The 144,179-nt window shown below is 46.3% G+C and overlaps 1 protein-coding gene and 1 non-coding gene across 12 annotated transcripts; both read left to right on the forward strand.

Moving 5' to 3' along the window:
• Positions 1-6,717: 6,717 nt before the first annotated feature.
• Positions 6,718-6,809, forward strand: trnar-ucg (transfer RNA arginine (anticodon UCG)). Its single transcript is given in 2 exon segments — positions 6,718-6,754; positions 6,774-6,809. It is a non-coding gene; the product is annotated as a tRNA-Arg (tRNA).
• Positions 6,810-23,640: 16,831 nt separating this feature from the next.
• Positions 23,641-82,933, forward strand: LOC140720838 (NACHT, LRR and PYD domains-containing protein 3-like). Of its 11 annotated transcripts, none has more exons than XR_012097266.1 (18): positions 23,641-23,724; positions 24,984-25,110; positions 31,888-32,053; positions 36,055-36,148; positions 40,058-40,350; positions 56,984-57,071; positions 59,136-59,302; positions 60,483-60,533; positions 70,339-70,431; positions 71,296-71,462; positions 72,384-72,555; positions 72,655-72,720; positions 76,819-78,556; positions 79,428-79,514; positions 79,670-79,840; positions 79,926-80,130; positions 80,295-80,727; positions 81,924-82,933. XR_012097266.1 is itself a non-coding variant. In XM_073035683.1 (18 exons), exons 10-18 carry the CDS (start codon positions 70,371-70,373, stop codon positions 80,373-80,375), a joined length of 2,748 nt encoding a protein of 915 aa, XP_072891784.1. In that variant the 5' UTR covers positions 23,641-23,724; positions 24,984-25,110; positions 31,888-32,053; positions 36,055-36,148; positions 40,058-40,350; positions 50,701-50,792; positions 56,984-57,071; positions 59,136-59,302; positions 60,483-60,533; positions 70,339-70,370; the 3' UTR covers positions 80,376-80,909. The 11 variants fall into 11 exon arrangements, 10 of the variants coding, with proteins under 10 accessions (XP_072891784.1, XP_072891786.1, XP_072891779.1 ...); XM_073035683.1 differs by lacking the exon at positions 81,924-82,933 and adding an exon at positions 50,701-50,792 and having other exon boundaries at positions 80,295-80,909; XM_073035685.1 differs by lacking the exon at positions 81,924-82,933 and adding an exon at positions 56,460-56,629 and having other exon boundaries at positions 80,295-80,909.
• The last annotated feature ends 61,246 nt before the right edge of the window (positions 82,934-144,179 follow it).

Raw genomic sequence — 144,179 nt, forward strand, 5'->3', positions numbered from 1 at the left:
ATTGTTTGTGCAGTTGGTCGTCACTATTGTCCCTGACGTGATAGTCACGCTAATTGCCTCAGTGGAATTGCTCTCTCCTCAATAAAAGTCTGCTAAACCGATCACCAGTCAATCTGAGCAGCTGAAACGCTCCGTACAACTGAACGCTGCTTCTGGCGGAATATGGAATATCCGGCGATTTACTACATCGCGGCCATTTTCTATCCCACACTTGTAGCGGTTGGGGTCCCCGGTAAGATGCCGGAGCTGGTTACTTTACGTATGGTGCCGTCGTTACTCTGCTGCGGTATCCGCACTGTTACTGAGCACAGATGCTACCATCGGCTGAAACGTGTTTCCGGAATGGAGGATTCAGGCATCTAATGGTTTTATTTCCATTTTCTATATTTCGATCGCATTGTTTTCCTCTTTTCTCAATTAAGTTGGTGTCGATATTGACATTGTTTTATAATTTCACCTCGCTAGGCGTTCTGAAGTGACGCTGGTCTCTGCTTTTCTAGCTCCGAGTCTCTATCAGTGTAGACACTCCGAGCTTGTAACAACGTGGCAGCTTATTTAAATGACGGTCCCGTCTATTTTCGACACGTAGGTCTGTTCTTCTGTAGGTCAGTAAATGAGAACTCGTGCTTTATATCTCTCTGACTCCACTTTGTCACCGCTGCAAACAATCCCTTCAACTATTTCGCCCCTAATAATGGAAATAGTGTTGTTTACTGTGACGATCTTCCGTTCACCGGTCCGTGAGTGGTGGAACTCGGATGCCTCGCTCTAAACTGTGGGAATGTCGCCAATCCACTGACACTCACATCCGTCATTGTCCTCCAGCCGGAGTGCAGCGACCGAGACCGCACACACTGGATTCCCGCTTTCCACTTCCAAACAGGCCATACCTGGGGGCATTCAGAGAGTTGCTGCTGACCATATTTTCATTTTGTTTTCAAATTTCTTGTAGTTACCTGTTTGGAATGGAAACAACGGATCTAATGGTTGTTATCATTGTTGCTTTATGGAGCAGACTAACAATATCTACATTTATTCTGCTTATATTTCTAATTTTTTCCAATTTATTGCAGTTAATTTAACGACGATTCTGATCCTATCTCGGGGAAAATGCGGACTCTCCAAATGCATCACCCGTTACCTGTTTGGAATGGCAACAGCGGATCTGATGGTGGTTATCGTTGTAGCTTTAGTGGAACAGACCAACAATATCTATATTTATTCCAGATCCCTGCTCATCACTCCTGTATGCGCTCTGACAGTTGTATTTAGGGTTGTAGCGATGGACTGTTCTGTTTGGTTCACGGTCAGTTTTACCTTCGATCGTTTCATTGCAATATGTTGCCGAAAGCTGCGGGAGCGATACTGCACCGAGAGAACAGCAACGGTGGTTATCGTGACCGTGGTTATAGTGAGCTGTGGGAGATGTGCCCCGTTTTACTTTGCCATTGAACCTTACGTCATCATTGACAACATGCCATGGCGGTGCACCGCCACACATGAATACCGTACTTCACCCGTGTGGAGAGGATACGCATTACTTGCCAACATTTTAACACCGTTGCTACCAATCGGCTTAATCCTGGTGTTTAACGGGTTAACCGTAAGCCATATCGTTGTGGCAAATGGAGTCCGTAGGAGGCTTCGGCACAGCAGCGACAATCAGAAAGATGCCGAGGTGGAAAAACGCAGAAAATCAATGATTTTGTTGTTTTCTATATCAGCTAATTTCATATTATTTTGGATGCCCTATGTAGTCCATTCCTTAAAATGGCAAAAGGAAAACTATTACTACCAGGACAGATATTTGAGTTACCCGGTATACATCCTACAGCAATTTGGGTTCATGTTGCAAATGCTCAGTGTCTGCACCAATACTTGTATCTATTCACTGACACAGAGGAAATTCAGAGAAGAGCTGAGGAATGGAATGAATTATGTGTTTACATTAAATGGCCATCTGTGTAGATAACGCCCGCGTCTAATGACAATTCAGTGGAGTTTTCCAATAAATGTAAAATTTCAAATTTTCCGTTTTACAATGAACAGTTTTGGCAAATTTCATAAATTCAGGCAACCATATGCCTGGTCATCCGGAAATTGTCGAATTCGCAGAAGATTGCTGCATTGTTTGAAGTATGTTCCAGTCCATCACAGACACTCGACTGTCACAAGGGCAGGGATGGCTTCAGGACTTTCCGGGTTTTAGATGTTTCAAAATGGACAGGGTCGGGTAACAGAGTGTAAAGTGAGTGCGATGGGAAACCAGGAATAGTATCGCAGCTGCAGAAAGGGAGGACAACGTGGAGCGTTCGTCTGTTAATAGACTGTGAGACGAACAGAGAAACATGAACGGCGCGAACACCCTATATGGAATACTCTGTACAGCCGTCAACTGGTTTAACAAAAAAATGCATCGGGAACAATGGGGAAACGATCGGTAGCTGAACTTGGACATGTGCAATGTTATTGGAAAGGAAAACTTCCCTAATAAAACTTCCCTAATATTCTTTGGCACCTCCACAGCGTAAAAGGTTTAGGTACGGCATAATTTATCAGTTGTGTCCAGGAAGGATTCACGTTACTATATGAAGACAGGCGGACTAGCGAACAGTTCATTCCGGATATGACAGTAGAAAAGGAAGCGGATCAGGTGACAGGTCTCTCCGCGGGTCCGTATTTCAGATCGATAGGGATAACTCCCCTCCATTTACCTTGCACAGAGACAGGACCAGGGAGCATGGCATTTTTTTAATTGGGGTATGTGATGTATGGTGCTACCTGGCAGGAACTTGGGAAGGTAAATTGGGAAATGTTGTCCTCACGGAAATGCGCAACACATATCTGGAGATTGCTGAGGGAACACTGACATGGGGTTCAGTATAGGCCTCTCTCAGTGAGGCAGGGCAAGGCTGAGAGTGTAAAATAACCCTGGCTGACAAGAAAGTTGGAACGATTCCAGAGGAAGAAAGAAAGATACTTGAGAGCTGGGAAGAAAGGATCAGATAGGGTTATGGCGAGTCACAATGCAGATAAGGAAGAATTTAACAATGGACTGAGAAGAGTTACAAGGGAACTTCAAAAGTCCTTGGGGAGTTGCACTGTGAAGAACAGGAGCAGACTGGGGGGAGTGTGGGCAGATCAGAGCAAAACTTATATCTGGAGTCCAAGGAGGCCGGGAAGATCCTTACTGAATAATTGCATGAATGTGAACACACCGAAAAATGGCAGATATGCCAGAACCTGCCGACACTGAGAAAGAGGATGCGCTCGAAACTTGGAAAATATTATGATAGATTCTTCCCCGGAACAGGAAGGGATATAGTCCAGTTAATTTGGGACAGAGAAAAAACGATTTTGCGGAGCGTTTGGAGAGGATATCTGCGACTTCACTGGCCACGGAAGTAGAACTAGATGACTGGGCGGTGGGAGGGTGGCAAATGTTATTCCTCTGTTAACGAAATATAATAGGGAGAATTGTTTGCATTATAGACCAGTGAATCTTACGTCAGTAGTGGGTTAGCTATTGGAGAGGATAATTGAACTTGACATTAACGGGCATTTGTACTGCAAGGACAAGGCTGAGGATGAACCCAAGTGCAGGACACAGGCTCGCAGGCAGAGTCGTGAGGCGTTAGCACCGCCGCGAACGGGAACCGGTATCCAGGATAGTCTTTACCCAGAGGCAAGGTTTACGTCGAGTATCCAGGAGATGATGCGGAGCTTAGAACTGACAGTCCTAAAGAATCAGGAAACGAGGTTTAATCACACTGGAGTCGGCCAACGAACTGGCAAAACTTGGCTGTGCCAACCGATTTCTATTCTATGTTCGCTAATGGGAACTTGCTCTAGTGGAAATAGGAATGATTGGAAAACAGACGAGGGGATTAAGGCCCAATTAAGGAACTAAAAGCAAGATGGGGATTTGCCAGACCGGACTATGACAAGAACAGGAAACCATGGACAGTTATACCAGAGCGTGAATGGGGGATAGGAATTTAAATGATTGGCCACTGAGAAATTCGGTTCTTTATTGACAGATCTGAACTGCTGGACGAGGCGTTAATTAATTTGAAAGGTCTATGACAGAAATTGTTTCCATAGAAACTGCTTGACCTGTTGAGTTCTGCCGGCATTTTGGACCATATGACCATAGCAATATAAGATACAGGAGCCAAATTACGTCATTTGCATGTCGAGTTTGCTCCGCATTTCAGCATGTCTGAGGCAATTTTCCAATCTGTCCCAATCTCCTGTCTTTTCCCCGTATCCCTTCATGCCGTGGCCAATCAAGAACCTATCAACGTCTGTCGTAAATATGCATACACATTTTCCTCCAAAGCAGCCTGTTGCAAAGAATTTCATAGATTCTCCTCTCTCTGTCTAAATAAATTCCTCGTCATCTCAGTTCTAAAAAGATGTCCCATTACACTGAAGCTGTATCGTCTCGTCTCAGACTCTCCCACAGCAGGAAACATCCTCTCCTCACCACTCTAACAAGGCCTTTCACCATTCGATAGATATCAGTGAGGTCACCCCTGATTCTTCTAAGGTCCTGTGGATAGAGGCCCACTGACATCAGACGCACTTCATATGATAATCTGTTCAGTTTCAGCACTAAGATAAGGGGCCCAAACCTACTCACAAAACTCCAAGTTCTGTCGGGCATCACAGTGCTCATATCTTTTCAACATTACATCCTTACATCCTTGCTTTCATATCCTTCATATCAATGCTAACATAAGACCATAAGATATAGGAGCAGAAGTAGGCCATTCAAACCATCCAGTCTACTCTGCCATTAAATCATGGGCCAATCCAATTCCTCCAGTCCTCCCCACTCCGCTGCCTTCTCCCCATACCCTTTGTGCACTGGCTAATCACGAACCTCTGCCTATCTATCTATTCTTTAAATGCACCCAATGCCTTAGCCTCCACAGCCGCTCGTGGCAACAGATTCCATATATCCACCACCCTCTGACTAAAGTAATTTCTCTGCAACTCTGTTCTAAATGGACGTCCTTCAGACCTGAAGTTGTAGCCTCTTGTCCTAGACTCCCTAACCACGGAAAATAACTTTGCCATACCCAAACTGTTCAGGCCTTTTAACATTCGGGATATTTCTGTGAGATCCCACCTCATTCTCGTGAACTCCAGGTAATACAGCCCTGGGACTTCCTGCAAGGTGCATTACCATACACTTTCCAATGTTGTATTTCATTAGCCACTTTTTTGTCCATTCCCCTGAATCTCATTGACATCTATCGAATATTGAAAGGCCGATTAAAATGTAGTGGCAGAGTCTAGGGGCAGAGGGCACAAACTCAGATAAGAAGGTCCCTTTAGAACAGGCATGAGGAGGACATTAGGCAGCTGAAGTAAAGGATCTGTGGAATCCATTGCCATGGCTAACTGTGGAACCCATCTTATTGTGTTTATTTGAAGCGGAGTTTGACAGCTTCTTGATTAGTAAGGTTGTCAAAGGTGGCGAGGAGAAGCCAGGAAAAATGGGCTGAGAGAGTTAATATATCTGTCATGATGGAATGGCGGATAGATGAGATGGGCCGAATAGCCTAATTCAACTAAATCTTGTGGCGTTGTGGCCAAATTTGATGAGGGACTAATGGTGAATACTGCTTTTCATGACCCAACATACCAACCTGTCTGGCGCCCCTGAGACAAAAGTTGGAGGCTCGGAAATGTTAAAGTGATCGTTTCAAAGATGAACTCCCAGATAAACACCGAGAATGGGATTCGAACCCACGCGTACAAAGCACAATGGATCAGCAGTCCATCGCCTTACCCTCTCGACCACCTTGTCTGTTCTTCTTGCTCTTGTGATTATAGTTCTGAATTTCTTCAGAGCACTTACAAACTCTGCTTATGATCCACAGATTTGTGTTCAGATTCTATGCCGACTTCCTTTGCTCGCCGTGTTTACCAGAATTCATGGATGTGGATAAGGACAGTTTAGAGAGATTTGTACCAACCACATAAAACAGGGAAATAGCTCATGCAGACGCAGACGCCGTGGACGTGCTAATGCAAAAGGATCGATTCCGTGCTCGGTAACTTGGAATACCTGTGAGTGTTTTGAGTTGTAAAATAAGATCAATTTATGTTGAATTAAATAAAATTTCCGTAGCTTTGTCATTATATCGCTCGATTTCATGTAAACAGATATTATAGGAATTTGGCATCAGGTTAGAGAATGACGTCTTTCTGTGTACTGGGCAAATGCAATAACCTGATAGCTACCACATTACAGACGCGCTGAAGGGCACGTCCGGCTGTGCTGAGCAGCAGATCCAAACATCCTAACGCTTTCCCGACACAAATGCATGGCTACACGGTTCTGGAATAACAAACCAACGGCTGAAATACCTAAAAAGAAATCGAGTTCACTCGATCAACAATGTATTGAACGTGGTGTACCATTGTCACTGATTCCAATCCCAGAATATAACGCCGCTGCAAAAGACAGTGACTTGTGCCTTTGACAATTCCTTTCTGTGTGACAGAAACAGAATATTCAACAGCCCAAAGCAGGAATGCATGGAGTGATATTGACACAACAATGGTCGAATGTTCACCTAGGGATGAAATCACTGCAGGCGAGTACAGTTAGCCCTGTCAGGAAATGATTTTACAGGTGGAAACGCCTTGCAGCAGACAGCGTGTTCCCCATTTTCCCCCTTGGCCTTTCTCACAGAATACGGCCGTGTGGCCTAATGGATAAGGCGTCTGACTTCGGTGCTTGAATGGTGGAAGTTATCAGAAGATCGCAGGTTCGAGTCCTGCCACGGTCGTTTTGACAAACTGGTGGATTCTGTTCACTCCCTGCAGCATAATTGTCCGCGTGGGGATTAATCGGAGTACTCCACCCCCAGGGAAAACGTAATGCTTCGTCTTCGTTGTTCGCAACATATAATATTATGTGCCTAGTCTGTGTAGTATTTCTGCAGACACTTTCATAAGTAATTTGCTGGAGCTTCTCAGACCTTCAGGAGGAGCTGCTGCTGGGATGGTGAAGTTTATTTCACATTCAGCTCCGTCTCCGGGTAGATCTTATCGGCAAGAATTCACCACACAGCACTGAGTGTGATTTCTTCCGGTTCCAACCCTCCTCCTCTCGGACACAGCACGCTGGTTATCTGCCTGCTGTGGGATGTCTTCATCACTAATTCCCGAGCAGACATCAAACGCGTCAACATCAGGAATCTTCACCGCTTCTCGAACCTTACCCCCACTGAATTTACTGCCCTCCAATCTCTCAGCACCGGTCCCAAAGTTACCATCCAACCTGCTGACAAAGTGCTGCTGTTGTAGAGTGACGGACCGATCTCCACCTGGCTGAGACTAGGCGGTAACTTTCACACACATCATGATGCCTACACCTCGAAGAATCCCGACTCCGGATCATCAGAGAACTGCATCCGGCATTATCACTGACATCATCAACTCCAGAGAAACTCCATTCACAGTGGATAACTAGTGTTTCCATTGCCCTGAACTGTCCGCTTCGACCTCCTACTCATTCATAAAGCTAAATGTCTGGTTAGGCCCGTTGTCTCTGCCAATTCCTGCCCCACTATCCTGTGTTCTTACAGTTCCAGTCCGAACTATGCTCCATAATTCAACCCCTTCCCACCTACATTCACGAAGCTTCCTGTGCTCTCGATCAACTCACAAACTTTCGATTCCCTGGCCCCGACCGTCGCATTTTCTCCATGGATTTCCAGTCCCTCATCAAGAGGGCCTTAAAACTCTCCACATTTCTAAAGGAAACAACCAACCAGCTTCCCTCTATCATCACCACCCTGCGTCTGGCAGAACCGGTCCTCACCTCAACAGTTTCTCCTCCGGCTCCTCCCACTTACTCCAAATTTAATGGGTCGCCATGGACACCCGCATGTGTCCCATATATGTCTCACTTTTCGTTGCCTAAGTAAATCAATCTACCAAACCAATGTACCACACCTTCCCCGGTAAATCACCCTAGCGCTCCCTGCGCTACGTCGACCAATGTATTGCTGCCGCTTCCTGCATTCATACTGAGCTCGACAATGTCAACCACTTCGCCTCCAGCTTCCACCTCGCCCGTGAACGTCCCACTCAATGCGAGCAAAACAAAGGGAGAAGAAACCAGAGGAAACCAATGTATTGTTGCCGTTTCCTGCATTCACACTGAGCTCGACAATGTCACCCACTTCGCCTCCAGCTTCCATCCCGCCCTTGAACGTCCCACTCAATGCGAGCAAAACAAAGGGAGAAGAAACCAGAGGAAACCAATGTATTGCTGCCGTTTCCTGCATTCACACTGAGCTCGACAATGTCACCCACTTCGCCTCCAGCTTCCATCCCGCCCTTGAACGTCCCACTCAATGCGAGCAAAGCAAAGGGAGAAGAAACCAGAGGAAACCAATGTATTGCTGCCGCTTCCTGCATTCACACTGAGCTCGACAATGTCACCCACTTCGCCTCCAGCTTCCACCCCGCCCGTGAACGTCCCACTCAATGCCAGCAAAGCAAAGGGAGAGGAAACCAGAGTTCCACGAGCCAGTCCTCATCGGAGGATCAGTGAGGGTGAGCAACTTTAAATCCCCGGGTGTTCCTATTTCACAGGATCCGCCCTGGACCCACCACAAGTGCAAATGCGAAGCAAGCTCGGCAGCGCCTCTGGTTTCGTCAGAGTTTGCGGAGATCGGCAGGACATCTGGAACCTTGATACATTTCTGTAAATGTGATACCGAGTGTATCGACTGGCTGCCTCATGGCTCGGTATGGGAACAACAATCTCAATGAACGTAAGTTCCTACAGAATGTTGTGGGTTCGGCCCAGTACATGTCTGGTAAAGCTGTCCCACTATTGAACACATCTATCTTTAGGGACTTTGCCATTGCTTACATGGTGGGTGGTGGGCGCTGACGATTTTTGCTGAAACTTTGGGGGGAGGGGCTATTGATACATTTGTTGTTGCTTGTGCAGCTTTATTATTCCCCTCAACCCCCATTTTCCCGCCTTCTGCCTGTGACCTTTGACGCCCTGACTGATCAGAAACTTTTGCTATATAAAAAACCCACTTGTTCCGCCTTTACAGCCGTCGATAGCAATGAGTTCCCGAGATGGCAGAATTTTATCCTCGTCTTTCGTCTAAAGGGGCGCCCTTGTATTCTGAGGCAGTGTCGTCTGGACCTAGATTCCCTCCACTATGTGAATTATTCCCACCACATCCATACTCTCGCAGTCTTTCAATATTCTATAGTTGTCAATAATATGCACCCACATTTAATCAAACGCTTCTCACACGTAATCCCTTTAATTTCGGGATCACACCGTCCCCATTGCATCATCAATGGGGACAGGAGAGGTTCCGGAGGATTGGAGGGTTGCCAGATGTTCTTCCCTTATTCAAGAAAGGGAGTAGAAATAGCCCAGGAAATTGTAGACCAGTGAGGCTTACTTCAGTCGTTGGTAAGCTGATGGAAAAGATCCTGAGAGGCAGTATTTATTGACATTTGGAAAGACATAATATGATTAGGAATAGTCAGCATGGCTTTGTGAAAGGCAGGTCGTGCCTTACAGGCCTGAATGATTTTTTTGAGGATGTGACTGAACACATCGATGAAGGTAGAGCAGTAGATGTAGTGTATATGGATTTCAGCAAGGCATTTGATAAGGTACACCGTGCACGGCTTATTGAGAAAGTAAGGAGACATGGGATCCAAAGGGGCATTGCTTTGTGGATCCAGAACAGGCTTGCACGCTGAAGGCAAAGAGTGGTTGTAGACGGGTCATATTCTGCATGGAGGCCGGTGACCAGTGGAGTGTCTCAGGGATCTGTTCTGGGACCCCAAGTCTTTGTGATTTTTATAAATGACCTGGATGAGGAAGTGGAGGGATGGGTTAGTAAATTTGATGATGACACAAAGGTTGGGTGTGCTGTGGATAGTGTGGGGTGCTGTCAGAGTTTACAATGCGACATTGATAGGATGCAAAACTGGGCTGAGAAGTGGCAAATGGAGTTCAACCCAGAGAAGCGCGAGGGGATATTGCCGGAAGGGGGCTCTGTGACGTTCAGCCGGTAAGGAGCTCCATTCCGGATCTGCTGACCGTGCTACTCCCATAGCGTTCGTCTCTCCCGAGGCTGCCCATAGGGATCTGTACACGAGCACCAGGACGCGTCCACGCACCGGTGGTCCTGCCAGCTACGTGTGCAAGAGCCAGACGTCCTCCCTGCCCTTTGTAGTTCAGCCTGCGTCCAAAGGTAATTCAGTTTGCCTGTGTCGCCAGCGAGTAGACACTACATGAGGCTTTCTGTCGGGGAGGCTGTGCGCTGGCAGGGAGAGAATTACACGTTCAGCTCTCCTTTTCTCCTCGCCGAAAGTGAGAGCCACAAACACTACCCACTATACTATCACACTAGACGCATCACAACATATTGACGCCTATCTGTGACCGTCGTGAATATCACCCCTCGGCGTCCTATGCAGCAAGGAGAAATCTCTCAGCTTACACAAACTATCCTTATATAATAATCGAGTGTTCAAAGAAATATTCTCACGAAACGTTCCCGGTATGTTTCCAGTCTCATGGCATCCTTCCTGTGCCTTTTCTACGTGTATAACCGGTTTCAGCGAATATGCATCCTTCGGCTTGGTTTACCCAATTCTGCAAAATTCCCAGTGTCCTGCCATTTACTATGCAAGAACTGCACTGCCTTAACTTTACAAAGTGCTACATTTTGTCAAATTAAATTCCACCTGCCAATCCTTGACCACTTTCTAAGTTGGTCTATCCGGTTCATTGTCCAAGACACCACCGATACTGATGTCATTTACAAATTTAGGAACCACCTGATTACCTCAAATTAGCCTCTGCCTGTTTAAATGCTGACAGATCCCAACACCCGCTTCCCCTCCTGTCACTCTTCCACCAACGCTGTTAGACTCAATGGCCTGCATTTTATACATCGTTGTTCCATTTGCTGTACAGATCAAAGACAGATCGTATTTAACCATGATGTGCGAGGTGATGCATTTTGTAGGCAAAAGTAAAAGAGGGATGTCTACATTATTGATACGGCTTTAGGAATTTTGAGATTTGTTTATAAATCCAAAGATCCACGATGGCACTGGCGATACACGTGACGTATTGCCGACAGCTCGCAAAATGTCTAGATGTATTTCTTTTGAATCACAGTCGCTGCAATCTGAATCCCCTAATTTCCCTTTAAGAAACGTACTGTTGATCTGTCTAAATTAACCGGCAGAGTAACGAGCTGCTGAAGGACCAGGTGGACTTGACTCTCGGGAATGCAGGTGCGGCACCTTTCAGCGATCTGCGAAGGTCAGCCATTACCATTGCCAGAAAAAAGGTCGGTTCGGAAGACTTCAAGCCAGACTAAATCGCCGGGCTATGAAGCATCCTTTACCCGGTATCTTCTTAGCCAAAGGCCAATGACTTGAAAACAAGATACATTATGTAAGCGCAACATTGCAGTTTCGGAGGGAAATGAGGGGCTGCTGTCTTCTCTGTTTCATGGAAACATGGCTCAGTTCGGTGGAACAGCCGGAAGGCTTCTCGATCCACCGTTCGGAGAAGATAAGAAGGTATTGTGGTGCTGGTGGGTGGGCAGGGGGTGGAACGGCGGTGTTGTTTCATGATAAATTCTTCATGCTGTCCGTATATAGCGGTCTTGCCGCACCCTTGTTCCCCCAATCACAACATCCAATGATTGAGTTCTGTCGGTGCTGCTTACCGAGAGGTTCCCCTCATTGATCCGGACGGCACTTCACATACCGCCAGAGCAGATGTTAAGCAAGCATACCATGTACTGAGTGCCGCGACCAGCAAGCAAGGAACTGCCTAACCTGATGACTTTCAAATCATTGCGGGGGTTTCTGTCAGGCTTATTTAAGAAATTCTCGGCTTATTTGTCATCAGCACGTCATCCACAGTACCAGGGGCTCCCGCACTCTCGACCACTGTTGCAGCACGATCAGGAAAGCCTACCATTTCACCCCCAGACCATATTTCGGGCATTCTGAACGTCTGGTTTTCTTTCTCCTACCTCCACCCAGGCGGAGGGTGAGGAACAAGACACCAGATGTATCGGCAACAATGTTGCGGGAATCGGAGGGCCGACTTCTGAATTGCTTCGAGGCGACAGACAGAAACAAAAATGACCCAGGACTCAGAAGAGAATGTGAATGTCTCAATCTTTATAAAGACACTGGAGAACGAGTGTTACCCACTGATTCATTCAGAGTCCAGAGTGTTCCTTAAGCTGAAACACTGGGTGAACAAGAGATCTGCAAAGTGCTGTGCAGTAGATTCGTGGCAATATTTATCACATTTATTCATTATGTAGTGTTCTCGCACAGGTGTAAAAGAACTCTGAACTAAACACCAGGTATAAACCAGTCAATGAGGCGGTCCCAGTAAGATTAACCGTTTACTGTTCACTCTTCCACATTAACGTATGGTGAAAACTGTTGATAAAACAATACAAAATATAGACAGTATTTGTTTCCTTCTTGACATCACATTTACATCATAAATACTTGCAAAAGTAAAACTATAACAACTATATTACATTAAAGTGCAACATACATTCAGAATCTACCTACGCCATCGACTGGCTTTAAATACATCAACACAAGCTATCCGCAACTCTTTAAATAACAAAAAACATAAACTTTATCGACCGTTATTACTTTTAACAGAATCAGCATTAACATTTTTAATTCAACATATCGATTATCTTATTAACTTACGGCTTTGCTTCTCTGATGTTTCTGGTGCGTAGAAAGAAAACTTTTCTCGCGCTGATCCTGCACACATAAGCCCCCTCCTTCCCGTTTCTCCAAACCGGTATTTTCCCACAAGACGCGGCGAAACCGGGTGTGACGTCATCGCATGCCGCGATATATCACAGACAACGAATTTACTTTAAACAACCTTAACTTTAACTAGAAAACGATTACAAACGAATTACTAAAGCGAAAATATAATAAACTAAACAAATGCCTTAAATGCGTTCACCAAGTGGATGGAGTTCTTCTCAACTCGATAATGAAGACGGCTGACGCTACGGACGGGATTTTGTCCGAGAGAGTTTTCTACCTGTTAGGGATTGCCAAGGACGTTGGAATCAGATGAAAGTCCCGACTTCACCACACAGGTGATACAAAATCTAATGTAACAGTTTGGGGTATAAGAGAGGTTCCATATCCCCTATCGACCACAATGCAGTGTGATTATTGAAGAGATGAGCAGGACTTTAAAAGACATGTTAGCTAAAATGGTTAAACGACACATGGGACACTGTCTTAGCCTATGTTCGTATGATAGCTGTTGTCTGCCCCGTTCGGATATGATCGAAGTGCCGAGAGAGAGAGACACTGTGATGTGGGTCAAGAGTTCTGAACCAAACAGGGTATTGAATATTACGTTCATAGTGGAAAACGAAGCCAACACTGAGCTGAAAGGAATAATTAAATGTAAAATGAACACAGCTCATCTTCAGAGCCAGTGGACTCGCCAGCCCAATTTCTCAGGCAATGCGGGATGCAAGCAGGCAGCAAGCCATTGCTGTGCTTTGCTCAAGTATCGACGAAAAGTAATAATTAGCTGATACATGCATATTCACTAGCCCAATTGCCGTAACTGCTGCGCTACCGTTACTGTGTTTCGGACAGGGAATGCCCTCCCTTGGTGAAGCCGCTGAGGCGTCACAGACCTGTGTCCGCTGGAAGTCCTGGATGAGCGACTTGTCAAAGATGTCCTTCGTCAGGAGGCGCCGCACCATATAGTCCAGGAAACCAACCATCAAGCGAGGAGAGGGGTGGGGCGCGGTGATTCGGGCCAGGCTGATAACATCATATACTGGGTATATCTTCAGTGATGCTGGTAGACATAATCTATACGACACCTCGTTAAAAGCCGTTTCCACGACAAACGGGTCCCATATAGCGCGGTGCCAATTTGCGGTTCCGAACTTTCATGCGAAGATCCCTTGATGCCATCCAAAATCCCGCTCCTGGCTTGAATGGCCTTGCCTGTCGACGGATCCGATCAGCCTGCCGGATTTGTTCTTTCTGGGGGCGCAGCAGAGAAGCCCTGGCTCATCTCCAGGAACGTTTGTGGCGCTGGGTCAACTGCTGAGCAGCAGGAACTCAGGGTAGAGCGGGGGCTGGAACCTCTTCTGAGATTCAGAGGACGACTGGAGGTTATTGTGGGCGATCTCTGCAGAAACCAATTGTGACCTCCCGGACGGGGGTTTGGAGGAGACTAAACAATGCCTGGTTGTCTCCAACTCCTGGTTCATGCTCTCAGTCTAGCCATTGGATTTGGAGTGGCCGCCTTCTGAATAGTCTGAGACAGGGTAGTACAGTTTTGGCTCAGCAGGGCTGCGGTGAGAACAGCCGGAGGCAAGGTAAGTAGGTAAGTTCATCCCTTATTTTGTATTCAGATCTTGAGCGAGTAGGTCTGCAGAGCCAGTGTTTTGTTCTGACGTCAGATGTGGGATATTCCGTAGACTCCCAGTGTCCCGGATGCCATATCTGCGCCCGATGCACCGAGATGCAGCTCCTCAGAGAGCGTGCCAGGGACTGGAATCCAGCTCGATGCCCATCTGTCATGGCCCCGTCTGGCAACACCTCCCCCCCCCCCCCCCCATCTTGCTGTTATCTCCTGGACTGAGCCTTAATCCCCTCGTCTGATCCCCAATTGTTCCCAATTCCATTAATTACAGCGCACCTGGTTTGCATTAGCAAACCTAGGATAAAACTTGGGCGTCACAGCCATGCTTTTCCAGTTCGTTGGTCGACTCTAGTGTGAGTAAACCTCGTTTCTGGATTCCTTAGGACTGTCAGTTCTAAGCTCCGCACCATTTCCTAGATAGTCTACGTAAACCTTGTCTCCGTGTAAAGACTCTCCTGGATACCGGTTCCCTGTTCGCTACTGTGCTAACGGGTCACGACTCTGCCTCCGCGCCCGTGTCCTGCACTTGGGTTCGTCCCCAGCCACGTCCTTGCAGCACCATCGGCTTGTGAGGGAAAGTGAGGCAGTGATAGACAGGAGCTACAAGGAGGCCGTCACAACAATGGTTCAGGAGACAGATAAATGGTTGACTGTCAAGTGAGGGGTGGGAGACAAGTCAGAGTGTGGAGGTCACTGTGGCCGTCCCTCTCAACGGTAAGTACCGCATTTTGAGTACTGCTGGGGGGATGAGCTACCGGATGGAAGCAAACGTTTGGCCGTGACTCTGTGACTGAGTCTGGCCCTCTGGCAAACAGGAAACACGGATTGTAGTCTAAAGCATCTTTATTCTGAAACTGTGCTGTAAGATCACAGACTCTGCGTCTAATGGAAACATCCTCACCATGTCCACTGTATCCAGGCTTTTCAGCATTCAGTAGGTTTAATTAACCATACATCTCCCACCACCCCCACCGTCCCTCTGAACTCCATTGAGCACAGGTCCAGAACCATCAGAGACTTGCAGAGACTCCAACGGAGGCCTACAAACTATCACAGCCATTTTCATTTCCAGGTTAAAACAGGTCCATTTCATGAAATATAAACCAAGAAATAAAAAGAAACTGGAATTACCAGAAACACTCAGCAGGTAAGGAACAGCTTACAATACAATTCAATTAATAACATTTCATCAGAATGACTTCAAATATTTTCAGTTTTTAGTGTAGATCTCCAGCACAGCTACCTGATTTCCACTGTGTGACAGTGAGGGTGGGGGGGGGGGGGCGGGGTGGATTTCCAAACACAGTTTGAACACCAAACTCAGGGTCTACTTCTACTGTTTAAACACGGAACAGCCCATTTACTCACAGCCGAGACAAAACACATTTCCAAACCTCCCAAATGGTTGCTCTCCTCCCGTTAACATTTATCACTTCCAAAATACAATATTTTCTATTCGTATAGATGTGATAATAATTTATGTAAAGATTCAAGCTTCTTTAAATTTTTATATATTTAAAGACTAAACAGGATCTGTAAAGGTCTAACCATGTAACAACCGACGTGTGAGGATATTGTGAGTATCGACACTCACAGGTACACTTCCTGTCCAACCATTTCTCCGAGAGAAACGGTACAAGGCAGAGTTGCCAACCTACAGCTTTTGAGACTAATATTCACCAATATTCATGGCTTTAGCAATAGTTCATCAGACGTTCTTTTTTCATACTCGATTACTTGGTTCCAATTTAGGGGCTAAAAGTGTAAAAAAATGAATTGCTCTATTTCTGTTATTTTTATACCTCTGAGTAACACTGCTAAGCGCTGCGGGCCCTGCCGTCTGCTCCGACTCAGTCGTATTAGTAAGGCTACATCTGTGGTGGTCCGTGGATTACTCGCTAAGCCTAAAGTACATTTTTCTCACTAAAAACCCTTTGACTTCTAAGCAAACAAAGTTATTTTACTTGCTTGATAATTATATTCTATGATAATCAGTTAAGTGCAACTGTGTAATACTTTGTCATATTATTAAATTAAGTATTATATGTTTAATTGTACCAGATATACACTGAAATGTAGTGAGAGGCTATAACCTTGTTAATGTCTTAGCTATCACTATATTTCTGTGGAGCTCTGGAATTCATATATTTCTTTCATCTTGGTTTACTGCTTGACGTTACAAGAAGCCCTATATATGTCACACCCAATTTGTGTACCTGCTCATTACACGAATGGGGCAAGGAAGTTGTTCAGTACATGAAAGGCGCAGGTACACAAATTGGGTGTCACAAACTAAGGGTGATTGATACGTTCGTGGCCTAAGGTGGCAGGATTCAATTTTACAAAACCTAGCAATTTTCAATTATCTGAAACAGAAATACCACAAAAGTTATTAATTTCAAACTTTCTGCATAATCACTCAAAGAGTTGAACTACACGTGCAGGTACCGAGCGCTGTATAACTTCAGGTCGCGAACTTATCAATCAACCAACCTCCTCCCCCCCGGACAGATCCGGCAGCTAAAAAATTGCCACTGCACCCCTGCTCCAGCCGTCCGGTAGAGCTCGGACCCGGCTCTTTCCCAATGCAACCGGCCCACATTTACACAACACCGGGATCATTCCCTACTCACCCCTGCTCGAATCAGAGAACCGCCAAACAGCTGCAGTCGGCACCGCGCATGCGTTCACAGGCGTTTCTCCGCAGCGCCATCGGTGGCCGGAGGTCTGCTCCTCGGTGCCGAGGCCGGAGGTCCGCAGAACGCCACCAGTGGCGGGAGATCCACACAGCACCACCAGTGGCCGGAGATCCGCACAGCGCCACCAGTGCCCGGAGGCCGGAGGGACAACGGAGAGGAAAATCACAAACACGACAAAGTCTGCAGATCCTGGAAATCCAAAGCAACACAAACAAAATGCTGGCCAAACACAGCAGGCCGGGTAGCAACGGGAATGGAAACCGGAATGAAAATGTTTGGACACCGGGAAGTCCCGCTCGGAGCGGATAGTTCAAAGGTTAGTTTATTATTAAAGCAGATATCCGTAAACAACTGAGTTTTTTTTCTTCTCCAGAGAACCACGAAACAAAGAAAGAGCATGAAAGTCGTTCACAGGGAAAAATCAAACCTACCCCACCCCCCGGATCAAGAAGTACGGGATCCCAATCTTCAAACCCCAAAAACCACACCTCCCACACAAAAGGGAACAATAATATCGACCCCCGATAAGAACACTCCTACCCCGCACAACTGCGGAGGAGCTGGTGTCACCAGTGTCGAGGCGGCCGCATCGGGAGCAGCGGACACAACAGGTGACCCCGGAAGATTGACAGGTGAAGTGTCGCCTCACCTGGAAGGATGTTTGAACAATGGAGAGAGATCGACCGTCCGGCCCTTTCACTCTGATACCCCGAACTCCACATCAAATCCGTCCAAACGAATCTGGGCGAACTTTAATGACCAATAAATATAATTCCTCTCAGCGATCAGCTGTCTGAATGATTCCCTGACTCTGAGAGGAAGGGGTATCTATGGTCCACACTGTCAGGGTGTTGAGTTTACCAGGAGACAAAGACTGCAGGGACGAGAAGTTTTCTGTTGACTAATACACTGTGTGTGGACCCCGCCGGCAATTCTGGTGTTGTGACCCGAATCGAGACAAACACCACGCTGCCCACTCCACCAACAACACGGCACAGCCGGACACATAACAGGGGACTTTACATCCCACAACACTGGATTCAGTGATGAAACCCGTGATTAATGTTGTTGTCCCACTGAAAAGCCCATTAAGGTGCTTTTAAATGCCAGCGCTCGCCCACAGATGACGTCACACAGCTCCGCCCCCCCTACGCGCCTGACGTCACACACGGGCTCCCGACACCGGGATCTGCCCTCACGTGCGCGGTGTCTTACGTCACTCACGCGCTGCTGTGCTCGAGCTTTATCGGTTTAACGGCTGGGCTAATAATCACGTGACCAGCCCCTCCCCCACCGCTGTCAACAGAGGAGTCACGAGCTGCGCTATTCCCATTGGTGCGGAGCGATGTCAATCACTGGTTACAACCAGTCGCGAAGGCGGACAAGCCGAGTGGGCGTTACCCCGCTGAGTCCGTCTCCCGCTCGAGCGCCGACCGCCTCCTCAGAGCGGAGAAAACCTCAAAGTAAATGTCCGCTTTCTGATTTATTTCCATTTCCCTCCGAGGGAAGTTGGGGCGTTTGTGAAGCGTCTCCTACGGCCGAAGTCTGATGTATCGCCGAAAGGTAGGAGGAGACCGCTCGGCCCGTCGGTTTGATGCCGGTTCCCCGGGGAGGGAGGGAGAGGGAGGATTTTTATTGAAAGGGTAAAGATGGTGAGAGAGGGGGCGGACAGGATGTTTGTCCCAGTGGGGACAGGAGGGGCTCCTCTGTGGAAATGTCTGAGCCCACGGTGGTGCCGAGCAGAGGGATTCACCACATTGGGGGCAAACACCGGCAGACTGTTGCCCTGCAAGCGGGGCCGATGGTCCGGGCAAAGTGACAATTATTTGGGCTTTGTTGAGATTGTACCTGGAATATGGTGTAAAATCCCGCTCCCCATACTAACACGGGTTATAGAGACCAAAGAACAAACTGCCGGAGGAACTCAGTGGGTCGGGCAGCATCTGTGGAGGGAACTGCACCGTCAACATTTCGGGCCGAGACCCTCCCTCTGGACTGAGAGTGGACAGGAAATAGTCAGAGAAAAGAGGTGGGGGTGGGGATGAGGCAAGAGCTGGGGAGTGAGAGGTGGATCCAGGTGAGAGGAGAGGTGGGAAGGTGGTGTTATGATACCAGCCCCCTCCTTCCTGAGAATCGCCAGATCGCTATTAATTCGGGCCTTGGACTCAGGAAATGAGAGACAATGCAACGGATTTTGACCATTGTTCTTAGAGACACCTGTGTGGATAGCGACTCTATACTACGTGCCTGCTATCATGGCTACATGGGCACCCTCGGGCAATATGGGGTGGGGATTGTATCACCCCACCTTGATTGACATCTACAACTCCGTAAGTCAAGATAAAAAGGGGACTGCAGGAGGCAGTACCTTAGCGACGCACCAGAAGGAGACACCATCGCTCATCGCTCCCGTGATGACGGGAAACTATTCAGAAGCCACGTGTGATTCGTCTCCCCTAGCCTAGGGAGCGAGTGGCTGATAACACCGAAAAGGACTTCGAACTGACAACGGGGAACCCACGTTCCCGATTCAACGATTTGAGTCCAAAAGGCTGGCAAGTTTATTTTCTCACCAAAAATTCTTTCTCTCTCCAACACGTGAAACCCAGCGGTCCCGAAAAGGCTAAAAGCCTGCATGAACTCCAGAGACTTAGATATTTCCATCGGACAATATTTTTACCCCTAGACAAACGATAGAGCCACTTCTTATTGTTGCTTAATACTATACCCGCGCTTTAGATTGAGTAGTGACGACGTATATTATCTGAATGTTTGTATTAACCTTACTCTTGTGCCCCTTTTTAAATAAAAACGTTTAAAAATAGTACCATCAGACTTCAGCGGACCTCTCTATCTTTGCTGGTAAGTGACCCAGTTATGGGGTTCATAATAGTGGAAATAGTGACAGGGGTGGGAGGTGAGTGGTTGGGGCAACACGGGGCTGCAGAAGATGGAAATTAATTCCATAGAGGATTAACAAAGAGGTTTGAGCGTATTTGTTATAGAGTGCGCAATGAAGATTCACCAGACTGATCCCTGGGGTGGTGGGGTCATCATATGAAGAAAGATCAAATGTGCTAACCCTTTCATTTAGAGAATCGAGGACTGAGAGGTGAACACATTGAAATGCACAACATCATTACCGGTTGAACCAGGCATCCCAGTCTCTGAAAAAGGGGGTGGACTGTCCGGGACTGAGATGAGGGGAAAGGTCTCCACTCCGATGGTGGTGAATTTCTGTAAATCCCCACCACAGAGGGCGGTGAAGACTCAGTGATCGTCCTCACATAAAACAGAGGCCGGCAGATGTGTGGAGACCGAAGGGATCGAGGAAATGCGGATCGGGCAAAAACATGTGGCTGAGATGGGAGAGCAGCCGCCATCTTGTTGATCGTTAGAGGAGTTGAATGGCCTCCTGCTGCTGTTTCTCACTTGATGTTTCATTGTTCCGGTCCAGTGAGGCCGGAGGAATGTGAATAGAAATTAGTGTTTATAAACATAGACTGATTTCCATCAAACCTGCACAATTCTGGTTTGGATCTAAAATGTTTGTCGGACCGGAATGGGATTCAAACCCGTAACCCCAACCCAGGGAGGTGGAGGGATGGGACGGGGATATACGGAGGGAAAAAGTAAACATGTACCTGGAGTAAATATGGAATAATATGGGAAATGTGGTGGGGAGGTCGGGCAGCGTGTGAGGGGCAAGGAGTGGAGTCACCGGGTCACGTGGGAGACCCTCCACCCGTCACGTGATCCCGTTTTACCGTGGATCCGCAGCATCTGCAGCACACACAAAATGCCGGTGGACCACAACAGGCCAGGCAGCATCAAAAGGAGAAGTACTGTCGACATTTCGGGCCCAGACCCTTCGTCAGGACTAACTGAAAGGAAAGATAGTAAGAGATTTGAAAGCAGTGGGGGGAGGGGGAAATGCGAAATGATAGGAGAAGACCGGAGGGGGTGGGATGAAGCTAAGGGCTGTAAAGGTGATTGGCAACAGGGATACAGAGCTGGAGAAGGGAAAGGATCATGGGACGGGAGGCCTCGGGAGAAAGAAAGGGGGGGATCACCAAAGGGAGATGGGGAACAGGCAGAGTGATGGGCAGAGAGACAATACAAACAACTAAATATGTCAGGGATGGGGTAAGAAGGGGAGGAGGGGCATTAACGGAAGTTAGAGAAGTCAATGTTCATGCCATCAGGTTGGAGGCTACCCAGTCGGTATTTAAGGTGTTGTTCCTCCAACCCGAGTTTGGATTCATCTTGACAGTAGAGGAGGCCATGGACAGACATATCAGAATGGGAATGGGACGTGGAATTAAAATGTGTGGCCACTGGGAGATCCTGCTTTTTCTGGCGGGTCGAGTGTAGGTGTTCAGCGAAATGGTCTCCCAGTCTGCGTCGGGTCTCACCGATATATATAAGGCCACACCGGGAGCACCGGACGCAGTATACCACACCAGCCGACTCACAGGTGAAGTGTCGCCTCACCTGGAAGGACTCTCTGGGGCCCTGAATGGTGATGAGGGAGGAAGTTTAAGGACAGGTATAGCACTTCAGATTCAGTTTATTGTCATTTAGAAACCACAAATGCAATGCAGTTAAAAAATGAGACAACTTTCCCCCAGAATATCACAAAAGCACATGACAAAACAGACTACACCAGAAAATCCACGTAACGTTTGGCAATCCCGAGTCCAGAGTCCGGAGAGGCTGCTGCGTATTAATATCGCACTACCGTCTTAGCGCGTTCCCCAAAAAGGAGCTCCAAATCCACCAGACAAAAACAAGAGAAAATCTAAAGCTACAAGACCTGCACAAAACCACATAGTTATAACATATAGTTACAACAGTGCAAACAATAGCATAATTGATAAAAAAAAAACAGACTATGGGCACAGTAAAAATAGTCCAAGATGTTAAAGGACTGTAAGTTCAAAAGAAATTACCACAGTTTCCACGAGTCCCCAAGGTCCCGACAGACTCGCCATCCCACGCCTTCGGCAGAAGGGAACACCCCCGCTATGGACTTCCAAGGCGCCGCCCAACTCAGCCTCACAGACGCAGCACACAATGGAAGCTCCGTCGAAACCAGCCTCGCAGACGCAGCACACACCGAATGCGACCTGAGTACGTCGAGCCTCTGACCATTCCCTCCGGCACAGCTTCTCCGAGCACCATCCTCTGCCGAGCGTATTAAGACGTCCCCGCCAACTGCCATCGGCAACGCGACCCCGAGGACTGGGGGCCTGTTCTTCCCAGCAGAGTCCCGGACCTCACAGCAGCAGCAGCAACGAAGAAGGTCTTCCTGGAGATTTCCAGATGTTCCTCCGTGCTTCCACGTCCATTTTCAATCGATTATCATTGCGCACGGCACCCCACTTTACAAATAACAGATAATCAGCTCCGGAGTGGCCGCTGCAAGCTGCGTCGCGCCGCCATCTTGGATCTTTCCAAGTTGTTCCGCTTGCAAGGCTAAGTGCCAGGACGGAGATCGGTGGGAAGGGATGGGGGGGGGGTGGGAAGGGATGGGGGGGGGGGGGAATGAATGGACAAGGGAGTCGCGTAGGGAGCGATCCCTGTGGAAAGCCAAAGGGGGGGGGGGTGAGGAAAAGATGTGCTTGGTAGTGGGATCCCGTTGGAGGTGGCGGAAGTTATGGAGGATTATACGTTGGACCTGGAGGCTAGTGGGGTGGTAGGTGAGGACAAGGGGAACCCTATCCCGAGTGGGGTGGCGGGCGGATGGGGTGAGGGCATGGGAGTTGGAAATGGGAGAGATGCGTTTGAGAGCAGAGGTGATGGTGGACGAAGGGAAGCCCGTTTGTTTAAAAAAGGAAGACATCTCCTTCGTCCTGGAATGAAAAGCCTCATCCTGAGAGCAGATGCGACGGAGACGGTGGAATTGTGAGAAGGGGATAGCATTTATGCAAGAGACAGGGTGGGAAGAGGAATAGTCCAGGTAGTTGTGAGAGTCTGTAGGCTTATGGTAGATATCAGTAGATAGGCCGTCTCCAAAGATGGAGACAGAAAGTTTAAGACAGGGGAGGGAGGAGTCGGAAATGGACCAGACCTTCCTGGTGGGGGATGGAGGTATATAGGGACGTCCCGTCCATGGAGAAAATAAGGCGGCGGGGACGAGGGAACTTAAAATCTTTGAAAAAATTAAAAGCGTGAGAAGTGTCACGAACATAGGTGGGAAGGGTGAACAAGGAGGGATAAGACAGCGTCATGGTATGCAGAAATGAGTTCGGTGGGGCAAAAGCGAGCTGAGACAATGGGTCTACCTGCACAGGCAGGTTTGTGGAACTACAGCTTCGTTCCGAGGCCCCGCCCACTTACCTTGTGACGGGCTGGCGACATCGCGCATGCTCAGTACGGGAAGGGCGGTGTTGTTTTTCGTTCTTTGTTGCAGGGGGTCGGCGGTGGCATCGGGTTCGGGAGGGGGTCCTCGCCCTCGCCCTCGCCCTCGCCCGCAGGGGCGGGGAGCCGGGGACGGATTATTCTCTGCGGGGCGACACCAACAATTTCCTTTCGGTGAGTATTGAAACAGGTCCGGAGCGGGGAGGTCCCGAATTCAAACAAGAGAACTGGAGAATAAAAGGTGGGGGTGGGGAGGGAGAGAGAAATACAAGGTGATCGGTGAATCCTGAAAGGGGAGGGGATGAACTTTCCCGAACTGGCGGCCTCTCCTCGCTTCCTTCATAGAATCTGCCGGGGTCGGTCCGGGTTGTGAGACCTTCACACCGAACCGTCTGAGATGAGCCGCCGCTCAGCCCCTGTTGTTCTGGTCCTGTTAGCAGGATGACGTAAACATATTTCCATATTGTTATTGACAGAGATTTTATATAATTTGTGTTCGGTGTGTTATCTGAATGTACTTGCCTGTGATGCTGCCACAAGTCAGTGTTTCTCCGTACCTGTACCTTCCCGTACTTGTGCACTTGGCAATAAATTCAACAGGACCTGAGAGAACTCAGTGAGACTTAATTCCTGATGACTATGTTGCCTGATTTACTGAGGCTGCGGGAAGTATAGAGCGAGTCCATGATGTGTTCAGCTGTGTTCAGTTCTCTGCTGTTTCTGGAAGCCAACAGAATAGAGCAGCTGTACGAAGGTGTGAAGTAACCGGATGGGATACGTTTTATGGTGTGTTGATGAAATTTGGTGAGGGGCAAGGGTAGATGCCAAAGTTCTTATTTGATCTAGTGTTGTCATTTTAGAATCATTTCTACAGTAGTGTGTACTATTAATTCAGTACCTGTGTTTTGCTGGAGGACCATCAGGGATTGTTCTTGATCCCTTCTGCCACCTGATTCTATCTGCTCATTCCCTGCCCATCCTGTTCAGTCTTCTCCAGACTGTATCCCATCAGCTCAATGATATCTATCAGCAATCTTTCCTCTAATCTTTGTCTTCATTGCGAAGTAGAAGATAGCGGGGTTAACGGATATGGGGAGAGGGCACGAACGGGGTACTGATTGTGTATGATCAGCCATGATCACAGTCAATGGTGGTGCTGGCTAGAACGGCCGAATGGCCTACTCCTGCACCTACTGCCTATTGTCATTCACGTTTTACCTCACTGTTTTCCAGGAATTGTGTATTTTTTTGGTTAATTGCGGTTACATTGGTACAGCACGTGGCAGGGTAAACACCGCCATGTCAATTTTAGTTCCACTGTTACAAAATATTGCAGTGTTAATCTTTGTCATAATAATCTCAGTATATTATGCTATGAGCTCCAGTGTTTCCTTTTCCATTTATTTTTGGTGAGTCACTTCCTCCATTTCCAGGGTAACAGCCAGCCAAAGCTGTAAGAAGAGTTGCACATTTTATCGCTCTGTGTTCTCCGTCTCCCAGGGTAGAGACAGTGGCCTCGGGAGCAAATGGAACAGAATGATAGTGGGAGGAAAGAATGCTGTGAGTACTTACTGTATGGGATGTGTTACACCAGGGTCAGAAGGAACTGAAAACTGACAAATTGGTGGAGTGGGGTGGCATTAACACAAATCTGTTGAACAGCTTGGGGTGCCCCAAACGTTTTGCAACCAGTTAATATCTGTGCATTCAAGTAGAAGAAAAAAAAACTAATTTTGCAGGAAATGTAAAGTAAGGAGAAAATACTGGAATTGCTCAGCTGATCGGGCAGGATCTTGGACAGTCCCATTTCTGAAATTGGGTCTTCCACCATTTCTCCTTTCACAGATGTAGCCTGATGTGCTGAGTTCCCAGTGTTTTCTATTTTGTGATTTTTCTTTAAAAGCACTTTGTTCCTGTTACACTGTGGGAAACATGGCAGCCAATTGTGCAGGGTGAGATCCCTCACAGCAATGATATAGTGATCAAACGTGCTCGGTTTAGCTGCTGGAGACAAGCTGAAGTGTATCCGCATCCTCTCACAATCTGCAGATCGGTGAACCAGCCTGAGCACCGGCCCCGGCAGAGGGTCATTAGTTTCTGGTTCCTCCTTAGTTTGTGAATAGGAAATGGCAGGAACACCACGGCAAATCGCTGATTCCAAAGTGTCCTAGAAGAGTCTGTGTGTGGGTTATAATATTGGGATGGAGTCTCTGAGAATATAGAACTGACAGTGTACACGCTTCAGTCCAGATAGATAACTCTACAAACTCCAAAACGTCCAAGAGGAGTCTGTATGTGGGTTATAATACTGGTCTGGTGATTCTGAGGATATGGAACTTGCAGTATACTGGTTGGTAATTCTGCAGCTGGGATCAGAACTTCCTGAGTCTGCAGTGAAGCTGAAGTCTCGGGTGGTTAGACGTTGGTTATGGGGAAATCACCAACTACACCACCCAGAGGGACATCATACCTCTCAAGTATTCTGGAAAAGTTTGAAGAGGTAACTATGGGGATAGGTGAAGTTGGGCAGTGATGTTGTTCATCTGAACTTTAGTAAAGTCTGTAACAAGATTCCATATGGCAGCTGATCTGTAAGATTAGGTGACATGGGATTCATGGGGAACTGAAGAGGTAGATTCAGACCGGGCTCGATGACAGGAAGCAGAGGGTGATGGTTGAAGTTGGATCTAGCGAGTGGAGCCCTGTGATGATCGAAATGTGTGTGTCACGTTGAGACCTTTGTAATTCATTATTCATGCCATTAGTTTGGATATGAATGTACGTAGCATGGTTAGCAAGTTTGACACGATATTCGGGAGTCTGTTTTATATTGCGACAGGTTACTTTGAATTTCAAAGGGACCATGGGTCTGTTATGGAGATGGGCTGAGGAATGATAAATGGTCTTCCATGTGGGCAAGTAGAAGATGGTGCATTTTGGACAGTCAGACCAGGGTGGGACTGGTATAGTGAATGGGAGGGCATGGAGTGCTGTGGAACGGAGTGACCTGGGAGTACAAGTGTACCGTGGACTGAAAGTGGACATGCAGGTATAGAGGCTGGAAATGAAGTCTTTAATCATTCTGGCCTTCACATTTTGGATTGTGGGCAATATATTGTAGTCATGTAAATAGTTGGTATGGCTGCACAGAGTATTATGTATAGTTGTGTTCACGCTATTGTAGGAAAGATATTATCAATCGAGAGACGGTGCAGAAGAGATTGCTGAAGATGCTGCCTGGACTAGAGGGCCCAGTTATAGAGAGAGGTTGGCCAAGCTGGATCTTCATTCCAGAGGAGAATGGAGGTGACATTGTAGGAGTTTATAAAGTCAAGAGGGAGGTTAGATAATGTGGTTGGTCATGGTATTTTCCCCAGGGTTCAAGATTCAAGATTGTTTAATATCATTCCAGTACACAGGTGTATAGGAGAACAAAATAATTGTTACTCTGGGTCTGAAGCAGGACAGGAAAAAAAAAACCAAAATGATAGAGAGCATAATAATAAAAAAACACAATACATACAGTACGATTGCTTTAAAAAATCATTGATTGTATATCCATAAAGTTGATGTTAGGCACAGCAGTGTCTGGGCATATGGAGACTGATATTGATTGTCTGCCCATAAAGTGATGTTAGGCACAGGAGTGTCTGGACATATGTTGATTGATAGGGAATGTTAAATTAGTGGTGAGGGTATGGAGGGGTGGTTTGGTGAGAGTGAAGGTGTTGATCAGGTTTATTGTTTAGGGAAATAACTGTTTTGAGGCTGATTATCCTGGGGTGGATGTTATGTAGCCTCTTCCCTGATGGGCTGATGTGAGTGGGACGAACAGTCCCTGACCAGGGTGTGTGGGACCCTTGATGGTACTCTTTATGGTACTCTTCTAGCAGCTTTATGTGGATACGTGCTTGATGACAGGTAGGCCTTGTTCGGGTGTTTGGATTTGCAACTGTGTGTGAGCAGAGTGTCGAGCAGTGGTCTCAGGACAAGTCTGAGGGTATCACAGGTTGACGATGATGGGAAGGGAGGACCAGTTGTGCACCCTGACAGTCTGTCGTCAGTTGGTTAGAAAGTCCACCACCCAGTTGCATAGTGGTGTGTTTAGACAGAGGCGTGGATGTCATAAGGAGACATGAGACTGGACCCAAATGCAGGATGCAGACACTGAAGTACTCGGGACAGGACGGGAACAACTAAACGATAGACAAGATGTGGAGACTGTGGCGTGCATGAGGGATGTGGTGTTCAAAGTGATTCTGGGGTTCAGGCAGGATCTTGGAGTTCTCTGGGTGGGCCGCATAGCTCCTGGGCAGGTCAAGGGGCACAACCCATCAAAGGCGAGGGATAGGAAGGGGCAGTAATCTGGGCAGGCCACATAACTCCTGGGCAGGGCCCAGACCTCCCAGGCAGAAACACGGGGGCCTGAGGAAGTCACGGGGCACCTGGGTAGGTCGCGGGGCACAACCCATCAGAGGTGAGGGATAGGAAGGGGCAGAGCCCTCCACCGAACAATGGCAGTCCGGCCTGGCTTACCCGACGGAGGCAAGGGATAGGAAGGGAGCTTGGTCCAGGGTGACTTCCAAACTCGCAGAACTCGTCTATAATGGTGCATACTCCAAGCCAGGATGAACAGGACAACCCCCCAACTCTACTCAGTCCCAGAGCCCCTTAAATATACCGCCAGCCGATGGGCATCAGGTGCACCTCCTTGAGCCCAAACAAGCCAAGATGATCCAAAGGTGTGACTAATTGGGCTCAAGGGTGAAACGAGGGATGGTTACAAGATCCGGAGTCTGCGAACCGGATCAAGAACTGGAATGCGGGCTCTGGACGGACCATAACAGTGGGAATGTGTTCAAGGTTTGTGGGACAACAGTGTTGAATGCTGAAACGAAATCCAGAAACAACATTTTGACCTAATTGTCTCTTTGTTAGGCATGTCAGGCCAAGGGGAGTGACAGATGCAACGTCATCTGCCACTTAGCAATTCAGTCGGTAAGCATACTGGTGAGTGCCCAGTGAACCAGGATTGGAATTTTTGATCTGTGCCATTATCAGCCGTTCAAAGCACTTAATGCTAATTGGCAACAGCTCCACTGGGCAGTAGGTGCTTTGTTCTGAATGTGTAGAGTTCTGTGGTACAGGGATGATGGTGGATGATTCAAAGCACGTGGGAACAGCAGCCTGGATGAGTGAAGTGTTGACAATGGCTGTGAAGACAACAACGTGCATATGTACACTCTTTCTGCGAGCTCAGCCTGGATGCCTTCTGGCCAGAGTCCTCATTAACTTTGCTGTTACAGACAATGGATGCTCAGCTCTGAGGAAAGTAGCTTTCCTGGCTGGCTTGTGTTGCATGCTTCGAAGCATTGTTTGGAGTGCCAGGGAGGGGAGTGTCATTGGTACAGTCAAGCCTTACGTAGTCTGTAAATCCTTGATGCCTGGCCACATCCACCAGTGTGCGTTTCCCAGGGTTGGGGAGTGCAAACCGAAAAGCACAGATACAATAGAGCGGCGAGATCGGAGAGACCTGAGAGGTAATCTCAATACACAGAGGCAGGGAGTTTCTGGAATGAGCTGTTCAGTGTTTGCATCGTTGGTTATCTACCTTGGGGTCAGTACCCTCACTGTGTTTGGAAATTCCCACTCACTGTCGCCTGTCTGTGAGCAGCTGGAAATTAAAGAAAGACTCAAGATGCTGCAGACCTGAAATCAACTCAGAAAATGTTGAAAGCCATTTTGACACAGGGTGTTGGAGCTGAAAAATCATCTTTCCACAGGTGATCTTCATCTGTTGAGTGTTCATTTCTTCTGCAGCTTTTTAGTACATCGCCTTGGAAGGAGTTCAGTCTCTTGGGAAGCAAAGTTGTGTGGAACTGGGAAATCTGGTTGAAAACTATCAGATGGAATCTCTGTTACACCAGCCTGTGTGAAATGTGGGAAAGATGTGCAAGACTCTCGGTGTGGGCTGTGACCTTGTGAGGTTGGATCCTGGGACACCACTCATTTTTTCTAACCAGATAAAAATGAATGCAGTGATAAAGTTACCTGGGTTTATGAGGTTATCAGTTACTATTGCTGTTCTGTGCTCAGGTGTTTGGTTCTGAAGTTTTTTTGGAAGCAAAGCAGAGAATGACTTCCCATTCCATCCCTCACAGGGTGAGGCTGTGATTAAATATTCTATTTTGTGTTTGCGCCAGTAGAAATAGACCGGGGTTTCAGAATTCAATTCACATTTGGAAATTCCCCCTCACTGTCACCTGTCTATCTGCCAGTGGGAGTGAAACAGAAACTCTAGATGCTGAAGATAGAACTGAACATGGAACAGTACATCACAGGAACAGGCCCTTCGGCCACAATGGTGTGCCAAACCAGCTGAAAAGTAAATCAAACACCCCCCCCCAACAAAAAACTAATCCGTCCTTCTTACACAGTGTCCATATCCTCTCAATATTCCTCACACCCTTGTGCCTATCTAAACGAGTCTTCAAAGACTCCAATGTATTGTCTTCCACCACCATAACAGACAGCTCACTGCAGGCATTCACCACTCCCTCCCTGAGTAAAACAATTTACCCTCACATTTCCTTTGCAACTATTCCCTCACTCCTTCATTGCATGTCCTCTGGTATTGGACATTTCTAACCAGTGAAAAGATACACCCTGTCTACTCTATCTATGTCTTTCATAACCTTATAAACCTCTATTAAATCTTCCCTCAGTCCCCACCGCTCCAAGGAAAACAACTTAAGATCTCCAGTAAAATCTGGATAATATTTGAATCCATTCTGATGTAAGGTTAGGAAACCGTATCATTAACTTTTTTCCTCTCCCCACGGCAGTTCCTTATCTGCTGAGCATTTGCAGTGATTCCAGTTTCTCTTGATTACATTCACCCTGGAACATGTTAAATCTCCTGTGAATAGAGCAGTGCACTAGCGCTTGTTTTGTGATAGAAGAGCAGTAAAGAAATTAGAGCTTTTCCCTGTAAATTATCCTGGTACCAGTTGTCCTTTTAAACCTTGACATGTGTTTGCTACAATTGTTGATGACAAGGTTCACAAAATAAGCTGAGGAATGATGAGCTTTATGCATGTGGAGCATTTGATGGCCCTGGGCCTGTGTTCAGTGGAGTTCAGAGGGATGGTGGTTGGGGGTGGGAGTGATTATTTACACCAACCGAATAACAAGAAGCCTGGATACTTTGGGAATGGAGAGGGTGTCTGGATTAGACGGAGAGTCTGGGATCTGAGAGTGCTGCCTCAGAATAAAGAAGCATCACTTTAAAACTGAGATGAGAGTAATTACTTTATGTAATGTTCATTGATCTATAGAATTTGAAGCCACAGAGGGTGGTGGAGGCTATCGTTGGGTATATTCATGTTCTGGATTGCTAAATAGGTTGAGTGTTATAGCACGGAAGCAGGAATACCATGTTAGAAAAAGATCTTCCATGATTGATTATGGAGCAGACTAAAATGACCGATTCACCGAATTCTACTCCTATATATTATGATTTGTATCTTATACCATGACTGAGCCCCGGTATGTGTATCCCATCACAAACAAGATAAAATCGTCAGATGCTGGAAATCCAAGAAACACACACAAAATGCTGGAGTAACTGAGAAACCCAGGCAGCATCTATGGAAGAGAGTCGAGTTGACATACAGATGCTGCCTGACCTGATGAGTTCCTCCAGCATTTTGTGTGTGTTCTTTTGTATCCCATGTCAGGTTTTGTAAAGTGTAAGGGGCAGTTACAGATTACTTCTCTTGGATCATTATAGATTTAAATGTCAATGAGTTTAAATCTTTGTTCTCATGTCTTAATAAGTTGGTAAGGAAGGCGGGCTCTGTCGTGGGCAATGTACTGGAGAGTATAACATCGGTAGCAGAGCGAAGGGCGCTGAGTAGGCTACGGTCAATTATGGAAAACCCTGAACATCCTCTACATAGCACCATCCAGAGACAGAGAAACAGTTTCAGCGACAGGTTGCTATCGATGCAGTGCTCCTCAGACAGGATGAAGAGATCAATACTCCCCAATGCCATTCGGCTTTACAATTCAACCGCCAGGAGTAAGATATGTTAAAGTGCCGGGGTTAGGACTCAATATATTTAAGTAAACTACTTAAGAACTTTTTAAAAGCTATTATTAATGCTTTTTGAGAGAGTGATTTAGATGCATATCATATTTTTACTGAGTTAAGTATTGTATGTAATTAGTTTTGCTACAACAAGTGTATGGGACATTGGAAAAAAATGTTGAATTTCTCCATGGGGATGAATAAAGTATCTATCTATCTATCCTTCATTATCTCTCTGGTTAAAGTTAGAACTGTGTTTAGAGATTTATTGGAAGAAAAGCCCACAACTGGAAGTGAATCACAACTGAAGTCAAGGGAACAACAAGTGAACCAGCCCGAGGACTGAGAGCATCAACTGAAGAGAACCCTTCTGACTCAGAGTTTCCATTGATTCAGTCAGGAGGAAGTTTGGTGAGTCTCATTTACTCAAACACTAGTCCTTTAGACATTACATACCTGTACCCAGGAAAATAGGAAAAAGCTGGAGTGAAACTGAATAAACCTAGAAGTGCCAGTTATGCCAGTTGCAATCATTCCAGATCTGTCAGCATCAGCTCTGTCAAGCTACGCACTTTCCTCGTATTAACATGTACAAACAATTCAATTCAAACGTGCCACTCCTGATGTTTCCTTGCTTGTCTGTGTTAGGTCATAATAATCTCAAAACGCGATGAGAATTTCTTCCCTTTATAAGTCGCCACAACTGTTTCCTGCTGCAGTGATTGCAGAAATGTGGAATTACCATGAACTACAGCAACATGTCATTGATTCCTTTGGCCATTGCAAGCTGCAATGAAGGTATCGTGTATCGTGGTGCAAGCCTCTGCCAAGAGCAAACCCTCTTGAAGCCAAATGTTCCGGCACCACATTTCATTCAGTCTGAACTAGCAAATGCCAAACAATAATTTACATTTACGTAGCCTGTCGTCATCAAGTACTTTTCTACGATAAAGTTGTCAGAACCTACGAATCTGTGAATAAGCAGAAATAGGTTTTGCAATGAAGTTATGTTCCCATTTGACCCTGTACCAAAGGCATGGGTTATATCTGTACTTGAGATGAACAGATGTTCTTGCAGCCAGGACTGCTGGAGCTGCCAGAGTCTGTTTACTCTCAGTCATTGCGGGGTGGGAACCAGAGTGTTTGGTCAGATGATAGAAGAGTTGATATAAAGGTAGATGTGATGTTCAGAGAGACTGTGGAAGGATTGGTTGTGGACAGGGCGTCATGTAGTCAGTTGGAAATGTGTTTAATTTAATACAATATGTTTTAAGAATAAGAGTAACATAGAACATGGTTCAGTACATGGATGGTACATGTTATCACCATTACACAGACTTGACTTACAAGGGCAGGTTTGTTGTTTGATGCTCCAGGTTTTAGTTGTTTCAGAATACATATGGAGGGAGGTGAAAGGGGGACAATTAAAATTGCTAATCAGGGATAATATCACAGTGACAGAGGACATCATGGAGGGACCATCGACAGTCTCCGAGTGGGTGAAAGTCGGAAACAGGAAGGGGGCTATCATTCCGGGAGTATTATATCCGACTCCCCCAAAGCCACTAGGTTAATAAGGAGCAGGCAACTTGGTAGTGTTTGGAAAGGTGCCAATGCAACAAGGTTGTTATCATAAACAAAAAGTACACTGCAGATGCTGTGGTCAAACAGCACGTACAACAAGCTGGAGGAACTCAGCGGGTAGGGCAACATCCGTGGAAATGAGCAGTCTACGTTTCTGGCTGAGACCCTTCATAAGGACTGAAGAGGGAGGGGGCAGGGGCCCTATAAAGATGATAGGGGGAGAGGGTGGGAAGGAGAAGGCTGGTAGGTGCCAGGTGAAATAACCAATAAGAGGAAAGTTCAAGGGGTGGGGTAGGGGAAGCAGCAGGGGGATAGGCAGGAAAGGTGAAGAAGGAATCTAAGGGGAAAGCACTGTGTGATAGAAGAAAGCAAAATAATAAGAGAGGTGATAGGAAGCTGGAAGAGGAGGCAGAATGAAACTGGAATGGAGAAGGGAGAGGGAGGGAATTACTGGAAGCTGGAGAATTCAATGTTCATGCCAAGGGGCTGGAGACTACCCAGACAATATATGAGGTGTTGCTCCTCCAACCTGAGTTTGGCCTCATCATAGCAGTAGAGGGGGACATTTCTGAATGATAGTGTGAAGCAGAGTTGAAGTGGGTAGCAACCGGGAGATTCTGTCTGTTGTGGCGGACAGAGCAAAGGTGCTTGATGAAGCGGTCCCCCAATCTGCGTTGGGTCTCGCCGATGTACAGGAGCCGCACTGCAAGCACCGGATGCAATAGATGACCCCAACAGAGTCAAAACTGAAGTGTTGCCTCACCTGGAAGGACTGTTTGGGGCCCTGAATGGTGGTAAGAGAGGAAGTGTCAGGACAGGTGTAGCACTTACGCTTGCAGGGAAAAGTGCCCGTTGGGAGATCTGTGGGGAGGGATGTGTGGACCAGGCAGTCGCAGAGGGAACGATCCCTGCGAAAAGCAGAGGGGGGTAGAGAGGGAAAGATATCCTTAGTGGTTGGGTCCTGCTGAAGGTGGCGGAAGTTGTGGAGGATAATATGCTGGATCCAGAGGCTGGTGGGTTGGTAGGTGAGGACAAGGGGAACACGGTCCCTGTTGCGGTGACAGGAGAATGGGGTGAGTGCTGAAGTGCGGGAAATGGAGGAGATGTGGGTGAGGGCATCATTGATGATGGCATGATACTTAAAGAAAGAGGACGTTTGAGATGTCCTGGAATGGAAAGCCTCATCCTCGGAGCAGATGCGGCGGTGACAGAGGAACTGGGAACAGGGAATAGCATTTTTACATTTGGCAGGGTAGGAAGAGGTATAATCAAGGTAGTTATGAGAGTCAGTGGGTTTACAGAAGATGTCAGTAGGCACTCTATCTCCAGAGATGGAGACCGAGAGATTGAGAAAGGGGAGAGAAGTGTCCAAAATGGACCAAATGAATTTGAGGACTGGGTGAACGTTAGAGGCAATGTCAATGAAATTGATGAGCTCAGCATTGGTGCAGGAAGCAGCACCAATGTAGTCGTCAATGTAGTGAAGGAAAAGTTGGGGAGCAGTACCGGTATAGATTTGGAGCATTTATATACCTTACGTTTATATAGCCTACTAAGGCACCCTTTTCGCCACGAGAACTATTATTATCTGGTTCTGTTCTCCCTGCCCTCTCCCCATTCACACAATGTTTTCTGCACTTCCCAGTTAACGCCCTCTGTGTTTCTCAAAATCAAAACCCTACTTTGTTTTGCTCTTTTTAGTGTCAGCTATATGTTATGCAAAACTTTATCTATGTTCTTCAATATAGAGGCCTCGATAGATCTCTTTTAACTATTCCGAAAGCATTATATTTGAGACTGGCCTGATAGTGATTATGGAGATACGGCTGTAAGATCCCCGGGGCTGGGTGCTCATTATTACAGGTCACTCGAATGCTGTGAAAGACCAGCAGCTCAAATCAAAGATGCGACGTCGACGTTAAGTGAGCGTTCCGAGTGTTTTCAATTTTGATATACAGCAGAAATAATGCAAAGTGGGCGCGATTGTAAATCAATGTTAGCAGGGAAATCATGCTACGAAAAGAATGAACACCAGAGAGTCTGTAAGAGATGGTTGAGATTAGGAACAGTTCTCTAACCGGGTGTTACAAATGCAAAGCAAGCGTGTGAAGAGCTGTTCAGGAAAAATGAGTTCCCTTTTACCAGAACTTGCCGTATCAAATTAATGAATGTTGTTTTCCCTTTGAGATTGTGCTCATTGTGGGTGTTTCTGAGCTGATCTCCTCAAAGTCCTGTAGAAGCAAAGACTTTGCTTCTGTTCAAAGACTCGATACATATCAAACGGTAGGAGGTGCCCGGTTACAGAAAGCAGCGTGTGGCATTGCGGAATGAAGGCCATGATTTCACTGCAAGCTCGGTGGGCTAGTGGCCAATTTACTCCTGCTATGTTTACAAGAAAAGCTCTGACCACAGAGTGATTGTAAATCAATTTAAGGAGGTCAGACCGAGGCTCGCGGGTATCCATCTGGAGCCTCAATAGTTTTCTTTACTATTGAGAAAGCGTCATGTTTGAATCCGGCTTGCAGATGACCGGGACTGGGTGCTCATTATTACAAATTGCATGATGCTGTGAAGGAACGGAAGCTCCAAGGGCAGGAGGCAGCGCAGATGTTTAGTAAGGAATCCGAATATTCTTCAATCTTGATACAGATGTAGCAGTACTGCAGAATGGGTGTGATTTGAAAATCAGACTATTGATTGTAAACACAAGAGAGCCTGGAAATCCAGAGTAACACATGCTATTTGCTGGAATAATCCAGAAGTTCAGACACCATCTATGGAAAGGAATTTCTCGACCCAAAACATCGACTGTTTGTATTTCTCCGCAGATGTTGCCTGACCTGCTAATTTCCTCCGGGATTTTGTTGTTGTTACGGGAACAGTGTCAGAGAACCCAAGCTAAGATCTCTCAATTGGACAAACGTAAGTTGCATTTGAAGGTGTGCATTTCATATTGGCAGATGAGCAATTGCCAAAGCTTTCACAACCTATTGAGTCTGGCACATTGCTTCTTAATGTGTATGTTATTAACCTACAGGGGAAATGTTTGCTTGCGTTTGCTTCTCCCTGTGAAATACTGTGAATGCTCTATGCTGCTGGATCAGGCTCCTCCGAGTGTGGCTGAGTCAGCGGGCTTCCAGCGATCTGCAGACCCGTCACGGCATGAGCTAGATCTGAGACGACAGTACAATTGTGAAACAGGACTGGCTGGGATGCTGTGCGCAGGTTTCGGAGTGTCCTGACATGGGCTTTAATACTAGAGTAATGCGGGATTAGACACCGTGTTACTTGGCACCTGTAGAATGGGTAATGTGTGTCTTGGCTCAATGAGCTGTTTCACCATCTGTAAGTCTATCTGTATCTACCTCTTCCTCAATAATGCCTTATCCCCGCTCCTCCTGTTACATTATCATTCCCAACCACTGCCCCTGCCGGGAGGCAGGACTGCAATCATTCAGTCCCTCTCTATATGCGAGGGAGCAGAATGACTCAGTCCGTGCCTGGGTGCAAACTCCCCTGTATGCCAGGCGCATGCTTCGTTCACAGGAGGAGGCCACCAAGCTGGGTTTATCTCTCATTCTCATTGACGCCGGGCTTCCTCGGGCATTAGGAAAGGCGGTAGGATCGTCCGCTTAGTTAGATACTTCCAGTCCGTGGACACAAAAGGGAAAGAGGCCATTATCAAACCCCACACCTGATATCCGCCGCCATTCCTCTCAGTATGGGAATTGTCGCACTGGAGCACTGGCCAGCGGCCGGTGGTCGAGGAATTTCCAGGAGGGAAGGTGTGATATGGGATGTGGTTCGATGAGTTCATCCTTGTTCACGTCTCAGTTACTCTCAGAAGTTGCAGTGCTGGTCCCTTCCTTCTATCACAACATTAAGCTCTGGGTAGTTTGTTAACATCTTAAGTTAAATGCAAATACATTTGAGAAAAAAAAGACCACCAAACAGCAATTTTACTTTCACTGCTCTGGGGGGAAATAATCATGACAGGTATGAAAGGTGGGAACTTCTATTGTCTGAGTCCAAGACCTGATATCCCCCAGGCTGCGGCAGCACCGTCCGCACTACAAGTGTAATCTCAGGTTACTGGGAGCGCGGGATTTAGGGGAACAAATTAGTAGACGTCACAGAATATTGCAAGAAACATAATTTGTTGTAGTTTGATTTTAAGCTTCCACATATAGTCTGGCTCGCTCATACTGTAAATTGAGTAGAGGCACTGATGTATTTGACAAATGTCTTCAGGAAAGTTTCCTTAATGGGTAAGTTGAAGATCCAAAGAGAGAGCATGTGATACTTACTGTCCGAGTAGGGAATGAGACAGGTCACATGTAACAGAAGTCTGTGTAGGGAAACTATTTGTAGCTGGTGATCACAATGTCATCAGATTCAAAGGAAGTATGGACAACGCTAGCTCTGGTCCATGGGTTGAGATTCTAAATTGGAGAAAGATCAATTTTGATGGTATCATAAAGTATCTGAATTGTGTGGATAGGGACAGGTTGTATTCTGGCAAATGTGTACTTGTATGTGGAGACATTGAAATATAAAATTTAAAGACTTCACGGCATTTATATGCCTATCAGAATAAAGGGTTAAATATACCTGTTTTTGAGAACCTTGGTTTTCAGGAGATATTGAGGCAAAAAAAAAAAACGGGGTGCATAATAGAAGTACGCAGAACGGAATTATATGAGGTACTTATGGAGTCACGGAAATGCAAGATGAAACTGGAGAAAGAAACCAGGAAGGCAATAGGATTGCAGTGGACAAAACTGATTGTCTGGATGGTAATGTATGTGTGGAGGATAGAGGAATTCTCAATTGGAATTTTCCAGTCAGGAAAAGGACACAATATTTGTAGACGTGAGGCAAGGGAGAAGTGAGGGCATGGATGTTATACAGATTATAGATAAGTAAGTGTTTGGCATATTGGGCAAATCAGAGTGTATAAATCTCCAGCAACTGACAAGTTGATCCCTCAGAACCCGATGGAGGTGAGCATGAAAATTACAGGGACGTAGCCAATATGCTTAAATTACGTTCAGCCACAGGAGATTGGAGGTTAGCTAATGCTGATCCGCTGTTTAAAAAGGGCCCCAGAATTAAACCAGGAAATCATTGATCAGTGCACCCAAAATTAGTTGTGGGAAGACATTGGAAGGACTGGTTATAGGAGTATTTAAATAAACAGGACTGATAAAACAAAATGACTTTGTGTGTTCTGGGCAATCTTATTGAGTTTTTTGCAGAAGATATGAGGAACGTTACCAGGAAAGTTGATGAAGGCAGGGCACTGGATACTTTCTACGTGGACTTTAGCAAGGCATTTGACAAGATCATTTGACATAGGATGTTGACCAATAAATTTCATTCCCTTGGCATTCAAGGTAAAGTAGTAAATGGGAGTAGACATTAGCATACAGGAGGAAGGCGGATAGTGGTAGCAGATGGTTGCCTCTCTGACTGGAGTCCTGTGACTGGTGGAATTCCGCAGGGATCGGTGCTGATATCCGTTGTTGTTTCTCATCTATATCAATGATCTCGATGATGATTAGATTAACCCGATCAGCAAATGTGCGGATGACACCGAGGTTTATGGTGTATTGGACAGCAAAGAAGACTATGAGAGCTTGCAGTGGGATCTGTGCCAGTTGTAAAAATGGGCTGATAATGGCAGATGGAGTTTAATGCCGGCCTGCCAGCTGTTACACTTTGGTAGGATCAACCAGAGTCGGTGTTGCACAGTGAACAGTCGGGCACTGAGGTGTGCGGTAGAACAAAGGCATCTGGGAATACAGGTTCACAATTCATTGAAAGTGGCGGCACACCTAGATAAGGTAGTAAACAAATCATTGGCACATTGGCCTTCATAAATTAAAGTATTCAGTACAGGAGACTGCATGATATAAGACGGTTATAAGGCCTAATTTGGAGCATGTTTGTAGTTTACGTCACCTACCCACAGGAAAGATGTAAATAAGGTTGACAGAGTATAATGAAAATTTGCAAGGATGTTGCTGCGATTGGAGAGCCTGAGTTATAAGGGAAGATTGAATAGGTTACGACTTTGTTCCTTGGAATGCAGAAGATTTCGGGGAGATTTGATGGAGGTCTACAAAATCATGAGGGGTATAGATAGGGTGGAGAGATGGTGATAGTGAAGGTTAGGTCAGGGGATAAAGTGGAGTGAGGGTCCCATTTTTAATCAGGAAACAACACCCCCCTCCCCCCGTGCTCATTTCAGTCAGTGCATCATTCCCTCCCTGTCGACCATTTTAACGACAGGGAGGGAATGTGACAATTTTCAGTGAGTGCGTCACTCCCACCTTCGGTAAAAATTCTGGCCATTTGGAATAAATGGCTTTTAAGAGAAACAAATTCCAGAAGTATTTCTTGTAGGGTGTGGATCAACATCTGCGGCCTGTGAAATGAATTCCGCTGTTAGCCATTGGCGAGGGGGTTTCTTGTGACAATAGATGTTTGGATGGAAATGCAATCATCTTTCCCAGTTCTGGTTTTCCAGTTGAGTGTGAATATATAGCCGAACGTGCTTGATTTAATTTTAGCAGAAAGGTGTCTCCCTGTACCTGGACAGATGAGGGACGTTTGAATTGAAACTGTACCTACGCCGGGCAGTCCTGTTTACACACGGAGCGGAGCTCAGACATTCCCAGAACCCGGACTGGATCAAATTCGCAGACTGGGACTTGCTGAGTTAAACAGAGAAACTCCGCTCCATTGGTTGCGGTGAAAGAAAAAGGAGAGATCTACACGGAAATCCGGACAGAAAGGTTAACGCAGCCTGTTTGTTTTCCTCTTTAGGGTTGCTACATTGATCCCACTCCCGCCTCCTCCTGCTGTCAGACCGGTCCTGAGCCGGTGAGTGTTAGTGTGACCCAGACTGCGGCAGTCCCGCTCTACCCCGGCTCACCCGGCCCTGTCCATCTGTAATCAGCGACGGACACATCACAGCCGAGTGGCCTCGGGAGCAGCAGCTCAGTCTCAACTCTCCATACAGGGTGAGCACACCGCTGCAGGACCAGTGTCGATCACCCGGGAAGTCAGACTGTGATTCCCCGGGACCACACTGAACGCCGTCCGGTTAAACATCAGAGGTAAGTGTTGTCTATGATTCTGCGCAACGATTCAGCGTTCACAGCGAGGCTCACCTTTGGTCGAGATCGGGAGTGAATTTATTGGGAGAAGGGAGTCCTGACATGTTCATGTTAACGAGTCAATTACTGTCCAAATGGATTAAGAGAAACGACGCCGTTTCTGTCAGCTACAAATACTCTCCAGGGTGGTTTCTACTGAGTGCCAGCAGAAGAAATCTTCTCAAACAGATGTTGTTAGGACAGCAGAGAAAGTCAGGAATCGCAGGCTAACCATGATGCAACTAATGTTCTGAGCTGCGTATGTTTCAATGTACCAAGTATTAAAGGAAAGTCAGATGTGCTCAGGCATGAATCAACACGTGGAATTATGACATTTTAGCCATTTGTGAGACTTGGTTGCAGGAGGGGCAGGGCTGGCTGCTCTGTATTTCCATTGTTTTAAATGCGTATGTGCATGTGGAATTAAATGGGGGAGTACTCCAGGAAAATGTCCTGGCAGTGCTCAGTCAGGAAAGCCTGGAGATCTCCTCTGCTGAGGCTTTATGGGCAGAACTGAGGAATAAGAATGATACGACCACATTAATGGGGCTGTATTACAGATCACCAACAGTCTGTGGGATTTAGTGGAGCAGATTTGCTGAGAGATTGCAGACTGTTGTAGAAACATAATTTGTGATGGTAGGTGATTTTAACTTTTCTCATATGGACGGGGACGGCCATACTGCAAAATGACTCGATGTAATAGATGGACCCTATACAGATTAGAGAGGAGGAGTTATTTGCTGTCTGAAAGCACATTAGGGACAGTGACTTGACAAGGTCTTCCCTTCGATGGTGTGGAGGCAAGTGCAGAAATTGCAGGGCCAGAGCAGAGATATTTAAATCATCCGTAGCGAAACGTGAGGTAGCGGAAGATTGGAAGATAGCTAATATTGTTCCACTGCTTCAAAAAACCTCCAAAAATAAACCAGCAAATGAGAAGCCGGGAATTCTGATGTAAGTAGTGGGAAAGTTATTGAAAGCTATTCTAAGGGACCAGATATATGACTATTTGGATAGACTTTGACTGATCCAGGATGGTCAACATGGCGTTGTGCCTGGTAGGTCGTGTCTCAGCATTCTTATAAAAGACAAGACAGTGGATGTTGCCTATGTGGATTTTAGCAAGGCATTTGCCAAGGTTCCACTTGGGAGCTTAGTCAAAAAGTTTCAGTTGCTCAACATTCAAATAACAAACTGCCGGAGGAACTCAGTGGGTCGGGCAGCATCTGTGGAGGGAAATGGACCGTCAACATTTCGGGCCGAGACCCTCCCTCTGGACTGAGAGTGGACGGGAAATAGAGAAAAGAGATGAGGTGTGGGGATGGGGCAAGAGCTGGGGAGTAAGAGGTGGATCCAGGTGAGGGGGGGAGGTAAGAAGGTGAAAATAGTGACAGGGGTGGGAGGTGAGTGGTTGGGGCAACACAGGGCTGCAGAAGATGGAAATTAATTCCATAGAGGATGAACAAAGAGGTTAGAGAGTATTTGTTATAGAGAGTGCAATGAAGATTCACCTGACTGATCCTTGGAGTGGTGGGGTCATCATATGAACAGACACACAATGCTGGAGGAACTCTACAGGCCAGGCAGCATCTATGGAAAATAGTACAGTGGACATTCGAGAGCCCAGTAATGTTCTTTACATTGTGCCTTTGGTTGTACTGCTCTTTCCTGTAGAAAAAGGGGTTAAATGCAATATTAAGCTTTCTTCACGCTTGAATGACGGTGTTTTGTCGAACCGGTTTGGATTTGATTTCAGCGGAACGGCCGCTCCCTGTTCTGAGGAATGTGACCGGACAGGCAGCTGCTTGCACGCAGACCCTGAGCACCGAGTCTCATAGAGCAACAAACCGCACCTTCCAAATCAGTCAATCATCTGCCCTCCTCCCCTTTCCAGTCCAATCCTGATGATGGGACTCGGTTCACAACATCGACTGCTTACACCCATCAGTAGATGCTGGCTAACCTGCTGAGTTCTCCCAGCACTCTGTGTGTTGCCGTGGTTACGTGTGATATGTGTGGGGTTGTGGGCGGGATTATTTGTAAGAAACGGTACACAGTATTCACACTGTCAGAAAACTCTCACACTCTTGGGGAATTGACTTAAGAATAATTCAGTTTCAGATATTTATTTCGGATCTTTATTTCCAAACAACAAGTTGTCTCTGAATTGTATCAGCATTCAAGGAGATATTTGTTTATTTTGAGCCACTTCTGGCAGCTTTGCTTTTTCTGTTCCTAGTGTTAGAATTTTTTGATGTTGTGACTAAACACATTTCCGAAGGTAGAGCAGTAGATGTGGTGTATGTGGATTTTAGCGAGGCATTTGATAAGGTACCACATGAAAGGCTTATTGAGAAAGTAAGCAGGCATGGGATCCAAGGGGACATTGCTTTGTGGATCCAGAGCTGGCTTGCCCAGTGAAGGCAAAGAGTGGTTGTAGCCGGGTCATAGTCTGCATGGTGACCAGGGGTGTGCCTCAGGGATCTGATCTGGGACCCTTACTCTTCGTAGTTTTTATAATTGACCTGGATGAGGAAGTGGAGGAATGGGTTAGTAAGTTTGCTGATGACACAAATGCTGGCGGTGTTGTGAGTAGTGTGGAGGTCTGTCAGAGGTTACAGCGGGACATTGATTGGATGCAGAACTGGGCTGTGAAGTGGCTGATGGAGTTCAATCTAGATAAGCGTGAAATAGTTAATTTTGGTAGGTCTAATATGATGGCAGAATATAGTATTAATGGTATGATTTTTGGCCCTGTGGAGGATCAGAGGGATCTTGGGGTCCGAGTCCATAGGACGCTCAAAGCTGCTGCGCAGTTTGACTCCATGGTTAAGAAGGCATTCGGTGTGTATTGGCCTTCATCAATTGTGGAAATGAATTTAGGAGCCAAGAAGTAATGTTGCAGCTATATATGACCCCGTGCTCAGTTCTGGTCGCCTCACTACAGGAAGGATGTGGAAACCATAGAAAGGGTGCAGAGGAGATTTACAAGGATGTTGCCTGGATTGAAGAACATGCCTTATCAAAACAGGTTGAGTGAACTTGGCCTTTTCTCCTTGGAGCGACGGAGGATGAGTGTTGACCATATAGAGATGTATACGATGGTGAGAGGCATTGATCGTGCGGATAGTCAGAAGCTTTTTCTCAGGGCTGAAATGGCTGCCACAAGAGGGCACATGTTTAAGGTGCTTGGGAGTCAGTAAGAAGAGATGTCAGGGGTAACTTTTTTTACACAGAGACTGGTGAGTGGTGTAATGGGCTGCCGGCAACGATGGTGGAAGCGGATACGATAGGCTCTTTTAAGAGACTGTTGGATAGGTACATGGAGCTTAGAAAAATCGAGGGCTATGGGTAACCCTAGTAATTTCTAAGATAGGTTTACGTTTGGCACAACGTTGTTTACCGAAGTGTCTGTATTGTGCTGCAGGTTTTCTATGTTCCTTGTTTTTCTATGTTAACTGTTTGCACGATTGACATTTTCCACAGGCTTAGTAAAGATTAAGAACAGTTCTAGAACAATGGCCACCTGCTTCAAAGCGAAGGTGCAGGATTTGTACAGCAAACACCTGTTCCATTTTCAGAATTTCTAATTTCAGACAGATACATCTATTGGTTCATGTGTTGATTGAGGATGTTTTGAACTCTTCTCCTCAATGGCCAGTGGAAGCAAAGCCTTTGATTCTGTTGAAGGCCGAGATTCTTGATAAACAGTAGTTTACAGGGATGGACATGGGGGAATATGGAATGAAATTTCAGATCAGATCAGATCAGCCGTGATTTCATTACCTGCAGCATCAGTTTTGAGGGATGTGTGGCCCATTTATGTGTATAGTATTGTTATATTGACTGGAAAAGCTCTGACAATTTAAATAATGTAACCTGGTATAATGACTGCATTTGAAGAGAGATATAATTTCTTTTATATGGTGAGCTGAAAACAAGCATTAAATAGATGAACGATTTACATCCAACTTTGTGCTTTAAGTATATGCCCCAGAGTCAGGGGATGGAATTTATGAGTAACTCGGTGAGCTGGGCATCACGGTGTTAAACGGAAAGGCGAGCTCCCGATTCCATGTTAATCCTGCTGCAGACTCCGTGTGTCTTTCCACGACCCCAACACAGACCCCTCGGCAACTTTAGAGGTTAGGGGACCTCGGGTGGCCACAAGTGGCCGAAGATCCCCGTGGACCCACCATTTGTCGGCGGTCGGATGGACAATGGAGAGGGTTCAGCTGTCCGGCCCTTTCTGTGCGACCCTCCCGATCTCCACATCAACTCCATCCATCTGAATCTGGGCAAATTTTAACAATTAACAAATATAATTCCTCTCAGTGACCAGCTCTCTGAGTGATCCCCTGGCTATTGGAGGAAAGGTTACCTGTGGTCCACACTGTCAGGGTGTTGAGTTTACCAGGAGACAAAGACTGCAGGGACGAGAGGTTTTCTTTTGACTAATACACTGTTTGGACCCCGCTGGCAATTCTGGTTTACATTTGTAAAACAGATGTGTTTTTTTTCAAAATACTGAACAGCGAATCTCTGCGTTGATTAATCTACTCGAAAGCAGATCAGCCTCGATAGTTCTCCCAAATCAGTCGAGATTTTGTGACCAAACTCGAGACAAATAGGGTGCTACACACTCCAACAATGGCACAGCCGAGCAAATCCCAGGATTGATTTCGTTGTCGCTCTGAAACCAGAATAAACGGCCATTCGGGTGTTTTAAAATACAAGTGCCTCCCACACCAGGACCTACCGACACGTGTGCGGTACTTTACGTCACACTAATAGACACATAGAAAGCCCAGAGCACAATACAGGCCCTTCGGCCCACAAAGCTGTGCTGAACGTGTCCTTACCTTAGAGCTACCTAGGTTTGCACATAGCCCGCTATTTTTCTGAGCTCCATGTACCTATCCAAGAGTCTCTTAAACAAGCCTATCATATCCGCCTTCACCAACGTCACCGGTAGCCCATTCCACGCAATCACCATTCTATGCGTAAAAAACTTACCCGTGACATCTTCTCTGTACAGACTTCCAAGCACCTTAAAACTATGCCCTCTCGTTGTAGCCATTTGAGTGCTGGGGAAAAGCCTCTGACTATCCACAAGATCAATGCCTCTCATTATCTTATACAGCTCTATCAGTTCACCTCTCATCCTCTGTCGCTCCAAGGAGAACAGGCCGAGTTCACTCAACAACGCCGCCCGGCTGGCATTGAGATGTGTTAACGGCTGAGGTACCAATCACGTCAGCCCACACCCACCGGCGCTGTCAACAGAGCATATACAAGCTACGTTATTCTCATTGATGTGAAGAGATGTCAATTACTGGTTACACCCAATAGTGGAGGCGGACCAGTCGAGAGGGTGGTACCACCATAGAACAGTCTCCCACTCCCATTCCAAACTCTCCGTCAAAGTGGAACAAACCTCAAAGTAAATGTTCCCCTTTTTTGTTTATCTCCATTTCCTTCCGAGGGAAGTTGGGGGTGTTTGTGAACCACCTTCTGCAGCAGGTGTCTGATGTATGGCTGAGAGGCAGGAGGAGACTGCTTGTCCATCGGTTTGATGCCGGCTCCCCGGGGTGCGAGAGATCCCGCCTGAAGAAGTGGGGGGGGATTTTATTGAAAGGATAAAGATGGTGTTAGAGGTGTCGGAGAGGATGGTTTCCACAGTGGGGATAGGAGGGAATCATCTGTGGAAATGTCCGAGCCCATGGTGGTGGTGAGCAGAGGGATTAACCATATTGGTGCACAAACACCGGCGGACTGCTGACCTGTAAATTGGCCACGTCACAAAAATCTGTATATTGTTGACGACATAAAAAAGATATTTTATATGTTACTGACAGAGGTTTTGTATAATTTATGTTCGTGTATCATCTGGATGTACTTGCCTGCGATGCTGCTAGAAGTCAGTGTTCCTCTATACCTGCACTTTCCTGTATTCCTGAATACGGGGCTTCAAAAATGGTGCAAGGGGGAGGGATTCAAATTTCTGGGGCATTAGAACCAGTTCTGAGAGAGGTGGGACCGGTGTAAACAGGACGGTCTGCACCTGGACTGGACTAGGACCTATGTCCTTTGGGGAGCGTTTGCTACTGTTGTTCAGGAGGATTTAAACTAATGTGACAGGGGGATGGGAACAAGTGCAGAGAGACAGAGGGGTGTAAAATGAGGGTAGAAGTAAAAAGTAGTAACTTGAAAAATAAAAGTGGCAGGCAGGAAAATCCAGGGCAAAAATCAAAAAGGACAACTTCTCAACATAATTGTATAAGGGCTAAGTGTTGTAAAAACAAGCCTGAAGGCTTTGTGTGTCAATGCAAGGAGCATTCATAACAAGGTGGATGAATTGAATGTGCAGATAGTTATTAATGAATATGATATAGTTGGGATGACAGAGACATGGCTCCAGGGTGACCAATGATGGGAACTCAACATCCAGGGATATTCAATATTCAGGAGGGATAGACAGGAAAGAAAAGGAGGTGGGGAAGTGTTGCTGGTTAGAGAGGAGATTAATGCAATAGAAAGGAAGGACATTAGCCTGGAGGATGTGGAATCGATATGGGTCGAACTGCATAACACTAAGGGGCAGAAAATGCTGTTGGCAGTTGTGTACAGGCCACCTAACAGTAGTAGTGAGTTTGAGGATGGCATTAAATGGGAAATTAGAAGTGCGTGCAATAAAGGAACACCAGTTATAATGGGTGACTTCAATCCACATATAGATTGGGTGAACCAAATTGGTAAGGGTACTGCGGAAGAGGATTTCTTGGAATGTATGCGGGATGGTTTTCTGAACCAACATGTCGAGGAACCAACTAGAGAGCAGGCCATTCTAGACTGGGTATTGAGTAACGAAGAAGGATTAGTTAGCAATCTTGTCGTGCGAGGCCCCTTCAGTAAGAGTGACCATAATATGGTGGAATTCTTCATTAAGATGGAGAGTAACATAGTTAATTCAGAAACAAAGGTTCTGTACTTAAAGAAGGGTTACTTTGAAGGTATGAGACGTGAATTAGCAAAGATAGACTGGCAAATGATACTTTACGGTGGATATGCAATGGCAAGCATTTAAAGATCGCATTTTGTAGATGAACTACAACAATTTTTCATCTCAGTTTTGCAAAAGAATTAACCAGGGAAGGTAGTGCACATGTGGCAGACAAGGGAAATTAGGGATAGTATCAATTCCAAAGAAGAAACATACAAATTAGCCAGAAAAAGCGGCATACCTGAGGACTGGGAATAATTCAGAGTCCAGCAGAGGAGGACAAAGGGCTTAATTAGGAAAGTGAAAAAGATTATGAGAGAAACCTAGCAGGAAACATAAAAATTTACTGTAAAAGCTCTAATAGATATATGAAAAGAAAAAAATTGGTTAAGACAAATGTAGGTCCCTTAAAGTCAGATACAGGTGAATTGATCATGGGGAACAAGGACATGGCAGACCAATTGAATAACTACTTTGGTTCTGTCTTCACTAAGGAGGACATAAATAATCTTCCAGAAATAGTAGGGGACCGAGGGTCTAGTGAGATGGAGGAACTGAGGGAAAAACTTGTTAGTAGGGAACTGGTGTTAGGTAAATTGAAGGGATTAAAGGCAGATAAATCCCCAGGGCCAGATGGTTTGCTTCCCAGAGTGCGTAAGGAAGTAGCCCAAGAAATAGTGGATGTATTAGTGATAATTTTTCAAAACTCTTTAGATTCTGGATTAGTTCCTGAGGACTGGAGGGTGGCTAATGTAACCCCACTTTTTAAAGAAGGAGGGAGAGAGAAACTGGGGAATTATCGACCGGTTAGCCTGACAACGGTGGTGGGGAAAATGCTAGAGTCAGTTATCAAAGATGTGATAACAGCACATTTGGAAAGCAGTGAAATCATCGGACAAAGTCAGCATGGATTTGTAAAAGGAAAATCATGTCTGACGAATCTTATAGAATTTTTTGAGGATGTAACTGCTAGAGTGGATGGGGAGAACCAGTGGATGTGGTATATTTGGATTTTCAAAAGGCTTATGACAAGGTCCCACACAGGAGATTAGTATGCAAACTTAAAGCACACGGTATTGGGGGTATGGTATTGATGTGGATAGAGAATTGGTTTGCAGACAGGAAGCAAAGAGTGGGAATAAATGGGACCTTTTCAGAATGGCAGGCAGTGATTAGTGGGGTACCGCAAGGCTCAGTGCTGGAACCTCAGTTGTTTACAATACATATTAATGATCTAGACGAGGGAATTAAAAGCAGCATCTCCAAGTTTGCGGATGACACGAAGCTGGGTGGCAGTGTTAGCTGTGAGGAGGATGCTAAGAGGATGCAGGGTGACTTGGATAGGTTAGGTGAGTGGGCAAATTCATGGTCGATGCAATTTAATGTGGATAAATGTGAGGTTATCCACTTTGGTGGCAAAAACAGGGAAACAGATTATTATCTGAATGGTGGCCGATTAGGAAAAGGGGAGGTACAACGAGACCTGAGTGTCATTGTACACCAGTCACTGAAAGTGGGCATGCAGGTACAGCAGGCGGTGAAAAAGGCCAATGGTTTGTTGGCATTCATAGCAAGAGGATTTGAGTACAGGAGCGGGGAGGTTCTACTGCAGTTGTACAAGGCCTTGGTGAGAGTACACCTGGAGTATTGTGTGCAGTTTTGGTCCCCTAATCTGAGGAGATATTCTTGCCATAGAGGGAGTACAAAGATGGTTCACCAGATTGATTCCTGGGATGGCAGGACTTTCATATGAAGAAAGACTGGATCGACTTGGCTTATTCTAGCTGAAATTTAGAAGATTGAGGGGAGATCTTATTGAAACGTATAAAATTCTAAAGGGATTGGACAGGCTAGATGCAGGAAGATTGTTCCCGATGTTGGGAACGTCTAGAACGAGGTGTCACAGTTTACGGTTAAAGGGGAAGGAAGCCTTTTAGGACCAAGATGAGGAAAAACTTCTTCACACAGAGAGAGGTGAATCTATTGAATTCTCTGCCACAGAGAACAGTTTGAGGCCAGTTCATTGGCTACATTTAAGAGGGAGTTAGATATGGCCCTTGTGGCTAAAGGGATCAGGGGGTATGGAGAGAAAGCAGGTACAGGGTTCTGAGTTTGATGATCAGCCATGATCATACTGAATAGTGGTGCAGGCTCGAAGGGCCGAAGGGCCTACTCCTGCACCTATTTCTATGTTTCTATGTTTCTATTGTACACTTGACAATAAATTCAGCAGGACCTGAGAAATCTGAGGGAGATTTGATTAGTGATGATCATATTGGAACCTCGGTAGGTGGAATGTAAAGAGACAGTACACTGTTAAATGTAAGACCCTTAAAATGTCGATGAGCACAGGGATCTTGGAGTCCAAGTTCATCGCTCCCTGAAAGTAGCTACACAGATTGACAGGGTGGTTAAGAAGGCAAATGGCATCTTTGCCTTTATCAGTCAAGATATTGCATTCACAATTCATAAAACTCGATTAGACCACATCTGGAGTGTTTCAGACAGATCTGATCGCTCCCATTCTCGGAAGGATGTCGGGACTTTGGACAGGGCGCAGAAGAGGTTTACCAGGACACTGCCCGGATTAGAGGGCAGGAGCTATAACGAGAGGCTGGGCAAATTTGGGTTGTTTTCTCCGGAGCGGCTCAGGCTAGGGAGGGACTGGATGGACGTTTATAAGATTATGCGAAGCATATATGGAGTAGACAGACAAGATCTTTTACAATGGTAGCAATGTCTAACACCAGAGGCCATACATTCAAGGAGTAAAGGGGTAGTTTGAAAGGAGATGTCAAGGGCAAGTGTTTCTTACAGAGAGAGTGGTGGGTCACTAGAATGTGCTGCCTGGGGTGGTGCTAAAGGCAGATACATTGGGGACTTCTCAGGGACGTTTCGATAGGCACACGGATGTGAGGAAAATAGAAGTATTGTGGAAATTTTGTAGGCAGAAGGGATTTGATTGGTTAACATTTTGGTAAAAAAATTTAATTGGTTGAGTACAATATTGTGGGCCTAAGGGCCTGTTCCTGTGCTGTACGGTTCTATTTTCTGTGTCTGTTCTCGAGAGATTTCAGCGTAACTGAGGCAAAAGGAGTGAGTGGGAACAACAGGTCAGCTGGTCCAATGTGGGAAATGTGACATCACCCACTTCTGTAGGAGAAACAGAAACACTAAATGGTTTAAATGGTGAGGGACTAAGGTGCAGTGGGTGGGGAAGGAAGTCAAAACTACATTGAATTTATCGTAAAAGTTATTGGATATCAGAGTGAAATGACTTTAACAATTATTTGGGCTCTGTTGAGATTGTACCTGGAATATGGTGTAAAATCCCGCTCCCCATAACCAAAGAACAAACTGCCGGAGGAACTCAGTGGGTCGGGCAGCATCTGTGGAGGTAAATTTTTCGGGCTGAGACCATCCCTCTGGACTGAGAGTGGACGGGAAATAGTCAGAGAAAAGAGGTGAGGGGTGGGTATGGGGCAAGAGCTGGGGAGTGAGAGGTGGATCCAGGTGAGGGGGAGGTGGGAAGGTGGAAATAGTGACAAGGGTGGGAGGTGAGTGGTTGGGGCAATACGGGGCTGCAGAAGATGGAAATTAATTCCATAGAGGATTAACAAAGAGGTTAGAGAGTATTTGTTATAGAGAGTGCAAAGAGGATTCACCTGACTGATCCCTGGAATGGTGGGATCATCATATGAAGAAAGATCAAAAGTGATAACCCTTTCATTTAGACTTAGAGAGTCGAAGACGGAGAGGTGGACACATTGAAATGCACAACATCCTTACTGGTTGAACCAGGGATCCCAGTCTCTGAAAAAAGGGGCGGACTGTCCGGGACTGAGTTGAGGGGGAATGTCTCCACTCCGAGGGTGGTGAATGTCTGTAATTCACCACCATAGAGGGTGGTGAAGACTCAGTGATCATCCTCACGTAAAACAGAGATCGGCAGATGTGTGGAGACCGACGGGATCGAGGAAATGAGGATCGTGGAGAAACATGTGGCTGAGATGGAAGAGCAGCCGCCATCTTGTTGATAGTTAGAGGGGCTGAATGGCCTCCTCCTCCTGTTTCACACTTGACGTTTCAGTGTTCCTGTTCAGTGAGGCCGGAGGAATGTGAATAGAAATTAGTGTTTGTACACATAGAAGTGATTTAAATGAAATCTGCATATTTCCTGTTTGGGTCTGAATTGTGTGTCGGACCGGGATGTGAATCGAACCGGTAACTCTGTGAGCCGGTGATGGAGTGAAGGGATCGGGGAAGATACAGAGGGAATTTTTTAAAATTAAAATGTAACTGGTGTAAATATGAAATAATTTGGAAAATGCAGCGGTGGGTAGGTAGTGTTTGTGGGGTGAGAAGGAAAATTACCAGTTCAGGTGGGTGACCCGTGGTGATCCCATCTCCCGCTCCTGTTTTATCGCATATCTGGATCCTGATACCACAGTTTTTGACCTAGGTAAAACGGAGCCGAGGATCGGGCCACTAAGTTTTCTTAAGGTGTTGAACGGGTGTTTTTCTTCTGGGCTCAGATATTTGTTTCTGAAGTTCCTTTGGAAGCAAAGACTGCTTTTCTGAGGAGAGGATAAGCTCCTGTTCCAAATGCTGAGATTAAATGGGCTGTTCTGTGTTTAGAACAGTAGAAATAGACACAGTCCAGTGTTCAAACCGTATGTGGAAATTTCCCCCCACTGTCACCTGTCTGTCAGGCAGCGGAAATCAAACAGAAACTCAAGTTAACACACACAAAATGCTGGAGGAACTCAACAGGCTAGACAGAATCTATGAAGAACAGTAAACAGTCAACATTTTAGAGGCTGGGACGGCCTGCTAAGATCTTGCACTAGTTTGTGTGCGTTACATTTAGGTTTGAGAAAGTCAGGACGCTGGAGATCCGCACTACAAGCGGAAAATGTTTGAAGCCATTCTACCGAAAGGTTGGGAACCTGAATTGTTACTTAGTTCCTCTCCCCACAGCTGTTCCTTACCTGCTGACCGTTTCAAATAATTGCAGATTACTTTTTTAATTACATTCACTCTGGAATGATTTAAATCTCCTGATAATTGTACGTAGGTGCTCTTTTTGTAATGTTTTGAGAACAATAAAATCATCACTGTTTTTGTTTCCCGTAAATTCTCCTGGTACCGATTTGCCTGAAAATGTGTTCAGTACAGGTGTTGCTAACAATGTTCACAAGAATGATGACAGGAATGACAGGCTTTAACTATGAGGAGCGTTTGATGGTTCTGGGCCTGTGCTCAGTGGAGTTCAGAGCGACGGGACAGGGTGCGATCTTACTTAAACCTCTGAATGTTGAATAGCCTGAATTGAGTGGACGTGGAGAGGATATTTCCATTGGTCAGAGAGTCTGAAATCCAAGGTTGCACCTTCAGAATAAAGAAACTTCCCTTTAAAACTGAGATGAGAGGAATTTCTTCGGCTAATGGTTAATCTGTGCAAATTGTTTCCACATGGGGGGTTGGAGGCTGTTATTGTGATACAGCTGAGACTATTATGTTCATGACTGTAAGGAGATTGAGGATTTAAGGAAGAACGTAGGAGAATAAGGTTGGATCAGACTGGATGGACCAAATAGCCTTATTATACTGGTTTTACTGTGAACAGAAGGATATCACCTCCAGATGTTGCGGTGTGAGGGACGATTATATATTTGTTCTCTGAGATCATTCTACTTGCAAGCGGTGTTCAAATTTCAATGAGGTTTGCTTTTAAAAACAGTAAGATCTGGTGGTTTTTGAAGTTATTTTAGGAGTCCAGGAACGTCTTGAAAACTTGTCCCTACTCGATCGTACATTGAAAGTTTAAAAATAGAAATGGGCACAGCATCGTGTCCTAATAGTGTTCTAAAATCTCCTATTAATGTTTACTATTAATTAATTAGGCTCCAGGCATGGTACAGCGAGGCAAGGTGAGGCACCAGGAGGAAAGTGAAGGGAAGGGATAGGGGCAGGGGGTTTGGGCAGGAATAATCCAGCCGCCAGAGGCTGAATCCTGAAGCTGTTTACAAAGCCAGCCCAAACAAGGGGATGCTGGGGGAAACAGGAAAACCTAGAATAAGGAACTTGGACGGGATGGTGAACCGGAATGCCGATTCCATGGACCGGACCATGACAATGTCATGATCTGGCATATTAATGCGTGGCTGAGAAACTGGTGTAGGGGGCAGGGTTTAGGGTTCCTGATTCATTGGGGGCTCTTTTGGGGAAGGGACCACCTGTACAAAAAGGACGGATTACACCTGAAGTCAAATTATCTGAGTAGGCAGGGTTAATAGTGCTGTTAGGCAGGGTTTAACAGAGGGTGGGAACTGGAGTGATTGGGCTGAGGAAGGGGAGAACAGAAATAAATCGAAGATAACCTGCATTAGAGATGATAGAAATGACAGGCAGGAGCTGAGGCTTAATCACAGCCAGTGGCATGAGTTACAGGCAATAGAGTCATGGTGCAATTAAAACAGAAGCAACAAATGCTGGACTGAGAGTGTTGTACTTGAATGCACGCAGCATATGGAATAAAATGGACGATCTTGAAATTCAGCTGCAGATTGGCAACTATGACGTAGTGTCCATCTCTGAATCTTGGCTAAAGAATGGCTTCCATTGGGAACTGAATGTCCAAGGATACACTGTGTATCGGAGAGATAGATTGGTAGGCAGATATGGGAGTGATATGGCCCTGTCTAGAAGAACTAATATTAAATCATTAGAAAGGGATGACATACCATTGGAAGGTGTAGAGTCGATATGGGTTGAGTTAAATGGAAAGTGTATAAGGACCCTAATGGCAGCTTTATACAGGCCTCCAAACAGCAGCCGCGATGTGGATTACAATTTACAGCAGGAGATAGAAAAGGCCTGTCAGAAGGGCAATATCATGATAATCGTTGGGGATTTTAACATGAAAGTGAGTTAGGTAAACCAGGTTAGTACTGGACCTCAAGAGAATGAAATGGTAGAATGTCAAAGGGATGTTTTTTTTTTAAGAACAGCTTGTTGTTGAGCCCAGTCGGGAATCGTCTGTGCTGGATTGGCTGTTGTGCAATGATCCAGAAGTGATAAGGGAGCTTAAGGTTAAGGAACACTTAGGGAACAGTAATCACAATATGATCGAGTTCACATTGAAATTTGAGTGTGCAGGCTGATCGGCAGAAAACAAAGAGTGGGAAAGAAGGGATCCTATTCTGGCTGGCTGCCAGTTACCAGTGGAGATCCTCAGGGGTCGATGTTCGGACCACTGCTTTTTACGATGTATGTCGATATGGACTATGGGATTAATGGATTACTGGCTAAATTTGCCGATGAAACTAATGTAGGTGGAGGAGCTGGTAGTGTTGAGGAATAAGAGAGTCTGTAGATAGACTTAGATAGTTTAGGGGAATAGGCAAAGAAGTGGCAAATGAAATACAATGTTGGAAAGTGTATGGTCAGGCACTTTGGTGGAAGCAATCAATGGGCAGACTGTTATTTAGATGGGGAGAGAATTCAAAATGCAGAGATGCAAAATGACTTGGAGTCCTTGTGCAGGATACCCCAAAAGGTTAACCTCCAGGGTGAGTCCGTGGTGAAGCAGGCGAATACAATGTTAGCATTCATTTTTAGAGGTATAGAATATGAGAGCAGGGATGTGATGTTGGGGCTCCATAAGATACTCGTGAGACACACTTGGAATATTGTGTGCAGTTTTGGGCTCCTTAATTTAGAAGTGATATACTGACATTGGAGAGGGTTCAGAGAAGATTCTCCAGAATGATTCCAGTAATTAACGGGTTACCGTCTATTGAACACCTGGCTGCTCTTGGGCTGTGTTCCCTGGAGTTCAGAAGAATGAGGGAGGGAATCTCATAGAAAAAATCCAAATGTCAAAAGGCCTGAGAAGATTAGGTATGGCAAAGTTATTTCCCATGGCAGGGGATTCCAGGACAAAAGGACACAACTTCAGGATTGATGGACATCCACTTAGAACAGAGATGCGAAGTTACTTTAGTCAAAGGGTGGTAAAGCTATTGAATTTGTTGCCACGAACGGCTGTGGAGGTTAAGTCCTTAGGTGTATTTAACGCAGAGATATACAGGTTGTTGATTAACCAGCACATCAAAGGATATGGGGTGAAAGCAGGGGAGTGGGGATGACTAGAAGAATTAGATCAGTCTATGATTGAATGGCATAGCAGACTGGATGGGCCGAATGACCTACCTCTGCTCCTATATCTTATGGTCCTATATTTCAAATAATCATCAGATTGAGAAACATTTGTTGAGAGTGTAGCCAAACAAATTTGTCATTGTTCGCGACCCCCAACGATTTGTTATGGTTGTATGATGTGTCCTCAACTCCAATAGCGATTGCAAAAGTTGGTGATTGTAAAGGTTGGTGTATTCGATCCTTTATTAGAAATCAGTTAACATGCAATCTTGTAGTGATGGAACTCAAGTCCACCCGAGTGTAAATTCAGTGTATTGGAGTGGATAATAATCAAAGGTATGACATCCGTCAGTTCCCAGCTGTGAACAAAGCACAGATATTTAACTGATTCCCTTCACTTTTACCCCTCCCTACCCCACCCCACCCCACCCCACCCCACAGCATAAGAAAATCATAAATACGCTACACAGAATACAATGCAGACAGAGAGCAGATACATGGCTGATACAGATAGTCTCAGCTTTGATTACACGGTCTTCGACCCGAAGTATCAACGTACCGTCTGCCTTGTTCAATAATTCCAGCATTTTGTTTTAGTTATTGTCAATCTGTTTTTGCCAGCTTGCTGTTTTTGATGTATGGTGGGTCTGCATTGTGTTTAACAAGGTGCCATGTAACTATCTGATAATAGCCAGATGAATGCAAAAATAAATCTTGACCGGAGATTAGGTGCTAACAATGATCTTAAAATCCTGCCAGAGAAAATGTGGTTTCTGGACAAGATGCCAGAAAAGACTATAGACTGCATTGTTCAGGATTCATTGTTCATTGAACAAGACTGCATTGTTCAGGATGTAGAGTATTTCTATGTAGACTCAAACCACATATATTGCCATAGTTGTCAATGCCAGCCGATGTTAAACTGAAAGGAGACGGTGAGAATCAGGTGTGACTGAGAAATCTGTATAATCCAGTGACGAGAGGAATAGACGTCCCATTGGTCAGCAGAAATGCTTCACCTAACACTGCTGGAACAGCTATCCATTACTCACCAGAGCGCCACCAATGGTAGGAGGACCAAAGCAGAGCGTGTTGTCTGATCAATCTGCCTCGCCATTCCATTGACAAATCACTCACAGTCCAGGACACAAGATTGGTTCTATAAAGGGAGTTGCCTGTAATACAGCGAGTAGATACTCCGGGGAATCCCCGAAAAGTGAACAATCCAGGGATAGAGGGGAAATGGGTATTCTGTGATTGTGGGTGGATGGGCGCAGGTCGATTAGGTCGTATCAAGTCTTCAGTGGATAGGCCCAAGATGTTTGGAAGTGTGTTGTTCTGCTTAACAACAAAACAGTGTTCTCCTTTATACTTCAATTAATGCCTGATGCTCTACTGTTAATTCTGTTTGATACATCGCAGCAAAATCTCACGACAACTGTCCTCAACATGGCTGAACGGGCGGGTAGTGAAAGAGTTCCAGTGATGTCAATATCCGGAAAGGTCACGGGTATGTCGGCAATTGCCTTGACTCTGTATCTGGGTTTAATGCAGTGTCTGCACTTCACAAAATATTTGTGAAATCAGCAGAGAGATGAGAGAGTTAACATCCCTAAGGGAACAGTCACACGTGGAAGGAGTAAAATCCCCTCTCCATCTCTCCCCACCGCTCCCTTCCCCCTCTCCTATACATCTCTGTCCAACCCTCCATTCCACCTCTCCTGTCCAGCACTCCCCACCCCTACCTTCACTCCTCTCCAACTAATCCCACCCCTCCCTTCACCCTCTCCTCTCCCTCACTCTCCACACCTCCCTACCCCCTCTCTTCCCCATCTCTCCACACCCGTCCCTTCCCCCTCGCCTCTGCATCATTCCCCACCCCTCCCTCCCCCTCACCTCTCCCTCCCCATCCCTCCGTTCCTCCCCACCCCCTTCCCTCTCTCCTCTCTGTCACTCCCCACCCCTTCCTTCCCCCTCGCCTCTGCGTCTTTCCCCACCCCTCCCTCCCCCTCCCCATCCCTCCGTTCCTCCCCACCCCTCCTCTCTCTCCTCTCTGTCACTCCCCACCCCTCCCATCCTGCTCTACTCTCCCTCTCCCCACCAATCATTTCCCCCCACCACTCCGTCTCTACCCAGCGCTCCCTTTCCCCTCTCCTCTGTCTCTCCCCACCGCTCCGTTACACTCCTCTCTGTCTCTCCACATCCCTCCCTCCGCCCTCTCCTCTCACTCTCTCCGCACCCATCCCTTCCCCCTCCATCTCGCCACATCCCTCCCTTCCTCTCTCCCTTCCCCCTCTCATCTCCGTCTCCACACACCCCACTCTTCCGTCTCTCCAGTCCTCTCGCCCCATCCCTCCCTTCGCCCTCTCGTCAACGTCTCTCCCCATGCCCTTCCCCCTCTCCTCTCACTCTCCATGACCCTCACTTACCCCTCTCCTCTCCCTCTCTCCCCACCGCTCCTTTCTGCCTCTCTTTTCGGTCCCCACCCTTCCCTTCCCCCTCCTCTCCATCTCTGACCTCTCCTCCCTTCCCCTTCTCCGCTCCATCTCTACCTTCCCCCCTTCTCTTCCTCTCTCCCCTCCTCTTTGTTTCTCCCCACCCCTCCCTTCCCCCTCCTCTCTGTTTCTCCCCACCCTCCCTTCCCCCACTCCTCTCCGTCTCTCCCGACCCCTCCCTTCTCCCTCTCCTCTCAGACACTCCCCACCCTTCCCTTCCCTCTCCTCTCTGTCTCTCCACCCCTCCCCCCTCCTCTCCCTTTTGCCTCACCACTCCCTTCCCCCTCATCTCTCTATCTGCCCACCCCTCCCTTCCCCCTCTCCTCCACTTCACTCCCCACACCTTCCTTCCCCCTCTCCTCTCCCTCTACCCACCCCTCCCTTCCCCCTCTCCTCTCCTTCTACCCACCCCTCCCTTCCCACTCTCCTCTCCCTCTCCCCACTATTCCTTTCCCCCTCTCCTCTCAGTCTCTCCACAACCCTCACTTAGCCCTCTCCTCTCCCTCTCTCCCCACCACTCCTTCTCCCCCTCCTCTCCATCTCTCAACTCCCCTCCCTTCCCCTCCCCTCTCCATCTCTCCCTATCCCTCCCTTTCCCCTCTTCTCTCCCTCTCTCCCACCCCTCCCTTCCCCCTCTCCTCTCTGTTTCTCCCCACCTCTCCCTTCCCCCTCTCCTCTCCATCTCTCCCCACCCCTCCCTTCCCCCTCTCCTCTCCGTCTCTCCCCACCTCTCCCTTCCCCCTCTCCTCTCCGTCTCTCCCAACCCCTCCCTTCCCCCTCTCCTCTCCGTCACATCCCTCCTTCCCTTCCCCTATCCTGTCCGTCTTCCGCACCTTCCCTTCCCCCTCCCTCTCCCTACCAGCTTTCTATCCCACCTCCGGCTCACCACCCGCCCCGCCTCAGCACCGGATCTCTGACCGCTCCCTATTTGACTCTCGTCTCCAGACCTCTCTACACCTACCGTACTTATTTTACACTGTGTTTGGTGACCTGCCCCACCATCTTTAGGTTCCAGAAAGAAAGTTACTGCCCAATATTGGGTCAGCAATTTCTTTAATGCTCCTCATTCTCCATCACAGGTCCGGGCTCAGCAATCACCGAGCTCCTGGAAAGCTGGGACGATTCCCAGCTCCTGCAGTTGACAGATATCTACCAGGACAGGCTGGAGCAGGCGATGGAAGGAGGGGTGCATGGAGTGAGCCTGGCGTTAATGGCCGAGAATCAGTTCAGCGGAGAGGAACATCGGGTGAGTGTGAGGGAGAATGAGTTTGAATTTTCACACATCACAGCACTGATGGGTGTTGAATTCTAACTCATCGGATATTAAATAACATAAAAGAACAACAGGGAAATAAATACGGTACCTGCAATCACAAACATGTGAATCTGAACCAGTGATGGAAAGGGGTGAAAAGACCCCGCGGACTGGTGGGTTGCTGCTCAATGTTCAGAGTGAGTTGAGCAGGTAACAGTTGTGTGGGCTTACAGTATTAAATGGAAATATGACAGGAGGTTTCGGTTTGGGATGAACGTGCAGCGTGACGGCAGGATGTCAGTGAGAACCAGGACATCATTTGTGGGTGCCACAGGAGCTCCAGTGTGTTCTGTTCTGTGTGGCAATGATTGTGTTACAATCTGTAACTGCAAACAGTGTGAATCGGGGAATACTGCCATGTTCTAATGTGTAATCACTGAATAAACCTCCACTGGAAAAGGCATCAGGTGTCAGCTGGTAATCCGCTGTCATGCTGGACACTGGCGGACTGAGGAGATGAATCACATCATCTTTTCTGCAACTTCTCTGAGACTGCTCACTCTGTTATAAAAACCCTCCTGACTTCTTTCTTCATCTGTGATCGTTATTTTCTGATTTCTGTTTTACACCGTCAAATCCAGTGAGGAATTATTTATGGATTTGGAGCCACGTCAATGAAGCGGTCACAGACCAACCAGGATCTCATTGACTGGTGGACCAGGTTCACGGTGAATGTCCCTCCGTGTGCTCTGCACTCAGAATGTACAGTCCATGTCCAGACAGGATCAGCACCCGTCCGGGTGACTGCTCAGTGTGATCCCGTTACAGAGCACATCATTTACTTCTCATTCTCTGTGTGAATCTGTCAGTCCCCAATATGTTCACTGTTACTCTTCACAGAAAATCTCTGATCTCGCTGATAAGGGAGAGTGGGCGGACAGTTCTAAACTCCTCCTGAGCCTGGTGATGGAGAAAGGCTCCCGCGCCCGGAGGGTGATGTGGGAAACCTTTGTGAAAATGCGGATTGGTGTCCCAAAGTTTGACAAAATACTGAAAGAAATACAGGAACATGGGGAGAGAGTATCAGAGATTAATTTAATTTTGTATTCAGACATTACATACTTATAATTTGAGGAATTGAAACGTGTGAAATTATTTTAAATCTGAACAGGTTGTGTTCCGGTCCGTCAATGCATACCGGAGATTCCCAGTGAGCTGAAAGGTAAGTGAAGAAACCTCTGTTTTCAACGAAGGTTGATATTATGTAGGGCCATGTCGTTGTTGAGCCAAGGGGACTTGATCAGGTAAATGTTCCACCGTGACACAGAGTACAGTGAGACACAGGGAAAATATTTTGTTGGAGGGAGAGATTTCACAGGACAGCATGAGGAACAACGCAGAGAGATGGGGGCTTTGCTGAAAGAGTTCACTCCTCTCCGGGTCCCGCAACTACAGATCCCTCCACCCAAGTCAGAATGGAGAAGAGGGCAATCTGAGGACCGAAATTATGGGAAATGTCTTATTCTGAAAGGTGAAATTTTTTCCCTACAACCACCCAACCCCCGGTACAGGCCTCATCTTAATTACCTCAGATCCTACAGGAAATCATTTTTGAACTGGGAGTCCATTGAAGTTCTCGGCACCGAATAACAATGATAATGAGAAAAGCAGGTAGCACCCCAACTCGTCTGTTCAACCCCAAAGCAGCATATGAAATCAACTATAGACACATCTGCACTTCCTTACTGCAAACACTGCCAAAGTTATCCAGTTTAATATCCCACTCAGTAATACTGGGAATCCCATCAGGAGACAGTGTTACTGAGGGTGTGATGGGGACAAAATCTTCAGCTCAGTCCACAGAAGCTGAAATTGAGAGGATGTGTGATGGACACTGTGGAAGGGTGAGAGGTGGGAATTAGGACAGGGAAACCGAGGGTTGTGGGATCACGGCAAGAAAGGTGGAAAGGACTGAAAATATCTATAAATAATATTGCAATCAATTAAATTGTGACCGTCTGGATAAGAAACTCACTATTGTACATCTGTAAGCACACTGTGTCTGTAAAAATGGAGCCCGAGGCAGTGCATGGGCGAAAGAGATTGCAAGGCTTCATAATCACAGACTGAGTTGGATTACTCAACTGCACATTTAACAGAGGAGACAGCGTGGTGAAGACAGATATCGTAAAAATTATTAATCTTAAAGTAGCCCATGTTTTATCTGATTTCTCAAAGCCCTTGAACAGAAATATAAAGAATCTGGACCACAACCCTCATTCAGCCTCTCTCATTTCCAAGAACAAATTCCAAAGATGTTAATATTCAAACGGCACCAAAGGAAGTGGTCAAACTGCTCACGTTTCTGTCACCTGTGATAATGCTTTTCCCATCTACATTCAGACAATAAAACCCCTCCGTTCCCCTGCACTAAGGATTTGGTAATATTCTACAATTTCCTGGCAAACTTATTCTTCACTGTTCTTCATGCTGTTTGCTGAGGGAACAGTCACAGCAGTAAAGTTCCCACATCTATTTCTGAATACAGAACAGACCTCTCCCTGATTATTGAAGAAAATTATTTCTCCCACTGTCACATTCTCTAAAGTAAACATTTCAACAATCAATGTTTTCTTACGCTCCCTGTTTCACCCGAATACATTGTCTGGAGAGCCTACACATTCCCCGACAGGTCCTGACAAATTGTGAGACACCTCACAGACCTGGCAGGTTCCTAACACACAGTGAGACTTTCCACACTCCTGATAGATTCCTGACACACTTTAAGACCCCACACACCCCTGACAGGGTCCTTACACACAGTGAGACCCCACACACCACTGACAGGGTCCTGACACACTGTGAGACCCCACACACCCCTGACAGGGTCCAGACAAACTGTGCGACCCCATACACCCCTGACAGGGTCCCGACACACGGTGAGAACCCACACACCCCTGACAAGGTCCTGACACACTGCGAGACCACAATCCCCCCCCCCACCCCGGAAGGTTACTGAAACACTGTGAGAAACAACACACACCTGATGGGGTCCTGACACGCTGTGAGACCCCACACACTGCTGACAGGTTCCTGACGCACTGTGAGACCCCACACACCCCTGACAGGGTCCTGACACACTGTGAGACCCCACACATACCTGACACGGTCCTAACACACTGTGAGACTCCACACACCCCTGACAGGGTCCTGACACACTGTGAGACTCCACACACCACTGACAGGGTCCTGACACACTGTGAGACCCCACACACCCCTGACAGGTTCCTAACACACTGTGAGACCCCACACACCCCTGGCAGGGTTCTGACACACTGTGAGACCGCACACACCCCTGATAGGTTCCTGACACACTGTGAGACCGCACACACCCCTGACAGGGTCCTGACACGCTGTGACACCCCACACACTGCTGGCAGGGTCCTGTCACACTGTGAGAACCCACACACCCCTGACAGGGTCCTGACACACTGTGAGACTCCACACACACCTAACAGGGTCCTGACACACTGTGACACCCCACACACCCCTGACATGGTCCCGACACAAGGTGAGACCCCACACACTTCTGACATGGTCCCGACACACTGTGAGACCCCACACACCCCTGACAGGGTCCCGACACACTGTGAGAACCCACACACCCCTGACAGGGTCCTGACATACTGTGACACCCCACACACCCCTGACATGGTCCCGACACACTGTGAGACCCCACACACCCCTGACAGGGTCCCGACACACTGTGAGAACCCAAACACCCTTGTCTGGGACCTGACACACTGTGAGACTCCACATAGCCCTGGTTTCGGTCATGACAAACTGTGAGACCTCACACTCCCCTGACAGGGTCCTGACACACTGTGCGACTCCACACACCGCTGACAGGGTCCTGACACACTGTGAGACCCCACACACCATTGACAGGGTCCTGACACACTGTGAGACCCCACACATCCCTGACAGGGTCAGAACACACTGTGAGACCCCACACACCCCTGACAGGGACCTGACACACTGAGACCCCACACACTCCTGACAGGGTCCTGACACACTGTGAGACCCCACACAACCCTGTCCGGGTCCTGACACACAGTGAGACCCCACACACCCCTGACAGGGTCCTGACACACTATGAGACCCCACACACCCCTGACAGGGACCTGACACACTGTAAGTCTCCACATACCTCTGGCAGGGTGCTGACACACTGTGAGAACCCACACACATGGCTGACGGTGTCCTAACACACTGTGAGACCCCACACACCCATGACGGGTTCCTGACATGCTGTGAGACGCCAGTCAACCCTGGCAGGATATTGTTCCGCTCTGAGAACCCACACACCCCTGACAGCTTACTGACACACTGTCAGACTCCACATAACCCTGGTAGGGTCCCGACGCACGGTGAGAACACACACACCCCTGACTGGGACCTGACACACTGTTAGACTCCACATACCCCTGACAGGGTCCTGACACACTGTGAGATCCCACACACCCCTGACAGGGTCCTGACACACTGTGAGACCCCACACACTCCTGACAGGTTCCTGACACACTGTGACACCCCACACACCCCTGACATGGTCCCGACACAAAGTGAGACCCCACACACTTCTGACATGGTCCCGACACACTGTGAGACCCCACACACCCCTGACAGGGTCCTGACATACTGCGAGACCCCACAGACCCTTGACAGGGTCCCGACACACTGTGAGAACCCACACACACCCCTGACAGGTTCCTGACACACTGTGAGACCCCACACACCACTGACAGGGTCCTGACAAACTGTGAGACCCCACACACTCCTGACAGGGTCCTGACATACTGTGAGACCCCGCAGACCCTTGACAGGGTCCCAACACACTGTGAGAACACACACCCACCTGACAGGGTCCTGACACACTGTGAGACCACACACACACACCCCTGACAGGGTCCTGACACACTGTGAGAACACACACCCACCTGACAGGGTCCTGACACACTGTGAGACCACACACACACACCCCTGACAGGGTCCTGACACACTGTGAGACCCCACACACTCCTGTCAGGGTCCTGACACACTGTGAGACTCCACATACCTCTGGCAGGGTACTGACACACTGTGAGACCCCACACACCCATGACGGCGTCCCAACATGCTGTGAGACACCACTCAACCCTGGCAGGATATTGTTCCGCTCTGAGAACCCACACACCCCTGACAGCTTAATGACACACTGTCAGACTCCACATAACCCTGGTAGGGTCCCGACACACGGTGAGAACACACACACCCCTGACTGGGACCTGACACACTGTTAGACTCCACACACCCCTGACAGGGTCCTGACACACTGTGAGACCCCACACACGCCCCTGACAGGGTCCCGACACACTGTGAGAACCCACACACACCCCTGACAGGGTCCTGACACACTGTGAGACCCCACACACCCCTGACAGGGTCCTGACACGAGGTGAGACCCCACACACTTCTGACATGGTCCCGACACACTGTGACACCCCACACATCCCTGACAGGGTCAGAACACACTGTGAGACCCCACACACCCCTGACAGGGACCTGACACACTGTAAGACCCCACATACCTCTGGCAGGGTCCTGACACACGGTGAGAACCCACACACATGGCTGACGGTGTCCTAACACACTGTGAGAACCCACACACCCCTGACAGCTTACTGACACACTGTCAGACTCCACATAACCCTGGTAGGGTCCCGACGCACGGTGAGAACACACACACCCCTGACTGGGACCTGACACACTGTTAGACTCCACATACCCCTGACAGGGTCCTGACACACGGTGAGACTCCACACACCCCTGACAGCTTACTGACACACTGTCAGACTCCACATAACCCTGGTAGGGTCCCGACACACGGTGAGAACACACACACCCCTGACTGGGACCTGACACACTGTTAGACTCCACATACCCCTGACAGGGTCCTGACACACGGTGAGACCCCACACACCCCTGACAGGGTCCTGACACACTGAGAGACCCCACACACCCCTGACAGGGTCCTGACACACTGTGAGACCCCACACACCCCTGACAGTGTCCTGACACACTGTGAGACCCCACACACCCCTGACAGAGTCCTGACATACTGTGAGACCCCACAGACCCTTGACAGGGTCCCGACACACTGTGAGAACCCACACACACCCCTGACAGGGTCCTGACACACTGTGAGACCCCACACGCCACTAACAGGGTCCTGACAAACTGTGAGACCCCACACACCCCTGACAGGATCCTGACACACTGTGAGACCCGCAGACCCTTGACAGGGTCCCGACACACTGTGAGAACCCACACACCCCTGACAGGGTCCTGACACACTGTGAGACCCTACACACCCCTGACAGGGTCCTGACACACTGTGAGACTCCACATACCCCTGACAGGGTCCCAACACACTGTGAGACTCCACATACCCCTGGTAGGGTCCTGACACACTGTGAGACCCCACACACCCCTGACAGGGTCCTGACACACAGTGAGACCCCACACACCCCTGACAGGGTCCTGACACACAGTGAGACCCCACACACCCCTGACATGGTCCCGACACAAGGTGAGACCCCACACACCCCTGACATGGTCCCGACACACTGTGAGACCCCACACACCCCTGACATGGTCCCGACACACTGTGAGACCCCACACACCCCTGACAGGGTCCCGACACACTGTGAGAACCCACATAGCCCTGGTTTCGGTCATGACAAACTGTGAGACCTCACACTCCCCTGACAGGGTCCTGACACACTGTGCGACTCCACACACCGCTGACAGGGTCCTGACACACTGTGAGACCCCACACACCATTGACAGGGTCCTGACACACTGTGAGACCCCACACATCCCTGACAGGGTCAGAACACACTGTGAGACCCCACACACCCCTGACAGGGACCTGACACACTGAGACCCCACACACTCCTGACAGGGTCCTGACACACTGTGAGACCCCACACAACCCTGTCCGGGTCCTGACACACAGTGAGACCCCACACACCCCTGACAGGGTCCTGACACACTATGAGACCCCACACACCCCTGACAGGGACCTGACACACTGTAAGTCTCCACATACCTCTGGCAGGGTGCTGACACACTGTGAGAACCCACACACATGGCTGACGGTGTCCTAACACACTGTGAGACCCCACACACCCATGACGGGTTCCCGACATGCTGTGAGACGCCAGTCAACCCTGGCAGGATATTGTTCCGCTCTGAGAACCCACACACCCCTGACAGCTTACTGACACACTGTCAGACTCCACATAACCCTGGTAGGGTCCCGACGCACGGTGAGAACACACACACCCCTGACTGGGACCTGACACACTGTTAGACTCCACACACCCCTGACAGGGTCCTGACACACTGTGAGATCCCACGCACCCCTGACAGGGTCCTGACACACTGTGAGACCCCACACACTCCTGACAGGTTCCTGACACACTGTGACACCCCACACACCCCTGACATGGTCCCGACACAAAGTGAGACCCCACACACTTCTGACATGGTCCCGACACACTGTGAGACCCCACACACCCCTGACAGGGTCCTGACATACTGCGAGACCCCACAGACCCTTGACAGGGTCCCGACACACTGTGAGAACCCACACACACCCCTGACAGGGTCCTGACACACTGTGAGACCCCACACACCACTGACAGGGTCCTGACAAACTGTGAGACCCCACACACCCCTGACAGGGTCCTGACATACTGTGAGACCCCGCAGACCCTTGACAGGGTCCCAACACACTGTGAGAACACACACCCACCTGACAGGGTCCTGACACACTGTGAGACCACACACACACACCCCTGACAGGGTCCTGACACACTGTGAGACCCCACACACTCCTGTCAGGGTCCTGACACACTGTGAGACTCCACATACCTCTGGCAGGGGACTGACACACTGTGAGACCCCACACACCCATGACGGCGTCCCGACATGCTGTGAGACACCACTCAACCCTGGCAGGATATTGTTCCGCTCTGAGAACCCACACACCCCTGACAGCTTAATGACACACTGTCAGACTCCACATAACCCTGGTAGGGTCCCGACGCACGGTGAGAACACACACACCCCTGACTGGGACCTGACACACTGTTAGACTCCACATACCCCTGACAGGGTCCTGACACACGGTGAGACCCCACACACCCCTGACAGGGTCCTGACACACTGAGAGACCCCACACACCCCTGACAGGGTCCTGACACACTGTGAGACCCCACACACCCCTGACAGTGTCCTGACACACTGTGAGACCCCACACACCCCTGACAGAGTCCTGACATACTGTGAGACCCCACAGACCCTTGACAGGGTCCCGACACACTGTGAGAACCCACACACACCCCTGACAGGGTCCTGACACACTGTGAGACCCCACACGCCACTAACAGGGTCCTGACAAACTGTGAGACCCCACACACCCCTGACAGGATCCTGACACACTGTGAGACCCGCAGACCCTTGACAGGGTCCCGACACACTGTGAGAACCCACACACCCCTGACAGGGTCCTGACACACTGTGAGACCCTACACACCCCTGACAGGGTCCTGACACACTGTGAGACTCCACATACCCCTGACAGGGTCCCAACACACTGTGAGACTCCACATACCCCTGGTAGGGTCCTGACACACTGTGAGACCCCACACACCCCTGACAGGGTCCTGACACACAGTGAGACCCCACACACCCCTGACACGGTCCTGACACACTTAGAGACCACACACACACACCCCTGATGGGGTCCTGACACACTGTGAGACCCCGCACACCCCTGACAGGGTCCTGACACACTGTGAGACTCCACATACCCCTGGTAGGGTCCTGACACACTGTGAGACCCGCAGACCCTTGACAGGGTCCCGACACACTGTGAGAACCCACACCCACCTGACACGGTCCTGACACACTTAGAGACCACACACACACACCCCTGACAGGGTCCTGACACACTGTGAGACCCCGCACACCCCTGACAGGGTCCTGACACACTGTGAGACTCCACATACCCCTGACAGGGTCCCAACACACTGTGAGACTCCACATACCCCTGGTAGGGTCCTGACACACTGTGAGACCCCACACACCCCTGACAGGGTCCTGACACACAGTGAGACCCCACACACCCCTGACATGGTCCCGACACAAGGTGAGACCCCACACACTTCTGACATGGTCCCGACACACTGTGAGACTCCACACACCCCTGACAGGTTCCTGACACACTGTGAGACCCCACACACCCCTGACAGGGTCCTGACACACTGTGAGACCCCACACACCCCTGACAGGGTCCTGACACACTGAGAGACCCCACACACCCCTGACAGGGTCCTGACACACTGTGAGACCCCACACACCCCTGACAGCGTCCTGACACACTGTGAGACCCCACACACCCCTGACAGAGTCCTGACATACTGTGAGACCCCACAGACCCTTGACAAGGTCCCGACACACTGTGAGAACCCACACACACCCCTGACAGGGTCCTGACATACTGTGAGACCCCACACACCACTGACAGTGTCCTGACAAACTGTGAGACCCCACACACCCCTGACAGGGTCCTGACATACTGTGAGACCCGCAGACCCTTGACAGGGTCCCGACACACTGTGAGAACCCACACCCACCTGACAGGGTCCTGACACACTTAGAGACCCCACACACACCTGACAGGGTCCTGACACACTGAGAGACCCCACACACCCCTGACAGGGTCCTGACACACTGTGAGACCCCACACACCCCTGACAGCGTCCTGACACACTGTGAGACCCCACACACCCCTGACAGCGTCCTGACACACTGTGAGACCCCACACACCCCTGACAGAGTCCGGACATACTGTGAGACCCCACAGACCCTTGACAGGGTCCCGACACACTGTGAGAACCCACACACACCCCTGACAGGGTCCTGACACACTGTGAGACCCCACACACCACTGACAGGGTCCTGACAAACTGTGAGACCCCACACACCCCTGACAGGGTCCTGACATACTGTGAGACCCGCAGACCCTTGACAGGGTCCCGACACACTGTGAGAACCCACACCCACCTGACAGGGTCCTGACACACTTAGAGACCACACACACACACCCCTGACAGGGTCCTGACACACTGTGAGACCCCGCACACCCCTGACAGGGACCTGACACACTGAGAGAGCCCACACACACATGACCCGGTCCTGACACACTACGGGACCCCACACACCCCTGACAGGGTCCTGACACACTGCGAGACCCCACACACCCCTGGCAGTGTCCTGACACACTGTGAGACCCCACACACACCTGACAGGGTCCTGACACACTGTGAGAACCCACATAACCCTGGCAGAGTCTTGACACACTGTCAGACCACACAGCTGACAGGGTGTCATATAACTAATTATCTGATAATAGCCAGGTGATATGCTTAAAGAAATCTTAACCGAGTTTTAGTGCTAATAATGATCTTAAAGTCCTGCTGGAAAAATGATAGTGGTTCAGGACAAGATATTATGATACTATGGGTGAGACTGCATTGTTCAGGATGTCAGATTGTTTCTCTATAGAGTCAAATCATATATTGCCATAGGTGTCAATGCCAGGCAATGTTAAACTGTGGTAGGATGACCACATTCGCCATTCCATTGACACATCCCTCCAGGGCACAAGATTTTTACCTAATAGGGATTTGCCAGCAATATAGTGAGTAGATACCCCAGAGAATCCCAGCACGGTGCACAATCCATGGGGAGATCGATCTGTGGGTGGATGGACGCGGGTGGATCTGGCTGAGTCAAGCCTTTAGTGGATAGATCCAAGATATTTGGAAATGTTTGCCTCAGTTGAAAAACAAAACAGTGTTCTGCTTTACACCTCAATTAATATCTGACCCTACTGTTAATTTTGTTTGTTACAGAGCATCAAAATCTGAGCACAACTGTCCTCAAAATGGCTCAAGGAGTGGGCAGGAGAGAAGTTCCAGTGATGTTAAGATCAGGAAAGGACATGGGTATGTTAGCAAATTATTTTAATTTTTAAATATTTCCTTGACACTGTGTCTGAGTTTATTCCAATATCAGCAATTCACAAAATATTTGTAAAAACTGAGCAGAGAGATGAGACAGAGTTAGCAGTCACACGTGGAAGGAGCACAATTATTGTCTGCTTTTTGCTCTTCAAACAGACAGTGATGCACAATAAAACAGTGAGGTGTTCCAGAGCACAAGACATTCTGCAGATGCTGAAAGCTTTGAGCAACACAAAGACACACAAAATATTGGCGGAACTCAGCATCCATGGAGAGAAATAAACAGTTAATGTTTCAGATCAGGACCACAAAATATAGAAAATAATGTGACAATATCTAGAATTTCTGTCCCCTCATTTCCAGTCTGATGAAGCACCCTAAATGTTGGCTGTTTATTCTCCTCGATAGATGCTGCCTGACCTGCTGAGTACCTCCAGCATTTTGTGAGATATGCCAGAGATTTGCTGAGGAAGGGGTTAACCAGGCAGGCAGACATAACCCAGAGCAAAGCGGTGGTGATGGGCAGTACCAGGAGAGTGAGGGTGATGGGTTACTATATTCTCAGGAATAAGCAGAGTCCTTTCCAAACAGAGAGGTATATTCCTGGGGACTAGAAAGGGCAGCCTTCAACAGATGGAGCCAAGCCCCACCACAACCCTGCTCGATCTGAACCCCCACCCAGCCTGCGCTCATTTCACCAACCCCGCTTATTCCTCCCTCGCACCCTTTATATATATCTTGGACTGTGTTTGGTGACCTGGTGCACCATCTTACGGTTCCAGAGAGAAAGTTGCCTCCGAATATGGGGTCAGTAATTTCTTTAATTTTCACCATTGTGCTTCATAGGTCCGAGTTCAGTGATCACCGAGCTCCTGGCAGGCTGCAACGATTCCCAGCTGCTGCAGCTGACGGACTTCTACCGGGACAGGCTGGAGCAGGCGATGGAAAGAGGGGTGCACGGAGTGAGCCTGGCATTAACGGCCGAGAATCAGTTCAGCGGAGAGGAACATCGGGTGAGTGGGAGGGAGAATGAGTTTGAATTTTCACACATCACAGGACTGATGGATGTCGGAACTCCGACTCATTGGATATTAAATTAGATAAAAGAACAACTGGTAAATAAATGCTGTACATGCAATCTCAAAGATGTGATTCTGAAGCAGTGATAGAAAGGGGCGAAAAGACCCCGCGGACTGGTGGGTGGCTGCTCAATGTTCAGAGTGAGTTGAGCAAGTGACATTTGTGTGGGGTTACAGTATTAAATGGAAATATGACAGGAGGTTTCAGTTTGGGAAGATCGTGCAGTCTGACAGCAGGATATCAATGAGAACCGGGGCATCATCTGTGGGTGCCACAGGAGCTCGAGTGTGTTCTGTTCTGAGTGGAGATGATTGTGTTACAATCTGTAACTGCAAACAGTGTGAATCGGGGAATACTGCCATGTTCTAATGTGTAATCACCGAACAAACCTACACTGGAAAAGGCAAAGGAAAGGAATCAGGTGTCAGCCGATAATCCGCTGTCATGCTGGACACTGGCGGACTGAGGAGATGAATCACATCATCTTTTCTGCAACTTCTCCGAGACTGCTCACTCTGTTATAAAAACCCTCCTGACTTCTTTCTTCATCTGTTATGGTTATTTTCTGATTTCTGTTTTACGCTGTTAAATCCGGTGAGGAATTATTTATGGATTTGGAGCCACGTCAATGAAGCGGTCACAGACCAACCAGGATCTCATTGACTGGTGGACCAGGTTCACGGTGAATGTCCCTCCGTGTGCTCTGCACTCAGAATGTACAGTCCATGTCCAGACAGGATCAGCACCCGTCCGGGTGACTGCTCTGTGTGATCCCGTTTCAGAGCACATCATTTACTTCTCATTCTCTGTGTGAATCTGTCAGTCCCCAATATGTTCACCGTTACTCTTCACAGAAAATCTCTGATCTCGCTGATAAGGGAGAGCGGGCGGACAGTTCTAAACTCCTCCTGAGCCTGGTGATGGGGAAAGGCTCCCGCGCCCGGAGGGTGATGTGGGAAACCTTTGTGAAAATGCGGATAGGAGTCCCAAATTTGGACAAAATACTTAAGGATATACAGATGTATGGTGAGATAATATCAGAGGTTAATTCAAATTTGAGTTGCAAAACATTACACTTCACAATTTTCCATAAATTATCCACTTAATGTGTTTAAATTCAAACAGGTTCTGATCCATCCCATCGATCAAATCCCACTCAAGGTTTACTCAAGATTCTCAGTGAGTTGAAAGGTGAGTGAACATGCGTTGAAAATTGAAGAGTATAACAGAGGAATAGGCCATTAGGCAAATAATATTGTACTGAAACAGCTAACAAGTAAATCAAACATACCCAAACTCTAATCTCCCCTTCCGACACCATCTCCATATGCCTCCATCTTCCTTAATCCATGTACCTAACCAAACGTCTCTTAAAAGCTTCAAAAAATTTACGTCTACCACCTTACCAGGCAGTGCTTTCCAGACAGCAATGACACTTCCCCCTTCACTGTACACCCTCTCACCTTCAATAGCATTTGAGACATTCAGAAACCGATTCTTTCTGTTCACTCTATTTATGCCTCTCTTAATGTTGCAAACCTTTGTCAGAGCTCCCCTCGGCCTCCGATGATCCAGAGAAAACAATCTAATTTTATCCAGCCTCTCCTGATAGCACATGCCCTTTAAACCAGGCAGCATCCTGGTAAACCTCTTCTGCTCCCTCTCTAAAGCCTTAACATTCCTCCGGTAGTGAGGCGATTGGAAAGGTACGCAGTGGCCCAGATGAGACTGAAGCAGAGTTCATCAAGTTGAAACTTGACCTCTGTTTCCACCAACGTTTGTAATTTGCCTCGGGCGGTTCAGTTGTTGAGCCACGAGGATCTGACCAGGTAAATACTGGCACTGTGACAGAGAACACAGTGACACACAGGGAAACGTGTTTGCTAGAGGGAGAGTTTTCAAAGGACATTTTGAGGAAAGAGGCAGAGAGCTGGCGAGTTTGAGGAAAGTGCTCACACCGCTCTGGGGCCTAAAACTACAGATCCCCACCAGAGTCTGAGTGGAGAAGGGGGGGATCTGGAGAATGACAAAAAAAAAGGATATTTCTTCATATCAAAAAGTCAAATCCTTCTCTTGCCAGCGACTATCCGCTCCAGGATAGCCTCATCCTTAACCATTTTCTAAACGACTTCAGTTTCTTTAGGTTATTTTTGTTTTTCGAGTTGCTCGTCCATTGAAGTTCTATTCACAGAATAGTAATAATAACGTCACTTTAATCAGAAAAGCAGCATATGAACCCTGCTCTCTTCACATCTGCACTCCCTTAGTGCAAACATTGATAAAGATATCCAGTTTAATTTCCAACTCAATAATCCTGGGAATTCTAGCAGTGAGACAGTATTACTGAGGGTGAGATCGGAGACAAATTCCTCAGCGCAGTTCACAGAAGCTGAAATTGATGTGTGCCAGTTTGTGTGCTGGACTCTGTGGAAGGTGAAGAGATGGGAATTAGGACAGGGAAACCGAGGGTTGTGAGATCGCTGCAAGGAATGTGGAAAGGACTGAAAATATCTATAAATAATATTGCAATTAGTTAAATTGTGACCGTCTGGATGAGAAGCTCACTACATCCATAAGCCCATCATGCCCGTGAAAATGGAGTCCGGGGCAGTACATGGGCTGAAGAGATTGTAAGGGTTCATCATCGCAGACTGAGTTGGATCACTCAACTGCACATTTAACAGAGGAGAGAGGGTAGGAAAGACAAATATCACAGAACTTATCAATATTGCATCAGCCCATGTTTTGTCTGATTATTCGAAGCTCTTAAAATAAATATAGGGAATCTCGGCCAGAACCCTGGTTCAGTCTCTCTCACTTACAGGAATAAATCCCAAAGATGATAATTTAAATTTGGTACCAGAGATAGACCAATCAGGAAGTTTACAAACTACTCACGTCTCTGTCACCTCTGTTAATGCAGCTCCAGTCCACATCCGGTCAATGAAACCCCTCAGTGTGCCTGAACACGGGTTTAGTAAATCGCTACAAGCTTGTTCATCATTGTCCTTCATCCGGTTTACAGAGGGAACAGACACGACAGTGTCATTCCCACACACATTTCTGAATAGGAAACAGATACACTCCCTGATTATTGAACAACATCATTTCTACCAGTGTCACATTCTCTAAATTAAATATGTGCAAGATCAATGTTTTCCTACGTTGCCTATCACAGCTGAATAGATTGAATAGAGACCCCACACATACCTGACAGTGTCCTGCCGCACTGTGAGACCCCACACACTCCTGGCAGGGTCCTGACGCACTGTGGGACCCCAGACACACCTGGCAGGATCTTGACACACTAAGAGCCCACACACTCCCAGCAGGGTCCTGACACACTGTGAGACCCCACACAACCCTGATTGGGTCCTGACAAACTAAGAGAAGCCACATACCCCTGGCAGGTTTCAGATACATTGTGAGATCCAGATCTTATCAGGGAGCCTAATGTAAAGGGAACCTTAGGAGACAGTTAGTGACTGGGTAAAAGCCAAGGAATAAGATAAAAAAAAGTTGTTTTATTTTCTCTTTCTTCCATGGCCTTCTGTCTCTTTAACCAATCAACTTCAACCCTTTGCTTCAACCCTCCCCCTCCAAGTTTCACCCATCGTCTGGCAATTCTCTCTCCCCTCTCCTCCCCCCACCCCCCCGCCACACCTTTCAATTCTACTCCCCAGCATTTTGTTTCCAGACCTACCGAAGTGTTTAAGCCCGGAACGTCAACTATACTTTTTTTCCATAGATGCTGTCTGGCCTTCCAAGTTCCTCCAGCATTTTGTGTGTGTTGCTGCATTTTCAGCATCTACAGATTCTCTCTTGATTGCAAAATTATAGACCAGTTTGCCCAACCTCAGTGGTTGGGGAAGTGTGAGAGTATTATTAAGATTGAGGTTCTGAGGTATTTACAGTCTAATTATAAAATAAGTCAAAGTCAACATAGTTTCTATGAAGGGAAATCTTGCCTGATAGATCTGCTAGAGTTCATTGAGGAAATTCCAAACAGAGTGGACAAAGGAGATGCAGTGGATGTCATTTAGGTTTTCATAAGGCGTATTATAAGTTACCTCATGAGTCTACTTAACAAGATAAAATCTGATGGCGTTACAGGAAATATACTGGCATGGACAGTAGGTTGACATAGGACACTCAAGGCTGCTGCGGAGTTTGACTCTGTGGTTAGGAAGGCATACGGCACATTGGCCTTCATCAACTGTGGGATTGAGTTCAAGAGGTGAGAGGTAATGTTGTAGTTATATAGGACCCTGGTCAGACACCACTTGGAGTACTGTGCTCAGTTCTGGTCACCTCACTACAGGAAGGATATGGAAACTATAGAAAGGGTGCAGTGGAGATTTACAAGGATGTTGCCTGTATTGGGTGCATGCCCTATGAGAATAGGTTGAGTGAAACTAGCCTTTTCTCCTTGGAGCGAGGAAGGATGAGAGGTGACCTGATAGAGGTGTATAAAGTGATGAGAGGCGTTGATCTTGTGGATAGTCAGAGGCTTTTTCCCAGGGCTGAAATGGCTAGCACGAGAGGACATAGTTTTATGTTGCTTGGAAGCAGGTACAGAGGAGATGTCAGGGGTAAGTTGTTTTTTACTCAGAGAGTGGTGAGTACATGGAATGGGCGGCTGGCGGCGGTGGTGGATGAGGATATGATAGGATTGTTTACGGCTCCTCTGGATGGCTACATGGAGCTTAGAAAAATAGAGGGCTATGGGTAAACCCAGGTAAACTCTAAGTTAAGTACATGTTCGGCACAGCTTTGTGGGCCAAAGGACTTGTATTGTTCTGTTGGTTTTCCAAGTTTCTAATCTTCTACCACACCACAGATCCACAGATGTATTTCTCTTTATTTTGAATCCGTGATGGTGAGAGGGGAGGGGGAGCTGTGATTCCTGTGACCTATTCCGTTGACAGAATGCCCACTATCATTTTATCTATCTCCAAAGACCACATCAACACCGGGGTTTAAAAGTTTTTCCACAGAACAATGATAGAAGTGGCAGTAGTGGGAGTTTTTCTAGTCGGGGCTCAGTAAACTACCAGGGAAAACTCAACTTAACTGAACAATTAATGTGGAAATGTGATGATCTGATGATTATCTGGCCCATGCCTTTCCATCCACTTTGGGGTCTGTTAATCAAACTTAATTTAGTGTAAGAAAATCCAGTGATGAGTTCAAATAATGCAAAACCTTTGAGCTAATCCTTGGCTACTTAAATACTGAGTTCTGAGTTGAAGCATCTAACAGTTTGTCCACTGTATGTTCCCATGGAAGATGTTCAACAGAAACACAAGGAGACTCTGCGGGCACAAACTGAAAAACTGAGAGCAAACACGATCCTGATGAGGGAGAAGGTGAAGGTTTTCCAGCTGGCAGATCGATACGCTGAGCTCACGGTCATTTCTACTCTTCGAGATCGGACACTGGTGGAACATGAGCTGCTGGCAAGAGGCAGAGACCACGAGGAGTGGAGAGAGAAACATCTCCGCGGAAAGCTGGAAAAAATCCAGACTGATCAGTTGTTCCAGAGCAGCTTTTCCCGGAGGAAAACCAAATCTGGGAGTTCGGCAGCAGTGGCCGGAGTCCCGGGGATCGGGAAAACAACAATGGTACAAAAGATTGTTTATGACTGGGCCATAGGGAAAATATACCAACAATTCCAGTTTGTCTTCAGTTTCAAATTCCGGGATTTAAACACTATTAACTGCAGAAAAAACCTGAGGCAACTAATTCAGGATCAGTATCCTTACTTTGGGAATATCCTGAGAGATGTCTGGAAGAACCCAGAGGGATTGCTGTTTATATTTGATGGTCTGGATGAATTCGAGCACAGAATTGATTTTGCTGACAGTCGGAGAGATACAGAACCCAAGCACCAGTGCCCAGATCCCGAGTGGTGTTGTGAGGTGTCGGACATTTTGTACAGTTTAATCCAGGGCAAGCTGCTCCCAGGGTGTTCAGTGCTGGTGACCACCCGTCCCACTGCATTACATTTATTGGATAAAGCCAAGATCAGCGTCTGGGCTGAAATCCTGGGATTTGTTGGTGAGGAACGGAAGGAATATTTCATCAGGTATTTTGAAGATCCATCGGTGGCAGCAGCTATTTTCAAACACGTGAAGGAGAACGAGATCCTGTACACCATGAGCTACAACCCCTCCTACTGCTGGATCCTCGCTCTGGCACTGGGCCCCTTCTTCACACAAAGAGACAGGGACCCGCAGCGAGTTCCCAAGACCATCACCCAACTGTACTCCTACTATATTTACAACATCCTGAAAAACCACGTTCGTGAGATTGAGAACCCCCGTGATGTGTTACTCAGGGTTGGTCAGATGGCCTTCAGAGGAGTGTCTGAGAAGAAGATCATATTTACATATGGAGATTTGATCAGCTACAATCTTAAGCCTTCCCAGTTCCTGTCCGGGTTCCTGATGGAGCTTTTGGAGAGAGAGGATTCTGCCCGGTGTGTGGTGTACACATTCCCACACCTCACCATCCAAGAGTTTGTAGCAGCAGTCGCACAATTCCTGACCCTACATCCCAAGGATATCCTGAAATTCCTCACTGAAGCTCACAACATGACAGATGGGCGATTTGAGGTATTTCTCCGTTTTGTTGCTGGTCTCTCCTCCCCAATGACAGCTCGAGGCCTGGAAGAGTTTCTGGGTCCATTTCCTCATCAAACAACGTGCCGGGTGATTGACTGGGTGAAGGAGGAGGTTAAACGCCAGAGTGGAAACACGAGGATTGCATCTGGTAAAAGGAGCCTCCTGAACACACTGCACTACCTGTTTGAGTCTCAGAATCGTGGACTGACTCAAGGTACACTGGGATCTGTGAAAAAACTCTCATTCAGTGGAATGACACTGACCCCGATTGACTGCGCGGTCCTGTCTCATGTCATCGGACTCTGTGATACAATAAAACACCTCGACCTGCAGGGCTGTCACCTTCAGTGTGAAGGAATCCAACGGCTGGGACCCGGGCTCCACAAGTGCCAGGAGTTGAGGTAACTTGATTTATCTCTCAATCTGAACTGTGAAACTGTCCCATTGTGTTGTTTCAATGTAAAACAATTTGGGTTAAACAGTCGTAAATCAGATTGTGAAAAATAGTTACAAATGCCCAGGGGATCGGTCAGTAATTCTCCAAAGACGGGGGGGGGGGTTCTGTGGTTCCTTGTAAAGAGTTGTTGGAGACTTCATCAGATCATTTGGGCATCTCCTCCCGATTGTTGTCCTCAATTCAGAAAGACCCATCCCGTAAAATCTATTTCTGCATCCTCTAATCTTCTGCAGTTATCTCTTCCCTTTGGTATCCTCCTGAGGGATCTGTATTCCCCATCCCCTTTCCCCCTGTGGGATCTCTTCCCCATTCCCATTTTTCCCTTCGGGATCTTCTTTTCCCCATATCCCTTACTCCTGCGGAATCTCTCATCCTCATCCTCATTCCTCCTATGGGATGTTTCCTATTTCCTCTCTTTCTCCTACAGGTTTTCTCTTCCTACCTCTTTTCCTCAGGTGGGGTCTCTTCCACCAACTCCCATCGACACTTTCCCTTTCACAAATTTTCCTCACTGTGGGACTTTCTATCATCCTTCACCCCTGCCCCTCCCAACGCTCTTACATCAGGAACATTTTTCTAGCCATCGGGGAATGAGACAGAATATGTGGAGTTTACAGGGTCACACCGACAGACTACATTACTGATATTCGGTGAATACCCTGGAGCTGGGCAGTGAGGGACATTGAGAGTGATGGGAACTCCGATCAGTGATTTGCTGAAGGGGTGAATGTTTCCTGAAATATCCGAGTGAGAGAAATTCCCCCAGACCCACGGTTTGAATCACTTTGTTCATCAATTTGTCTGTTTGTGTTTAGCCTTGGGCAGAATAAACTGGGAGATTCAGGAGTGAAACTGGTGTCTGCGGCTCTGAGGAACCCGGAGTGTAAAATACAGAAACTGTGGTAAGTACCAGACTGTGGGAGATTGTGTTTACAGTCACTGGGTGTCTGACACTGAACATTAATGTGATCAGTAATCGTGTTACTAATAAACACTGGGGATTTGTACCATCTCCTGTCTCTCTGTGTCCTTCATCCTCACTCTCTCTCATCTCCAGGCTCTGGGATGTCAGTCTCACATATTCTGGTGCTGAGGATCTCGCCTCCGCTCTCAGTACAAACCCATCACTGACGGAGCTGGGCCTGGGTTATAATAAACTGGGAGATTCAGGAGTGAAGCTGGTGTCTGTGGCTCTGACAAACCCCAAGTGTGGAATAGAGAAACTGGGGTAAGTACCAGACTGTGGGTGATTGTGTTTACAGTCACTGGGTGTCTGACACTGAACATTAATGTGATCAGTAATTGTGTTACAGTCTCCTGTCTCTCTGTGTCCTTCATCCTCACCTCCAGACTGAGGGATATCGGTCTCACAGATTCTGGTGCCGAGGATCTTGCCTCTGCTCTCAGTACCAACCCATCACTGACAGAGCTGGAGCTGGGATTCAACTCGCTCACGGACCGATCTGTCCCCGCTCTCCGCCATCTCATACTGGCCCTCCCGAGTCTGAAGCTGATCGAGTGAGTATTTGTGTTAATGTTCAATGTAATAAAATATCAGCGGATCCGCGGGTTTTCTGGTGATATTTGTGTGTGAGTGTTGTTGAAACGTTAACCCCAGTCCACTGTTACTGACACTGTTGTGTATTCTGTTTATTTTATCTTTATTCTTCCATCTGTTTTAGCTTGTGGAGGAATCAGTTCAGTCAGACCGGGGGGAAGGAACTGAGATCTCTGCAGGAACCCAGACCCGGACTGACAGTTGATCTGTGAACATCTGAATGGTGAACTAGCTCCAATCTCACACTCTGTGACGTCCAAAGTGATGCAATTCCGCATCCTATCCAGCTGCGCATGTCCGGATTCAACAGCTGCTCCAAATGGCGTGCAGGGGAATTACACAGAGAGGAAAAGCCCGGGGGGCCGGGTTAGATCTGGGAAACCAGTGTCCCTGGGAGAGAATCATTTTACTCACTTTGAGAACATCCTGGCCAATATAATGATGTTAATGATGTTAAATTGACAAATCCCTCGGCAGTGACCCTGGATCTGCAGCGATCCCAGACACGACCCTGAAGTGTGATTTTATAATCATCGGTTCCCCGATGCAGAGTGACGGTGAGAAACGGGACTGATTATTCAACCGGTCACTTGTTGTCGCCGGTCAGTTAATTGTGTGTGACTGTGAGTGAGTCGGGAGCAGCTTATTTATTCCCGCACGTCAGCAGCTCACACATTGTTTAATTTAGTTTTGAACATTTGTCAAGATGAAGTCAATAAAATCTCTGACGTACAAAGAAGCTGGATGAACTCAGCAGGTCGGGCAGTATCCGTTGAAAGGAGCAGTCAACGTTTCGGGCTGAGAGCCTTCGTCAGGACTAAAGAAGGAGGGGTCACGGGCCCTATAAAGAAGGTGGGGGGAGGGTGGAATGTGCCAGGTGAAAAACCAATGAGGAAAGATCAAGGGCTGGGGGAGGGGAAGCAAGGAGGGGATAGGCAGAAGAGGTGAAGGAGGAATCTAAGGGGAAAACACTATGGGTAGTAGAAGAAGGCAGAATCATGAGAGAGGTGATAGGCAGCTAGAGGAGGAGACAGAGTGAAGGTGGGATGGTGGAAGGGATAAGGAGGGTATTACCGGAAGTTAGAGAATTCGATGTTCATACCAAGGGGCTGGAGACTACCCAGACGGTAGATGAGGTGTTGTTCCTCCAACCGAAGTTTGACCTCATCATGACTAAAACCTGCTTTTAATTGAATTGCATTGACACCGCGTTCGCTGAGAAGCAGATCGTCAGAAACAGCCCGTACACATTGGAAAAAAACCTGAAGTTAGAGCTATAGCGAGCTTTTTGGAACTGGCATCGAAAGACTATGCATGCCGGCAAAGATCAGTCATTACTGAAATGAACACCAACGTAGGCGTGTGACGCCTTTTGACACACTGCTCGTGCACTCTTCTTCTGTTCAGCCTGCCTCTCCCTTCCATTCGTAATCACTGATGGAAGCGGGGAGCTGATATATATCGGAGAGCGCACAGAATATGTGAATGACGTCAAATGGATTGAAAAATAAAGGTCAGCAGATATTTCTGAAATGAAAGACAAACTTAGCTAATAAATGTTCTGTGAGGGAGAACAGGGGTAACAAATTGCTAAACCAGTTGCTTGGTATTTAGACAATAAAGATCAGTTATGGACGTGTCTGTTGGAGTTGAATCCAAGCAAGTGCGGGAGCTGTCCTTGGAGTTCTACTGTAACTGAAGGTATGCGATCAATGACAGACGGTTAACAGAATTGCCCACTATTGCTTTACAGAGTAATCTGTCCGCCGAAATACAGAGCTCACCAACAGTGTGTACGCAAGCTGGCCGGATGTTATAAGCGCATGTGGCATGTTTGCCTTCAGTGGGAAGGCGAGTGAGTGGAATAGTCAGGAATTCATATAAACCTTCGGTAGGATTTCAGTTACAGTTTTGTATTCAATGACAGTTACTTGGAGGATAGGACATAGACCATGACAGCACATCACAGGTGCAACGGCCGGCGACGTTGTACCGACCTTTGAATCTACCCTAAGATAAATCGAACCATCCGCTACAACACAGCCTGCTATTTATATTACCAATGTGCCTAAATAAGAGTTCGTGAATGCCCCCAGTGTATCCACCTCTATCGGAGCGTTCCATGTACCCACCATTCTCTGTACAACGACCGTGCCTCTAACAAACCCGTACAGACCATAAGACATGGGAGCAGAATCAAGTCATTCAACCCATTGCGTGAACTCTGCCATTCCATCATGGCTCATCCCCGATCCCACTCAACCCCATTCGCCTGACTCCTCCCCATATCCCTTGATGCTCGAACCGATCAGCAATGTTCCGGTCCAACTAAATGAAATTCCTCCACTCTAACGACCACTTAGTCAACTGTCATATCGTTTGATAACTTTCAATCCCGCCCCCACTACCCCAACCAAGCCATTTTTAAAAGTCGCAAGCAACAGTGGTTTCAGAGCAGACTTCCCTGAAGATACCAATGGTCATAGACCCCCAAGCGAAATACTCGCCAAATACTACCATCCTCTGACTTCTCTGCGAAAGCTAATTCTGTATTCACACAGCCACATTTTCAGCTCGTATGCCACCAGAATTTATGGATGACTCTACAACGGGGAACCCTATCAAACGCCTTACTAAAGTCCACCTGCACTGTTCTACCTTCATCAATGTGTGAGTCCTGGTTTGTCCTTTTTTTATTTTGTCATATCACTCTGGAGGAACATTGTATCATTTCATAATGCATGCAAGCATTTCTAAATGACAATAAAAGAGGACTGAGTGTCCTCATAATCTAAAAAAAAATTAAAAAATTTGCTTCACATCATCACAGAATTCGTCAGGTTCGTGTTTCTTGACATGATCCTTAGAAAGCCATGTTGAAAATCCTTAATCAGACAATGTTTCTCCAATTACTAGTAAATCCTGTCCGTCCAATAATTCAGCCACCGCTGAAGTAAGACTCTGGTCTGTAATTCTCAGTGCTATCTTCTCCCCATTTCCTGAACAGAGGAATCACATTTGTCAACCTGCAGTTGTCTGGTTCTACCCCTATGGCAAATGAGTATGCGGCAGCTTTTGAAAGAGTGCTTTACCAGGATACTGTCTGAATTACAGGCTGTGACCAGGAAAACAAGGAATCGACCTGCAGATCCAGTGGTTCAGGAAATCCTGTCACTTTCGGAGACGGGATTGCGGAATGTGAAAGTAAAGTGAAGCCACAGAGGAACTACCGACCTTCTGAAATGTAGACATGGGGGAAGTCGGTATGATGCACCGACTTTGCTTTCGACCAACTCTCTCCGTGCTTTTCCGCATGGAGAGTGGCTCAGTGATTGAATCGGGCGCCTGAGTTCGGGCATCACGTGATGAAACTAGTGTGATTGGTGTCTGGAGGGCGGACAATTCCACCCTCGCAACTAATCGGGTAAAACAGAAATCTCTGGACCCCTTGTGAGGAATACTGTATGAAATATGGTGCTCCCGTTACTGCGGCACAGTGAAGAGATTCCCACTCAAACCTATATCTGATTGACTATTTAAAGCAGGGGTGTCAAACTCATTTTAGTTCACGGGCCGGATTGAGCAAAATGCAGCTTCATCAGGGCCGGATCAGTCGGACGCGTGCGAACGCAGCTTTCGTTGCCTCCGTTTTTTCAGCCTGCTCTCATGTGTCTCAGTCTCTGCTATAACTACAAAGTGTTTCACTTTACAAATTCCGAAACACTAAAAACCCTGAAAACCTGGTACCTGAATAAACTCAGCATTAGCCATATCATACGCCATAGGCGCTTCGATTACTGGGGCCAGCTTTAATAGTAATTAGATATTATCTCGCGGGCCAATTTGGCCTTGAGTTTGACATATGATTTAAAGTAATGAAAATACGGCCCCCTTGGTCTGGCCATTGAGGTATTATGTTTGTGTCCAACTGGTTACAATGCAACCCCTCTATTTGCTCCTTGTTTCTTGTATCTGTCGTCGTTACAACGGAAGTGGTTAAATTAACTGTACTCGTGATACGGTTTATGCCGTTTACAATCCAGTTGGTTCTCTGCCCAATTTACTAGTCCAGTGATTTGCAATTTTCACCTCGAATGCAAATTATGTTAACTTGTACATGCGAAACTCAGGTAGATTTGCCCATAATTTATAAAATATTTCCCTGCACTATACTTGGAAAATTGGCTGAAATTTCTAGCTGTGGAACACAATCCCGCATATTCCAGGTATCACTTTCGAAATGATTTATTTTCTAAATGGGCCATCCAAATTGAGCGCAGCGCTACTCTCGCCAGTGGCAGGGAGAGAACCATGCGCCATGTGGGAATCTGATCCAAGTTTTCAGCGGCACGGGGATGAATGAGAAACACTTCAACACAACATATTTTTGTTTCCGCATCCGTGATGCTTTATTATTGTTGTGGTTAAAGCCAGACTCAAATGCTCCATAACCACAGATGCTTTCTCGGCCCGCGGTGCTGGAGCCTAAGGTGCTGAAATCATGTTTCGCATTGCTCTGTCTGGGCGCTGTTTCTTTGCAGGGATGTATTGCTGATTCGCCTTTGATCTTGTTTCCAGCTGTTTGCATTCGGATCCGATGACTCTGCTCTGTGGGACAGAGATTATAAATTGGTAGATTGCAAGTTCAAGTTCAAGTTGTTTTTCTTTAATTGTCGTTTCGACCATAACTGCAGGTACAGTACATAGTAAAAACGGTACAACGTTTTTCAGGACCATGGTGCTACATGAACAATACAAAAACTACACTAGACTACAGGCCTACCCAGGACAGCATAAAGTACACAGAACAGTACAGACATTGCAATAAATATAAACAAGACAATAGGCACAGCAGAGGTCAGTAGGTTGGTAGTCGGATGGCTTGGGGACAAATCTGTAATGGAAAAATCAGCTGAATGGTGGCGCCCCGGATTCCGTCCGTTTCTGTACTCCCGCGGAGTATTTCGTTGCCACAGATGTAGTCAATTTAATGTCCATTTGACAGCAGAATGGACGGGATAGCCGGCTGGCTCGGGCTTACTTTTTTCCTGGTACGGACTCCTGCCTGCTCACCTAGCCTCCGCTTCCTCGCACACTACTTACCACTGCGGAAGCTGAAATAGCCTGGGCTGGTAAAGTGAGACAGCTTCTGTTTTATTTTGAGGTGCCCCTCCATTGTGAGGTATTGCGTTATTACAGGGTATTTTGTCGTTAGTATAAAATCCATCACTATTAGGAGCAGAACACGCGATACACCTTTGTTTATTTTTGTGCTGAATTTTATTCCTGCAGAGATTGTGAGTAGAGATGATTGTCTTCTTTTTACATTTTCTCCGAAAACACAAACCGCGTGAATTATTTCTGAATAATTCACTCATGTGCGCGACTCCATCCATTTCAAATTTTATTACACAACTAATTCAGCAGATGCTGAAAATCCAAGGCAACACACACACACAAACAGACACACACACACGCACAAAGACAGACACACACACGCACAAAGACACACGCGCGCGTGCACGCACGTACACACACACACAGGGAATTGCGGGATGAATGCAGCTGGGCGGGCAGCATTAATTGACGCACCATCAATAACTCTCGGAGACGGGAGGGAAAAGATAGGCTTTTATTAGCTGCAAACGTGACCACAACATCTTGGAGACAGAGGGAGGATCAGTGCCTCCAATCGCCTTTATACAGGGGTCTGTGGGAGGAGCCACAGGAGCAGTCAGCAGAGGGGCGTGTCCAGACAGGTATACACATAGTTTACCACATTTATGAAAATGAATAAACGGTTGATGTATCGGATAGAAATCTTTCTTCAGGTCTGGAGAGTAAGGGGGAAGACGCCAGAATAAAATGACGTTCGCGGGGAAAGGTGAGAGATGAAACCAGGTGAACGACGAAGGGCTGGAGCGGAAGGAATCTGATAAGAGAGGACAGTGGAGTACAGGAAAACCGGAAATATTTAGGGACGCCGAGTGAGGTGATAGGGGGGTGAGAATCGGCATGAACCAGCGTGGTGAATAGAAGAAGAGGGGAGGGGGAGGGATCTTTTTATCGGCATTCATGACTCCAGGTTGGAGGCCGCCTCCAGAGGAGTTGTCTGACAATAAGTTGTCGCTCCTCCCTCTTGAGGTCAGCCTTACTGCGGCGCAAGAGGAAGCGATGGGCCGAACATGTCGGATCGGGAACGGGAATCGGAATTAAAATGTTTGGACGCCGGGAAGCTCCGCTTTTCACGGATGGAGCGGTGGTTCTCGAGGAAATCAACCCCAGTTTATCCCGGGTCTCACCAATGAAGAGAAGGCCGCATCTGGAGCACGAGACACGATGGACGACCACAGCAGATTCGCAGGTGAAGTGTCGCCTTACCTGGCAGACTGTTTGGGCCCGGACTGATGGTGAAGAGGAGATGAAAGTGCGGGTGTAGCGCTTTGGGTGCTTGCAGGGATATGCACCGCAAAGCAGATAGGTGCGGAGGGCTGAAAGAAACAGCAGAAAGCGGAGAGGTGGGGACGGGAGGTAGTGATATCTTTGTCGGTAGCATCGCTTTAAAAGTGGGATCAATCCGTCCGCGCTCACCAAGTCTTCCATCAGTTTATCGGCGATGGAGTTCCTCTTGCTCTAACCCACATGACGTTCCGCACACAAAAATCACATGTTGGCACTTCCACCATCTCCAAAGAGATCGTACAAACAAACTTATTTTTACCTCTCCCACTCCCCCTCCCCAAACCACACTGCGCTTTCCACAGAGATCGCTTCCTCCGTTATTCCGTTCCCCTTCCGTCCCTCTCCATTGATCTCCCTCCCAGCACATATCCCTGCAAGCGGCCGCAGCGCTACACCTGCCCATTCACCTCCTACGAATCCGCTGGGATAGTCTATGTGTCCAATGTTCCCGAAGCGGCTTTCTCTACATTGCTGAGATCCAGCGTTAATCGGGGGATCATTTCGTCGAGCAGCTCAGCTCCATCCGCCAAAACAGATCTTCCTGCAGGCCTAACATTTTAATTCCGCTTCCTATTCCTGTTTGGACATGTCGTTCCGCAGCTCCCTCTTGTTCCACGATGAGACCCTCCGCAGGGTGGAGGAGCAACAGCCTATATGTTGTCTGGGTAGCCTCCTCCCCGACGGCATGAATATCGAATCTCCTTCCGGTAGAAAGGATGATCACCCTTCTCCTTTTGTCCTATCCCCCAGTCTGACCTTTGACATCTCCTCAGCTGCCTATCTCCTCCTCGTCGGTCCTCACCAGATTCTTCCAGTGTCCATTCTGCAGTTTAATCAGATTCATTCCTCTCGATCCTTTACTTTTTCCTATCCACCAGGCTTGACCTATCACCGTGCAGCTATCCTTCTCCTCTGTTACCTTTTCATTCTGGCGTCTCACCACTTCGTTTCCGGTCCTGAAGGAGGGCCTCGGCCCGACACTTCGGCTGTTTATTCATTCCCGAAGATGCTGCCGGACCACCGGAGTTCCTCTGGCAGTTTGTCTGTGTTGCGTTTATTTTTGTTGTGAGATATCATGATGGAGGGTGAAATTCAAATATGTTGTTGCAATGCTTTCGAGCCATTGATGCCTCACTGCATTTCATTAATGCAGTTGAATTAAAAACCGGGTGACCCATACTGTTCAGGTTGTTAATGACTCTGAAAACCTGGACTCAGATAAAGCGCTTTAAAGGCCAGGAGCTTTCCATCCTTGCGGCTACAAACATGTGGAACGAGTTACTCTCAGAAACATCAAGCTGTCATTGCTCTCACGATGTGACTCTGAGATGGTCATTGGTCTGACGATACATTAGTAGATTTGTAGGTCTACAGAGTTGGATTTATTTGTCAGTTTCATGGCTCCGATTTGTGACTATCCCATTGATGAGTTGTGTGTTCTGAGTGAGTTGATTAGGTTGTGATGTGTTATAACATTGAAACTTTCAATGTGTTTGAACAGAAACATTACTTGATATTCCATGTGTTCTATGCTTCTTTTGTTTGCGCGGCGCGACCCTCGTACGTTTCCAGTGCTAACATTTGGGATTACGTCACAGCATGAATGCGGTTCTGGTCCACTCTATGTGATGCATTAGAGATGTTACCGAGTGCTTCAGCCTCCTTAACGAAATGAACAACGTTGCAGATGACAATAGATGAGGTTGGTCGGGGTCTACAGGGAAGAGTGAGGGGCATGAAGTGAGGAAACGAGAGAGCTCTGTCCGTCCATCCAGGGAGAACTTGGACCGACACCGATAATCATTCAGATCTCCTTATTGAAAGGGGAAGCGAAGGACGCTGGACACGTAGGTCACCAGTGTGGAATCCATTTCACAATGAGTGACAGAGGAGAGGTCAGCCCCTCCTCCGGCTGCTGCCTGAGCTCAGTCTGACAGACGAGGTAAAGAGCTCGGAAGCTGCAGCATGTTCATTGAAAACTGACGTTATCTTCAAACAATGTGAGACGTCCACTGCATGAACCCTCGCCTTCCAGATAGCCATCACCCATGCAATGCCCATAACAGGATGAAGTTTCACTAGACGACTAGCAGTGAAATCGAAGATTTTCTGCAGCTCTGCACCTCGGGGTCGCTGGAACTCCGACTACTGCTGGAAGCCCGGAGTCTGCCGCGGGCTCTACTGCCCAGTACATCGTCCGTGATGGTAAAACCATTGAGCAAGATAATAACAAGGTGTGAGAACACAGCTGAAAAGACTGAAGTCGTTTAAGTAACGTTTTCTGGTTCTTCATGGTCCAAGATATATATACTCCCCCTAACATATGGTGGCCTTCCATGCAGAGATGGGAACGGCTGGCCACCATATGTTAGAGATATATTTTAGAGTCCAGAACGAATTGATTTTTGCTTCGCAGCAGTGACGTGTCTACCCAGATCGACATCTTTGTTTTCTTTTCCCATTGTGTCACTGAATACTCACTTTTAAGCGTTTGAACTTTCTTTCAAATACTCATACAGTGTCTATGAAAACTATTCGCCCCCTTGGAAGTTTTCATGCTTTATTGTTGTACAGCGTTGGATCACAATGAATTTAATTCGGATTTTCTTAACACTGATGGACAGAAAAAGTCTCTTCACGTCAAAGTGAAAAGAAATCTTACAACGTGATCTAAATTAATTATAAATATAAAACACAAAATAATTGTTTGCACAGTATTCACCCCCGTTAGAATGGCATATTAAATCATCACTGGTGCAGCCAATTGGTTTCAGAAGACCAATAATTAGTTAACTGTAGATCACCTGCGTGCAGTCAAAGTGTTTCAATCGATTGTGTCTGGAAGGCCAACTGTTGGTGAGTCAAGATCCTGGCAAAAAAACTACATCGTGAAGCCAGAAGTACACTCCAGGCAAATGTCAGGGGATGGATATAAGCAAATTTCCAAGTCACTGAATATCCCTTAAAGTGCAGTTAAGCCAATCATCAAAAAATGGAAAGGATATGGTACAATCGTAAATCTTCCTTGAGCAGGCATTCCTCAAAAACGGAGTGATTGTGTAAGAAGTGGACTAGTGAAGACAGACCAAAACATCCCTATGAGAACACTGCAGAAGGTGCGAGACTCAATGGCTGAGATGGGAGAGAATGCACAAACAACAACTGTTGTCTGGGTGATTAACCAGTCGCAGATTTATGGCAGACAGGCAAAGGAAAGACATTGTTGAAAAACAAACTCACCTGCGCTCTCGGCCATAGATGCCACAAGCAGACTCGGAAAACTTGTTTGAAAGAGACTGTGATATGGAGAGGGAAACTGAGGGGGAGGAGGTATAAAAGGGAGACCGCTGTGCGCAAGTGATAAGGGAAAGGCTGGGAGAAGCGACATTGGGGCAAGAGACTGAGGAAGGTGGGCGTGACTGGGGTAGGAGAAAGCGAGTGTGGGAGGGAGGGAGAGAATGGGATGAAAGACGGGGTAGAAAGGGTACCGGAAGAGAGAGAGAGAGAGAGTGAGAGAGACTGGGAGAGAGGGAGGCAGGAGGAAGGGAGACAGGGACAAGGACCGGGTATGGAGCGCCGGGGGTTTGTGACATGGAGGAGAGGGAGACACAGGGTGAGAGACTGGGGGAGAGACTGGAGGATGAGAGAGGTAGGAAATGAGCCAAGTACTAAGAGAGGGACTGTGGTAACATACAGTTAGTGGAAAGGGAGACTGGGCTAGGGAAACGGGGAGAGAGTGACAAAGGAATAAACAGACAAGAAGGGAGATTGGTGAGGGAACGAGATGGGCGACGAGACGAGGGAAAGAGGGAAGGCAAGAGAAGACGGAGAAGAGAGAAGGTTTGGGGGAGAGGCATGCTGGGGAGCGATACACAGAGATCGGTAGGGAGGGTCGGGTGGAGCGAGTGGCCGGCGTGATGAGAGAGATTTCAGATTGGTAGAGAGATCGGAGTGCGGGCGGGAAGGCCTAAGATAGGGCTGGGGAGAGACCGGTCGGTGGAGGAGAGAGACTGTAACGGTATAAAGACGGGGGAGGGCACAGATTGCAAAAGAGACACAGTGAAGAGAGATAGGGCACTTAGAGTGCTGCGGGATGGTGAAGAAGGAGCCTGGAAGAGAGCGAGACGGGGGTGTACGGAGAGACCCTGGGGAGAGAAAGAGTCCGGGGCCGGGAAGAGAGACGGGGGATATAAAGACTATGAGGGCAGTGGTAAGTCTGGGAGGAGGGAGTGTGGGGAACTGTGAGTAGAAATCCAAAAATAAATGTACCGTCAGGGTCTGGAGGGCTGTCCATCAAGCATAGTATTCTGGGATTGCAGAGGCACCATTGTAAAGTGATTCCGAATCCTTCAACCCTTCCCGTCTCTCTGACTCCTTCCCTTGACCCCACTCCTTCCAACCCGCAGTCACGATCTCCCTGGGTCCAAACATTCTTCACGACCATCAAACTCGCTCTTTCCTCTCTGACCTCCAACGTCTCACCACGTGGGTGAAATTTCCGAATATAAAGTCTATATGGTTGTATGCTGCTTTAGATTTGTGACATTGCGGGCTTCTCCGTTTTCACTTAAGAATATCGTGCTTGTCACTACTACTCCTGAGAACGATAACACGCTGCACAAATGAGCAGAGTGTGAACGGATGAGTCATAAATCATGAAAACAGCATTATGAACTAACTCCATTGTTCCGCTCTGGTCTCACACACATCTCTGCCTCTGGTTATAAAGACAAGCTTTTTACTTCTACCTCATGTGGACTCTCCATGATATCATGCTCAAGTAAAAGATTCGCCAATTGAAATCTGGTACGAACTTCATTTTCAAACCATCTTTGGCTAATTGCCGTAGTCGAACAGGATCCCGACAAAACGGCGTCTATCGATGGGGTAAGTGAGGGTCGCAAAGGGAACTTCGAGATCGCCACCCGTTGCGTGATCCGCTTTGAGCCTCCCGGATCCTGTCCCATGACTGGGTAGAAAGGAGCGGCTCAGCATGGGCAAGTAGGACAGAGCGCAGCATTATGGGAAGTATTGTGGGAAGTGAGGACGTCAGGATCCGGATCCTCGTCCCACCCAAGATGTTCTCCGCTTAGTAAATGAAACAAGTAGATATAAATAAGACTTCAGGAGCCGAAAGGACGGAAATACTGTTCGCGCTTGTGCTTGCGACTGATCGTCTTTCCTTTGCAGGACCAGGTAAATAGATTGAAGGCGGATGGGAAGTAGTGACAGTAAAGTTGAACAGGAATGCGGGGGAGAGAGTTCCCTGTAAAGATAAAGATTGAAACCAGTTAAGTAGATTGAAGGAAGATGGTAAGTAATGATAGTAATGTTGATGAGTGAAATGGGTGAAGAGTTTTCTCTGTAAAGGTAAAGAAGCAAACGAGAAAAAAGAACCAGAAGGTTGAACGAGTAAATAAATCCCGGGGAGATCCGCTGCTGCTGCCAATCTCCCCGGATGATCAGGTCTGCTTGGAAAGTGGCTTGTGTAGTTGGACACAAGGACGGTGGCTCTACCGGGGTCTTTTGAGTCATAGACAATTAAATACACCCTGGGCTGCGTTGGTCGGTGAGCATGTGTGTATTTAAATCACAATAAACTTGACTGGACCTGAATAAGTGCTGGAGGTAGCAAAGCGAAATCAACCTCCATAACAAATAAAAATAGACTGACTGACACCACCATGTCCAAACAAAAGAAAGGGGAGGCATCTCAGTGCTTATATCCTCACTTAGACAGCCTGAGCCCAGGTCGGAATGAAGAATGGACAAAGTTTTACTGCTAGCAGAAGCTATACGACAGAATCAAACACCCGACGCCGCCTTGTAACACTCAGGCAACCGAAGCAGAGGGGCAGGAGGGGGACAAACCGCAAGATAAAGAACTATCGACAGAAAGATGAGCCCATTTTTTGGGTCGCTTCTGCACCGGTCGAGGGGACTGAAAAATGGGACATGACTATGATTTGCATATTAGAACAGGGACCGGGGGTGAATAAAAAGAGGCGAATTCAGAAGTCGATCCTGTTACACAATATCCAAAAAATTATGACTGGCCGGTAATCCGACCGTGAACGCCATCCAAAGTTCGGGCTGTGGGACAAACTTGTGAAATTTATAACTCCTTGCCTAGAAATATTCAGGTGCTATTGAAAGTGGCGTGCGGAACCCACCTGGCCTGCAGTGCCAGGCTTTTTTGAAGTCCCCAGAGGAACAGTGGTAGAAACGACAATGCCAGTAATAACTTCACCAATAGAAAATGGTTAAAGGGGACCGTGTAAGGCTGCCATTGCGATCCATGCCGCCTACGTATTGATTTTGCAGAGGTTACCAGGTGCAGGCAAAAAACAGGAGAAAATATAACTGACTATTTCCTGTTTCTGTGACACATGGATATCTTCTGCTGGAATAGACTTGTAGGACGGTTCTGCTCTAGCGGTACAGATGGTACAGACACACTTAAACTGCCTAACGACGCTTATTATCTACGACAGCTTATCCTGACAGGCCGACCTCTGATGCATTTCCATTACACCGCCCGATACACTGAAACATCTCAGCCGAGCGATCACCAGAAGCTCCTTTCTGTGACTAACAGAGCAGAAACTCTTTCTTTAACCGGACGCATCTATTATGGCCACAGAGGGCGTAGTGGCAGAAGTGTTTTTGAGTGAAGAGCAGAATGAGCGATTTAAGTTGCCAAATTCAACCTCTGATATCACTAGAGCCATCAAACTCCCTGCAACTCCTGAACTACTCGGACCCGTGCTTCAGACTTTACAGGAGTTAAACCGCACACGGTGTATAACTCGGCCTAATACTAACGCTACTCTACAACATCATTCCGCTCAGGCTGGATGTCCAATATTTCCTTCTTCACTGTTGAAACAAAGTTTGGTCTGTTTGCTCCCCCTGCCTGACCTGAGCATGTCGCAGTCTTGTTGCGTTCACAGTCACCTCCCTCCCTGGGGACGACACAGAAACATCACGAGGGACTTGTACATTCCGCCCCTCCGCAGGAAGACTGATGCTGTTCTACCCTCTAGACGGCAATATGATTTGTCACCGGAGGCACTGGAAGGCATCAAGCCTGTGTAAAAACGCTTTTGGATCAGAAAGTTCCGGTACCAGCTTGTGGACCCTGTAATTCTCCTGTTTTACCGGTTCCGAAACCAGGTCGTGATAATGAGTGACGATTTGTACAAGAGCTAAGGGCTAATTAACAAGATAGTTGTACCTCATCCTCCCGTCGTGCCCGATGCTAACGTCATCCTCTCCAGTATTCCTGCCGCATCTAATGTTTTTCTGTTATAGACCCTGTTCTGCCTTTTTCTCCATCCCATTACACATGGACAGTCAGTATTTGTTTGCTTTCACTTACAGTGGTGGACAGTGAACTCGGACCAGGTTGCATCATGGGTAAACTGAGAGCCCCTCGGTTTATGCCGCAGCAGTCACACGCGATTTAAGCGCCCTCCGGTTGCCAGGGGTAGGTAGAATTCTACACGGTGCCGATTATCTGCTTATTGCCTCTCCCGTCCGGGTTAATTGTGAAAAAAAGACACCATTGTTTTGCTGACAAACCAGACTGAAAAGGGACACATGGTATCCTTCAATAAACTGCAGCTTTATCAGCCCACTCTACAGTATTTGAGACACAGACATTCTCAACGAACTGACCAATTCCCCAAAGATCGAATTGCAGCTTTTATTAATCACCACGTCCCTGAAGCCGAACCGAAATGCTTGCCGTTTTTTGGAATGGACAATTATTGTCGAGATTGTATTCCTGAATATCCTGAATGATGGAGGATCCTCGTCGACAAGCCTCATTACCGAGCATGTCTGCCGAAATACAGTGGGTTGCTGGTGGCAATTTAACACATCGACATGGGGGCCTCAGACAACCCATTGCACATTATATAGTACAATTACCACCAGTTGTAAGAGGCATGCCTGGTTGTCTAAAATCTGTCGCTGACACTGAAGCTACGGGAGGAAAGTCCAATCCTATTGTATGGATCACCCTGATGAAGGGTCCAGGCCCGAAACGTCGACTGTTAGCTCTTTTACATGGATACTGCCTGGCCAGCTGAGTTCCTGCAGGATTCTGTGTGTATTCCTCTGATATCCAGCATCTGCAGATTTTACCTTGTTTGTGATTGGACTGAAGGACAGCAGTCAGCATCAAGAGGGCATGCGCAGCATACAGAGCACAAAGTTAACCGCTGTGCATTACCATCACCGGATTGCGATGGTCTTGCCATTTAATTTTGCCGGAATTATGTTATAGTCAGTAAGCCACTCGGTTAAATTGGCCAAGACTAGAATGAAGTCCCTCGAAAAACGCATATGACCTCGCTATTTTCCAGTCTGATCAAGTTTCCCTCATGGTGAAACTCACCAATCTAAACTGGTGTACCGGCGTGGGAGAAGAACTAAGTGGGCATTTTCTGGTGAAATCGTGGTCATCCTGAGAGAGATTTGGAGCAATCGCCGTGAGCGTCACGAAAATTAAGAATGACAAACAACAGAGAAGGTGGAGAAAAGGGAGCGGATCCATCCTGACTGGACAATCCCGGAGTAAAACGCTGTGAGCTTCACCAGAACGAAGAATGAGATGTAACGGAGAGAATGAAAATAAAGCGGGCCGGATCTGACTGGACCGTACCGGACAGTTACCGAGTTGGCAGAGTGTACATCGGTGCAAATTACAGCTGAGGCAATCCCTATATATTAAATATCTGATGAAGAACATATTTCTTCTGTACGGGGCAGACAACCAGTGAAATATGTCACCACTAAATGCATGTGGATTTCAGAGCTCTCTGTTGTTGCGTGGTTCGACATGTCGGCAAGAGGATAGATTATGCAGGAAAATGGCGATTGACTGCAGAAACCAGCTGGTTGCTCTATGATTTAAGGAATTTAGTTAATAGTTTCAACGGGTATTTCACCGCGTTCTTCAGCTCCTCTCTGAACTTGCTCTGAGTCACGGCGTAAATACATGTGTTGGTGCAGGAGCTGAGGATCTGCAGCATTGTCGCCGTGGGGTCTGCGATATGAATCGGATCCGCGACCGAGTAGCGAGGGATGTTTGCAATCCGTACGTAGATATCAAATGCGACCCGTGATAACCACAGAAATATAAAACTACCGGTTATACTGAACAGTAAAACGACTGATTTCCTTCGGTTCTCCATCTCCGGGTCTTTCTCATTCTTTCCGGTGCGGCGGCCCCGGTACCCCATCCGGACTTTATTGGCGGAAACAATCTGTCTGACTGTCAGAGCATTGAACAATAAAATCAGAATAAAGGGGAGACATGGAATTAAAATACGATGTATCATCTCAAGAGCGGCCCACGCGGGGAATATATAGAAGCTGTCTTTTGTCACACAACCATAGGAAACTCCATTAATTATCATCGAAGATTCAAATGTAAAGTAGAAAGGGACACTTTCTAAACAGCCCAGAACACTCACTGTCCCGATAACCATAGACGCGGTTCTTTCGGTGCAGTATTTAGTTTTCAGTTTTTCACAACAAATGGCCACAGATCTGTCACAGGTGAACGCGACTGTCAGCCAGACAGAGACCCCGGTGCTTCCTATGAGCAGGCAACGAACAACCCTACAAACGGGAGTCCAATAGAGGAAGGAAGACCTAAAGTATATGACAACAGTCCAGTTCAGCAGAGGGTCAGAGATAACAACCAGGAGATCGGCCGCTGCCATTCCCAGCAGGTAGCGAGTGATACATTTGGAGAGACCGCACTTTCCTCGGGACAGGATAACAATCGCCACCAGATTAACTGCAAGAGAGAGGGAATGAATCAAGGAAATTACTGACTACTCAGGGAAGTAGAGCAGCAGTGTGATAGAATCACATAAGATTTATTTTGTTTTGCCTCAGGGGTTCGATACCGGACTCAGAACATATGAAGCCGCTGACAGCGTGGATTATCGGCGTGACAGAGAATTTGCCGGGAGTTTCGTAAATGGGTTAAATTTGGAAGAATTCTCAAACCGACGAGAGGACAGCTGTTTAAAAACTTCCACGGCCGCAGTAAGAGATGGACATTAAATATCAGCATCAGTGGTCTGAGCCGCACAGGAATGAAATGAAATCCACATCGGCGGTTCCCTCTGATCATATTTCCGAAATAAACGAGCCCTTCCAGTTTTTCCGTCACCCAGTCACGCAATTCACAGGCAATTCCTTTGGACAGAACCACAGAAGGACGGCTGGTTTCCATGGATGCTGTATAGTCCGGTGTCCTCCAGTACAGACATTCCAATTCACAATTAGTTCATGTCATCGAGGCAGTGGAGAAGATTTCAGTCAAAGGCAGCATCTCGGCTCCAATATGGAGCGCTGTCTGCCACGAAAGCAATGGAATTAATATTGTCAGCGCCTTCCGCCCATGTCTGCAGTGCGGGGACTGGGCAGATGGTTGTGGAAACACGTAGCGAGATAAACAGTTCAGAGCATCGGAGTTAACTATCAGCCTCTGCCGTCTAAAGATGTGAAAGCGGCTTACCGGGAATTCCAACGGCTGCAATAACAGGGTAGTAAATGTTTTCTATCCGCCAGATTACTCGATATCCCATTTGAGTGGCGCAATGAACGCGATTGCTCTGAATTCCACAGCTCGGCAAGACACTCTGGGCTGACGTACTGCAACAGGCTCTGATTTATACAGGGGATCGATCTCCAGTGACAAGGTCCCACCTCTGACCATTGTTAATGAACAAATAAATTACATCACCGGCAGTGTCTCAGGTGCAAAAGTTGTGGGCATGTAACACAAACACAATAATACCATTGGCATTCCCTCAGTCATATCCCTCTGCTATCCATCTGTGATCTCACTGAGGTAATGTCAATTACATGCAATTTGACCAAAATGTGTATTGAGACCAGTAAGTGAGCAATGATCGTTTCTGTTTCCAACATTCCACAATTGTGCTGGTTGCGGTCACGACTGATCCTATTTTCCTACATGAAACTTTCACTTCGGTTCTCTTTCCACGAGCAATCGGGAATCGGTGTGTCCAGTATTTTGGGAAATTTTCACTGTCACATCTATTGTTTCATCTACAAATAGACGTGGTCTCCCCTCAGTGTGCTGTGGATCCAGGGACACTTCCAGTCTCCTTCTGCAGACTTTCAGTTAAAGTCATTCACATTGTATTTTTTTATTCAGTAGCTTAACTTTGGCCGTTCAGGCAACAAAATCACCCTAACCCATCCCACTATGTGCCACCAGATATAAAACATACCCCCTGTGTACAGAGACATCCTGTCCAGTTCCCCATCAGACACCAAACCCACCCCACCCCGTCCCACTATGTGCCATCAGATATAAAACATACCCGCTGTGTACAGAGACACCCTGTCCAGTTCCCCATCAGACACCAAACCCACCCCACCCCGTCCCACTATGTGCCACCAGATATAACATATCTCCGCTGTGTACAGAGACACCCTGTTCAGTTCTCCATCAGACACCAAAACCACCCCGCCCCGTCCCACTATGTGCCATCAGATAAAAAAACATACCCGCTGTGTACAGAGACACTCTATCCAGTTCCCCATCAGACACCAAACCCTCCCCACCCCGTCCCACTATGTGCCATCAGATATAAAACATATCCACTGTGTACAGAGACACTCTGTCCAGTTCTCCATCAACCCTAGGCGACATCGATGTTTACGTTATTTTGATCAGCCTCCCCCGTATTATGTTTATTTCCGACACCTTCTCTAAGACTAGAGCTGTCGACGGTTCTGCCCATCTGTTAACTTATATTTTCCACATATGGAGATTGTGTGTGCGTGCGTGCGTGCGTGCGTGCGTGCGTGCTTGCGTGCGTGCGTGCGTGTGTGTGTGTGTGTGTGTGTGTGTGTGTGTGTGTGTGCGCGCGTGGGAGTGTGCATGTACATGCGTGTGTGTGTGTGTGTGTGCGCGCGTGGGAGTGTGCATGTACATGCGTGTGTGTGTGTGTGTGTATGCTGAAATACCTCTTATACATCTTATAATGTATGTGAATAAAATTACTTGCCCTGTTGTGGAGTTTGAAACGGTAAGGTGGCGGACAGAGCCGCTGCTGAATCCACCTGAGGAACAGTTAGATGCCGAAATACTGTTTCGTTCAATTAGCTGTAGGAGTACGTATAATGGGAATCAAATGGGTATATGCTGCAATGTGGAACATTGGATTATTCCAAATGTGAAACCTAAGCTTCCCTCACTTTCCTACTCACAAACTCTCTCAGTACCACACTGAATTGGATAAAATGGGTATAAATGCTGGTTATAAGCACAACCATCAACACTATTTCTCTCTGGTGTAAATACCAGCATGATTTAACAAATTCATGTATAGATTCCATGTCGATATGATCTCATGGTTTGTCATAAAAATACCCGTTTCTTTGGCATTTCTTTTACAGTGCCCTTCGCAGGGTCGTCAAATAAAGTCTCGTCATCAAATAAAGCCATTTTAAAAAGTATTATCAACACACACACACACTGATAGATACAAACTTTCTCACACATATGTATACACACGCACGTACACTTTCACACACACACTCTGCCACTCACATACACAAACGCGCATACAGATACCCTCTCTCCCTCCCTCTCTCTCTCTCTCTCTCTCTCTCTCACACACACACACACACACACACACACACACACACACACACACACACACACACACACACACACACACACACACACACACACACACACACACACACACACACACACACCGCTCACTTTCTCTCCCATAGACTGCGAGTCTATGCATTTCATTCTGGACAAAGGGCGAGTTTCTCCTCCAGTGTGAGAGTGTGGATTTCATTCTGTATCTGTCAGTCTCTGTTACAGTGTGAGAGTGTGGGTTTCATTCTGTATCTGGCAGTCTCTGTTACAGTGTGAGAGTGTGGGTTTCATTCTAAATTTGCCGATTCTTTTATCCGTTCCTCAATTTGCACAACTGAGTGAGTTTACTCGAGTGATGTCCCACTCGTAAATAATGTAATATTGATTTAGATTTTCTTATGAAAACTTCAGACTGGTTTATACAACGCCATCCATGTTTTATTGATTATATAGTGACAGCCATGTTCAGTGCAGTACTGAGAGAGTTTGTGAGTAGGAATGTGAGGGAAGCTCAGGTTTCACATTTGGAATAATCCAATGCTCCACATTGCAGCATGCGGCTGACTGATGAACTACTGAGAAACTGGCGTCATCGCTCAGGCAAAAAAAGCCCACCCCACTCCGCCCCACTATGTACCACCAGATATAAAACATACCCGCTGTGGTCACAGACACCCCGTTCAATTCTCCATCAGCCCTGGGCGGCATCAATATTTACGTCATTTAGATCAGCCTCCCGTTTATAATACTTATTCTCGATACCTTGAAGTCCAGAACAGTCCACGGTTCCCTCTATCACTTAAACTATCTTCTCCATACCTGTAGTATCTGTGTGTATATGCGCGCGCGCGCGCGCGTGTGTGTGTGTGTGTGTGTGTGTGTGTGTGTGTGTGTGTGTGTATGTGTGTGTGTGTGTGTTTATTTGTTTGTTCGAGAGTGCATATGTGTGTATGTGGGTGTGTGTATGTATATGCGTGCATGTATGCTTAAATACCTCTTATACATCTTATGATGTGTATGATTAAAATTTCCCGCTCGTGCTCTGGATTTTCAAACGTTAAGGTAACCATCAAAACCGCTGTTAAATCCACCTGAGGAACAGTTAGATGCTGAAATACTGTGGCGTTCAATTAGCTGTAGGAATATAATGGGCTGATAAGGCTGCCATTCACTGTCCTGTGGGTTATGAGCACAACCAACAACCCGTTTGACTCTGGTGTAATTACCGGCATGATATTTTCTGTCATTTATAGATTCAACTCCGTAAACAGATATCTTCTTCTCCTGCTTTAACATAAAATACCAGTGTATCTGGGATTACCTCCCTGGTAGAAATAAATGCAGGATCGCCACATAAGGACACTCATTAGTAAAATTCATTTAGAAACCATTATCATCACCTTGTATAACTGCACCATGACCTCTCGGTCTTAAACTCAGTCTCACGATTGATGAAGGCCAATGCACCTTCTGCCTTCTTAACCACAGAGACAACCTGTGTAGCAGCTTTAAGTGTCCTATGGACTCGAACCCCAAGATCCCTCTAATCGTCCAAACTGCCAAGAGTCTTACCATTAATACTATATTCTGCTGACCAAACAAAATGCATTCTAGCAGTGTCCCATTGTAAATTCTGTCAGCCCACCAAACTATCCATAACGCACTCAACCTTTGTGTCATCAGCAAATTTACTAACTTATCCCTCCACTCCTCATCCTGGTCATTTATAAAAAAAACACAAAGAATAGGGGTTCCAGAACAGATCCCTGAGGCACTCCACTGGTCACCGGCCTCCATGCGGAATATGACCCGTCTACAAACATACTTTGCCTTCTGTGGGCAGTCATTTCTGGATCCACAAAGCCATGTGCTCTTGGATCCGATGCGTCCTTACTTTCTCGATAAACCTTGAATGGTGTTCCTTATCAAATGCCTTGCTAAAATCGGTTTACACGACATCTACGGCTCTACCTTCATTCAATCAGGCTCGTAAGGCACGACCTGCCTTTGACAAAGCCATGCTGAGTGTTCTTAATCATATTGTGCCTCTATAAATGTTAATAAATCCTGTCGCTCAGAATCTTCTCCATCTATTTACCAACCACTGAACTAAGACTCACTGGCCCATAGTCTCCTGGGCTATCCCTACTCCATTTCTTGAATTGGAGAACAAGATCCGCCACCCTCCAATCCTCCAGAACCTCTCCCGTCCTGATTGATGATGCAAAGATCATTGCCAGAGGCTCAGCCAGCTCTTCCCTCGCATCCAGCTGTAGTCTGGGTGTACATTCAGTCCGGTCTCGGAGACTTACCCAACATGATGCTTTCCAAAAGCTCCAGTGCATCCTCTTTCTTAATATCTACATTCTCAAGCTTTTCAGTGTCTACTGCAAGACATCCCTACAATCGCCAAGATCCTTTCCCGTAGTGAATACTGAAGCAAAGTATTCTTTAAGTACCTCTGCTATTTCGTCGGGCTCCATAAACATCTTTCCATTGTCACACTTGATTGGTCTTATCCTCTTGCTCTTCACATACTTGTGGAATGCCTCGGGGTTTTCCTTAGTCCTGAATTATGTGTGTTTATGTTTTCTTTAAGCGGGTTCTTTGCTTTGTGGCCGCCTGCAACAAGACGAACCTCAAGGCTGTCTACTGTATACATACTTTGATGGTAAATGTGCTGTGAACTATGAACAAGTCGGGAGCAGACTTGACAGATAGACCTCAGTATGTGCGGTTGGGAGACTGTAGGTCTGACACGGTGGTCAGCAGCACAGGAGCGCCGCAGGGAACCGTACTCTCTCCGGTCCTGTTCACCCTGTACACATCAGACTTCCAATATAACTCGGAGTCCTGCCATGTGCAGAAGTTCGCTGATGACACGGCCACAGTGGGGTGTGTCAGGAATGGACAGGAGGAGGAGTATAGGAAACTGATACAGGACTTTGTGATATGGTGCAACTCAAACTACCTGCGTCTCAATATCACCAAGACCAAGGGGATGGTGGTGGACTTTAGGAGATCTAGGCCTCATATGGAGCCAGTGATCATTAATGGAGAATGTGTGGAGCAGGTTAAGACCTACAAGTATCTGGGAGTACAGTTAGACGAGAAGCTAGACTGGACTGCCCACACAGATGCCTTGTGCAGGAAGGCACAGAGTCGACTGTACTTCCTAAGAAGGTTGGCGTCATTCAATGTCTGTAGTGAGATGCTGAAGATGTTCTATAGGTCAGTTGTGGAGAGCGCCCTCTTCTTTGTGGTGGCGTGTTGGGGAGGAAGCATTAAGAAGAGGGACGCCTCACGTCTTAATAAGCTGGTAAGGAAGGCGGGCTCTGTCGTGGGCAAAGTACTGGAGAGTTTAACATCGGTAGCTGAGCGAAGGGCGCTGAGTAGGCTACGGTCAATTATGGATAACTCTGAACATCCTCTACATAGCACCATCCAGAGACAGAGAAGCAGTTTCAGCGACAGGTTACTATCGATGCAATGCTCCTCAGACAGGATGAAGAGGTCAATACTCTCCAATGCCATTAGGCTTTACAATTCTACCGCCAGGACTTAAGAACTTTTTAAAAGCTATTATTAATGCTTTTTGAGATAGTGATTTAGATGCATATCATATTTTTTACTGAGTTAAGTATTGTATGTAATTAGTTTTGCTACAACAAGTGTATGGGACATTGGAAAAAAAGTTGAATTTCCCCATGGGGATGAATAAAGTATCTATCTATCTATCTATCTATCTATCTATCTATCTATCTATCTATCTATCTATCTATCTATCTATCTATCTATCTATCTATCTATCTATCTATCTATCTATCAATGTCAGGAAGGCGCGCTGGCCTTCATTTGTCTGGAATCGAGCTCAAACATGGTGAGAAAATGTTGCAGATCTGTAACACTTGAAATGTTGAGCTTAGGGAGACGGTGGGAACGTTAAAGGGGGTGAAGAGCAGATTTACCAGGATACCACCTGGGCTACACACGCGGTGTTGTACAAACAATAAGTGGTTGTGATTGGAAGGCGCTGCCTGCTCTTTTGATGGAGATGGGTTCACTAGGAATTTTCAAAGGTAACTGCCAACACAGATGACGGGCGATTTATGTGTAGATATCGAAATTATACAAGAAGCAAAGTTAACGAGACGGCTCATATAATAATCAGCGCAAAGAAGGTAAGGCCACAGGGCCATTAGGAACAGGAGCAGAATTAGTCCAGTTGGTCAATCGAGTCTGCTCCGCCATTTCATCATGGCTGATCCAATTTTCCTTTCAGCCCCAATGTCTTTTTTTTCTCTCTCTCCATGACCTGCAGAATGAAGAATCTATCAGTTTCCGTCTTAAATATACATAAAGACTTGGACTCCGCTGTTGCCCGTGGCAAAGAATTGCAGAGATTCATCACTCTCTGGCTAACGAAATTAATTGTGTTCGGGGTTCTAAAAGGTCGGTCCTCTATTCTGAGGCAGTGTCCTCTGGTCCTAAACTCTTCCACATAGAAAGTATCCACCCCACATCCACATTCTGTTAAGACATTTCACCATTCGATTTGTTCTAATGACGTCACACCTCATTTTTCTGTTTTTCAGTGAATACCGGGCCGGAGCCAACAAACCCTCTTCAGATGGCAAGTCGTTAAATCTGGAATCTTTTTCGTAAGCCAGGCCTGAGCCCTCCCTAGTTTCAGAACTTCATTTCTAAGCGGGGGAGCGCAAATCTGCTCACAACACTCAAAGTGCAGCCCTAACAGTGATTTATAAAGTCTCAACGTTATATTAGATCGGGCGAGTGACTCTTTCCATAGCATTCTGTCGGTTATTTCTGAGGTGGTCAGGGATAGTGGTTTTCCAAAGAATGGTCCCTCCCACAATTTCTCTCCTTTCCCCATTCGGTATCAGATGATTCCCGCCCTTATCGCTCTGCTAAACCTGACTTGTGCTGATGCAATCAACGTTGACTTTTACTGCCCACGGGAAACTACAGAATGACGCGCGAAGCATCACGGGTTCAAAATGCCGAAAAGAATCCTCCCGAGGATTCACAGATACTGGATCCCGAGGGAGCAGTGTGCGGTCAGTTCGATGGCTGAGTGTGGGTGCGGGTGTGCTCTGGGTTGTTGTTCGTGTGGATGTTTCTGGTGGGTGGTGGGGTTCTGTGGTGGTTGATTAATGGGCATCTGCTGAGCGTGAAGAGTTAGATGGGTGCCATGGGAGTGGCTGATGTACAGTTATGGGTCCACAGATTCAGGATTAGATGCACTGATCTTGTTTTATTGATCAAGCCAGTGCGGGAGCGGAGATGCAGTCGCGGTGCTTGTGGGGGAGGGGGTAAATGAGGACGGCTTCAGGGTCTGACGGGTGAGATACGGGCTGGGTGGTATTTGATAGAGGCTCGTGCTCAACGTCAGATGCCTGGGAGCTTTGGGGTCTGCTGGGGAGGAATAGTCGCAGTGTGAGCTGATGGGGAGGAGTGGAGTCAGCGAGAATGTGGGCGGTATGTGGTCATCGGAAAATGGGGAGGTAGGAATCAGTGGAAAACTACGTAGTGGGGTTTATGACCATTGGGGCCGGATGGACGGTTGACATTGAGTGGGAACTGCTGGAGAGGGCTGTGATCACTGGGGACGTGGAAATATCTGAGGGCAGTGGGAAATGGTGAAGGTGTTGTAATGTCAGTGGTAAGGCGGAGGAAGAATGACGTCACTGGGAACTGGTAGGTGTGTCGGGACATTCCGACTTGGGCCGTAAGTAGAAACAACCGGGTTTGTGTGGACCCATCCGGGACGTAGAAGTGTGCGGCGTCACTGGGGACTGGTGGGGGAGTTGTGGTGTTAATCTGAACGTGAACTAGGTCAGTGCGGTCAGTGGGATGTGTTGAGTTTTTGGTTATTGGGGACGTGGAGCGATGTGGGGTCAGTGGGATGTGTTGAGTTTTTGGTTATTGGGGGCGTGGAGCGATGAGGGGTCATTGGGAACTGCTGGGCGGATCAGCTGTTCTTTGGAGCGTGGAGAAAGTATGCTGTCAGAGATAATCTACCGGGAGGGGGGTAACCAGTCGTGGTTGTTGGAGCGGTGTGGGGCGATTGGGAACTTCGGGAATGAGTGGGGTCAGTGGGTAATCGCAGGTAGGAACAGAGACTGTGTTCTGGTGCGGAGGTAATGGGTTCAAAAGAGCTGTTGCTAATTTGCTTGGTCAGAGGAAGGGTGCAGAGGTGTGGGCTATGGAGGCCGGGTGAGAGTTAGAGGTCGTGGACGCTGGTGTTGAGGTTTACAGCGTGGTGACTGGTGGGGAGGTGGAGTCCGTGGAGTCTGGTGTTGAGGTGGAGTCCGTGGAGTCTGGTGTTGAGGTGGAGGCCGTGGATGCTGCTGAAAGCCTTGGAGGCCGTGGAGGCTGGTGTAGAGTCGGAGTCAGTGAGGATAGTTGGACCGCGTGAGGATTAAAGGGAAATCGATCGGAATGTGTGTGCGCGGTTAGTGGAGACGTTGACTCGAGAGTTGCTCAATGTAGGGACTCTTGAGAGATTGCGGAGTCAGAGATTAATAGGGCGGCGCGGCCACAGGGGTGCATCTTGTTGGGATGTGATGAGACCACTGGGAAAAGCTCATGGGAAGGATCAAAGTCATTGCCATGTGTCGATCGCGAAAGGGCGGGTTCAGAAGGAGGGCTCAGGGAGGCGGTGTCTGGTCTTGCAGTGTGTGTAAAACGTGTGGGGGTGTCCGTGATTTCAATGCGACGGGCCTGTGGTGATGGAATTGACTCAGTGGGTTTTCGTGTGGGAGGTTTGGGCTCAGGGGGAGTGGCTGTTGGGGAGACGTGTGGTCATTGGGAACTGGTGGAAAAAGGGTGTGTTTAATGAGACAGCGTGGTGAGGGGAAATGGTCAGTGGTGGAGAGATGGGGGTCAATAGGTACAGCTCGTACGGAAGACGCTGGGTGACAGGAAGAGGCTAAAGGCGGAGTTGTGGTGTCTGTGGAAACTAAGAGATGCCGAAAGTCGGCCCCAGTAGCTACTCGGAGGCACGCGTAGTCAGTGCAGGAGTGTCGTGCACGAGGCGTGTTTTATTATCGGGAGTCACAATCTTCAGTATTTAATTTAATATGACATATTTTCCGATATTCCTTTAGCCTTCCTCTATATATCGGTTATGAGCCACCAAAGTTCTTCCGCTCCTCATTACTGTTTATGAAAAACAAAATACTCTTGCTACTGACATCTGAGGAAGTTCAGTGTAAATCTTTCACCAGTCCGGAGAAACAGCGACATCTTGTGGTTTGACTTTGTTTCTGTGGAGCCGCAGTTCCTGTGAATGCGCGGCATCAACTTGTTATGGCGATCTAATTATCGACAGGGAAACATCGAGCTTTGAAAAATGAATGATAAAGTTCACGTCACACAGAATCACACAGGAATAATTAATTAGCTTGTTAACGGAATCTTGTTTAAGAAATGGAGAATTGTGCATTCAGTCCCGCAGAAACATCAGGTATAAATCACCTGTTTTGATTTTGGATTTACAGTTTAAACTCTAAGAACAGGTGTGAGGACTTAACAAACATGTGGTATGTCGTTGAAACAGAACAGACCACTCAAACCCTCGAATAAGAATTAAGCCATTCCGTCAATCCATTCTGCTCCGCTATTCCATTTTGAGTGATTTGTTATCCTTTTCAAACCTATTCTCCTGCCATCTTCCGAAAGCTTTTGACGCCCTGATTAACCAAGAAGCTACAAATCTCTGGCTTAAATGTACCTAATGACATGACCTGGAGAGCCGGCTGTGCTAATGAATTCCGCCCCCTGGAGAAATGAAACATTAAATCTTCATCTGTGTTCCAAATGAAGGTCCCTCAATCTGAAGCCGTGCTGACCGTTCGCAGGCTCCCCACTGTTGGAAAATTCCTCTCGATATCTACTGTGTCAGGGCATTGCAGCATTCCAAAGGTTTCAATCAAATCCCCGCTCGTTCTGCTGAACTCCAGCGAGTACAGACCCAGAGATATCAATTCCCAGTGATTGCTTACAACCCGGCACCTTGCCACACCGGACGCAGCAAACAGCTCACAGCATCGAGCTCTAAAAACTGCATGATGAAATTCACATCACACCGAATCACACAATAGACAATAGACAATAGGTGCAGGAGTAGGCCATTCGGCCCTTCTAGCCAGCACCGGCATTCACTGTGATCATGGCTGATCATACACAATCAGTACCCCGTTCCTGCCCTCTCACCATATCCCTTGACCCCGCTATCTTTCAGAGCTCTAACTAACTCTCTCTTGAATGCATCCAGAGACTTGGCCTCCACTGCTTTCTAGGGCAGAGCATTCCACATATCCACCACTCTGTGGGTGAAAAAGTTTATCCGCATCTCAGTTCTAAATGGCCTACCCCTTATTCTTAAACTGTGGCCTATAGTTCTGTACTCACCCATCAGCGGGAACATGCTTCCTGCCTCCAGTGTGTCCAATCCCTTAATAATCTTATATATTTCAGTCCGATCCCCTCATTGAAACATTAAATCCTCATCTGTGTTCCAAATGAAGGACCCTCAATCTGAAGCCGTGCAGACCGGTCGTAGGCTCCCCACTGTTGGAAAATTCCTTTTCATATCGACCCTGCCAGGGCATTACAGCACTCCAAACGTTTCAACCAAATCCCCGCTCGTTCTGCTGAACTCCAGCGGGTACAGACCCAGAGATATCAATTCCCAGTGATTGCTTACAACCCGGCACCTTGCCACACCGGACGCAGCAAACAGCTCACAGTTCAGTTCCATCACCGCACAGCATTCTGCGAAAATGAGTGAACAACCGGAATGTACGAAACAGGAAGTCACTGGCGCTGTGAAGCATTTCGCAAACTGCTGCATTATCATGCCGTGACACCAGCAACATGGAGATTACATGGAGTGACCGCCATAATAATGGCTCGAACTCAGTGTGGGAATGGTGAAGATATATGTGGAGTGTATAAAACGTAAAGTCCTTTAACTTGCTTCTAATATTCTGATGTTGGACATCATTACTGTAAAGGGTCAGAATTGTACACGTGCTAAACCTCGGTCAACTTGTATTTATTTTATGAAAATACCGTCAGGCCGATACGAAAGGTGTACCGACGTGGTGTCAAATTATAGACAAGTAGGGCCGAGGCAAAATCATATCTGATCCGTACACTGGGGCTTCGAATTTTGCTGAAACTAGATACCTTCAGCCAGACAGAACAAAAAGGAGAGACAGTAAGTCTCACCAGTAACGTGCAAATATAGTCGGCAAAGTGGAAGTTTAACAGAAGGAAAATCTCCAAACACGAGAGAAAGAGAATGGATGCAGGGACTGGCAGACTCGGCCAGGTCAATCCAAAAGTTTAGATAATGGGCACTTCTGTGTATTTGCAATATCGGATATTAGGGTGATTTAATGTGTAAGGTAAAATACATTTAACAGAAGAGCTATCTAATAACCCGAGCTATCTAATCTATAATAGAAATATATGTGGTTTTCTTCTGAAATAACGGACAGACAAAACGGCTGTGAGAAGTAACGTTTTCAGGGAGTTCAATTCATTAATATGCTTGTAGAGCAGGTCTGATTATTTTGCGAAATTGATAAATTATTTGACCCTTTCATGTGAGCGGTACAGGCCTCTGAAACATTTCAAAACTAAAGTAGCCGGGGAGAGAAGAAGAGCTTTCAACAGCTCTCTGAATCTGGTCTGGGTCACTCCGTAGATAAATGTATTCGTGCAGCTGCTGAAATTCTGAATCACAGAACCCCAAAACTGTGCCTGAAAAAGCCGGATAGACATTTCCAGGTCTGTGTAGAGGCATCGCATGAGAATGAAGACCAGAGTGGTTGTCGCCCAACAGAGAAGGAAACTCGCCGACAGGCTGAAGAGCAGAATGATGGATTGTCTCCGACTCTCCATCTCCGGATCTCGCTGTTTCCCGCAACTTCCCCGTCCCTTCAGCCCCCTGCGGACTCTGCTCGCCGCCAGTATCTGTCTGACGGTCAGAGCATTGAGGGTCAAAATGAGGAAGAAAGGAAGTAGCGGATTCAACAGACGGTCCACCCAATAAAACCCCTCAAACGGTCCCAAGGAAGGAAGTGCGGGCCTATTGGTACAGAACCAGTTACCATTTATCAACAACGCTGCTCCATTCATATACAGGAAATAAAATGGGATGTTTTTTAAACAGAAACCGAGCGATAGTGCGCCAATCACCAATCCCGCAATTCTGGGGGTGCAGTATTTCGCTTTAAATTTAGCGGAGCAAATGGCCACAAACCGATCGAAAGTGAAAGCGACAGTAAACCACACGGAACAGTCAACGGCCACGTGACACAGGACGTAGTGGACAAGGCAGAACGGAGCAGTGTCCAGGATTCCGTAATGAAATCCGTATGCTCGACCCATCTGGTAGAACAGGACTTCGATAATCACCACCATTAGATCCGCCGCAGCCATCGCCACCAGGTACCGCGTGACGCATTTGGAGAGACCGCATTTTCCTCGGCTGAGAATGATGATTGCCACAAGGTTAACTGCAGTGAAATAAAAAGGACCAAAAATAAGAATAAAGTAATTCAAACGTTTTTTTTTTTTGCAGAAATGCAGCCTCCAATTGTTCTCTTGAAATAAAATCCATCGTTAATCTCCGCTGGACATTATCAGTGGAAGTAAAAAGATACTTTGTTTGTTTGAACACGTGACCGTAGCATAAAGCGTTTTACAGTTGCGCATGCTCACATTAATCTCTTCACGTTCACGGATGCAGCAGCTATGAGCAGAGTCCAGGAATGATGGAGCATAGAAACGGGTCCTTCGGCCCAATATCTCCATGCCGACCGACATGGCCACCTGATACAGTTGTCCGTGATTGGATCACATTCGTCAAACTGTCCACCTGTATTTTAAATAGTATTAACGACTCTGTTGCTCCCATTTCCTTTCTCAGGCTGTTCAATACACAGAGCAACTTCTATGTGAGGAAACGTCGCTCGTAATCCAGCTACATTTCTGCCCTCACTAAAATGCCACTCGGCCGAACCTCTCCCTGTAACTCAAACCCGAGAGTCCCTGCAGCATCTTTGTGAATACTGACTGCACTCTTTTCAGCGGACTTCTGCCTTTCCTATAACAGGGCGACCAAGACTGTTCACAGAACTCCAAGCGCGGTATCTCCAAGGAGAGGGGTAGTGTAATTGAAGTGCGCATCTACGCTTCTTTCCGAAAGTCTGAGTTACTATTCGATTGCAGGGTCAGATTCTGAAAACAAGACCTTGCACCGCTGCCACCTTCCCTCTGTTTTATTTTACTGATCCGGGGACAAACCATTGCTCTCGGTTGTTACCCGGTCTTAAAAGTGCTCGGCACTTGTAATGTTTTTGTTTAAATCTGTAATATTCAAGTCAAACGATGACAAAACATAACACACAACACACGGAAACACTGTCGGGCAGTCACAATTGACAGGAAGTATGCAAATGTAAAATGTTCTGACGGGACGGCGTTGGTAGTTTCTTAACAGAGAGCGACTGAGTTCCATTCTGTTTTTATTGTGACCATTTTTGACAGTGTTGTAACATGAAGCAATGTGAATACAAGTACGCTGAACTTACAATTTTCAATGTAAATGTGGTACGTTTAGTGTTTAGCACATTTATGGATTATATTCATTAATACAGTTAATTTCAGAGAATTTCATAATTATATTACCAAAGATTTCGAAAGATTTTTAGCATAATTTCAAAATGATGTTAACATGGTGTAAAAGAAATTCCAGCTGCTTGTCCACAAATGCCATGTTCGCGGGGGAGTCTCAATTATGGCGAGGCTGCGCACCCGCGCATCTTAGAGGGAACGGTGCTGACACCAAGGAACGCAGATAAGAATTTGGTGACGGGAAAAAAATGGGAATTGTCGAAGAGTAGAAAATAGAACGGCCATTAATTGAACAGTGTCTGGAGGAATAGAAGTGGAATAGATGAGTTTACTTTCAGAAAGAGGGAAGATAATTTTTTTTTTTTAGTAGAAATTGGTAAAGCAGTTCCAGTGACAAGCATGCATCAACCAGGTTAAAACAACAACAAGGCAGGAGGTTGAGAGGAACGGAACAACATTTTTAGGATTTTTAATGAACACCGATTAAAATCACATCAGCAGTAACTGAGGGCGGCGTGAGGTCTGTGCTTCCGTATAAACAATCAAAAAGTACTTACCCGGGATGCCGACAGTTACAATGACTGTGTAACAAATAGCACTCTCTAGAAACATTGTTAATCCAAGGCTGTTCCGTTTGGAATGTTCCCAATTTCTAAATTTCATAAAAGTTGTAAATAGCCAGTAAATGAACTCAAACAGTTATAACAACGCCCAGAGAGCAAATTTCCTTTCGCGCCTACTGAGTAAAACTCGTCACGGATCACACGTTGTTGAGAGTCCACCGCGTCTTGATGTTTCCGTCCTCAATGTAGCTGAAGCTCAGAATGACGTACTTTTATAGAGCAATCGGTCACCAATAATGAAAACAACTTGCACAGTGACTGGTGCTAATTACCGCTAGTTAGCAAAAATATCTCTGCTCTGACGAACCGTAATGCCAGTGGGGAAATAACACGCCTGATTTCATTGAACTGAACGCAACACCTGTCATGAAGCCTCAAGAGACGGCCGATGCTAGGATGGCAACACCAGATGCGATGTTGTCAAACTACTCCGTGTAATGACAGGACATTATCTGCGCATCGCTGGTGACGACAGGAGTCTGTAATCCTATGGGTGAGTCCACCTCATCAGCGCTGATTCCACTCTCACATTGCGAGTGGAGTCTCAGTCTTGTCACTTCCCCGTGATGACGCACCTGTCATGTGATTCACTGTCACTTTGCTTGCGGGGATTTATTTTTTACTGGACATTAACATGAATGATTTCTGGCGCAAACCCTCACTGTTTGCACTGTTAGCGGAGTCAGTCGCAAACACAGATGTTGGCGAGTATGCGGCGCGAAATGCAAATCAATGATCCCAGCATTACAGACATTGTCCGCTGCTGTACCAGACAGAGAAAAACAGAAAACATTCTGTCAACATCGGTTTTTATGCAAAAAAGTACCAGTAACGATATTACAGAGGCACCAGATGATTTTCGAAGTTAGATTTCAGAAAGAAATTAATTCAGGGAAAAAGTACATATTAAGGTGCTAAACAGAGATGAACTGCGCAGTGGAACATCAATACGCGTGCACAACGAAGTATCAGGATATAGAAAGAGAGCTGTTCCTGAAACACGCTGTTCTCGTGTTTAGACAGAGAAATATGGAGAAGCAGGGGACAGGGGTTCTTTGACATTTCATGAAACATAATTTACAACAGGCCAATTACGTCACTTCCGCTTCAGCACATCAGGAATAGATTGACGGTCCAAGGAGAGACGCATTGGAAAGAACGCAGCATTATGAACAGCATCAGTAACTGAGCTTTCGGGCGTGCAGTGGCTTCAGATTAGAGCGCCGCAAATATCTGAGTGCCGGGGAAAGCGGATTGATGGTAAATCAGGGAGGATTCTGGCAGTAATTGTCGAACCCCTTTCTATGTGCATGAGAATAAAATTCTGCGTCAATTCAGCCACCGGACGTTAGGAACATCCGGGGAGACGCTTTCGAAAGAAAGCAACATTCTGAAACCAGCATCAATAACTGAGATTTTGGCCGTACAGTGGTTTGGAATTACAGCTGTTTCTATATCTGAGTGCCGGGGAAAGGGGATTACTGGTATATCAGGGAGCCTTCTGGCACTAACTGTCGAACCCCTTTGTATGTGCATGAGAATGAAATGGTTAATTGTGTGCAGCGCTCTCCTCCTCGAGGACAGGTATACTATGGATTCTATGAAAGCGAAGATAAGGTGCCTCCACCCAGAAGGTCATCTGTCCATATTCCTCCACTGACACTATCCACATGACAAGTTCCTCCAGCATCGTGCAGGTTCCTCATAGATTCTTTTACAGGAGTTTCTCAGCTTGTTCAAGGCCAAGTCAGGAGCCGCCGAATTCAAAAGTTAATTCCAAGTAGCTTTGTGGAATAAAATGTTGTTTTGCCCATTCATTGCTTAATTCATTGGCTAGAGTTGCACAAAAATGCGGTAATTATTTCTGGCTACAGCAGACTATGAGAGAGATGGTTAGTGTCCCATACTGATGCCACGCCACACCCAGACTGATGGAAGTACCCTTACCCCGCTGGGGAACATCCCGCAGTTGTATTCGGTAACCGAGTCACAAAGCAGAGAATCATGGAGAAGTCCGGAACTGAAACAGGCTGCTCTGCTCATCCGCCAGTGCGGAACTGATCCTCTCCCTAGTCCCGTGGACATTGCACCTGGACCATGCCGTCCATTCATGTCGGATCCAATTTCCTCTTCAATGTTGAAATCGGTCCTGCATCCGCCATTTCCGTTGGAAGCCCGTTCCACACTCTCGCTGCCTCAAGAAGATGTCTCGCCGCATATTGCCCGGATATATTTCACCTTTCACCCGTAGCTCACTACTCTCGTCAAACCTCAGTGAAATACGCCTGCTTATGTTTACGCTATCCATACACTTCATAAACTGGAACTTCTCTTGCAAAACGTTCCCTCTTCCTCCAACGCTTGAGGGAACCCGAACCTATTCCTAACCTACTTAATCTTTAGCTCTAACTCCGGCCCTCCAGTCCCGGCATCATCCTTCTAACTTCTCTATGTACATTGATGTCGTCCATGCAAGTACGTGTCTAGAACACACATTCAATACTCGATATAGGACATTGCCACCGCCTTATACAACTTCAACACAGCATCACAGCTCCTGTACACATTACTTTGATGTTTGAAATCAAATGTGTCAGTAGTTCTCTTTACGACCCGATCTGCCTGTGAAGCCACTTTCAGGGAATTATGAATCGGTCTTCCCAGGTCTCTCTGTTATACCACACTACTCAATGCCCTACTTTTTGCTGCGTAAGACCTACCACGGTTTGTCTCTCCACCCTCCCCCCCCCCAAACTGATACACCACACATTTACCTGTATTCAAGACCATTAACTGCTCTTGCTGTTTACTGCTTATCCAATATTTGTATCATTTTCAAATCTGCAGATTCAGTTTATCATCTCATGAGTCAGATCACTGATACATATGACACACAACAATGGACCCAGTGCAACACCTGCGGTACACCAGTAACTACAGGACCAGTTAGAGAGGCCACCGTCTCCCACCACTCTCTGGATTCTGCGTCGAAAACAGGGGTTCCCATTGTTTTTATTGCATGGAGTTCTTTCACCATCGTGCCGGTCGCTCAGAGATTCAGTCACCGGAGTTTCTGAGCTTTCTCAAGGCCAGATCAAGAGTCGCCAAATTCAGAGGTTAAATCCAAGTTGCTTTTTGGAATATAATATGTTGTTTTGCCAAATCATTGCTTAAGACTGACTAGAATTGCACAAAAGTGCGGTAATTATTTCTACCTACAGCAGACTATGAGAGAAATGGTCAGTCGTCCCATATCGATGCCTCGCCACACCCAGCCTGACGGGAGTACCCTTACCCCGCTGGGGAACATCCCGCAGTGGCATTTGGTCACAGAGTCATCGAGCAGTACGGCACTGAAACAGACTCTTCTGCTCATCCGCCAGCGCCGAACTGATCCTCTCCCTAGTCCCGTGGACACTGCACCTGGACCATGCCGTCCATATCCCTCCCATTCATGTCGGATCCAATCTCCTCTTCAATGTTGAAATCGGTCCTGCATCCGCCATTTCCGTTGGAAGCCCGTTCCACACTCTCGCTGCCTCAAGATGATGTCCCGCCGCACATTGCCCGAATATATTTCACCTTTTACCCGTAGCTCACTACTCTAGTCAAACCTCAGTGGAAAATGTCTGCTTGTATCTACGCTATCTACACCCTTCATAAATTGGAACATCTCTTAAAAACCTTCCCTCTCACTCCAACGCTTGGGTGAATGCGAACCTCTTCCTAACCTACTCAAACCTTCCCTCCAACTCCCCTCCTCATGTCCCGGCATCATCCTTCTAATTTTTCTATGTTCTCCGTCAAGATTATTGATATCGTTCATGCAGGTTGGTGACCAGAACACATACAATACTCGATATTAGGCATTACCAACGTCTTATACAACTTCATCATAGCATCACAGCCCCTGTACTCGTCGCTTCGATGTCTGAAGGCTGATGTGCCTATAGTTCTCTTTACAACCCTATCTGCCTGCGACGCCACCTTCAAGGGATTATGGGTCAGTCTTCCCAGGTCCCCCGCAATACTGCAGTACTCAATGCCCCCCCTCCCCCACCTTTTACACTGTAAGTCCTACCACGGTTTATCCTTCCAAAGTGATACACCACACACTGACCTGTATTCAAGACTCTCAGCCACTCTCGCTGTCTACCACTCATCCAATTTTGCGATCATTCTCAAATCTGCAGTGTGAATTTATCAGACTGTCGGTCAGATTGTTGATCTATATAACACACAACAATGGACCCAGAGCAGCACCTGCGGTACACCAGTAACTACAGGCCTCCAGTTAGAGAGGCCACTACCTACTACCACACTCTGGATTCTGTCTCTAGGACAGGGTTTCCAATATTTTTATTGCACGGAGCCCTACGATTAACCGAGGGGTCATTGGATACAAGAAAGGGAACCCCTGTTGTAAGCCAATGTTGCATCAAATTTACTACCGCTTCCACAGTGCCAAAAGACGGAACACTCCGGACCAACCTCTCAGGCCGGAATTGACAAAGGCTTTTTCTAAAATCTAGGCGGACATACACCACCGCCATTCCTTCATCAGCTTTCCTGGTCAGCTCCGCGAAAAACCTTGTAAGATTGGTGAGGAATGACTTCCCACGCAGAGACCTATTCAGACCCGGTCTAACCAAATATTTACATCTTTGAACTCGTTGAATATTTGCTAATAATGTACCCACTTCTGACGCCGCGTTCAAGGACTTAGTCCCAGAAACTTTCTTAAGTAACAGAATTCATTTGCAACCATCCAGTTCTCAGACACCTGACCCGTGACAGACCTCGGCAGACGCAAATGCGGTGGAACCAACACGCCGGCAGATTGTGAGAATGAAAGTATGTTGAAATTTGATTTTGAGTTTTACAATAATGAACCGTAAGACGAGGGAAAGCGCACCAATCATCATAGAGAGATCAGATGTATAAAGAGTGAGCAGCTTTAAGTTCCTGGGTGCCAAGATATTTGAGGATCAAACCTGGTCCCAGCATATTGATGTAGTCATTAAAAAGGCAAGACAGCGGCTGTACTTTATTAGGAGTTTGCAGCGATTTGGCATGACAGGCTGCATCACTGTCTGGTGTGGAGGGGCTTCTGCACAGGACCGTAAGAAGCTGCAGAAGGTTGTAAATCTAGTCAGCTCCATCTTGTGTACTAGCCTACAAAGTATCCAGGACATCTTTAGGGAGCGGTGTCTCAGAAAGGCAGCGTCCATTATTAAAGACCTCCAGCACCCAGGGCATGCCCTTTTCTCACTGTTACCTTCAAGGAGGAGATACAGAAGCCTGAAGGCACACACTCAGCGATTCAGGAACAGCTTCTTCCCCTCTGCCATCCGATTCCTAAATGGACTTTGAAAGCTTTGGACACTACCTCACCTTTTAATATACAGCATTTCTGTTTATTTTTTAACAAATTTTTGATGATCCTTTCACTTGTTTATTTATTATGTTTAAATTTATTTATTATTATCTCTGCTAGATTATGTATTGCATTGAACTGCTGCTGTTAAGTTAACAGATTTTACGTCACATGCCAGTGATAATAAACCTGATTCTGATTCTGGTTTGCTAAGCTGGGCTTGGACTGCGCTATAAATCTCCGCACTGAGTGCAGTATTGATCCGGTTGCATGGCGGCCCGGTGTGGGAACACCAGTGCCGCAGAACGGCAACACCTGCACAAGGTAGTGGATGCCACCCATCCCATCACAGGAAAAGCCCCGCACACCCGACAGGTGAAAACACAGGAAACTAGCGACACATCTACAGCGTGTGACGTCACAAGGAAGCGGAAGGCATAATCAGGAGCGCCCACCTTCCAGGTGATTCTCTTCTACCCCGGCTTCCATCGGAAAGAGACACAAGACCAGGTTTAGGAACAGTTCTTCACTCCGACCATCAGCCACCTGAAACAACGCGGATTACTTCACTCACCGCAAAACTGAACAGATTCCACAACCATGGGCACACTTTCAATGGCTCTGAAAGTCATGTTCTCGTAATATTGATGTGATGTATTCATCTATCAAGTTATCAATTTTTCTGTCTGTCTAATTTTCTATTTACCTATATCTATCTATCTATCTATCTATCTATCTATCTATCTATCTATCTATCTATCTATCTATCTATCTATCTATCTATCTATCTATCTATCTATCTATCTATCTATTTATTCATTCATTCACTCATTAATTTACTTACTTACTTACGGTTTTGCATTATTATTGACTCCCTCCGTTGGCCAGTGTTGACCATGGATGATGCGACCGAGTTGTCTCCCTGATACACAAGCCAATATGCAAAACCATTGCAACAGGACACGCAGAGCACTTTGTTGCCCCGTAGCTGTTGCTCCGGATTTTTCCTCGTACTTTGCCACTGAAGCTTTCCCCAGGACTGGGTTTTGTCGTAGGTTTGAGAACAGAATTTTCCATCTCCGTGATGAGTGCCAACCCCGGCTGACAAGCCCCATCCGTCCGAAACCATGGTGAGCCACCTTTGCTCCTCATCCTGTCAATAGAAATGGTTCCACCGGGCTTAGTAGTTAAACCTCACGTGAAGGCCAGGAGCTGGGCTTGTTCAGACGGTGTACGCAACTCAGAGGTTGCTTGGGAGAAACACCATTGAGAAAATTTTTATGTACTGGGAGTTAATCAGCATTACCAGCCCCGTCTATCTCAAGCATAATGAACTCTTTCATTCTGATTTTTATTTAGTTTTTTTTTCAGCTCAAGCTGGTCCAACTTGCTGTATGTGCGTAGCCGAGGACACTTATTCTGGAGTTGTTTAGTATTGCGGCTTTCTGCAGATTTACATGTCTATTGCTGTGTAAGTCTAACTGTTTAATACTAATGCATGGTGTCATTGGGATGAGACCAGTTGTGAATATTACTATTGGACAATGTATACTAGACAATGTCTGTTCGGAGGGTCTAAGCTAATCTGGCGGAGGATTGGAACCGAAGTGAACGTGCAGATGATTAGCTGGTCGGTGTACAGAGCCAGTGGGTAGAGAGACTTCTTAACAAAGAGAGGCTGATCATGGGGCAAAATTGCAATCAACAGGATGTTGCAATGCAAAAGGTGGACAAAATCGAAAAGGGTGAATGTAGGACTAAAGGTGTTATACTTGAAAGCGCACAGTATATGGAATAAGGGAGATGAACTTGTAGCACAGCTACAGATCGGAGTGTAAGGAGTTGTGGGCATCACTGAACAATGGCTGAGAGAAGATTTTAACTGGGAGTTTAATGTCCCAGGATTCACTTTGTACTTGGAGGACAGACAGATAGGCCGAGGGGTTGGTGTGGCTCTGTTGGTAAAAACAAAATGAAATCAAATCATAAAAAAATAGGTGACATAGTGTTGAAAGGTGTTGAATCATTGTGGGTGGAATTAACAAACTGCGAAAATAAAGAAAAGACCCTGATGGGAGTTATATACAGACGTCCAGACCAGAGTAAAGATGTGGTTTGCAAATGACAACGGGAGATAGAAAATACATGCCAAGCGGGCAATGTTCCGATCATCATGAGCGATTTCAATATACAGGTAGATTGGGAAAATGAGGTTGGTGCCAGATCCAAACAGGGGGAACTTCTGGAATGCCTCCGAGATGGATTTTCGACCAGCTCTGGTTGAGCGAACTGCGGGATCAGCTGTTCTCGATTCGGTGTTGTGCAATGAACGGAAGTACTGTGGTACACCTGTAACTGCAGACCTCCAGTTAGAGAGGCCACTACCTATTACCACCCTCTGGTAAATCCTACCACATGACAGAATTCACCCTGCAGTTTTGTCTTATGCTCTTATACCCTGATCATTTGCAATAGCATTTCAATCTTCTCCTTTAAGTCAGCACATTGCCGGTGTTTTTTTAAAAATTTTGATTTACGAAAGTCGTGTGTGTCTGGAATGGCTATAAGTTGTTGTTGGATCAAATTCTATTTGTAGTAACGTACGCTGCCTTTTATGAGTTAGCATTTTAAAGCAAGAAATTGGTGAATGATGCTTGTCTTCTGATTTCACTTGTATCAGTAATCAAACTGAGTTAATCTGCTGCAGGATCCTGTGCTGCGGTCCATTGTTTCAGTTTTCTCGTGACATTGTCGGCTTGAATTTGTTGTTCTTCTGTATTTTATATTGGTTCAGAGTTCACCACCTTGTGTTTCCCCGTTCCTGGGAAAAGGACTCCTACTCTGAGCCAAACCTTCGACGTTTCCTTGTCGACATCGACTCTGTTCAGATCGTGGGGATGTCCTCCCCAGAGGGTTATGTTCTTCCATTGGTTAACTCTTTCTTCCGAAGTGATAATTTTGTCATTTATTTTCTATATTGTACTTTTATTTAAGTTTATTGATCTGGTATCCATATCAGAATTCCACATGCTCGCTAAATCCTGTCTTCCTTGATGAAAAGTTATCTTTCGAAGTTTAATCTGACTGGTGTGTAAACTTATTACGTCTGTTATTCCTCTTCCGCCTCTGTCCGAGGTACCTGCTCTCAAGTGTATGTAGTGTTTTCTAAAATTTCCATTTCAGTTGTTATTTTTCTTTATCTATTTTTCCAGATTGGTTTTGGAAAAAAAAAATATAATGTATTTGCAGCAAATCTGTTTGTTGCCTTTGTTCTCTGTTCACTATTGAGCTCTTTCTGGCACATTATCTTAAGCCCGGAAGGGGTTTATTTTCATTTATCACACTATGATCCAATTCGTTTGCATTTTGATATCCCAGGTGTTTATCTGTTTCATTTCCATCCATCGGGAGTATGGGACATTGCTGGTCTACTCGCTTTATTGCACCTTTCATTGTGTTTAATGTTCTGTGGTTGTCCAGACCAAATGACACGTTTCTCTAGTGTGGGGCAGAATTAAATGATTTTTGGTAGTCAACATAACAACATGAAAGCTTTCAGATATTCATTCGGGCTTGATTTAGAATTACAGAATCTATTATCAGTTATCTTTACATATTTTCACACCCTCACGGCATACTTTCCGCTCTTCTGAAATTATATTGTGATTATCTCAGTGAGTGTCGAATAGCTATGGGATGCATGATGCTACAATTTTATATCCTGTTTGTAAACAGGTAAATTATTATCAATGGTATTATTGCTGCTGCATGTTTTTTTTTTCTTTTGCTCTCAGCTCCGGCTGCTAAACCCTGAGGCACGAGCAAAGCTCACACACCTACTTCTCAATTCGTGTGAACTTTCCAGCCACTCTATTCGTGTGAACTATCATGGCGTTCTGGAGACTGACATCAATATTGCTGTGTCGGCCTCATTGTTTAATGCTACTGTGTGCTGACTTTTGGATGATGCAGATGGAGCTTTCACAATTGAGACAATGCGTTACAGGTATTACCCATCAGCAATAACGATCAGTTAGTAACAGAAGGAGTTTGTATTTATTAACAAGTACCTTTACTGTCTGAGCTAAATCAGCACGTGAATGTGTACAGCCGAATAAGTTTTCATGAACCTGGGTAAACTGTCAAATAAGCGAAACGATGATTGCCGGTGAAGTGTGGGGATCCACAGGGCTCCATGTTGGAACTGATTCTTCTTACGTTTCATGTCAATGATTTCAGTGATGGAATTCATCGCCTTTACTTACAATGTTTGCAGGCGATTTGAAGACAGGTGAATGGGCAGGGAGCTTTGTGTAAGTAGAGAGGCGACAGAGGCACCGACATAGATTAGGAAAATGGGTAAAGAAATGGCAGATGGAGGGTAGTGCCGTCAGAATTATATAAGCGAAGTCAGAATTAGATCCTGGTTTTCACTGTTGAAAAATTATGATTGACACAACCAAGATAATCCGGACGTGGATTATCCCGTGCGAAGTTCGGGCTATGGGACAAATTTGTGAAAGATAGGAGGAGGCGTTGGTAGTGCTGAGGAAGCAATGTGATTGCAGCAGGACACAGGCAAATTTGAAGAATGAGCAAACATGTGGCAGATGGAATACAATATTGGGAAATGTACCATGGTGCTTTTTGGCAAAAGGTACAATAGTGAACTATTATCTGATTGGGGAGAAGGTTCTAACAACAGAAGTACAGAAGGAAATATGAGTCCTCGGGCAAGACTCCCAGAAGGTTAATTTACAGGACGAGCCTCTGTAAAGAAGGCAAATGTAACGCTGGCATTTATTTAGAGTAAAGCGGAAGATATAAGCAAGGAGATAATGCCGGCAGTTTATAGGACCCTATTAGGCCATACTTAAAGCATTTAGGATCCATATCTCGGAAAAAGTGTGCTGTCGTTGGAGAGAGTCCAGAGGATGTTCAAGATGATGATTCCGGGAATGAAGGGGTTAAGTTATGAGAAGCGTTTGCCATCCTTGGGCCTGTACTCCTGCACTGACCTAAGTTTATTGAATGCGGGTGGTGGGGCGGCACATCTCACTGAAACCCACTCAACTCGCCTGTCTTTTACTATTTATATATATGAACAGCTCTTGATATTATTGGCTCACTTACCTTAATTATTCATCTTCTCTCTCCTGTGTGTGTGTGTTTTTTTTTTGGTTATGTAAAAGCTTTCCAATGTTCTAGCTTCCCACTGTTTTCTTGCTATTTTACGTGACCCCGCTTTTGTTTTTATCAAAAAACAGGAGAAAATCTGTGGATGCTGGAAATCCAAGCAACACAGATACAAAATGCTGGAGGAACCTCGGAGACAGGCAGCATAAATGGGAAATAGTAATCAGTCGTTACCCTAGGTGATTTCTAAAGTAAGGACATGTTCGACACAGCTTTGTGGGCTGAAGGGCCTGTATTGTGCTGTTGACTTTCTTTGTTTCGATGAGAGAGAACGGCAGTGAGGAGGTATGGATGAGTGAGAGAGGTGCTGTGACTGGTCGGAAAAATTAGACTAACTGTTTATTCATCCACAGTGCAAAGATTGTTAGACGTGGCTAATCACAACTCACTGATCAAATCCAAGGTGAAATTACAGCTTTTGGTCTCTGTATTCCACACCAGGAGTTTCAGCAGGGTCTGGTGTAAGCGGCTGTCTGGCCTTGCACATTCCACATTCCAGTGAATGGTCACTCTGCGAAAATGAAATCCAACCGGTTCAACATTTCACTCTCATTCCGATGTGAAAGCATTCACATTACTATTCAGCTTAACTATTTCTGCTGCAGGGAAGGTCAGTGAATCTGAAAACTGATATAAAGAACAGTACCAATGGTCTCGAAACTGCAATGTTACCAATTACCTGCTTGTTGTGAATTTCCAGAATTTTACTACTTTTTCCTTCAGACTCACATTATCTACATTATCTACAGCTGTCTCTAAAAAATTATTTCATGATTCTTTAAAAAAATCAGGTTGTGACATTCACCAGACCATATGACTTGGAGCAGAATTCAGCCTATCGATTCAGCTCCGCCATCCCATCATGGCTGACCCCTGATCCCACTCAACCCCGTACATCTGCCTTCTCACCATATCCTTTGATGCCCTGACCGATCAGGAGACTATCAACTTCTGCCTTAAATATACCCACAGACTTCACCTGCACTACAGTCCGTGGCAGAGCATTCCACAGATTCACTACTCTCTGTATAAAGAAAAAACCTTCTTTCATCTTTTCAAAACAGTTACCCCTCAATTTTGAGGCTGCACCCTCCAGGTTTGGATACACCCACCATCCTCTCCACATCTACCCTCGCCGGTCTTTTCAACATTCAGTAGGTCTCAATGAGATCCCCCAGCATTCTTCTAATTCCAGTCAGTACAGGCTCAAAGCTGCCACATGCTCTTCATATGTGAACCTCTTCTTTGCTGGAATCATCCTCATGAACCTCCTGCGGTCACTCAACAATGACAACACATTGTTTCTGAGATATCGGACCCAAATCTGTTGACAATACTGAAAGTATGGCCTGATTAGTGTCTCATACAGACTCAGAATTTTCTCTTTGCTTAGATATTCTATTCCCTTTGAAATAAAGGACAACATTACACTTTCCTTCTTCACTACAGACTCAACCTTTAAATTAACCTTCAAGGAAATTAACCTTGCACGAGTACTCATGATCTTTTCTGCACTTGTGATGTTTGAACCTTCTCCCCATCTAGATGATAGTCTGCACTATTGTTCCTTTTACCAAAATGCGTTATCATACATTTCCCAACACTGTATTCCCTTTTACACTTTTTGTCCATTATTCCAATTTGTCTGAGTCATTGCTTCATCCGCACTACCTATTGCTCCACCTATCTTCGTATCAGCCACAAACTTTGCTACAAAGCCATCAATTCCATTATCTAAATCATTGAAAAATAATGTGAAGAACCGTGGTCCCAATACTGAACCCTGAGGATCACCACTAGTCACCGGCAGCCAATGAGAAAAGGCCTCTTTTATTCCCACTGACAGCCTTCTGCCTGTCAACCAATCCACTATTCCAGTAATGCCATAGGATTTTAGCTGGTTAAGCAGCCTCATGTGTGGCACCTTGCCAAACGTCTTCTGAAAATGTAAGCAAATTACATCCACTGTCTCCCCTTTGTCCACCTTGCTTGTTACTTCCTCAAAGAACTCTAGTAGATCTATCGGGCAAGATTTCCCTTCACAGAAACCATGGTGACTTTGACTTATTTTATCATTAGTCTCCAAGTACCCCCAAACCGCATTCTTAATAATAGACTCCAACTCCTTCCCAACCACTAACATAAGGATAACTGGCCGATAATTTCCTTCCTTTTACGATCCTCGCTTGTTAAAGAGCGGAGTGACATTTGCAATCTTTCAGTCCAACAGATTTGCAGGTGAAGTGTTGCCTCTCTTGGAAGGACTGGCAGGTGTAGCATTCTGGCCGCCAACAGAGATAAGTGCCAGGAGGCAGATTAGTGGAGAAGGGTCCCTGCAGAAAGCAGAGTGTGTGTGTGGGGGCGGGGAGTGATGGAGGAGTTGAAGATGTGTTTGGTGGTAGGATCCCTTTGGAGATGACCGAAGTTGTGGAGAATGATGTGTTGATGCAGAACCTGACTGGGTGGTAGTTTATGACAAGAGGAACACTATCACTGTTAAGGTAGAAGGACATTGAGGAGATTCGGGTGAGAGCAGCATCAGTGGTAGAGGACGGGAAACGACATTTTTTGAAGATGAACATCTCTGATGTACTGAATTGAAAATCCTCACCCTGGGAACAAATCTCAACAACCCCCTCTCAGCACCCCCGTCCCCACGCACACCCCCTCTCCCCACGCACACCCCCTCTCTCAGCACACACGCCCTCTCTCAACACCCCACCCCTCTCTCAACACTCCCCTCTCAGCACCCCCTCAGCACCCCCCTCCCCACGCACACCCCTCTCTCAGCACACACCCCCTCTCTCAACGCCCCACCCCTCCCTCCACCCTCTCTCAACACTCCCCTCTCAGCACCCCCCTCTCAGCACCTCCCTCCCCACGCACACCCCCCTCTCAGCACACAACCCTTCTCAGCACCCCTCTCCCCAAGCACACCTCCTCTCTCCTAGCACCCCTCTCTCTCCGAGCACCCCCCTCTCTCAGCACACACCCCCTCCCTCCACCCTCTCTCAACACCCCCCTCTCAGCACCCCTCTCCCCGCGCAGACGCCCCTCCCTGCGCATCCCCCCTCTCCGCACTCCCCTCTCTCAACACATCCCCCACTCTCAACACCACCCTCTCTACCTCCATCTCCCTCTGCTACGCACCATCTCCCTGCAAAAGTTGCTCTACTATTTCCCCCTGCCGTCCCACTCCCTACTCTTCCCCTCCCTCCCACACGGAGGGGCGGATAGAAAGTGGGGAAAGAGAAGAGGGGTGCGAAGGGGATAGACAGGCGGTACCTGGACAGGAAAGAGAAGACGAGGGGTGAAGGCGCGAGAGAGCGGGGAAGGGTGTGGGGAAAGAAGGAAGGGGAGAGTAGGGAAAGGGGAAGGAGAGTCTAGCGGGGAGGAGAGAGCATGGGATGAGGAGAGAGCGGGAGGGGGAGGAGAGAACGAGGGCACGTGGGGAAGGAGAGCGGGGAGAGGAGAGGGCGGGAGGCAAAGTCGAGGGGGTGGTTGGGTGGAGAGCACAACGGGGAGGGGCGGGTGGGAGCAGAGCACAATGGGGAGGGGCGGGTGGGAGCAGAGCACAATGGGGAGGGGCGGGTGGGAGGAGAGCGAGTGTTTTTGTAATGAGCGACAGACAGTATATAACCAAATGATCTGGGGTGTAGCGGCTCAGACTGAAATCTCCGTGCACGGTGAGCACACCGTTCACCCGGGACCGCACTGAACTCCGTCCGGTTTCAACATCACAGTAAGTGTTGTCTCCGATTCTCCAGAATCAGGGAATTTTTACAACGGGGTTCGGCTTCTGTCGAGATCGGGAGGGAATTCAGTGGGAGAAGGGAACTCTGAAATTTTCAAGTTAACGAATTATTGACCAAATGGATTAAAAGAAATGATTGACTTCAATTGCAAACATTCTCCAGTTGTTTTCGACTCCGTCGCTGCAGAAAAGCCTTTCGCACCGACAATGATATGCGAAATGTCCCCACGGGGCAGGGAAATCATCTCTCTCCCTCTTCTCCCTCTCACCCCTCTCACTCCCTGTCACTCACATACACACGAAAAACTATTCGGAATACAGAGCTACTGTAAGATTTTGCCGTTCGGAACGTCGCAGAGGACAATGCCACAGATATATTTATTTAATTAAATCGGGCCGAAACTCTTCGATACGACTCCTTTCCTGGATGTTGCCTGGCCTGCTGAGTTCCTCCGGCATTTTGTGTGTATTGCAAGAAGTTATTCGCTCTATTTCCAGTCTCTTCTGTCGGTCGTGGTATTTGTGTTCTTGCATTATCCTGTCTGCACGGTTGTGATTCTCCACAGTTTATGTCAAGGTTAAAAACAGTTCCCGAATCAGGGGTTACGATTCCAAAGCAAGCGTGAGGAAAGCTGTTTAGCCAACACGGCTTCTAATAATAGAAAAAAAGAACTGTAATAAGTATCTGTTACTGAAAGTTAAATTAAATAAGTATTGCAAAAATGAATTCAGTGAAGTAGGCTCGTGGGTTCCATGTCAATTCAGAAATCGGATGGCAGAGGGAAGGAAGCGGTTCCTGACTAGTTGAGTGTGTGCCCTCAATCTCCTGTACCACCTTCCTGGTGATACCAATGAGAAGAGGGCATCTCCTTGGTGAAGCAGATCCCTAATGACTGATGCCGCCGTTTTGAGGCATCGCTCCATGACGATGTCCTGGATGCTACGGAGGATACTGCCCATGATGGAGCTGACTGAATTGACAACATTGCGGAGAGTATTTCGATCCTGTGCTGTAGCTTCACCACTTCCCCCACCCCACCATGTCAAGCGATGTGCAGACATTTGGAACAGTTTTTACGGTACAGCTGTAGCAATCTGTGAGTCTTTCTTCACATCCATAATTTCGTCAAACTCCGAATGAAATGTAATGGCTGCCATGCATTCTTGGTAACTGCATCGATATGCTGGGCCCTGGATAGATCCTCAGAGATGCTGACACACAGGAACATGAAGTAGCTCACTCTTTCCACTGCTGACTGATCAATGACGATTGGTGTGTGTGTGACCTCATCTTACCCAATCAGAAGTCCACAATTAGACCATTGGTCTTACCGATGTATTGAATGTATTCCCGGGATATATTGTATTGAAGGAAAGGCAGATGAGCTTAGATCATGGATCAACAGATGGCATTATGATATTGTCACCTTTATTGAGACTGGCTTGCAGAGAACTGGCAGCTCAATATTCTGGGGTTCCGTTGTTTTAGACATGACAGAGCGTGAGGGATTAAAGGGGTAGGGGTGGTTTCACTACTCAGGGAAACTGTCACGGCAGTGTGCAGTAAAGGCAGATGGGAGAACTCATCTAGTGAGGCTTTATAGGTAGATCGGATAAATAAAATTTGTTTGAACATATTAATGGGTCTGACTTATAGACCACCCAAGCGTCTGCGGTATTTAGAGGAACAAATTAGTACACACCAGAGAATATTGCAAGAAACATAATTTGTTATAATTTGATTTTAACCTTCCACATACGGACTGGAACTCTCATACTGTAGATGTACTCATGTAGTTGACAAATGTCCTCAGGAAAGTTTCATTAATCAGTACATTGAAGTCCCAAAGACGAAAGTGTGACACTTGGTCTCCCATGAGGGACTGAGACAGGATAGACGTAACTGAAGTTTGTGTAGGGAAACTGTTTGCATCTGGTGATCACAATGTCATCAGATTCAAAGGAAGTATGGAGAACGATAGCTCTGCTCCGTGGTATTGAGGCCCTGGTATAGAAAAAAATACGTACAAACAAGCTGGATGAACTCAGCAGGTTGGGCAGCATCCGTTGAATGGAGCAGTCAACGTTTCGGGTTGAGACCCTTTGTCAGCACTAAAGAAGGAGGGGGCAGGGGCCCTATAAAGAAGGTGGGGGGATGGTGGAAAACCAATCAGAGGAAGGATCGAATTCTTGAACATCGAATTCTCCAACTTCCAGTAATTCCCTCTCTCTCCCTTCCCCCATTCCACCTTCACTCTGTCTCCTCTTCTAGCTGCCTATCACCTCTCATGACTCTGCCTCCTTCTACTACCCATAGTGCTTTCCCCTTAGATTCCTTCTTCACCTCTCCTGCCTATCCCCTCCCTGCTTCCCCTCCCGCACCCTTTGATCTTTCCTCTGATTGGTTTTCCACCCTCCCCCACCTTCTTTATAGGGGACTAACCCCCTCCCTCTTTAGTCCTGATGAAGGGTCTCGACCCGAAACGTTGACCGCTCATTTCAATGGATGATTCCCGACCTGCTGAGTTCATCCAGCTTGTTTGTACGTCTTGATTTGACCACAGCATCTGCAGTGTACTTTGTGTTTAGAAAAAAAAAAAAGATGCATAACCGGTGCAGGCAGGTAGGAAAAGATTGAGGTACTTATGGAGTTGAGAAAATGCAAGATAGGATTGAGGAAAGAAACCAGGAAGGCTATAGGGTGGCATAAGGTTGTCTTAACAGACAAGGTGAGGGATCATACAGATGTTTTGAAAGCAAAAGGATTTCAGGGGACACAATTGATTGTCTGGATTATCAGAATGCCAATGTACGCATGGAGCCAAAACAGATAGAGGAGTTCTTCAGTGGATTTTTGCTTCTGTGTTCACTCGTGAAAATAATCTATATTAGTGAGGCAAAGGAGAAGTGAAGCCACGGATGTTATACAAATTACGGATGAGTAAGTGTTTTGGGCAAATTGGACAACTTCGAGTTTATAAATCCCCAGTGACTGAGAAGTTCAGTCTTTGGACCCCGATGTAGGTGGATGCAGAAATTGCAAAGATGTAACCGTTATGTTTAAATTATGCTCAAAGACAAGAGAGCTACCAGAGGATCGGAGGATAGCTAATTTTGATCCACTGTTTAAAAAAGGCTCCAAAATTAAACCAGGAAATTATAGGCCGGTGCACTTGACATCAGTTGTCTGAAGACATTGGAAGGACTGGATATAGGAGTATTTAAATAAACAGGACTGATTACGGATATCCAACATAACTTTGTGTGTTCTAGACAATTTATTGAGTTTTTCGAAGAGGTTACAAGGAATGTTACCAGGAAAGTTGATGAAGGCAAGGCTCTAGATATTGTCTACATGGACTTTAGCAAGGCATTTGGCAAGGTCCCGCATAGGGTGTTGACCAATAAATTTTATTCTCTTGGCATTCAAATTGAGTTAGTAAATGGGAGTAGACATTAGCATAGAGGAGGAAGGCAGATAGTGGTAGCAGATGGTTGCCTCTCTGACCCGTGACTTCTGGATTTCCAGAGGGATCGGTGCTGATATCCGTTGTTGTTTGTCATCTATATCAATGATCTCGATGATAATTAGATTATCCGGATCAGCAAATTTGCGGATGACACCAAGGTTCGGGGTGTATTTGACAGCGAGGAAGACTATCGGAGCTTACAGCGGGATCTGCGCCAGGTGTAAAAATGTCTGATAATGGCAGATGGAATTTAATGCAGGCTTGTGAGCTGTTACGCTTCAGTAGGATCAACCAGGGTGGGGCTTACACAATGAAGGGTTCAGCACTGAAGGGTGCGGTAGGACAAAGGCATCCGGGAATACGGGTCCATAATTCATTGAAAGTGGCAGCACACCTAGATAAGGTAGTAAAGAAACCTTTGGCACATTGGCCTTCATAAATTAAAGTATTCAGTACAGAAGACTGCATGATATAAGACAGTTATGAGGCCTAATTTGGAGTATGTTTGCAGTTTATGTCACCTACCCACAGGAAAGATGTAAATAAGGTTGACAGAGTACAACGAAAATTTACAAGGATGTTGCTGCGATTGGAGGACCTGAGTTATAAGGGAAGATTGGATATGTTACGACTTTGTTCCTTGGAACGCAGAAGATTTGGGGGAGATTTGATGGAGGTCTACAAAATCATGAGGGGTATAGACAGGGTAGATGGGGTTGAGGGATGAGGCTAGGGAGAGTTAGGTTAGGAGACAGAGGGGAGTGAGGCTCCCATTTTTAATCGGCAAACAACTCCCCCCTCCCCCATGCTCATTTCAATCAGTGCGTCCTTCCCTCCCTGTCGACCATTTTAACGTATGTGACGATTTTCAGTAAGTGCGTCACTCCCTCCCTCGGTAAAACCTCTGCCCATTTGGAATAAATGACTTTAAAGAGAAATAAATTCGACAAGTATTTCCGGCGGGGTGTGGAATGAAACCGTGGGCGAGGAGGGTTCTTGTGACAATAGTTGTCCGGATGGAAATGCAAACATCTCTCCCAGTTTTTCTTCCAGTTAGTGGAAATATATAGTCGAACGTGCTTGCTTTAATTTCAGCAGAAATGCGGCTCCCTGTACCTGAACAGGTGAGGGAGGTTTGAGCTGAAACTCTATCTATGTCAGGCAGACTTTCCTACACAGAGGGCGGAGTTCAGACCCTCCCAGAACCCGGGCTGGATCAAATCCGCAGCCTGGGACTCGCTGAGTTAAACAGAGAAACTCCGCCCCACTGGTTGCCATGGAAGAAAAAAGGGAGATCCACACGGAAATCCGGACAGAAAGGTTAACGCAGCCTGTTTGTTTTCCTCTTCAGGGTTGCTACATTGATCCCACTCCCACCTCCTCCCGCTGTCAGACCCGTCCTGAGCCGGTGAGAGTTAGTGTGACCCGGACTGCGGCAGTCCCGCTCTAACCCGGCTCACCCGGCCCTGTCCATCTGTAATGAGCGACGGACACATCACAGCCGAGTGGCCTCGGGAGCAGCAGCTCAGACTCAACTCTCCGTACAGGGTGAGCACACTGGTGCAGGACCATTGTCGATCACCCGGGAAGTCAGACTGTGATTTCCCAGGATCACTCTGAACACCGTCCGGTTACAACATCAGAGGTAAGTGTTGTCTATGATTCTGCACAACGATTCAGCGTTTAGAGCAAGACTCGGCTTTGGTCGAGATCGGGAGTGAATTTAGTGGGAGAAGGGAGTCCTGACATGTTCATGTTAACGAATCAGTTACTGTCAAAATGGATTAAGAGAAACAACTTTGTTGCCGTCAACCAGAAATACTCTCCTGGGTGATTTCTACTGAGTGCGAGCAGAAAGCATCTTTCACCCCGGTAGTGAGATGTGAAACATCCAACGGGGCAGTGACCCGTCACCGATCTCTCTCAAACAGGAGAAATCAGCAGATGCCGGAAATCCGAGCAACACGCACAAAATGCTGGAGGAACTCTACAGGCCAGGCAGCATCTATGGAGAAAAGAACAGTCGACCTTCGAGACCCCAGCTAATGGATTTTACATCGCGTCATTGGTTCTATCGCTCTTGCCTGTACCACAAAGAGTTAAACTTTCTTCACGCTTGAATGACAGTGTTTTCACAGGAACACTGGAATTTAGAAGGATGAGAGGGGATCTGATTGAAACATATAAGATTATTAAGGGATTGGACATGCTAGAGACAGGAAACATGTTCCTGATGTTGGGAAGTCCAAATCGGAGGCCACAGTTTAAGAATAAGGGGTAGGCCATTTAGAACAGAGTTGAGGAAAAACTTTTTCACCCAGAGAGTTGTGGATATATGGAATGCTCTGCCTCAGAAGGCAGTGGAGGCCAATTCTCTGGATGCTTTCAAGAAAGAATTAGATAGAGATTTTAAAGACAGCGGAGTCAAGGGATATGGGGAGAGGGCAGGAACGGGGTACTGATTGCGGATGATCACATTGAATGGCGGTGATGGCTCGAAGGGCCGAACGACCTACTCCTGCACCTATTGTCTATAAAACTGTACCGTCCGGCATCAACAAACATTTCACTCTCAAAAGCACTGAGATCACATTTCCCCTCCATTGCGATGTTTGTTTGAGACAGAACGTACCCTGTGCTAAGGAACAGGATAGAGGGAGAGACCCGCTGGTAACGCTGTGGGTTTAGTTAATGATTATCAGCAGGAGCTGACTGAACATTAACCAGGGTGTGTTCATTACTTACAGAACCCGTAACACAGCCTCACTGGGATAGGGTGGTATCAGAACCTGGAGCCGCGGTACAACTTAAGAAGCTCTATATACTGAAATATAACCATCACAAAGGCAGTTAGCCACTTAAATGAGACTGAGAACTTATTTGGCTGTTCAACAATTGAACTGTAGCGAATCGCTTTTGAAAGAATTAATAATTCCCTTCAGCTAATTGAATGCATCGACTTCCTGTGCATGTCCCGGGGGAGACCGGTGTAGTTGGAGGTGTTATCGGAAACGCCGCAATTTCAACCCAGCTCCGAATCATCAGCAAAGGCTCGGAAGGTGCGAGCTTCCCGCATCTCGGAACTGTCCCCGGGCTACTGCTTGCAGAAGCAGGAGGCCGATCCGTCCACACTCGGGGATTTACCGATCCCCGACCGAGGGAACTGAGGATTCACTTTGCTTATTCCATCGCAGGCAGGATCGACAGTATCTGTCTACCCTTTACGATATTTCGGTAGGTAGCTGCTGGGAGAGGGCGAAATTATGAGAACTCCTCACACTGCAGTTTATAGCGGGGGAGGGGGGCGGAGGGAAGGGGTGTAAAGATGTGATGGTTCCATTATAGAATCGGTTGTTGGGACCTGTTGTGGATCACTGTCTGCAGTCTTGATTCCCTTCTGTCAGAAGTGTGTGGATAGCTGAGAGATCAAAAGAAGGTTTAACTGAGAGACGTCTGCACCGTGTGAGTTGTCCTGTGAGGAAACGTCTGTGATCTTGGCTTTTCTCAGTGATTGAGAAGAATTCGACATGACCTAAGTTTACAGGGTGGTGTATACGTTGCAGTTTTTAAAAAATAACAATGTACTTGATTGTATCCGTAGTAGTTTGGTAAAATCAGTGGGGTATTTGCTGAGAAATAAAGTATCCTGCGGCGTATTGACAGGGACGTCGACAAAATAGTTCCTGTTCTGGCAGGAACTGAAAGCAGTTGAAGACAGTCTCCCTCCTCTTCTCCCTCCACCCTTCTCACCCCCTCTCTCCGCCCTCTCCCTCTTTCTCACACCCCACTCTCTCCCCACTCTCCTCCACTCTCCCCCCTCTCTCCCACTCTACGATCCCCTTTCCCCCTCCCCCCTTCTCTCTCCCCATCTCCCCTCTTTCCCCATCTCCCCCTTCCCCCTTCTCCCCCCTCTCTCCCCCTCCCCCTCTCTCCTCCCTCTCTCTCCCCTCTGCCCCTCTCTCCCCATCTCTCTGTCTCCCCTTCCCCTTTCTCCCCCCTCTCTCTCCTCCCCTCTCTGGAATGGCCTCCTCAATATTCAGCAGAAGCAGTTTATTACAATTAATTCTGTAATCTCTGCATTGTAAATATCACTGCCAGGTGCATGTCTGTTTTCCTTAAAAACACACACACAGTAAAAAGCATCCATGTCCGTAATGCCACACAGTTTTAAAGACGATATCGAACAGGATAAACACTGGAAATCCTCTCCTGACGAGGGACGTATTGAAACATCACATCGTTCCCCACCCAGTACGGTCTCTGTGTGTACTTGGTGCCGAGCTTCTGTTTCTGTTCCAGCGAATCCGAGTATCTGAACTTAGTGGGTGCAAACAGTAAGTGAACACACCGTGAGCGAGATTCAGTTGATAACACACATATAAACCTGGGCTTCTCATCAGTCAGCATGTAATTCCACACCCTGCTCCACAGCACATTATATGACACAAAAGCTGATTCAAGCGAATGATTATACTGGGCTGTTCGGTCCAGGCTTCCTATTGTGCCTCAGTGCCCGGTGACACAGATTACATCCAGTATCTGTCCACAACTCGATCTGCTCCAGGGAGCAACCGCGACCCGCATCCCGGCTCCGTTCAGTTGGTGTCAACACACTAATTCATTGCAACACGCTCAGAATGCTGGAGAAACTCAGCGGGCCAGGCAGCAACTATGGAAAACAGGACAGTCGACATTTTGGGCTGAGACCCTCGGGCAGCACCGCGTTGCGGAACACCTGCACTTTGTCTGCCAGAAAAAGCAGAAGCTCCTAGTGGCCAGCCATTTTAATTCCACTTCCCATGCATATTCCGACATGTCAATCCCTGGTCTCCTCCACTGTTGTGGTGAGGCGACGTTCAGACTGGAGGAGCAACACCTTATATTACGTCTGGGTAGCCTCTAACCTGATAGCATGAACATTAATTTCTCAAACTTCAGGTAATAGCTCCCCCCACTTCATCATTCCCCATTCCCCTTTCATTCTCTGGCCTTAACTCTTTACCTGCCTATTGCCTCTCTCCGGTGCACTTTTCTTTTTCCCTGGCATTCTGTCCTCTCCTATCAGATTCGCACTTCTCCGGCCGTGTATCACTTTCACCAATCAATTTCCCAGCACTTGATGTCATCCCTCCCCCTCCCTGTTTCACCTATCACTTTCTGCTTCTTCCTCCAACCCCCTTCTCTCTCCTTCTAGCTCTGACCCAACATCTTTCTTTTTTTTTTTGTTTTCTCCAGTCCTGCTGAAGGGTCTGGGCCCGAAACTTCGACTGTACTCCTTTCTGTAGATGCTTCTTGGCCTGCTGAGTTCCTCCAGCATTTGGTGTTTGCCGTTTGGATTTCCAGCTTCTGCAGACTTTCTCTTGGCATTAATTTATTGTATACTTGGGGATCAATTTATTTTCAGACTAAAAACGGTAGTGACAGCTAAAGGCAAAGATCGCTGTGGGCTTATTGGAAAGACACAGCAGCAGGACGGGCAATGTGAATTCGGGTGTTTCTTTTGAACTCTGGACCTTCAATTTCACCAGATTTAACTGTGCTTCCACTGCCTGGAGCTCCACTGATCGCAGAGTCAGCCCTTTTATAAAGCAAATTTCAACATTTGTCCACAATGGGGCCAGTAAAATAATGGGCAAGGCGGCAACTGTGTCGAGATTACAATCTGGAGTTAACCACGCCCTAAAGAGTACAAGACAAGAATATATTTAACCTTCATATTAGTGTTCACTTGCCAGAGATCAGTGACCTGATCAATCAGATAAAATTATCACTAATGGGTCTATTTGCGTTCCTCCCGTTCAGATCCTTGAAAGTTGCCTCACGGGAGTGGGGGGGGGGGGGGGGCGGGGTGCTATCTTTACCGAATGATGAAAACCCTCTAACATTAAATTCACTGGATGTGTTTTTGTCAGCCAGAGGATGTTGAAGCGAGATTTAATAAAATTCACATGCTGAATTTACTGTGACCGACCTAGTTCAATTTGTGATCTCAGCGCCTTAATCCTGCCTCTCACCAGTAACATTTCACTCACATGTCCTTTAACGACCATTACACTGCAGAGATTACAGAATTATTTGCAATAATCTGCTTCTCCTGAATATTGAGGAGGCCATTCCAAAGAGACACTAGACCCAGAGAGAAAAAAAACAACTCAACTGTCTACAACTGGCGATAGCCAGTTTCAGTTCTCCCACAACAGAGCCTATTTTGTTTACGTCCCTGTCAAGACGCCGCGGGAGACTTTATGTCTCATCAAAGACCCCACTGATTTAACCAAACTGCTATGGATGCAATCAAGTACATTGTTTTTTTAAAAAGCTGCAATGTTTACACCACCCTGTAAACTTAGGTCATGTCGAATTCTTCTCAATCACTGAAAAAAGCCAAGATCACAGTCGTTTCATCACAGGACAACTCACAAGATGCAGATCACTCTCTGTTAAACCTTCTTTAGATCTCTCACCTACCCACACACTTCTGACAGAAGGGAATCAACACTGCAGGCGGTGATCCACAACAGGTCTCTACAACCGATTATATAATGGAACCATCAGCTCTTTAAATCCCCCCTCCCCTCGCTATAATCTGCAATGTGGGTAGTTCTCATAAATTCACCCTCTCCCTGTAGCTACCGACCGAAATGACGCCCAGGATGGACAGATAGTGTTGTTACGAACCCCGTAACTGGGTCACTTACCAGCAAAGATCCTTGAGGTCCTTTGGAATGTGTCCTGGCCTTTGAGAGGTCCTTTGAAGTCTGATGATACGATTTTTAACAGTATTTATTAGTAACAATACACAAAAATAATATCAATGCAAACATACAGATAATATACGTCGTCAATACTAAATCTAAAAGTGCGGGTATAATAATAATCAATAAGAAATAGCTCTATCGTTGTTTAGGGGATAAACGTATTGTCCGATGGAAATATAACAGTCACTCAGTTCATGCAGGCTGCAGCCTTTGTTTGGAGAGAGAGAGAGATTTGGAGAAACTTGCCAATTCCTTTTATGATTTCGATCCGTCAGAGTCTCGTTAGTGTGGCCGTTCACTTGTGGCCTCTCCTTTAGCTAAGCCGTTCTTCCGTGGTGAGCCCGCCAATCCCAGGCAAGGGAAGGACGCACACGAGACCCCACCGGCTGTCGCTATTAAACGCTGTCACGGGATTCCTAGCGTTTCTCCTGGTGCGTCTAAAGGGGTTGTTCCCCAGACCCTCTTTTATCCTTACTCACGGGGTCTCAGATGTCAATCAGGTTGGGATGATGCAATCCCTCAATGCATTGAGAAAATGCACTCAATTTCAGTGCATTGAGTCTGCACTGAAATGCACTGATTGTGTATTTCAGTGCAGACTCAATACACAATTCCGTCTCCAAGAGACAATGGCCGTTATCCGTGGCTTTGTCTCGCTGAGGCCAGGACACATTCCAAAACCTTGTGGATTCTCTCTCATTTCCTGGGTCCCAGACACGAATTAATAGCGATCTTGCGATTCTCAAAAAGGAGGGGGCGACTTTGTACCCTTCGGCCCCTCAGAGTTGTGGCACGTTCGTAACAGTGTAGATCACGCCAGCGAAAGAATAAACAAAGCGAATCCTCGGTTCCTTCGGTCAGCGATTAGTAAAACCCCGGGTGTGGAGAGGCCGGCCTCCTGCTGGAAACAGTAGCCCGCGGAAAGTTCCGAACATCTGGAAGCTAGCTCCTTCCTAGCCTTTGCTGTTCATTCGCAACTGCATTGAAAGTGCGACGTTTCCATTAACACTTCCAACTACACCAGTTTACCGCAGGGCATGCACAGGAAGTTGATCTAATTAGTCAAAGGGAATTATTATTTCTTTCAAAAGCGATTCACCTACAGTTCTACTGTTGAATACACCAATACGTTCTCAGTCTCATTTAAGTGTTCACAGAAGTGGGTGACTGCCTTTGTGATGTTTATATTTCAGTATATAGAGCTTCTTACCGTGTACCGCGGCTCCAGGTTCTGTTACCACCCTGTCCCAGTGAGGCTGTGTTACGGGTTCTGTAAGTAATGAACACACCCTGGTTAATGTTCAGTCAGCTCCTGGTGATAATCATTAACTAAACCCATAGCTTTATCAGCGGGTCTCTCCGACTCCTAGTCCTTGGAACAGGGTACGTTCGGTCTCTCAGAAACATCAGAATGGGGATGAAATGTGATCTCAGTGACTTAGAACGTGGAATGTTTGTTAATGCTAGACGGCGCAGTTTGTAATATCGCAGAAACTGCTGATTTCCTGGGATTGTCACCTTCAACAGTCTCAGTTTGCGGAGAACACAACAGAAAAAAAAACTAAGGCTGCAGCAGTTCCGTGAGCAAAGACTCCTTATGAATGAGAGAGATGGAAGGGAAAAGGCCAGACTGATTCTATATGTCAGGAAGACGACAGTATCTCAAATAACCACGCTGCAACAATAGCGTGCAGAGAGGCATCACTGAACGTGTAACATGTCGAAGACTGGACTGGGCGGGTTACAGCTGTAGAAGACTACGGACATACACTCAGCGGCCACACTATTAGGTACAGGAGGTGACAGTGAGATGTACTGCAGGAAGTTTTATTTCAGGTAGTCTTAAGATACACTCTATCTTTGCGCAAGGTAGCACAAAAAACATACAGCGAGAAAAAAATAAACAAGCGCCGAGCTCTTGATTCCGTTTCCAGTGAATCTGAGCACTGAATTCTCTGGGTCCAAACAGTGAGTGAGTACACCCTGCGGAACGTTCAGTTGAGATCACGCTCAGCAACCCGGACCTCACACTAATCAGGATGTAACTCCACACCCCGCTCCCCAGTGCTTGAACTAAAGGACACGAAACCTCAGTCAGGCAAATGGTTGTATTGTGTTGTTCGGTACCGGCTTACAATTGTACTTCGGTGCACCGTGACAAAGATTACATACAGAATCTCTTTCCAATTCAGTCTGCTCCAGGGATCCTGTTTCCTTTCGGTTGGTCTGATCGAATTAATTTATTGTTTAGTTCTGGATCAATTTATTCTCCGACTGAAAAATCCAGTGGCAGCTGAGGGCAAAGTTCAATATGGGTTTATTGGAGAGACACACCAGCAGGACGGACTCTATCAACTCTGGTTGGGAATATATTTCCTTGTGAACAGTGGACAGTCGCTTTCGCCAGATGTGACTGTACCCCATCTGCTGCAGCTGCACTGATATCAGAGTCGGACCGTTTATAAAGCAATCTTCAATATTTGTCCACAATGGGGCCATTACAATGATGGGCAAGGCAGCAGCTATGTGGAGATTGCAAACTGGACATAGCCACAGCCAAAAGAGTACAACATATTTCACCATCAGATTAGTGTTCACTTACTGGAAATAAATAACCTTATCAATCGGATGACTTTCATGACTACCGGGTCTATTTACATTACTCCCGTCTGTGTGTTACTCCGCTATCACCATTACTTTACAAATACCTGAGCTGTTTAAAGAAGAGGAAGTGCTGGCGCTATTAAGGATAGTGGATAAGTCTCCGGGACCTGACAGGATATTTCCCCGGACTTTGAGGGAAGTTAGTGTAGAAATAGCAGGGGCTCTGACGGAAATATTCCAAATGTCATTATAAACGGGGATGGTGCTGGAGGAATTGCGTATTGCTCGTGTGGTTCCATTGTTTAAAAAGCGTTCTAAGAGTAAACCTAGCAATTCTAGGCCTGTAATTATGACGTCAATGATGGGTAAATTAATGGAAAGTATTCTTAGAGATGGTATATATAAATATCTGGATAGACTGGGTCTGGTTAGGAACAGTCAACATGGATTGGTGCGTAGAAGGCCATGTTTGACAGATCTTATTGAATTTTAAAAAAAATATTTATTACATTTTTAGAAATTTACAAAGAATAAATGTGGTGATAAAATAGTAAGAAAAAGAAAAATAATATTAACACTCCCCCCTACCCTTAACCCTCCCCCACCCTTAACCCTTGTCTAAAGAAAGAAAGAAGAGAAAGATTGCTTGGATACCGGAGGATCCCCACATGCTCCATGAAGTTCAAAATAATTTTAATATTTATTTATACTTTCCCCAATTACTTTATAATTTTATCTTCAAAAGATCTATGTATTTAATCCTATCTTTTGTAGGTATGGGAGCCAAATTTTCAAAAATATATCATATTCATTTCTTAGATTGTATGTAATTTTTTCAAGTGGAATTCAACTATGTATTTCATTATTCCAACGATCCATAGTTAAATATAAATCAGATTTCCAAGTAATTGCCAATGCAATTTTTATAATTTTTTTCTGATACTTATTCAATTTAAGTTTCGGTAATGTCCCTTCAATGTATCCTAATAAAAATAATACTGGACTACGTGGGAGTTGTACTCCAATAATTTGTTCCAATAAAAGTCTTAGATTTATCCAAAATGGTTGAGTTGTAAAACAAGACCAAGTAGAATGTAAAAAAGTACCAATTTCTTGATTACACCGAAAACGTTGGTCAGACATATTTGAATTTAATCTATCTATTTTCTGTGGTGTTATATATAATTGATGTAAAAAATTATATTGTATTAATCTAAGTCGAACATTTACTGTATTTAACATACTATCAGAACATAATCTTGTCCAGCTTTTTCCATCAATTTTAACATCCAAATCAGATTCCCATTTTTGTCTTGATTTATGAATTACTGATTTAATTCTCTGTTTTTGAATCAAATTGTACATACAAGATGTAATTTTTTAAATTTTTACTTTTTGAATTAATATTTCTATTTCACTAGGTTTTGGCATCAACATTGTTTGACCCAGCTTTTCTCGTAAATAAGCCTTCAATTGAAAATAACAGAAAAGAGTGTTCTTTGATATTTTATATTTATTTTTTTTAATTGATCAAACGACATCAATGTACCTCCTTCAAAACAATCACCTATATATTTAATCCCCTTTTGGAACCAATTATATAAAAGTTTATTATCCATTGTAAAAGGAATAAGCCTATTTTGAATTAAAGTTCTTTTTGCTAATAAAGATTTCTTTATCTCATCGTCCATATTTACCTTATTCCATAAATCAATCAAGTATCTTAATATAGGAGATTCTTTTTATTTCCCATATCCATTTGGATTCCCATTTATATATAAAATCTTCTGGTATGTTTTCTCCTATCTTATCTAATTCTATTCTAATCCATGCTGGTTTTTCTTCATCAAAAAAAGACGCAATAAATCTAAGTTGATTTGCTTTATAATAATTCATAAAATTTGGAATTTGTAACCCTACTAAATCAAATTTACATGTCAATTTTTCCAATGATATTCTTGACATCTTTCCTTTCCAAAGAAATTTCATTACATATTTATTCCGTTCTTGAAAAACTTCTGAGGTAATTGTATTGGTAAAGTTTGGAATAAATATTGCAATCTAGGAAATATATTCATTTTTACAGCATTAACTCTACCTATTAATGTTATTGGTAACATCATCCATTTATCAAGATCCTCTTTTATTTTTTTTAATAATGGCAAATAATTTTGTTCATATAAATGTTTTACATCATTATCAACTCTAATACCTAAATATTTTATCCCATTTATTGACCATCGAAATTCAGTTACTAATCGACATTGATTATAATTTCCTTTGGTAAGGGGTAAAATTTCACTTTTATCACAATTTACTTTATACCCTGATACTTTCCCATATTCTTCCAATCTATAAGATAATCTTTGCAAAGATTGCAATGGGTTTGTTAAATAAATCAAAACATCATCAGCAAATAAATTAATCTTATATTCTTCTTGATTAACTCTAAAGCCCCCAATGTCTGAATCTGTTCTAATTAATTCAGCTAATGGTTCTATTGCCAATACAAATAAAGCATGTGATAATGGGCAGCCTTGTCCAGTTGACCTCGTTAAGCAAAATGGTGTTGAAATCTGACCATTTGTAACTACTTTAGCTTGAGGATTAGTATTTAAGGTTTTAATCCATTGTATAAAAGATTTTCCTAACTCATATTTTTTCAAAACCTTAAATAAAAAATCCCATTCCAATCTATCAAATGCTTTTTCTGCATCCAAAGCAACTGCCACACTCATTTCCTCTCTTTTTTGTGCCAAAAGAATTATACTAAGTAACCGGCTTATATTATCCATTGATTGTCTGTTTTTAATAAAACCTGTTTGATCCATATGTATTAATTTTGGTAAATGTTTAGATATTCTGTTAGATAAAATTTTTGCTATTATTTTATAATCTGTATTCAACAAAGAAATAGACCTATATGATGTTGGCTTTAAAGGATCTCAATCTTTTTTTGGCAAAACAGTTATAGTCGCTGTTAAAAAAGATTGTGGGAGTTTATGCATCCTTTCCACTAGATATACTTCGATAAAAGGAGGAATTAATCAATCTTTAAGTTTTTTTTTATAAAATTCAGGAGGAAAACCATCTTCTCCTGGGGATTTATTACTCTGAAGTGATCCTAAAGCTTCTTCAACCTCTTTTAATGTAAAGGGCATATCTAATCCTTTCTGTTCTTCCAAATTTAATTTTGGAAGGGTTATTTGTGATAAAAATGTATCTATCTCAGCAATCTTATTTTGTGATTCTGATTGATACAGTATATTTTTTTTTAAAAGTTTCATTAATTTCTAAAGGTTTATAAGTAACCTTATTTACACTTGTTCTAATTGCATTTATTGTTTTAGAAGCCTGTTCTGTTTTCAACTGCCAAGCAAGAATCTTATGTGACCTTTTGCCTAATTCATAATATTTCTGTTTAGTTCTCATAATTACTTTTTCTGTACGATATGACTGAAGTGTATTATATTGTAGTTTTTTATTAACAAGTTGTCTTCGTTTTTCTTCCGTCATATATCTTTGAGATTCTTTTTCTAACTTTATGATATCTTTTTCTAATTGATCTATTTCTGCCAAATATTCCTTCATAATTTTAGATGTATAATTTATAATCTGACCGCTTAAATATGCTTTCATTGCTTCCCATAATACAATTTTATCCTCAACTGAATGTAAATTTGTATTAAAAAAATTGAATCTGTTTTTTCATAAAATCACAAAAATCTTGACGTTTAAATAAAATTGAATTAAATCTCCATCTATAGATCGATTCCTCCTTATCCATCTTTATCATTGTCATTATCAAGGGGGAATGATCTGACAGTATTCATGCTTTATATTCCACACTTTACACTCTCTGGAATATTTTTTGATAATAAAAAAAAACAATCCTTGAGTAAGTTTTACGTCTATTTGAATAAAATGAATAACCTCTTTCTCTTGGATTAATTTTTCTCCATATATCAATCAGGTTTAAATCTTTAATTAATGATAAAGATAGTTTTATTACTTTTGATTTTGTAGCAACTTTAGTTGACCTATCCAAAACTGGATCTAAACAAAAATTAAAATCTCCACCTATTAATATTTTATCATGTGCATCAGCCAAGTTCAAAAAAACTTCTTGTATGAATTTTACATCATTTTCATTTGGTGCATGAATGTTCATAAAAGTCCATAATTCTGAAAAAAATTGACAATGTATAATCACATATCTCCCCACAGAATCAATTACTACATTTTGTATTTTAATTGGTAAAGATTTATTAACGAAAATTGCAACTCCTCTCGATTTTGAATTAAATAAAGCTCCAAGACATTTCAAACCCAATCTCTCTTTAATTTCTTATGTTCTGTTTCTGTTAAATGTGTTTCTTGTAAAAAAGCTATATCGCCTTTCATTTTCTTAATATATGTTAAAACTCTTTTTCTTTTCACAGGTCCATTAAGTCCATTAACATTAAAACTTTAAAAAATTAAGTAAATTAATCATTCACAATACCTTGGGAACTCTTTAAAATTCTCCATGTTACTATGACTCTCTCCCCAACCATCCAGGCAAAAAAGAAGAAAAATAGAGGAAAGGTAACTAATATATAAGAAAAAAATCCCAAAATACCCCCCCCCCACTAATGTTGCGAACAAAAAGAACACAACATTACCTCCCCCCCCATTTTACGGGTCATGGCAATCGCCATGATTGTACACGTGAAACTCGCAGCCATCGATCAGGAGCTCCTCCACCTCCCCCGCAAAAAAAAAGAAAATATATTAGTGAAGAAAAAAAAATAATTAATGTCTCTACTCCCAATTAATACTCAACTATTTTTTTTCCTTATAAATGTCTGTCAAGTCCAACCTTCTTTCAGTCTTCATCATTAGTCCACTTCATTTCTATAATTCTTTAGTCCTCTTCGTGGACATCAGGTAATTCTTGTACAAATTTCTCTGCTTTCCGGTAGTCAACGAAAAAGCTTCTTTCTTCGTTATCAAGGAAAATGACCAATTTTGCTGGGTAGCTCAATAAAAATTTATAGCCCTTTTCCCATAAAGATTTTTTCACTGGATTAAATTCCTTCCGCCTCTTCAGAAGATCGTAACTTATGTCTGGATTAAAAAAAAATCTTTTCCCTTCTATTATCAATGGCCCATTTCTCTTTTTAGCACCTTGAGTAGCTGCCTTCAAGATCATTTCTTTATCTTGGTACCTCAAGCATTTTATCAAAATTGATCTTGGATTTTGATCTTGCTGAGGTCTTGGTCTTAAAGTTCTGTGTGCTCTTTCAATTTCAATTACTTGGCTTCCTTCTTTCATTGCCAAAATTTTCGGAATCCATTCTTGAAAGAATTTTATTGGATTTTCTCCCTCTGTACCTTCCATAAGACCAACAATTTTGATATTATTTCGTCTACT

This window comes from Hemitrygon akajei, unplaced genomic scaffold, assembly GCF_048418815.1.
Source record: "Hemitrygon akajei unplaced genomic scaffold, sHemAka1.3 Scf000047, whole genome shotgun sequence".
Taxonomy (NCBI): Eukaryota; Metazoa; Chordata; class Chondrichthyes; order Myliobatiformes; family Dasyatidae; genus Hemitrygon; species Hemitrygon akajei.

What these genes read in the sequence shown, in the direction of transcription:
- LOC140720838 (XM_073035683.1), top strand. Translation starts at nt 70,371, where the DNA reads ATGGCTCAAGGAGTGGGCAGGAGAGAAGTTCCAGTGATGTTAAGATCA. An exon ending in AAGATCAGGAAAGGACATGG is followed by an intron (nt 70,432 to 71,295) that starts GTATGTTAGCAA and finishes TGTGCTTCATAG; the next exon opens with GTCCGAGTTCAGTGATCACC. An exon ending in GATTCTCAGTGAGTTGAAAG is followed by an intron (nt 72,721 to 76,818) that starts GTGAGTGAACAT and finishes TTCCCATGGAAG; the next exon opens with ATGTTCAACAGAAACACAAG.